The sequence below is a fragment of the Protomyctophum parallelum genome (genome assembly GCF_964188405.1).
Source record: "Protomyctophum parallelum genome assembly, chromosome: 11".
Lineage (NCBI taxonomy): Eukaryota > Metazoa > Chordata > Actinopteri > Myctophiformes > Myctophidae > Protomyctophum > Protomyctophum parallelum.
In genome coordinates, this window is record NC_139707.1 from 34,957,939 (window position 1) to 35,086,710 (window position 128,772).

The 128,772-nt window shown below is 44.0% G+C and overlaps 2 protein-coding genes across 4 annotated transcripts; one reads left to right on the forward strand and one right to left on the reverse strand.

The window, feature by feature from the left end:
- Positions 1 to 41,772: 41,772 nt before the first annotated feature.
- ankrd50l (ankyrin repeat domain 50-like) lies at positions 41,773 to 76,724 on the reverse strand. 3 transcript variants are annotated; one of them, XM_083777161.1, is made up of 8 exons: positions 76,500 to 76,724; positions 69,353 to 70,328; positions 57,768 to 58,057; positions 51,012 to 52,261; positions 49,477 to 49,934; positions 48,089 to 48,710; positions 45,884 to 47,436; positions 41,773 to 43,621 (listed from the first exon to the last, which is right to left on the reverse strand). In XM_083777161.1, exons 2-7 carry the CDS (start codon positions 69,811 to 69,813, stop codon positions 45,898 to 45,900), a joined length of 4,620 nt encoding a protein of 1,539 aa, XP_083633287.1. In that variant the 5' UTR covers positions 69,814 to 70,328; positions 76,500 to 76,724; the 3' UTR covers positions 41,773 to 43,621; positions 45,884 to 45,897. The 3 variants fall into 3 exon arrangements, with proteins under 3 accessions (XP_083633287.1, XP_083633288.1, XP_083633286.1); XM_083777162.1 differs by lacking the exon at positions 76,500 to 76,724 and adding an exon at positions 76,164 to 76,287; XM_083777160.1 differs by lacking the exon at positions 76,500 to 76,724 and adding an exon at positions 70,457 to 70,576.
- A 14,311-nt stretch (positions 76,725 to 91,035) lies between these two features.
- On the forward strand, positions 91,036 to 121,243 carry hpxa (hemopexin a; the record flags this gene model as incomplete). Its single annotated transcript, XM_083776773.1, has 18 exons — positions 91,036 to 91,103; positions 94,112 to 94,338; positions 96,039 to 96,196; positions 97,432 to 97,585; positions 99,175 to 99,387; positions 99,635 to 99,730; positions 100,766 to 100,899; positions 101,813 to 101,960; positions 103,704 to 103,911; positions 110,309 to 110,416; positions 111,124 to 111,146; positions 113,252 to 113,412; positions 115,910 to 116,063; positions 116,864 to 117,079; positions 117,620 to 117,718; positions 118,768 to 118,892; positions 119,611 to 119,758; positions 121,014 to 121,243. 18 exons carry the CDS (start codon positions 91,036 to 91,038, stop codon positions 121,241 to 121,243), a joined length of 2,670 nt encoding a protein of 889 aa, XP_083632899.1.
- Positions 121,244 to 128,772: the final 7,529 nt, after the last annotated feature.

The following is a 128,772-nucleotide window of genomic DNA, read 5'->3' on the forward strand; positions in this document are numbered from 1 at the left end:
AGTTAGTTACTTTGACAGTGTACAAATGGAACCGGTTTTCAGCAGGTCAAATGAGGTACAGAAAACTGTATGACTCCCAGGCTGATCTCACTGGGGGAAAACTGTATGAGTTTATTTGTTTAATAACTAACAATCAATTGAAAAATATATTCTGGATGTGACACTTACAAGCCAAATTAGCGCAGTTGGTAGAGCATTAGACTGAAGATCTAAAGGTCCCTGGTTCAATCCAGGCTTTTGGCAGTTGAAATGAGGTACAGAAAATCCTATTACTCTTAGGCTGATATCACTGGGTGAAAAACTTTATGAGTTTTTTTGTTTAAGAAGTAACAAGTAACAGTCAATGTAAAAATAAATACTGGATGTGTTACTTTCAAGCCGTACTAGCTCAGCTGGGAGAGCGTTAGGCTGTAGATCTGAAGGTTCCTGGTTCAAACCTGAGATTCGGCAGTTGAAATGAGGTACAGACAACCGTATGACCCTCAAGCTGATCTCACTGTGGGATGAACTGTATGAGTTTATGTTTAAGAACTAACAATACATTGAAAAATACATTCTGGATTTGTCACTTACTAACAAAAAAGCACTTTGCTTTCCACACTTACATCAAATAGCACAAAAAAGCTGTGTAGTACTATCCAGCAGTTAGCTCAGTGTGATGAGAGGCTGTCCTTGGGAGCCACAGGTCCAGGGTTCCAATCCCACATTAGTCATAACTGTGACACTTTGCTTTGCACACTGATTTCCAGAAGGACAACTTTAAAGCAGCCCAGAAATTCACCATGTTTGTGTGCCTCAGTGGCCCAACGGATAAATCACAAGTTATCTGTAGAGTACCTTGTAGAATTATGCTAGTTCAAACCCAACACACTCAGTAGGAAGGTGCTGTTTTTTGACGTGCCAATCATTCTGATTGACAGATTCCTTGGCCAATCAGATCGGTCTGCCTTCAGCCAATCCTAGGGCTCCTTACATTGTCTCCTCCAATCAAATGGTCGCAGACCCGGACCACTTCTTTGTTTATAACAAGGACTGTCTAAAGAGGACAAGAAGCGAAGACCGTACAGGCGACGCCATGTTGCTCACATGGTGCACCATGGAAGGAAAGAAACATGCGCAGTTGCAGACCAAGGAAGCTGAAGGAGGAAGTGTTGGCTGCATGAAGCCCACTGCGCATGTTTCTTTCCTTCCATGGAGCACCATGGAGCAACATGGCAGCGCCCGTACGGTCTTCGCTTCCCGTCCTCTTTAGACAGTCCTTGGTTTATAACTGGATGAAATACTCTGACCTGTTTTAGATTTATAGTGATTATTCAACTTCATTTTCTTCATTTTCAGTTTTTGACGTTTTATTAATATAATTGATCATTCTAGATCACTGCTAGATCTGTAACAATCTTCTCTTATGGGGTTGGGGTTAGGGTTAGGGTTAGGGTTAGGGTTAGGGTTAGGGTTAGGGTTAGGTTCAGGTTCAGGTTCAGGTTCCACAGGTTAATAAAGTGTAAATGTGGGGGTCCTTGACAAGAAAAGGTTTGGGAACCACTGTTGTAGAGGGACTATAGAATAGATAGATGTTGATAGTATTAAGTTAGTTACTTTGACAGTGTACAAATGGAACCGGTTTTCAGCAGGTCAAATGAGGTACAGAAAACCGTATGACTCCCAGGCTGATCTCACTGGGGGAAAACTGTATGAGTTTATTTGTTTAAGAACTAACAATCAATTGAAAAATATATTCTGGATGTGACACTTACAAGCCAAATTAGCGCAGTTGGTAGAGCATTAGACTGAAGATCTAAAGGTCCCTGGTTCAATCCAGGCTTTTGGCAGTTGAAATGAGGTACAGAAAATCCTATGACTCTTAGGCTGATATCACTGGGTGAAAAACTTTATGAGTTTTTTTGTTTAAGAAGAACAGTCAATGTAAAAATAAATACTGGATGTGTTACTTTCAAGCTGTAATAGCTCAGCTGGGAGAGCGTTAGGCTGTAGATCTGAAGGTTCCTGGTTCAAACCTGAGATTCGGCAGTTGAAATGAGGTACAGACAACCGTATGACCCTCAAGCTGATCTCACTGTGGGATGAACTGTATGAGTTTATGTTTAAGAACTAACAATACATTGAAAAATACATTCTGGATTTGTCACTTACAAGCAAACAAACAAAAAAGCACTTTGCTTTCCACACTTACATCAAATAGCACAAAAAAGCTGTGTAGTACTATCCAGCAGTTAGCTCAGTGTGATGAGAGGCTGTCCTTGGGAGCCACAGGTCCAGGGTTCCAATCCCACATTAGTCATAACTGTGACACTTTGCTTTGCACACTGATTTCCAGAAGGACAACTTTAAAGCAGCCCAGAAATTCACCATGTTTGTGTGCCTCAGTGGCACAACGGATAAGTCAGATGATATCCGTAGTATACCTAGTAGAAGTGTGCCGGTTCAAACCCGACATACGACATGCGGTGTTCAAATCACCAACACCTAGACTAGGCGTGTCCCAGCGGTCTTTCTTTACTGTGACACTTTGCTTTCCACACTTACATCAAATAGCACAAAAAAGCTGCATAGTAGTATCCAGCAGTTAGCTCAGTGTGATGAGAGGCTGTCCTTGGGAGCCACAGGTCCAGGGTTCAAATCTCACATTAGTCATAACTGTGACACTTTGCTTTGCACACTGATTTCCAGAAGGACAACTTTAAAGCAGCCCAGAAATTAACCATGTTTGTGTGCCTCAGTGGCCCAACGGATAAGTCAGATGATATCTGTAGTATACCTAGTAGAAGTGTGCCGGTTCAAACCCGACATAAGACATGAGGTGTTCAAATCACCAACACCTAGAGTAGGCCTCTCCCAGCGGTCTTTCTTTACTGTGACACTTTGCTTTCCACACTTACATCAAATAGCACAAAAAAGCTGTGTAGTAGTATCCAGCAGTTAGCTCAGTGTGATGAGAGGCTGTCCTTGGGAGCCACAGGTCCAGGGTTCAAATCCCACATTAGTCATAACTGTGACACTTTGCTTTGCACACTGATTTCCAGAAGGACAACTTTAAAGCAGCCCAGAAATTGTTTGTGTTTGTGTGCCTCAATGGCCCAACGGATAAGTCAGATGATATCCGTAGTATACCTAGTATAAGTATAAGTGTGCCGGTTCAAACCCGACATGCGGTGTTGGTTCAAATCACCAACACCTAGAGATAAATCAGATAATATCCATAGGATGGTGCTGTTTCAAATCAGGTAGGAGGAGATTAGTGTGGTCAGGTAGGAGGAGATTAGTCGGGTCAGGTAGGATGTGAGTAGTGGCTCAGGTAGGAGGAAATTAGTGGTGTCTGGTAGGAGGAGAGTAGTGGGTCAGGTAGGAGGAGAGTGGTGGGGTCAGGTAGGAGGAGAGTAGTGGGTTCAGTTAGGAGGAGAGTAGGAGGAGTTCAGTCCAGTCTGTGTAGGAGGAGAGTAGGGTGGGCAGGCAGGGGGAGAGTAGGAAGGGGAGAGGCCAGGCAGGAGGAGAGTAGGAAGGGGAGGTGCCAGGCAGGTGGAGATTAGGAAGGGGAGGGGGAGAGTAGGAAGGGGAGGGGCCTGGCAGGAGGAGAGTAGGAAGGGGAGGGGCCAGGCAGGAGGAGAGTAGGAAGGGGAGGGGCCAGGCAGGAGGAGAGTAGGAAGGGGAGGGGCCAGGCAGGGGGAGAGTAGGAAGGGCAGGGGGAGAGTAGGAAGGGGAGGGGCCAGGCAGGAGGAGAGTAGGAAGGGGAGGGGCCTGGCAGGAGGAGAGTAGGAAGGGGATGGGGCCAGGCAGGGGGAGAGTAGGAAGGGGAGGGGCCAGGCAGGGGCAGAGTAGGAGGAGGAGGGGGAGGGGCCAGGCAGGGGGAGAGTAGGAAGGGGAGGGGCCAGGCAGGGGGAGAGTAGGAAGGGGAGGGGCCAGGGCAGGGGGGAGAGTAGGAAGGGGAGGGGCCAGGGGGAGAGTAGGAAGGGGAGGGGCCAGGGCAGGGGGAGAGTAGGAAGGGGAGGCGCCTGGTAGGAGGAGAGTAGGAAGGGGAGGTGCCTGGCAGGAGGAGAGTAGGGAGGGGCCAGGCCCTACCCCTTCCTACTCTTCCCCTGCCTGGCCCCTCCCCTTCCTACTCTCCTCCTGCCAGGCGCCTCCCCTTCCTACTCTCCCCCTGGCCCCGGCCCCTCCCCTTCCTACTCTCCCCCTGGCCCCGGCCCCTCCCCTTCCTACTCTCCCCCCTGGCCCCTCCCCTTCCTACTCTCCCCCTGCCCTGGCCCCCTCCCCTTCCTACTCTCCCCCTGCCTGGCCCCTCCCCTTCCTACTCTCCCCCTGCCTGGCCCCTCCCCTTCCTACTCTCCCCCTGCCTGGCCCCTCCCCCTCCTACTCTTCCCCTGCCTGGCCCCTCCCCTTCCTACTCTCCTCCTGCCAGGCCCCTCCCCTTCCTACTCTCCCACTCCCCTTCCTACTCTCCTCCTGCCAGGCCCCTCCCCTTTCTACTCTCCCCTTCCTACTCTCCTCCTGCCAGGCCCCCTCCCCTTTCTACTCTCCCCTTCCTACTCTCCTCCTGCCTGGCCCCTCCCCCTTCCTACTCTCCCCCTGCCTGGCCCCTCCCCTTCCTACTCTCCTCCTGCCTGGACCCTCCCCTTCCTACTCTCCTCCTGCCAGGCCCCTCCCCTTCCTACTCTCCCCCTCCCCTTCCTACTCTCCACCTGCCTGGCCCCTCCCCTTCCTACTCTCCTCCTGCCTGGCCTCTCCTCTTCCTACTCTCCCCTGCCTGCCCACCCTACTCTCCTCCTACACAGCCCGGACTGAACTCCTCCTACTCTCCTCCTACTCTCCTCCTACCTGAACCCACTACTCTCCTCCTACCTGACCCCGCCACTCACCTCCTACCTGACCCCGCCACTCTCCTCCTACCTGACCCACTACTCTCCTCCTACCAGACACCACTAATTTCCTCCTACCTGAGCCACTACTCACATCCTACCTGACCTGACTAATCTCCTCCTACCTGACCACACTAATCTCCTCCTACCTGATTTACACAGCACCATCCTATGGATATTATCTGATTTATCTCTAGGTGTTGGTGATTTGAACCAACACCGCATGTCGGGTTTGAACCGGCACACTTATACTTATACTAGGTATACTACGGATATCATCTGACTTATCCGTTGGGCCATTGAGGCACACAAACACAAACAATTTCTGGGCTGCTTTAAAGTTGTCCTTCTGGAAATCAGTGTGCAAAGCAAAGTGTCACAGTTATGACTAATGTGGGATTTGAACCCTGGACCTGTGGCTCCCAAGGACAGCCTCTCATCACACTGAGCTAACTGCTGGATACTACTACACAGCTTTTTTGTGCTATTTGATGTAAGTGTGGAAAGCAAAGTGTCACAGTAAAGAAAGATCGCTGGGACACGCCTACTCTAGGTGTTGGTGATTTGAACACCGCATGTCGTATGTCAGGTTTGAACCGGCACACTTCTACTAGGTATACTACGGATATCATCTGACTTATCCGTTGGGCCACTGAGGCACACAAACATGGTGAATTTCTGGGCTGCTTTAAAGTTGTCCTTCTGGAAATCAGTGTGCAAAGCAAAGTGTCACAGTTATGACTAATGTGGGATTTGAACCCTGGACCTGTGGCTCCCAAGGACAGCCTCTCATCACACTGAGCTAACTGCTGGATACTACTACACAGCTTTTTTGTGCTATTTGATGTAAGTGTGGAAAGCAAAGTGTCACAGTAAAGAAAGACCGCTGGGAGAGGCCTACTCTAGGTGTTGGTGATTTGAACACCTCATGTCTTATGTCGGGTTTGAACCGGCACACTTCTACTAGGTATACTACGGATATCATCTGACTTATCCGTTGGGCCACTGAGGCACACAAACATGGTTAATTTCTGGGCTGCTTTAAAGTTGTCCTTCTGGAAATCAGTGTGCAAAGCAAAGTGTCACAGTTATGACTAATGTGAGATTTGAACCCTGGACCTGTGGCTCCCAAGGACAGCCTCTCATCACACTGAGCTAACTGCTGGATACTACTATGCAGCTTTTTGTGCTATTTGATGTAAGTGTGGAAAGCAAAGTGTCACAGTAAAGAAAGAACTCTGGGACACGCCTAGTCTAGGTGTTGGTGATTTGAACACTGCATGTCGTATGTCGGGTTTGAACCGGCACACTTCTACTAGGTATACTACGGATATCATCTGACTTATCCGTTGTGCCACTGAGGCACACAAACATGGTGAATTTCTGGGCTGCTTTAAAGTTGTCCTTCTGGAAATCAGTGTGCAAAGCAAAGTGTCACAGTTATGACTAATGTGGGATTGGAACCCTGGACCTGTGGCTCCCAAGGACAGCCTCTCATCACACTGAGCTAACTGCTGGATAGTACTACACAGCTTTTTTGTGCTATTTGATGTAAGTGTGGAAAGCAAAGTGCTTTTTTGTTTGTTTGCTTGTAAGTGACAAATCCAGAATGTATTTTTCAATGTATTGTTAGTTCTTAAACATAAACTCATACAGTTCATCCCACAGTGAGATCAGCTTGAGGGTCATACGGTTGTCTGTACCTCATCTCAACTGCCGAATCTCAGGTTTGAACCAGGAACCTTCAGATCTACAGCCTAACGCTCTCCCAGCTGAGCTATTACGGCTTGAAAGTAACACATCCAGTATTTATTTTTACATTGACTGTTACTTGTTACTTCTTAAACAAAAAAACTCATAAAGTTTTTCACCCAGTGATATCAGCCTAAGAGTAATAGGATTTTCTGTACCTCATTTCAACTGCCAAAAGCCTGGATTGAACCAGGGACCTTTAGATCTTCAGTCTAATGCTCTACCAACTGCGCTAATTTGGCTTGTAAGTGTCACATCCAGAATATATTTTTCAATTGATTGTTAGTTCTTAAACAAATAAACTCATAAAGTTTTCCCCCAGTGAGATCAGCCTGGGAGTCATACGGTTTTCTGTACCTCATTTGACCTGCTGAAAACCGGTTCCATTTGTACACTGTCAAAGTAACTAACTTAATACTATCAACATCTATCTATTCTATAGTCCCTCTACAACAGTGGTTCCCAAACCTTTTCTTGTCAAGGACCCCCACATTTACACTTTATTAACCTGTGGAACCTGAACCTGAACCTGAACCTGAACCTGAACCTGAACCTGAACCTGAACCTGAACCTGAACCTGAACCTGAACCTGAACCTGAACCTGAACCTGAACCTGAACCTGAACCTGAACCTGAACCTGAACCTGAACCTGAACCTGAACCTGAACCTGAACCTGAACCTGAACCTGAACCTGAACCTGAACCTGAACCTGAACCTGAACCTGAACCTGAACCTGAACCTGAACCCTAACCCTAACCCTAACCCTAACCCTAACCCTAACCCCAACCCCAACCCCATAAGAGAAGATTGTTACAGATCTAGCAGTGATCTAGAATGATCAATTATATTAATAAAACGTCAAAAACTGAAAATGAAGAAAATGAAGTTGAAGAATCACTATAAATCTAAAACAGGTCAGAGTATTTCATCCAGTTATAAACAAGGAAGTGGTCCGGGTCTGCGACCATTTGATTGGAGGAGACAATGTAAGGAGCCCTAGGATTGGCTGAAGGCAGACCGATCTGATTGGCCAAGGAATCTGTCAATCAGAATGATTGGCACGTCAAAAAACAGCACCTTCCTACTGAGTGTGTTGGGTTTGAACTAGCATAATTCTACAAGGTACTCTACAGATAACTTGTGATTTATCCGTTGGGCCACTGAGGCACACAAACATGGTGAATTTCTGGGCTGCTTTAAAGTTGTCCTTCTGGAAATCAGTGTGCAAAGCAAAGTGTCACAGTTATGACTAATGTGGGATTTGAACCCTTGACCTGTGGCTCCCAAGGACAGCCTCTCATCACACTGAGCTAACTGCTGGATAGTACTACACAGCTTTTTTGTGCTATTTGATGTAAGTGTGGAAAGCAAAGTGCTTTTTTGTTTGTTTGCTTGTAAGTGACAAATCCAGAATGTATTTTTCAATGTATTGTTAGTTCTTAAACATAAACTCATACAGTTCATCCCACAGTGAGATCAGCTTGAGGGTCATACGGTTGTCTGTACCTCATTTGAACCAGGAACCTTCAGATCTACAGCCTGACGCTCTCCCAGCTGAGCTATTACGGCTTGAAAGTAACACATCCAGTATTTTTTTTTACATTGACTGTTACTTGTTACTTCTTAAACAAAAAAACTCATAACGTTTTTCACCCAGTGAGATCAGCCTAAGAGTCATAGGACTTTCTGTACCTCGTTTCAACTGCCGAAAGCCTGGATTGAACCAGGGACCTTTAGATCTTCAGTCTAATGCTCTACCAACTGCGCTAATTTGGCTTGTAAGTGTCACATCCAGAATATATTTTTCAATTGATTGTTAGTTCTTAAACAAATACACTCAGAGTTTTCCCCCAGTGAGATCAGCCTGGGAGTTATACGGTTTTCTGTACCTCATTTGACCTGCTGAAAACCGGTTCCATTTGTACACTGTCAAAGTAACTAACTTAATACTATCAACATCTATCTATTCTATAGTCCCTCTACAACAGTGGTTCCCAAACCTTTTCTTGTCAAGGACCCCCACATTTACACTTTATTAACCTGTGGAACCTGAACCTGAACCTGAACCTAACCCTAACCCTAACCCTAACCCTAACCCTAACCTAACCCTAACCCCATAAGAGAAGATTGTTACAGATCTAGCAGTGATCTAGAATGATCAATTATATTAATAAAATGTCAAAAACTATGAAAATGAAGAAAATGAAGTTGAAGAATCACTATAAATCTAAAACAGGTCAGAGTATTTCATCCAGTTATAAACAAGGAAGTGGTCCGGGTCTGCGACCATTTGATTGGAGGAGACAATGTAAGGAGCCCTAGGATTGGCTGAAGGCAGACCGATCTGATTGGCCAAGGAATCTGTCAATCAGAATGATTGGCACGTCAAAAACCATGACAGCACCCTAACTCAGTTACCTATTGCTATCTGCAACAACAGTCTTCCTTTGCCTGTGAGTTAGAGTTTGGAGTTGGATTTTGGCTGATATTTTGTAATCCTCCAAATCATGAAGTACACATGTATGTCTTCCAAACCCATGAACTATAGTATGTCTTTTTTTTATCGTTCAAAATCATGAAAAATAACATATTATAGTAAGTCTTCCGAAACTATATACAGTTTTCTGTAACTCATTTCAACTGCCGAAACCCAGGATTGAACTAGGGACGTTTAGATCTTCAGTCTAATGCTCTTCCAACTGAGCTATTTCGGCTTGTAAGTGACACATCCAGAATGTATTTTTCAATGCATTGTTAGTTCTTAAACATAAACTCATACAGTTCATCCCGCAGTGAGATCAGCTTGAGAGTCATACGGTTGTCTGTACCTCATTTCTACTGCAGACTCACCATCTCCCGATCATGTGGCAGCGTTCTAACACACTGAGCCACTGGCTCGAGACAATTCACAATGCTTTTTTGTTTGTTTTCTTCTTCTGAAATTGGTCTTGAAAATAAAGAATTATTTGGGGTTTGAACTCACTATCTCCCAAACATGTGGACAGTGTTCTAACACACTGAGCCACTGGCTCCAGACAATTCACACTGCTTTTTTGTTTGTTTGCTTGTAAGTGACAAATCCAGAATGTATTTTTCAATGTATTGTTAGTTCTTAAACATAAACTCATACAGTTCATCCCACAGTGAGATCAGTTTGAGAGTCATACGATTGTCTGTACCTCATTTCAACTGCCGAATCTCAGGTTTGAACCAGGAACCTTCAGATCTAAAGCCTAACGCTCTCCCAGCTGAGCTATTACGGCTTGAAAGTAACACATCCAGTATTTATTTTTACATTGACTGTTACTTGTTACTTCTTAAAAAAACTCAAAGTTTTTCACCCAGTGAGATCAGCCTAAGAGTCATAGGATTTTCTGTACATCATTTCAACTGCCAAAAGCCTGGATTGAACCAGGGACCTTTAGATCTTCAGTCTAATGCTCTACCAACTGCGCTAATTTGGCTTGTAAGTGTCACATCCAGAATATATTTTTCAATTGATTGTTAGTTCTTAAACAAATAAACTCATACAGTTTTCCCCCAGTGAGATCAGCCTGGGAGTTATACGGTTTTCTGTACCTCATTTGACCTGCTGAAAACCGGTTCCATTTGTACACTGTCAAAGTAACTAACTTAATACTATCAACATCTATCTATTCTATAGTCCCTCTACAACAGTGGTTCCCAAACCTTTTCTTGTCAAGGACCCCCTCATTTACACTTTATTAACCTGTGGAACCGGAACCTGAACCTGAACCCTAACCCTAACCCTAACCCTAACCCTAACCCCATAAGAGAAGATTGTTACAGATCTAGCAGTGATCTAGAATGATCAATTATATTAATAAAACGTCAAAAACTGTGAAAATGAAGAAAATGAAGTTGAAGAATCACTATAAATCTAAAACAGGTCAGAGTATTTCATCCAGTTATAAACAAGGAAGTGGTCCGGGTCTGCGACCATTTGATTGGAGGAGACAATGTAAGGAGCCCTAGGATTGGCTGAAGGCAGACCGATCTGATTGGCCAAGGAATCTGTCAATCAGAATGATTGGCACGTCAAAAACCAGGACAGCACCCTAACTCAGTTACCTATTGCTATCTGCAACAACAGTCTTCCTTTGCCTGTGAGTTAGAGTTTGGAGTTGGATTTTGGCTGATATTTTTTAATCCTCCAAATCATGAAGTACACATGTATGTCTTCCAAACCGATGAACTATAGTATGTCTTTTTTATCCTTCAAAATCATGAAAAACAACATATTATAGTAAGTCTTCCGAAACTATATACAGTTTTCTGTAACTCATTTCAACTGCCGAAACCCAGGATTGAATTAGGGACGTTTAGATCTTCAGTCTAATGCTCTTCCAACTGAGCTATTTCGGCTTGTAAGTGACACATCCAGAATGTATTTTTCAATGAATTGTTAGTTCTTAAACATAAACTCATACAGTTAATCCCGCAGTGAGATCAGCTTGAGAGTCATACGGTTGTCTGTACCTCATTTCTACTGCAGACTCACCATCTCCCGATCATGTGGCAGCGTTCTAACACACTGAGCCACTGGCTCGAGACAATTCACAATGCTTTTTTGTTTGTTTTCTTCTTCTGAAATTGGTCTTGAAAATAAAGAATTATTTGGGGTTTGAACTCACCATCTCCCAAACATGTGGACAGTGTTCTAACACACTGAGCCACTGGCTCCAGACAATTCACACTGCTTTTTTGTTTGTTTGCTTGTAAGTGACAAATCCAGAATGTATTTTTCAATGTATTGTTAGTTCTTAAACATAAACTCATACAGTTCATCCCACAGTGAGATCAGTTTGAGAGTCATATGATTGTCTGTACCTCATTTCAACTGCCGAATCACAGGTTTGAACAAGGAACCTTCAGATCTAAAGCCTAAAGCTCTCCCAGCTGAGCTATTACGGCTTGAAAGTAACACATCCAGTATTTATTTTTACATTGACTGTTACTTGTTACTTCTTAAACAAAAAAACTCAAAGTTTTTCACCCAGTGAGATCAGCCTAAGAGTCATAGGATTTTCTGTACCTCATTTCAACTGCCAAAAGCCTGGATTGAACCAGGGACCTTTAGATCTTCAGTCTAATGCTCTACCAACTGCGCTAATTTGGCTTGTAAGTGTCACATCCAGAATATATTTTTCAATTGATTGTTAGTTCTTAAACAAATAAACTCATACAGTTTTCCCCCAGTGAGATCAGCCTGGGAGTTATACGGTTTTCTGTACCTCATTTGACCTGCTGAAAACCGGTTCCATTTGTACACTGTCAAAGTAACTAACTTAATACTATCAACATCTATCTATTCTATAGTCCCTCTACAACAGTGGTTCCCAAACCTTTTCTTGTCAAGGACCCCCACATTTACACTTTATTAACCTGTGGAACCTGAACCTAACCTAACCTAACCCTAACCCTAACCCTAACCCTAACCCTAACCCTAACCCTAACCCCATAAGAGAAGATTGTTACAGATCTAGCAGTGATCTAGAATGATCAATTATATTAATAAAACGTCAAAAACTGTGAAAATGAAGAAAATGAAGTTGAAGAATCACTATAAATCTAAAACAGGTCAGAGTATTTCATCCAGTTATAAACAAGGAAGTGGTCCGGGTCTGCGACCATTTGATTGGAGGAGACAATGTAAGGAGCCCTAGGATTGGCTGAAGGCAGACCGATCTGATTGGCCAAGGAATCTGTCAATCAGAATGATTGGCACGTCAAAAACCAGGACAGCACCCTAACTCAGTTACCTATTGCTATCTGCAACAACAGTCTTCCTTTGCCTGTGAGTTAGAGTTTGGAGTTGGATTTTGGCTGATATTTTTTAATCCTCCAAATCATGAAGTACACATGTATGTCTTCCAAACCGATGAACTATAGTATGTCTTTTTTATCCTTCAAAATCATGAAAAACAACATATTATAGTAAGTCTTCCGAAACTATATACAGTTTTCTGTAACTCATTTCAACTGCCGAAACCCAGGATTGAATTAGGGACGTTTAGATCTTCAGTCTAATGCTCTTCCAACTGAGCTATTTCGGCTTGTAAGTGACACATCCAGAATGTATTTTTCAATGAATTGTTAGTTCTTAAACATAAACTCATACAGTTAATCCCGCAGTGAGATCAGCTTGAGAGTCATACGGTTGTCTGTACCTCATTTCTACTGCAGACTCACCATCTCCCGATCATGTGGCAGCGTTCTAACACACTGAGCCACTGGCTCGAGACAATTCACAATGCTTTTTTGTTTGTTTTCTTCTTCTGAAATTGGTCTTGAAAATAAAGAATTATTTGGGGTTTGAACTCACCATCTCCCAAACATGTGGACAGTGTTCTAACACACTGAGCCACTGGCTCCAGACAATTCACACTGCTTTTTTGTTTGTTTGCTTGTAAGTGACAAATCCAGAATGTATTTTTCAATGTATTGTTAGTTCTTAAACATAAACTCATACAGTTCATCCCACAGTGAGATCAGTTTGAGAGTCATATGATTGTCTGTACCTCATTTCAACTGCCGAATCACAGGTTTGAACAAGGAACCTTCAGATCTAAAGCCTAAAGCTCTCCCAGCTGAGCTATTACGGCTTGAAAGTAACACATCCAGTATTTATTTTTACATTGACTGTTACTTGTTACTTCTTAAACAAAAAAACTCAAAGTTTTTCACCCAGTGAGATCAGCCTAAGAGTCATAGGATTTTCTGTACCTCATTTCAACTGCCAAAAGCCTGGATTGAACCAGGGACCTTTAGATCTTCAGTCTAATGCTCTACCAACTGCGCTAATTTGGCTTGTAAGTGTCACATCCAGAATATATTTTTCAATTGATTGTTAGTTCTTAAACAAATAAACTCATACAGTTTTCCCCCAGTGAGATCAGCCTGGGAGTTATACGGTTTTCTGTACCTCATTTGACCTGCTGAAAACCGGTTCCATTTGTACACTGTCAAAGTAACTAACTTAATACTATCAACATCTATCTATTCTATAGTCCCTCTACAACAGTGGTTCCCAAACCTTTTCTTGTCAAGGACCCCCACATTTACACTTTATTAACCTGTGGAACCTGAACCTAACCTAACCTAACCCTAACCCTAACCCTAACCCTAACCCTAACCCTAACCCTAACCCCATAAGAGAAGATTGTTACAGATCTAGCAGTGATCTAGAATGATCAATTATATTAATAAAACGTCAAAAACTGTGAAAATGAAGAAAATGAAGTTGAAGAATCACTATAAATCTAAAACAGGTCAGAGTATTTCATCCAGTTATAAACAAGGAAGTGGTCCGGGTCTGCGACCATTTGATTGGAGGAGACAATGTAAGGAGCCCTAGGATTGGCTGAAGGCAGACCGATCTGATTGGCCAAGGAATCTGTCAATCAGAATGATTGGCACGTCAAAAACCATGACAGCACCCTAACTCAGTTACCTATTGCTATCTGCAACAACAGTCTTCCTTTGCCTGTGAGTTAGAGTTTGGAGTTGGATTTTGGCTGATATTTTTTAATCCTCCAAATCATGAAGTACACATGTATGTCTTCCAAAGCCATGAACTATAGTATGTCTTTTTTTATCCTTCAAAATCATGAAAAACAACATATTATAGTAAGTCTTCCGAAACTATATACAGTTTTCTGTAACTCATTTCAACTGCCGGAAACCCAGGATTGAACTAGGGACGTTTAGATCTTCAGTCTAATGCTCTTCCAACTGAGCTATTTCGGCTTGTAAGTGACACATCCAGAATGTATTTTTCAATGAATTGTTAGTTCTTAAACATACACTCATACAGTTAATCCCGCAGTGAGATCAGCTTGAGAGTCATACGGTTGTCTGTACCTCATTTCTACTGCAGACTCACCATCTCCCGATCATGTGGCAGCGTTCTAACACACTGAGCCACTGGCTCGAGACAATTCACAATGCTTTTTTGTTTGTTTTCTTCTTCTGAAATTGGTCTTGAAAATAAATAATTATTTGGGGTTTGAACTCACCATCTCCCAAACATGTGGACAGTGTTCTAACACACTGAGCCACTGGCTCCAGATAATTCACACTGCTTTTTTGTTTGTTTGCTTGTAAGTGACAAATCCAGAATGTATTTTTCAATGTATTGTTAGTTCTTAAACATAAACTCATACAGTTCATCCCACAGTGAGATCAGTTTGAGAGTCATACGATTGTCTGTACCTCATTTCAACTGCCGAATCTCAGGTTTGAACCAGGAACCTTCATGGGCTATAGTCCATGGTCTCGAAGTGATTTTCGTCTTTTTTTCAAATCCTCAAAAATGAAGAAAAACGGCTTGCTACAGTACCCTAACCCTAACCCTAACCCTAACCCTAACACGAATCCGAACAGATATCTTGTGATTTATCCGCTGGGCCACTTAGCATCACACACAGTTAAGCTGGAATTTCCAGGCTACTTGATGTCAGTGTCGAAAGGAATACTTCACAATAAATAGTTGAGTGGGGTTTGAACCTACAATCTCCAGACAATGACGATAGCACCCTAATTCAGTTACCTATTGAGCTATTTCGGCTTGTAAGTGACACATCCAGAATGTATTTTTCAATGTATTGTTAGTTCTTAAACATAAACTCAAAGTTCATCCCCCAGTGAGATCAGCTTGAGAGTCATACGGTTGTCTGTACCTCAATTCAACTACCTAAAATCAGGTTTGAACCAGGAACCTTTAGATCTTCAGTCTAACGCGCTCCAACTGAGCTATTTCGGCTTGCAAGTGTCACATCCAGTATTTATTTTTACATTGACTGTTACTTGTAATTCTTAAACAAAAAAACACCCAGTGAGATCAGCGTCAAGAGTCATAGGATTTTCTGTACCTCATTTCAACTGCCGAAAGCCGGGATTGAACCAGGGAGCTTTAGATATTCAGTCTAATGCTTTACCAACTGCGCTATTTCAGCTTGTTAGTGTCACATCCAGAATATATTTTTCAATTGATTGTTAGTTCTTAAACAAATAAACTCATACAGTTTTCCCCCAGTGAGATCAGCCTGGGAGTCATACGGTTTTCTGTACCTCATTTGACCTGCTGAAAACCGGTTCCATTTGTACACTGTCAAAGTCACTAACTTAATGATTTTCATCTTTTTTTTTTTCAAATCCTCAAACATGATTTTTTCAAAGATTTAAAAAACGATGGGCTATAACCCATGGTTTTTTTCATTTTTTTCAAATCCTCAAAAATTATGAAAAACGGCATGCTATGGTATGCCGTGCGATATGGGTTATAGCCCTTGGTCCAAAATGATGAAAAACGAGGATAAAAATAAAAAATAAATAAACGATGGGCTATAACCCATCGTTTTTTTCATTTTTTTCAAATCCTCAAAAATGATGAAAAACGGCGTGCTATAGAATGCCGTACGATATGGGCTATAGCCCAAGGTCAAAAATGATGAAAAATTAGGATTTCTTTTCAAAAATTCAAAAAACGATGGGCTATAACCCATAGTTTTTTTCATTTTTTTCCATTTTTTTCAAATCCTCAAAGATTATGAAAAACGGCGTGCTATAGTATGCCGTACGATATGGGCTATAGCCCATGATGAAAAACGAGGATTAAAAAAAAAATGAAAATTGAAAAAACAATGGGCTATAACCCATTGTTTTTTTCATTTTTTCATTTTTTTCAAATCCTCAAAAATGATGAAAAACGGCGTGCTACAGTATAGTATGCCGTACGATATGGGCTATAACCCATTGTTTTTTTCATTTTTTCATTTTTTTCAAATCCTCAAAAATGATGAAAAACGGCGTGCTACAGTATAGTATGCCGTACGATATGGGCTATAGCCCATGGTCCAAAATGATGAAAAACGAGGATAAAAAAAAACAAAAATTCAAAAAACTATGGGCAATAACCCATAGTTTTGTTTTTTTTTCCATTTTTTTCAAATCCTCAAAAATGATGAAAAACGGCGTCCTATAGTATGCCGTACGATATGGGCTATAGCCCATTGTCCAAAATGATGAAAAACGAGGATAAAAAAAAAATCTAAAATTAAAAAAACTATGGGATATAACCCATCGTTTAAAAAAAAAAGAATTAAAATCCTCAAAAATGATGAAAAACTGCGTGCTATAGTATGCCGTACGATATGGGCTATAGCCCATGGTCAAAAATGATGAAAAACGAGGATATTTCTTTTTTTTTCAATTCTAAAAACGATGGGCTATAACCCATCGTTTTTTTTCATTTTTTTTCTTTTTCAAATCCTCAAAAATGATGAAAAAAAAAAAACGGCGTGCTATAGAATGCCGTACGATATGGGCTATAGCCCAAGGTCAAAAATGATGAAAAATTAGGATTTCTTTTCAAAAATTCAAAAAACGATGGGCTATAACCCATAGTTTTTTTCATTTTTTTCCATTTTTTTCAAATCCTCAAAGATTATGAAAAACGGCGTGCTATAGTATGCCGTACGATATGGGCTATAGCCCATGATGAAAAACGAGGATAAAAAAAAATCAAAAATTAAAAAAACAATGGGCTATAACCCATCGTTTTTTTTTTTTTTTTTTCAAATCCTCACAAATGATGAAAAACGGCGTGCTATAGTATGCCGTACGATATGGGCTATAGCCCATGGTCCAAAATGTTGAAAAACGAGGATAAAAAAGAAAAATCTAAAATTCAAAAAACGATGGGCTATAACCCATCGTTTTTTTCATTTTTTCATTTTTTTCAAATCCTCAAAAATGATGAAAAACGGCGTGCTATAGTATGCCGTACGATAGCCCATGCTCCAAAATGATGAAAAACGAGGATTAAAAAAAAAATGAAAATTGAAAAAACAATGGGCTATAACCCATTGTTTTTTTCATTTTTTCATTTTTTTCAAATCCTCAAAAATGATGAAAAACGGCGTGCTACAGTATAGTATGCTGTACGATATGGGCTATAACCCATTGTTTTTTTCATTTTTTCATTTTTTTCAAATCCTCAAAAATGATGCAAAACGGCGTGCTACAGTATAGTATGCCGTACGATATGGGCTATAGCCCATGGTCCAAAATGATGAAAAACGAGGATAAAAAAAAAAAAAAAATCAAAAAACTATGGGCAATAACCCATAGTTTTGTTTTTTTTTCCATTTTTTTCAAATCCTCAAAAATGATGAAAAACGGCGTCCTATAGTATGCCGTACGATATGGGCTATAGCCCATTGTCCAAAATGATGAAAAACGAGGATAAAAAAAAAATCTAAAATTAAAAAAACTATGGGATATAACCCATCGTTTTAAAAAAAAAGAATTAAAATCCTCAAAAATGATGAAAAACTGCGTGCTATAGTATGCCGTACGATATGGGCTATAGCCCATGGTCAAAAATGATGAAAAACGAGGATATTTCTTTTTTTTTCAATTCTAAAAACGATGGGCTATAACCCATCGTTCTTTTTCATTTTTTTTCTTTTTCAAATCCTCAAAAATGATGAAAAACGGCGTGCTATATTATGTCGTACGATATGGGCTATAGCCCATGGTCCAAAATGATGAAGAACGAGGATTCAATCTGACATTATTAAATTATCATTACCGAAACAGACGTTCTCTCTACCGCAACATACTTAAAAGTATAGCGGTGTATGAGAATCGGTGTTGCGGAGGATGAGAAACATTATGCATTCTCTATGGCAATAGCACAAACTTTGGCATGCTACTAGTTCTACATACTTAAACCTACCAACCCCATTCTAGCCTACTTAGGTTCATCTTACGGTGGACATGTTTGCCTGAAAAGGAATCTTTGAAAGGTGTCATAGCTTTTGAAATATAGTGCTTTCAAATTTGAGAATTTTAACATGGGGCTCAATGGCGGGGACCGTGCTAAAGTCGGCTCTTCTGTGCTACTGAAAATTTCTGACAAGCCAAAATCAACAGCGGTAAAATAGGAGTATGAATCAGCCCTTATACCAACTCTCCATTTAGCTGGGGAGCACCTGGAACCCCTTCAAGGACCACTGGTTGAAAATCACGGGTTTAGATGACTTCACAGAGGAGCTGATGGTGCCCCATGATGTATTTTCCTTCTATTCCAGTTTCAGGCAAGTGGTAATTTACTCCAAGCATCGCTATAGTAATATCAAGTTATCACTTTGATGTGCTGCCTGCAGCTATCTGGACCTTTAAACTCCACTGCATGCTTTCAACAATGTTGTGTTGATGTATTGTTTTGACTGTATTTGTGAATTGTAACCTCGGCTACATTGAAAATGAGGGCTTGCCCTCAATTGTATTTCCGAGTATAAATAAAGGTGATGATGAACAGGCTGTTGAAGTTAAAAACAGTTAATTCTGTATTGTTTGTTTCATAGCATAGAGGCCATAAGAGGCTATGTTGATTGTGGGATTTATGCCTATGATAGTATTTATGAAATACATCATCACAATTAAGGCAGCCTAGACAATTGAAAGCTGATGCCTGCTATTATTTAATAGCATTGATTGATTGATTGATTGATTGATTGAAGTATCTATTAACAGTGTGCAGAATAGGTACATTTCAAGCACAACTCAATACAAAAACTGTTAACTGTGGACGACACCATAAAGCATTACCCTCATTTACAATAAGGTCCACCATTTTCAATTCATCAGAACATTTAGAGACGTACAAAAACAGACTTCTATATAACAAAAAGCAGGAAATAATTGTCACGGTGTGTGTCAGTTGAGGACCCAGAAGCAGAACAGGCAGGCAGGTCAAGTCCAGTATTTATTAAACAATTAAACACTCAAAAGCTTACGTACATCACGTGAGGAGGCAACAGCAGGATAAAACAGGCAGGAACAAACAGTAACATCAAACTTGGATCTGGAAGTGTGAGAGCAGAATGATTCCAGTACTTATAGTGAAGTAAACACAGGTTAATGAGAGAGTGGAGACAGGTGTGTAACTGGGAATGAGGCGAGACAAGACAGGCAAACCAGGAAACACAAAGATATCACTACAAAATAAAGGTATACAGTACACAGTGCACAGTAAGATCATGACTATAATCATAAAAGGAGGCAAAAAGGGAAAATAAATACAGTGAGGGGACAAGGGGCGTGGGAGGACTCTTACGGCGGGCCAGTTTAGAATTGCAGCTGTTCGTAGGTGCCCTTTGACAGCAGTTTTGAAGGAGTCAAAGGGTTCACATGTCTTAATGACTGTTGGTAGGGCGTTCCACATTTTGGTGGCATAGGAGCAAGTTTCAACATTATCATCAGGTAAACAATGGACATTTCTTCATTATATTCAATGCACGACACATTGTGCACATTCAATAAAATGTCACCTCCGTCCTCACCAACATCACACATTGATAGGCACACTGCTGTAACTAGATGTGTTTGAGACTCATTTGTAACTGTGATGTTCTATTGTATTTTCTTATTACCACTGCCAAGGAGGTTACTGTATGTTTTCACTATGTCTGTTTGCAACAAAATCTAAACAGTAAATTGTGAATTCTGACCAACGTACGTTGCATACTGTAGGCCTATGTCCCTCCTGGCTCCCAAGCTGTGGAATAAACTCCACCTCAGTCAGTCACCAGTGTCCCAGTCTGAAAACTCACTTATTCAGACTCCAACCCACCCCCATATTTCCCTTCTTGTCAACTATTTCAAAATATGCAACTATAGTTTTACTATGCAGATACATGTTGGTTCCCATACTGTATGTTATTACTGTATGTTAAGAAATATCAGTACTTCTGCCACAAATGTCTACTTGGATTCAGCTATTTAGAAACGTACTGTAGCAAATAACCTATATCTGTATATTTCTGTAAAAATGGTGGGTACATGAGTTTACGAACACAAGTCTCTTTCTCTGTGTCTTCCCCTCTACAAACACTATTACATTCTGTGTAATGGAAAAGCTGAGGCAAGTGGGATAGCTGTATAAAAAGTATAAAAGGTATCAAAAGCTTCATCACACCAATGGAAGTCATGAGATAGCTCTACCAGTTTAAGTTTAAATGGAGTCTGTAAGTGAAAGCATGCTGAAGTAACATGATTGCATGTTAAAGACTATTGGGTTTCAGATTAAACATTGACTTTCCCATAGCCTTTTTGGGGTGCTGTTATGACCTTATATGGAGTCTAGAGGCACATAAAACTAGTAAGTACCAAAGTACGGTTACAGAAGTTGGATAGAAAATGTCAATAGGGAAATTAAGCATATAATATCGTCAGGGAGGCCGAGGCCAAAACAACAAACAAAACTCCACCCTACCTGAAAAGGAAAAGAGTTATGCATTCCAAAGAAAAATGACAATCTAAGTAAAAAACTATGGATTAAATTAAATGGCAGCACACACCTACCAAGCTTCCCTTAGTCTTCACTTTAAACACAGTATTAAAGTTACCTCATCAAGCTGGTACACAGCCTACAGACTTTGAGCACAGGTTTGATAAATAATGACAATAATGGTTGTCTTTGATCAACTCATTTTGGTAGATCAAGAAGGTTTCCCAAAATCATGAACATGTGCCTCCGGCAAAATGTCCACTGTGCCGCTTTCACATTTGTGCTCAAATCATGTTCATTTATTTATTTATTTGACAGGGACAAAGCTCATTAATCAACATGTCAGTTTTCACATCAATGTAAATGGGCCAGAGTTAGCCGAAGCTAAATTTCATCTGTAGTCCCTGGGCAGGCTCTTAAAAAATGAATGATAAAAAAGAAGGACAAAGTGTAGTGTGCCTGCACACAACGCCATGCGTTGATGCCATGTGTGCATATGTGCAAGCACCCAACACTACGTCCATACAAAAACACAATACAGTACAGATAAAAGAAGACAAAGTCTAGTGTGCCTGCACACAACACCATGCGTTGATGCCATGTGTGCATTTGTGCAAGCACCCAACACTACGTCCATACAAAAACATCATAGATGCTTATCACACAGTTTACACCTTTGGACCTGCATACACTCCTTCTGACACTTTCAGTAGGCTACCTCAGATGGCCGTGAACATCCATTTTCAAAACACATGAGTCTCAAAGAGTGAGCTACTGATGAGGAAGGAAGCAATCAATCAATCAATCAATCAATCAATCAATCAATCAATCAATCAAATCTCAGTTTCACCATTCTCTCAGTCTAAAGGTTGCCCTCATTTGTTTGAAGAGAATATTTATTTATCGGGAATGGAGTTCACAGACACATCACATATTTTAATTTCAGCGTACAATATAAGGCTCTAAGCAACGCCAAAAGGGATATTTCACTTTCAAATAAAATAAAAATACCCATATAAAACAAATATTTTTAAATAGTTAGAAGGACAATATCAGTCACTATACAGAGGATGTGTGTTTTCAATGAATCCATCATGATACAGTAGACCCAGTGGAAAAAGTCCTCAATTGTTTTACTTAAGTAAAAGTACCAATACTACAATTTAGAACTACTTTGTTACAAGTAAAAGTACGGAATTGAAAATGTACTACTCATATTGCAGAATGTGCCATTTCACAAGTTCAAAATGTGTACAAAATCTATTGAAAATAGCCGATCTACAAGCTCACAATTGTGAGCTTTTAGATCGGCTATTTTCAAATGGCCGAAATGTATAGGGTTGAAGTGGTTAATGTTTTCTAATCAAAATTAAAATCTCCAAAGTAACTAGTAACTCAAGTTTTCAAATAATTGTAGTGGAGTAAAAGTAAACATTTTGGCTCTGAGATGTTAGAAGTAAAGGTATTGGAAATACTCAAGTAAATATACAAATACCTCAAAATTGTACTTAAGTACAGTACTGTACAGTAAAAGTACTTAGTTACTTTCCACCACTGAGTAGACCTATACAGTGGGTCTGTCTGTGTATACTGAGATACCAATCCGGGACCGACGGCAGTGGCGAATGTTCTGTCTGTCTGTCTGTCTGTCTGTCTGTCTAACCTGCCTGCATGTGCGTGCAGGTGCGCGTGTGTTTACTGTTTACCAACGTTCCTGTGTCAAACCTTCCATCTTTCATCTCCTGTACCGATAATCTTGAAACAGCACATCTCTCTGCTAATAAATACAAACACCAGATGTTGTTTTCAATTAAGCCTCCAAATACGTTACTATATCTTTGAAATGGCCTAGTAGGCCGCACCTTCGACCTTAGCTTAAGCTTTTATGAACATAAAGTCATTCAATACCAGCTGCTCCTCGATGTCAACACACAGCTATCTACTTGTTTTTGTCTTTGGCAATTTGTGTGTTATTTGGTTCTCTTACAATATAAAAAGAACATACAAATAAATGCCATACTACACTACTTGCCCTGAAGTTTTAAGGAACTTGATGTATAAATGTAGCCTACTGTATGTGCAGAGCAACTGAGTCAAACAATGACATCATTACTGCTGTGACTAACCCTGTACACAGTTCGTATAGATGCTCTTTCAAACTGTGGAAGCACTGGCGGACTTGTCTGCATGTTAGACATTGAAAACAAATTTATTTTGTACTGTACTTTGTGTGATTTGTACTGATTTATATACATTGTACTCTTCTCTGATATGATCCCTGACGTCTGAAATAAAGCATTTATATGACATGATATACTGTATGTCATTCAATGTGAAAACTGTAAAAAATGCCGTACTATGTTGTCTAATGTAAAAATAAAAATAAACATAAAAAAGGTCCATGCTATAAAGCAGCGGCCGTGGTTTTCCGGCCATTCATTTTTTCCCATTGAGATTTACAACAATATTTATATCAATTATGTTAAGCCTATATATAGAATGGAGCCACCCACGATCCTGGTGAATCATGGCCATCAAACGGTTGATTCTGTGAAAAAATTAAAATTAAAAATTAAAATTAAATATGTTTTAGTATTTTTGTTTTTCCACAGACTCACCAGGATCCTGGAGGATTCTGGGCCTAAAATAATGTGTATACAGTAAATAAATGTCATATGTGTGAAAGGGCAAGTAACACTATTGTTCTAATATTGATTAAAATGATTAATTATCATTCACACCTTTCCCTCTCTAGATACTCTACCTCTGATCATCTGAATAATCATTTATAATTTGCTCATCTCTCACTCTCTCTGCATTGTTCTAGATGAAGATCAAAGACATCAATGCTGTGATCATTTAACTCAATCGCTCAATCATTCTCACCTTTCTGTTTGGCCCACAGCTTCCTGAAATCTCATTGGCTACCCCTGTGTCCCGGGGCAGGTTTTGCTCGATGCAGAGCAGTTATAAAGCTCAACATAACACGACAATGCATGACAAATATTCTCAGGACTCAGGACGCAGTGGACAAACGCTGACATCTATCAATTGAGAGGTATGGTGGCCATTTATTGTTTAGTTGCAGTGTTGTTTTTGTCAAAACATTTGTTTAGTCACATTTTAGTCTTTTTTAAGGTCTTAGTCTAGTTTTAGTCGACTAAATGTCATAGGATTTTAATGTATTTTGGTGGGCCTTGATGCTGTCGTAATGACTGATTTTACACTTGCTGAAAATAGCCGATCTACAAGCTCACAACGCGTCGCAGCGCAACGCGTTGTGAGCTTGTAGATCGGCTATTTTCATTTAGTCTTAGTCATCATAGCTTAGTTTCCATTTGGTTTCCATCAGTGAAAGTTTTCGTTTTCGTTTTAGTACAACACGTGTATTGCATTGCAAACGACAACGTCTCGCTTAATTGAGGAACGGTTATGGGGGGGTCAACCAAAAAGTGTATATGCTTCACAATCCAATTGCAATCTGACTAATTATTTAATGTGATATCTTGTGTGCATGCAAAGTAAATATTTTGGCATGAGCATATGTCACTAAAGGTCACTCATATGGCTGACTATAGGGTTCATCCTCTGGGGAGCATGACCACGCTCAATAAATTGAATCGCAATCTGCGGATTAAAAATTTAAAATCCCAGCCTGTGGTTTTTTAGATCAGATTTTTTTCAGACTTTTATTGAAGAGAGATAGCCAGAGATGCAGAATCTCATTTTCAAGGAAGACCCATATTGGTAGTAGTAGTATGAATGAAGTGGTGGTAGGATGAAAGAGCATGCCACTAGCAGGATAAAAACAGCATGTACTGTCATGCCATAACAAGTATAACCTACATAATAGAATAGTCATCATCGTCATCATCCTGATCAGTGATCACTATAGTATAAGCAAAGCTTTCTTCTTGTTCATTTATTAAATAACATTGTTATTGTTCTCATTGCCTTGCCAACCAGCAACAAAACAAGACATTCTGTCTTGTGTTTTGTGGATGTCATAGTGACAGTCGTAGTGTTTGGGCCTATAGTAGTGGCCCTGGTTGTTGTACCCACAAACCGTGGTCCCCTGGCAGCCTTATGCCAAACCCGTTGTTTCCAACCTCTGCGTCAAATTTGACAATGCACTAAAACTGGACAAACAAGGTAAATTTCGCCTATGAGCTTGTAGATTGTTTCAATAGCTAAAGTATAACATAATGCTTAGTTAAAACTCCAAAAGGGGTTCCTGCCCAGACTGGGCTAAGGTCACAAAAAAGGCACGTCTAAAGGACCAGAGGTGACCGAGCTTTTGCTGTCGTATAGCCCCCAAACTGGCCCCCACCATGCATCCAGACTTTTAAATCTCGCCTTAAGACCCACTTTTACCACCTTGGCTTTTAATTCCGTTTGAGAGTTTCTTGTTTGGCTTTATTGTTATGTGTGTGATTTAGCAGTTTTTTTCTGTTTTAGCTTTACAGTGTATTTAGCTATTAACTATCTTTACAGAGCACTTTGTATAAACCCTGTGTTGGATTGGATTGGATGTATTTCTTGGTGTTCATTCGAATCCTACAGGCTCTCCCTCTATCCCGCTGTCAAGATCCCTATTAGCGAAGTATTGTGATTGTTCTGAACACAGCAGTATGTGTAGAACACATTATAGCTCTGCTGCATATAAATGGGACTTTTGATAAGTTGCATGTGTACTGTACGAGGAAATTATGGAACCCTTTTTTTCAGAATACATGTTGCTGCCTTGGCACTAGAGTAGGTCTTAAGATGCACAGTGTGCTTTTGAAATTTCTTTGAATGTGGTCATTAAATTTGTTTCTTGGCCGCTGTAATTGCTTGGCGAAGTGAAGTGACAGAATTTCCTCTCAGGGACTTAATGAGGTTAGATTTGGTCTTATTACAGCCACGAGCCTCATGGTGATATTCTGTTGTATGAATATTAAAAGAGGCAGAAGATAATAGCAGAACTGTCAGTGACGATATATACAGTATGCATCCTCAAAGGTTGTATACAGAGACATGGCTCTGGAGGGAAACCAGAGTACGTCTGACTGTCTCTTAGCAACAGCAAACAAAAAACCCCAGCCTGATCCGTGCAGGGGGTGAGAGAGGTTTTGAGTAAAAGTGACAGCTGTACTGTAGTGTGTGATGAGTTGTGGTGAGGAACTCGCGCTGTGTGGAGGTATGACAGGTGCAGGCTGCCCGGAGAGCAGGTATAATTAAGAGACAATGAGCTTTGCATTGGAGTAGGCTCTGCATCACTAAAAGGATCATAAGGATCTACTGTAATAGGATTATCCTCTCATTTTCATCACCCGGCCGTTGGGTGAGTTCATTGTTTGCATCTACAGCTTTCAGACCTGCATGGCGTCGATATTTGTGACATGTCAGTAACGTATGGGTATAATTTATGGATGGGTATATAGTATTGGGTGATAATTTTCCTGAGCAACCATAGAGTTATATATAAAAGCTCATGACGTGTCGCAACTCACTCACTCACTCACTCACCCACTCACTCACTCACTCACTCACTCACTCACTCACTCACTCACTCACTCACTCACTCACTCACTCACTCACTCACTCACTCACTCACTCACTCACTCACTCACTCACTCACTCACTCACTCACTCACTCACCCACCCACCCACTCACTCACTCACAGTGGTGGAAAGTAACTAATTACTCAAGTAATTCAAATGTATTTCAAATGTGTTATACTTTTTACTTTTGCTCCACCTCAGAGTCAAATATCCTCCACTACAATTATTCGAAGAAAACTATACTTTAAGTATATATATATTTTAAGTATACTTTAAGTATATTTTTTAATGCCAATACTTTTGTAAAAATGTCGATTTTGTAAAAATGTCGAATTCTGGACTTGTACTTTATCTAAATAATAACTGTGAGTACTTTTATAGCACACTCACATACATTATGAGCAACCGGATCCCCTTCATTCATAATGTACGCTGATGATAATGTGAGTGCACGGAAACCTGGATCTATGACAGCCAGGACACCATGCCTCGTGGACAGTGCTGGAAAAAGTACTCAATTGTTTTACTTAAGTAAAAGTACCAATACTGCAATTTAGAAGTACTTCGTTACAAGTAAAAGTACGGAATTGAAAACTTGAGTAAAAGTACAAAAGTATCGGCATCAAAATGTACTTTGAAGTACTAAAAGTAAAGGTATTCATATTGCAGAATGTCCCATTTCACAAGTTCAAAATGTGTAGAAAGTCTATTGAAAATAGCCGATCTACAAGCTCACAATGCGTCGCATTGTGAGCTTGTAGATCGGCTATTTTCAAACGGCCAAAATGTATAGGGTTGAAGTGGTTAATGTACGTTAAAAAACGCCAAAGTAACTAGTAACTAAAGTTTTCAAATAATTGTATAGTGAAGTAAAAAGTACAAATGTTGGCTCCGAGATGTAGTGGAGTAGAAGTAAAAGTACTGGAAATTGGAAATACTCAAGTAAAGTACAAACGCCTCAAAATTGTACTTAAGTACAGTACTCACGTAAAAGTACTTGGTTACTTTCCACCACTGCTCGTGGACAGTGTTGTTGTCAGCTAAGTCCCATCTTCAAAGCCACCCTGGCTGACCCAGGCCTGCTTGGCACAGAAGAGAAGACATGTTCATTTCATATTCATTTAGCACTCCAAAGCTGTACCGTGTGAATCATTAACTAGCCCAGCTCCATTTCACAAACTGGATTTCAATGAGATGGGATGTTCTAGGACAGGTGGGGGCTCCATTTTCGTCACCGCTAAACCCCTTTATATCCCTAAACGTCTTTGCCCTTTTTTTTATTCATTTTTTACAGGGGGATGTTGTGCACGCAGAAACGACAGAAGCACTATCTTGCAGCGGAGAATAAAGAATAGTTTGACTCCCATCTAGTTTCTCCAGTATCCCAGTTTCATTCCTATAACGTCTCACAAAACGGGTACTTCAGTTCCCAGATCCTCCATTTACAGATATAATGCATTACCATCATGTCCATCGCAAAGACAGACAGCCTTCAATCATCGCATGCATTTGTTTCCAAATCATAAATAAAACCGTCAAAGCCTCCTCTGCAGATGAATTGTAATAATGTCACATCACATTTTCTCCCACATGAGTGCATGGAGGGAAGGGCCAATCATTATTTGTGGCATTGCCCGAGCCATGCAGCTTTCTTCTGTATACCTCCCACTCACTCTCTCACTCTCTGGAGGCTGCAGTCTGCCTCCATTTGAAATGCTAATAGACTAATCTTTACATCTCTGACACAATGGTTCTCAACCTACTCACGCCTTTATTGTACTGCATTGTATATGCAATGTAAAGCACTCTGTGACATAAATAACAATAATAATAATAATTATTATTATTATTATTAAGCACCTTGCTATAGTGCTTTAGCAGTGTACAGTATACTCATCAGGGACGTGCACACATAGACATCAAAGGGGGCTTGAGCCCCTGCCCTTTTACCCGTCTGTAAAACAACAGACCAGACCAGACCATTGAATGCAGCGTTCACTACATGGTGAATGGAGAAATGCCACTCCTTTCCATGCCATTCCCGGAAGGCAGCATTCAGGAGAATTGCTTTTTCCGAAGTCTCCTGAACTTGGAACGCAGCATTTTGCGTTGAACAAATTTGTGTAGAAATCCATGTGGTTACATCACATCTCCAGTAGATAAAGAGTGTTGGGTTGCGCCCCGAAAATAGCTGATCTACCGTACAAGCTCTCAACACTAATGTGTTACCTAGTTATAAATATACACCATTTGGGCTTTATAGAAAGTGTTACCAAAAAAGCCACACACACACACACACACACACACACACACACACACACACACACACACACACACACACACACACACACACACACACACACACACACACACACACACACACACACACACACACACACACACACACACACACACATCTTTCTACTTTGACTAAAGGAAATCCATTGACTTTTGGCATTTTAGAGGCAAAATGGGCTTTACTCACTTCCATTTGTGACCTAGCTGTATTTTGTTACTGGGGGAAGGTCAAGTCCCATCTGGTTGACAAATGGCATGGGGATGAAATACAAAACTTTAACTACCCTGGCAACTAAATTAACTTAAATCTGTTTCATTTGATTAGGAAGAAGAGGTCAAAACTATGGTATTCAATGTGTGTACCATGCTGTGGAAGTAACAGACCCCTCCCATATACAGTACACTGTAGAGTACAGTCAAGCATACAAACCAGAACAAAAAGCACGGCATGTCATTTGTATCAAGAACATTTGGCAGAAATTGCTGATCTACAAGCTCACAATTACATTGTGTTGTGAATTTGTGATGCGTTGTGGCCTTAATTGGAACACCCGGTCAACTAAGTATTTAGGTTTTCGGTTAAGTTAGGCTAACAAGACTGGTAACAATGGAACTTTCCATTTCATTTCCTACAATTCATGATCCTGGCACAGATAAGCATGTTTCGACCAAGGCTTGCAATTTATTAACATTTGATGATAAGCTGATATCATATAAAAGCTGTCACACTTTGGTCTCTAAATAATTAAAACTAATAACTGATTCAGAAAAAAAGGAGAGGGAACAAACAGATCTTTCACTCATCAAAGGTTATCCACTATCTATCCATCTGAAACCCCCTGGAGCTGACAAAAACAAAGCAGTCTTTTAGTTGGAGTGGGGGGGGGGAAGCGCACACAATCCTCATAGATTAATATGTATAATTGATTTTGTGTTTTCAAAATCTGACAAACCACGACATTCAATGTTTTCGTGTTTCTATTTCTTCAGGAGCCCAAACTGACAAAGCCCCAAAAACAAAGCAGCAAAAGAAGAGCTTATTGTGCGACAGAGGCCCCAATAACCTCCATCCTCATTCACTCCATCCGTCCCAGTCCATCCTCTCGGGACACCATGGAATTCCCAGAAGACCCTGAGCTCTCTCCGTTGCCCCCGTCCCCTCTGCCGTGCTGGGCCACTCAGGCGCTGTGCGACCTGGCCCGGGCCGAGACGGAGCTCCGCCGCCTGTGCGAGCGCCAGGCCGTGGAGACAGAGGCGGTGAAGAGGGGTGTGGACCGCGCCGTCCTCGGGGCGCGCCGGGAGGAGCGCCGCCTGCTGGAGCGCGTGGAGCAGGACCACCGCGACGCCCAGCAGCAGCTGGACACGCTGCTGAGGGAGAACGCGGCGGCGGCGCGCGTCAGTCAGTCTCTGCTGAGCCAGCGGCTCGGCAAGCTGGCCCACCTGCGGGAGACGATCCAGAGGAGTGGTGACCACCACCAGAGCGCGGCGGCGGTGGCGGCGCCGCCCGAGCAAGACCTGTTGGTGAAGGGCGTGGCGGACCTCCTGCAGCCGTGGGAGATATCCCTCTCGCTGAAGAAGGTGAGCTTCAAGCCCAGCTCCCAGCCCAACGCCGTCACCTTCGGGGACATCCGCGTGCAGGAACACAACTTGTCCCTGCCCGGCGGAGGCTGCGGGCCCCAGGGCCAGCTGTGTCCTCTCCACGCCGGAGAGATGCAATGTGGCGTGCATGGCGACGCGGGCCACGGAGAAGGTAGGAGCACCCCGGACGGAGCTGGGCCTGCAGGGCAGACGCTGACCTCGCCGACGGGCAGGTCGGTGAGGAAGATCCGTCTCTCCGTGCGCTGCAGCGACGAGGAATCAGGAGAGGAGCGGAAGCCGACCTCGCCGAAGCAGACGCAACAGTGGCCTCCCAGGCAGGAGGAGCAGTCTGACCGGGAGTCGTCCCAGGACGAAGAGACAGAGTCGCCCACTTCCGAACCACCGGGGGAAGACGGGTTTCTGTCTGTCCCCGCTGCGGCGCTCGACAATGCCGATTCCGAGGGCGAGGAGCGCTCGTATAGGACGAACAGTGGCGGCAGACACTACTCCCCTCGGAACCCCAGGAAACCACGCGCTGTGGCCCCTGTAGTCTCCGACCATGAGCGTTCCCCCTCGCCCGAACGAGGAAGACAGGAGCGTCCGAGGCCAAGTCAGCGCTGGAGCACTGCAGACAGCCGGGACGGAGAAAGAGCGAGGGCGAGACAGGATTCAAACAGGGGCGTCTCGAGGCACGGCTACGCTTCCGCAACCTCGCCCAAGATGGCCGCCCGCAACAACAGAGAACCTCTGGCCAGCCAAAGCTGCCTGGATCTGACCTCCACTAGGGGCATGACGAGGCCCCACTCTCGCCTGAGCCAGTCCTCCGACGACAACACCCACGGCACCTCCGGGTGTGACTCCGGCCGGGCGCCCTCCCCGACGGACAGCCTCGACTCCTGCTACACGTTCATCGTCAGCTCCCCTCGTGACTGCGGCGGCGGCAGCGGCAGAGGAGGAGGACCTCTGAACCACAACCCCCGTCTATCCAAGTCTACGGCCGACCTGACTCACAGCAAGACACGTCCGTTAGTCAGTGGGAGTGGCAACTGCGTCGGCGTGTGGAGGGTCAACCGCAGCGACCACAAGTCCTCTCATTCCAACTCCGCTCTCTCCTCTCCGACTCTCGGCAACAAGAAGGCCTCGAGCCCGTGCCGCGGGTACAGAGGCGCCGGCGCTCAACAACACCTACAGAAGGGGGGAGTCGTGCCGGTCGCTCGCTCTCTCTCCATGTCCGTCATCGACAGCTCCTCCCCTCTGGATCAAAACAACAACAGGGGGAGACGAGACAGAGGAGAGCCGGCCTTGGTGGAGATGGAGGAGGAAGGAGGAGACCTGGCGTTCCCGCAGCAGCTCCTCCACGCCGGAGGCAGCCATCTGGTCAGGCAGTTCGGGAAGCAGGGCCCAGGTCGCTCGGAGCTCACCCTCCCCAGTGGCGTCCACGTCACGCCACAGGGCCAACTCTTCATAGTGGACTGTGGAAATGCGCGCGTGCAGGTGTGTATGTGTATGTGTGTATATAAGTATTATTCACCGATGTTTGCATTTTCAAGACCTGAGGACAATTCTACAAATGCCTTCTAAATCCTGACAGTTTTCTGAAAAACCCTATGTTTCTATATGTCAGTCGTTCTCAAACATTTTCATGTCAAGGACCCCCAAACATTATGTAATTGGCCGCCATCTGAAAATATGTTGTTCCAGGGACCCCTCAGAAGCAAAGACTTGAGTTAAAAACATTCGCTCTGAAAGAATATATTCAAACATTTGGGCCATATTTTCACGATTTTTCAAAAATAGCCGAGTGCCGCGCTACGAGCTTGTAGATCTGCTATTTTCCAATAGCTAAAGTATAACATAATGCTTAAAACACCAAAAGGGGTTCCCGCCCAAAATGGGTTAAACCCTGTTTCGGTGCATGTCATGATGATAGGTGAAAATAGTCAAACATTATGCAAAGATTTAGGAATGTGTTAAACATTCTGTGAAAATTGGTAATAAAGCTCAGAATGTGCCAGGCCCCTCTCTCACAGCACTGAATGACAGGGCAGTCATATGGCCCTCTCATGTTAAACCGTCCCTGTCACACAGTGCTGTGAGAGGGACCAGTCCTGTCACCAGTGTTGTTTTTGTCGACTAAAACGAAGACGAAAAATGTTCGTCGACTACCTTTTTTCAATGATGAAAACTAAATGGAAACTAAATAAAAACTAAGCTACGATGACTGAAAGTAAGACTAAATATATTGATAATTTCGTCAACAAATAAAAACTAGACTAAAATGTTAGGAAGGGACTAGTGGACAAGAGATCCAGTATAAGTCATTTTACACTTGGTTGCATGATGAAAATAGCCAATCTACAAGGTCACAACGCGTCGCAGCTTGTAGATCGGCTATTTTCAGCAAGTGTAAAATATCAGTCAGTCAAAATCAGTCATCGAGGCCCGCCAAAATACATTTTAGTCAACTAAATCAACTGTAGATTTAGTCGACTAAAACTAGACTAATAAAACACTCCAGGTGACTAAAATGTGACTAAAACGAAATTACTATTCAAGAGACTATGACTAAAACTAAAATCAAAATGTGCTGCCAAAAACAACACTGCATGTCACACAGTGCTGCTCACAGCAACAAAACAAATCTAGTTTAAGTGATTAATATTGGCATAATGAATTGTGTTGCATATGCATAGCAACATAGAAATGAAATAACATATTTCCAACAAAAAAAAGTAAAACATATTTTTTTAAATTCTTATTCCAGGTGACTGACCCTCAGGGCAACATCATGCAGCAAGTGACCTCACCGACGTCCGACACCTCCGCGAGGCGCTGCCGGAACTACTTTGACATCGCCGTGAACTCGAAGGGCCTGATCGCGCTGAGCTGCGCGGCGGAGCGCGCCCTGCTCGTGTTCAACCGCCACGGCCGCCTGCTCCAGACCTTCGGCGGCTCGGGGACGACGGGCTCGGCCAACAGAGACGACCTGGAGGCTCCGAGGGGCGTGACGGTGACCCGCCTGGACGAGTTCCTGGTGGCCGACATCCGAAAGGGCACGCTCGTGGCCCTCAGGCTGGACACCAAGACCGGCGTTCGCCTGGAGCGCACGGTGGTGACGGGCTTCCACCGGCCCTACCTGGTGGCGGCGTGCCTGACCTCGGGCATGGTGGCCGTGTCGGAGAGGGGCAGCGAGACGGGCCGCGAGCCCTGCGTCAAGGTGCTGGAGCCCGGCTGGAACACGGTGAGGGTCCTGGGCGTGTGCTCCGGCCTGGGGCCCGTCCTGGTCTCCCCGTGGGGGATCTGCATCGACGGAGACGGCAACGTGCTGGTGGCGGACTGGGGGGAGCGAGGGCACAGGATCGTCCTGTACCCGGCCCAGGGCGTGGGCCGGCCCGTGGTCACCCAGGGTCTCAGCAGCCCCCGCGGGCTCGCCCTGTTGCCCGACGGACACCTGGTCGTGTCGGACAGCATGCACCACTGCATCAAGATGTACCAGTACAAATGAAAGAGACAGACAGTACAGACAGACAGGGTCAGTTATTTAGGCCTGACGTCGATTCTACAAATGCCTTCTAAATCCTGACAGTTTTCTGAAAAACTCATGTTTCTATGTCAGTCGTTCTCAAACATTTTCATGTCAAGAACCCCAAGGTGTAATGAATTTGGCTGTTCCAGGGACCCCCCCCCCCCCTTCCTCTCCAGAAGCAAAGATTTAAGTTAAAAACGTTCGCTCTCAAATCACATTTTCACGATAAAAAAAAAATAGCAGACCTACAAGCTCATAGCACTCGTGCCGTGTTATGAGCTTGTAGATCTGCTATTTTTCAACTGCTAAAGTGTAACATAATGCTTAAAACACCTATTTTGGATCTTGAGTAGGAGCCATCTGAATCTGTACACTTCACTGACCCATATACTATTAAAGGACACATAACACTATACCCTCTTCTTGTTCCCATGATTTCTCACTGCAACATGACACAAGACTAATAGAGAATAACAAAGGATAAGGCGGATTTAATGGTTTCTACACTTCCACGTTGTCAACTTAATCACAAGGCCTTTCGCAAGGCCCATCGTCGTAGCCTAGATTATGTTCTCATAATGGGGATGTTGCTGACAGTTGGCCTATTTGGGTACATTACAGTTTGCATGAATAATTGAACACTTTCTGACTCAGCGAGTTCCCTTGCTAATTTGTATGTATTTATTTTCCAAACAGTACGGTAGGTAGGCCTACTGTATTGTACAAACAATGCTGTATCTCTACATGATATCATTATGTATAGGCAGCTGTATTCTTGTTTTTTCTACCATGGGCTGATCGACAGCCTGCAGAGGTCAGCGTGGTGTACCAGCTCTCAACAAAGTTTTTGCAAAGCAGTGTTCGGAAATGTACTTTATTAAGATCCGACAGCAGAAGCAAATGTTCTGTCTGTGATGTGCAGTGGGCAGCCTCTGACACAGTTCACTGGTGTAATGAGTTTGAAAGCACAAAGCTCAAAATAACTGGAAACCTGTTGACGTTTTACCGCAGCAATTATTGTAATCTTTGAGACAGTTCTTGAATTTCCCTTCACCGATCACCGTCGTAGCTCTGTGCAGACCTTTTCAGTGGAATTGTGTTGCCGTCTTTGCACAAATTCACTGCAACGGGGAAATAAACTCAACACTCATTTTGCAATGTGTGTTGTCAAGCATGAAAAGGTCTATTGACAATGTGAGATGATGACACAGGTAAAGCTGAAAGGATTTACGACGTATACTGCTCTCCAGTTTTGTCTGCCATGTGTCTTAACCCATTTTGGACTGATGTCGATTTAAAAAAAGGCTTCTAAATCCTAATAGTTTTCTGAATATGTTTCTATGTCAGTGGTTCTCAACTAATTGGCTGCCGACCCCCATCTGAAAACATGTTGTTCCAGGGACTCCCCCAGAAGCAAAGATTTGAGTTAAAAACGTTCGCTCTGAAAGAATATAATATTCAAAGATATCGACCACATTTTCACGATTTAACAAAAATAGCAGACCTACAAGCTCGTATAGCGTGGCACCGAGTGCCACGCTATACGAGCTTGTAGGTCTGCTATTTTTCATTAGCTAAAGTATAACACGATGCTTCCAAACACCAAAAGGGGTTCCCCGTCCAGAATGGATTAAACACCCGTTTACAGCAGATGATTAATTCGGCGCTGAGCACCATGTGTATTCTGGGATTACCTGTAGAAGGTTCTCATTATGAATTGAAACCTAGAATGGACAAATTTGTTTAGAAATCCATGTCGTACACCATATGTCCACTAGCTAAAGAGTGCTGGGTTGCGCCCCGAAAATAGCATGATTTCATCGACTAGAGCAGTTACTTGTAAAGTATTGACTAAAGCTGTACTTTCCTTTTCTAACCCGGAGTTGAAACAATTTCCTGGTCGCACTGCGACACGTTGTGAGCTTGTAGATCTGCTATTTTTGTCCAAAAGTATCCTCTTACGGCCCCACTCTCTACACGTCCCTGTTGGTTAGACATACCAACAGTCCGACAGGCATTATAGTCCGATAACACCGCCGTCGCTATCCCGACATGCACCCAATCCAAGGGTGGATGTCGTTTATGTGCAGCGGCATACCGTCCGTCGTTTCCATCTGAGGTGTTTGTGTTTAACATACTTTTTTGTTTTTATTTCCTTGGGATGTTTTGTTTTCAAGATTAGGATCGCCCGAGGTTTAACAATGTTGCAGTGTCCTGTTCTGACTCTTAGTAGATACTAGATTTCGCACCTGGCCTTGCTTTCCTCTCCATGTCTGAAGAGACAAGCAGAAACAAAATGGGACATGTACACTGTAGTATAGGGGGGGGGGGGGGGACTCGATTAGTGTAGCATCACCATGAAATCAATTATGAATCAATGTTGTGATTCGTGGTTGTGATTTGTATTCATTTTACACACCTCGTAATATTGAAACGAGATTACAAGGATGAACTAAACATATGTCAAAAGAATACTCAATACTTTTAGAAAAGCATCTTGTTTTTGGTGAAACTGTGCCTTTAAGGACACTCTATAGCTCTGCAGAGGGGTTGACCTTTTCAGCCAAACAATGGAAGCGCAGCTGTCATGAGTCAACCTTTAAGCTCTGGTGATGCAGGTTCGTTAGGTCCGTGAAGAAGATTGGGCCGTTAAGACGTGATGAGAGGGCAAAACAATCATCAAACATCATAGAGGTGTCAGCTTGGTGTTGCTAGGCAGGCAGGCAAGGACATAAAAAAAAAACAGTTCCATGGTCTACCTGTCGCAGCATGTATAGACTTTTTTTGTTCCTAAATGTACGCTTGAGATGTTGTTGTGATTCATTTATCGTGTGGATTATCTGGAATAATGCTGCTGCTGTAATAGTATGGAAAATAAAATGTGTTCTCTTCTCACTCAAACTGTCTAATTCGTGTGATTCTATAGGGCCTGTGGTATGAAAGACATGTAAATGGTGCATTTACGTATAGCGCCTTTATCCAAGGCGCTTTACATAGATTGTGCATTACATTCACCCATTCACACACACACACTCATACAACTTTACCTCTAAATATAGCACCCTGCTCAGCCGCTGTTGAAGTGCCTCTTGGATGAATACAAACTTTCTCACTCTGAACGAAAGCAAGACTGAAGTCATCATTTTTAACCATGACCCTACAGTAGCTCTCCCATCAGATTGCTTCCTCGAAACGACCTGTGGTATAGAATAATATTGACAATAACCTCAAATTCGACAAGCACATTAGCTCTGTGGTCTAGCTTCTTTCAGCTTAGGCTTCTAGCTAGGGCAAAGGCCCTAGCTAGATACACCTTTACATAGATTGTGCATTACATTCACCCACCCACCCACACACACGCCGATGCCCAGTGGCGTGCACAGACATTTAGAGGGGCAGGTGCTCAAGTGAAAAAAGGGTTCGAACCGGGAATCTTGCTGTTCCCATCCGGTCCCTCTACAACCTGAGCTACTGCCGCCCCAAACGGATGTCAAACGGACAGTACCTACTTTACACGAGATGCGAGGGTGATAAGCGTGTAGAACCCCTAGGTAAGATACAGCAACTGTCCAATTCGGTGCAAGGCAGTGCAATGTCAAACATGCTTTGGATGGTGTGGTAGAATTCTTGGCAGAGAAGACGGAAAAAGAACCAAATGAGAGTGCAGGCGAACATAAACGGTTTGCAGAACGGCTGCAATGACTGCATGCCAACAAAGGGGAGGCATGCCAGCAACACACCTTACATGCCAACTGTATGAGCCAGCTGTCTCCTCTACGCTGTCGGGGAAATAATGCCAGTAGGATAATACCATGATTTCATTGACTGGAGCAGTTTACTTCTCAAGTATTGACTAAAGCTGCACTTTCCTTTTCTAACCCGGAGTTGAAACCGGTTTCCAGCTGCAAGTGCTGTGATATTTACCATTGAGTAAATAGAAGAACCCTGCTTAAAAGCCTGCTTGCTTCGTGTAAGATCCTGTGTCTATAGCTGAGACATGACCTTTGACGGCATCTAAATGTCTCAATAGAAGAGCAGGAAGGCTAAATAGAACCACCCCAATTGTATGAGTTATATATGGTATGGACAAAATCACATTTTATTTGTGTTTTCAGGGTGAATATAAGTGATAATTGTTGCACTTGTATTCAACAGGGCAGGGCTGCGTCAAATATACAAAGAACGCTCGCAGCAAAACATGCTCCCCCTCCAGGTCAAATCTGTCGCCACCAGGTATTCCTAAAACGTAAGCTCAGAAAAAACAAACTATATGCCTAAACCTATAACGTTATTCCTAAAACGTAAACGCAGAAAAACCATGACACAATCTAAACGTATTCCTAATCTAAAAACCTTATCCTCAGTAAAAGGAGAGAACTGCTCCGCCATCTATTGATCACGCATTTCCACGGTTTTCCTCTTGCAACCCTTATTTTGAAGAGCCAAATATCCGTAACCGGGTGTTACGATGGATATACAGTAAATCGTAGAAAACGTATAGGCTACGGTTCTGGCGCGCTCCGTGTTAAGGCGGTCCATGGAACTACTAAAAAGTAAATATCCTATTTATAGAAATGCAATTTTGTCCTCAATCAATTACTAATGATTATCTAAAAAACTGTGAAGTGACAACGTTTATTATGATTCTATATACTCTGTACTCTGAATGTGGACCACAGTTTGCATGTTGATCCATCAATGATCCCGACATAATTGAATATAACACTGACACAAAGATAAGACATTATCTTTCATCCATCAACATCCCACTCCTATCTGCTGCCCTCAGAAGTACATTATCACATGACTGCATACAGTATGTAATGCTCTGAGCAATTAAGGCTCTATAGTATACTGGCACACATCAGCGATTCAAACATGTGATTTTTGCAGAAGTTGACAGCTATATAGATCAAACAACAAGAGGCCTCCCACTTAGAAAATCCCCCGCCATAAACAGTTCAGTTCAGCACTGCCTTCTCAATTCTGTCTTTATGGCCACGAATCCATGAGAGTGCCATGATTGCAGGCTTAGGGCGCAGACCGCAGCGATGATTCCCCTATGCTGCCATTTGTGCAGTGAAAGGTAGAAATGGGTTTAAGGTAAATCTACCAGACATGATGTGGCCAATTAACCCAGTGGGGGAGACATGCCTGCCGGTACTTGTGAGAGGATTGTTAAGGTGGCTGGGGAGGGAGTCGCTACAGGCTGCCTCATCAAGCCTCCTGTGGGGCTTAACCACATAAAAACATATACTTAGTAGACCTTAGGAGTCCCCCAGGGCTCTACACTAGGCACCCTCCTGTTTAGCCTTGCCTTTTATTAAGCTTGCAGATCTGCTATTTAAATTTTTTGCTGAATGTTTACCCTCAGAATAGAGACGCTATAGTCTTCATGTGGTAAAACGGTATTCGCACAGGGAACACTTGCACCTTAATTCACATTGAGGAAACAAGCCGGAAACAAGCCAAGATTTGAGATAACATGGCAGCGACGGCACACAATAAATATGACAAATTAAAACACACCAATGAACAATATCCTCATTTTGAACATAATTAACCACTTTGAACATGGCGTCCCATATTTTGTGTCTGTCATTATGAAAAAGGTTAAAGAATGTGTGATGCGTTTGCGAGCTATAATCCGACAAAGTATATATAGGCCAGGGCCTATAAGTGTTGGTTGAATCTAATTGGCACACAATTGGCGTTTGTTCACAACATCTCACACAAAGAGCATGTTTGCTTGTGTTTGCATTATGTAGCCTACAGTGTGTGGGGGTGGCATTTCTGAGCAAGATACCACATCCATAAACATACCAGGGGAAATGCTGTGCTCTGGGTTGTGTTAAACCATTCTGGACAGGAACCCCCTTTTGGTGTTTTAAGCATTGTACTTTAGCTATTGACTTGTTCACATGTACACAAATAGAACAGGCTGGTTCCAGTTCTCTCTCTGCCACCTCAGCGTGTCGACGCCACCCTGCAGGACTGCGTATGTGCACTGCGTGTGCATTGCGTGTGCACTGCGTGTGCACAATGTGGCGCGATGCAAGGCAGTGAAAATGGAAGCCACATAACATCAGGGGTAAAATAACCTTTTCCACTTCGATGCGACACTTTACTCCGTTGTTGTTGCTGTTCTTTTGTTTTTTACTTCTCAAGCAGTCACTCGGCAACATTAGCTGCTGTGGTCATCTGTAATGCTAATTGCTAAAAACTAAAATTAGAGTACGAGTACAAGTACTTAATTCATTTTTAGTACTCGCCGGCCCGATACAGAGTACAGATATGACTACTTTATTTTTGTTGAGTAACTACTTATTTTGCCCACTTTATCTCATAGATGCAGATGGATTGACACTTGTCACTTGTCAGACTTGCTCCCGTTGCATTCGTTCAGCCTATAGTGTCAATTGGATGTTTTGGTACTCGGGTCAAAGTATCGGGGGGCGGTTCCGAGTAGCGAGTACTTGAGGGGGATATCGGCCTGAGTAACCGGTACCAGTATCGGTATCGGAACAACTCTAGGTAAAACCACGTTGTTCACCGTTTGTTTTCCTCTTAATTTGTTTTTACAATCTGCCACATGGATGTGCGTGAACGCACATACAGTACACACTACACACATGGCTACCTTCGCCCATAAAATGTTGTATAAGTGGAATTATAAACATATCTACAATTTTGAGCTCACTCCATCATTATTCATACCAGTCATATCTTTAGTAAACTGTACTGTAGAAGGTTCTGGAAATCCCTTATCTGTTATTTGAAAAATGATTTTGTACTGAACCATATTATAGCTTAACATACAGATAAAAGACAGTGAGCTGAGGTTTACAGTAACTAAGTGCATTTACTTTACTTTACTTTACTGTAGGACTTAAGTACAATTCTGAGTCATTTGTGTACTTTTACTCCACTACATTTATTCGAAAACTTTAGTTTATATAGTTACCTTGTAGATTTAGATTATAATCCATTTGAAAACAGCAGGATCTGCTATTTTCTAAAGATTTTTATACAATTGAAAACTTGAAATGGGACATTCTGAACGAGCAATTTGTTGTATTTTTTACTTTTGGTACTTCCATTTTGAAACCAATACCTTTGTATTTTACTCAAGTAAATGTTGAACAGCAGACTTATGTAATGTAATGTACAAAGTACTTCTACATTTACAGTGTTGATACTTTTACTTAAGTAAGAAACATTACTTACGTACTCTTTCCCACCACTAGACTGCGGCACAGCTGGTCCCTGCAAGGCCTCTTTTATCTCTGCCTGCGTGACGCGAACACAGCAGCATCTCTCTATCTATGGCACACTGGATCAGCCTTCTGAAAGCAGGTGCAGGCAGCAGGACGCACGCACCCACGCACGCACAGTTTAGCGGACATCTGAGGACACTGCATTGACTTATTAAATCCGTATAAACTCTTTACCCTAACTCCTATCCTTACCCATGAAAATGTTGTGCCCCAATTCTGCAAGATTCCTGACACATTTGAGACACAAAATGTTGCATGTGTCAGGAATCCTGTGGAATTGGTGAACAAATGTGTTAGAATCTTGTGGAATTGGCGAACAAATGTGTTAGAATCTTGTGGAATTGGCGAACAAATGTGTTAGAATCTTGTGGAATTGGCGAACAAATGTGTTAGAATCTTGTGGAATTGGTGAACAAAATGTGTTAGAATCTTGTGGAATTGGTGAACAAAATGTGTTAGAATCTTGTGGAATTGGTGAACAAAATGTGTTAGAATCTTGTGGAATTGGCGAACAAAATGTGTTAGAATCTTGTGGAATTGAAGTGAAGAGCAACTTGCACACGCAAATATATGCAAAGAAATTAGACATTTACATCTCACAGTGTCTTGACATTAATCATGGCACAGCCTGTAATTTTAATTAAAGACGTTCATTAAATATTAAACAAATAAAAAAAATATTATAACTAAACACAATTTGGGCCAAGCCATGACGATTTTTGAATTAGTGGTATATCGTTACCACATCCATCTTCAGTTGTATGGTCCAAAAGGTTCCAAAGACGAATTCTCCCGCGCTGTACAGTACGTCACACTGTATACTGCACTGTACTTAGTGAGCATAGCTGGCGCAATAAGCTCGGTTGTCCTTGTATATTTTGTCATGAGCCAAAAGCTGAAAGCACGTAAGCTATCAGCTTTGACAGACAGACTTCTCCCGCCGACTGTTGGCTATAGCAGCCCCCATAGGTCCATGTTGACTAGTCAATTCACAGTTATGTTTCAGGCTTTACAAGGCAGGGACGTGCACAAATAAGACATCAAAGAAGGCTTGAGCCCCTGCCCTTTCACCCGTCTGTAAAACAACTGCCCTTTCCCAGACCACGAATGCAGCGTTTACTACACGGTGAAAGATATGGAAAAAATGCCACTCCTTTCCATGCCATTCCCGGAAGGCAGCATTCAGGAGAATTGCTTTTTTTCCGAAAGTCTCCTGAACTTGGAACGCAGCATTTTGCGTTGAACACATTTGTTTAGAAATCCATGTCGTATACACAGACGCATCTCCAGTAGATAAAAGAGTGCTGGGTTGCGACCCGAAAATAGCTGATCTACAAGCTCTCAACGCGTCGCGACGCGTTGAGAGCTTGTAGATCTGCTATTTTTGTCCAAAAGTGCAATTTTACGGGATTTCAGCCCCTTGCCCCTGTAACACTCTCTGCACGTCCCCTGTTACAAGGTACATATCGATAGATCACTAAACAAACAAAAAAACAAGGCAGAAAATTGCTTTGTTTCTTGAAAAGAGACTTCAAAAAGAGCGTCACTGATGAAAGAAAACAACTTGGGGGTGTCATATGGTCACATATTGATTCAGTCTGCTTCCAATTCGGTCTGCGTGTTTGATAAGAGCCCTTAAAGTACTGTATTACACTCCATCATAAAAGGAAAAAAATAATGGTTCTACGCTTCTAAAGAATTGATCAGCGTATAGCACAGAAACTCACCTCGAAGGCCAGCTGAGGCACGGCAGTAACTATCCCCTTTCTTCTCGATGCAAAACCATTTTTTTCCCCCCTCGAAAAGAAAAACGCAACGAAGATGACAACAATGGCTCCTCTATAACAGGAGACAATGGGAGTATCTAAGGGCTATTGTTACAACACACCGTCTGGCCAAACACTGTTCCGAGAACAGCAGAAAAGGAGATGGGGGGGGGGGGTTAAGGTACAACACAATCATGTCATTTTTCAGCACAAGATGTAAATACATGTGCCTTAGCCCCCAAAGAACATGCATGGATGTACAGTCATTTGAGCGTAATGCTGATTCCGTGATGTACTGTTATGGGTGTTCGCAACCTTTGCGTTTGAGGAGAGAATGAAAGACAGCGGTACACAGACAGATAAGAGGTAGAGTGCCTCTGTGTGGATGGACCGAGAACGCAAGTCACTGAACTCCAAGTTGCCGCACGGAACAGGCAACGAACGGGGAAGGCTGGAATGTTAACGGCTTTGATGTCTTTCAACTCCCGTCTTACTCTTGGTCCTCCGAAGGGGAGATGTGGAGACGGACGGAGGGTGTGGGTCACTCCTCCAGAGAGGGTGTGGGTCACACAAAGGGTGGAGAATGATCCCTTCCTCTCTCTCTCTCTCTCCCTCTCATCTGACCTCCAAAACAGCCATTATCAACTCCTGAACTTGTAGTACTGCAAAGAAGTCCGCCCTCCTAAAACCTACAAAACAGAAGAAATGCTGTTATTAAAATTCCAGGAATTCCTCCAGATGAACAGCTGCCAAAAAAAGGAGACAATTGGTAGTTTACAGCTTACGGCATGCAGTCCTCTGGAAGTTCAAACTGTCACGTTCCGATGCCATTATGTGCCAGCTGAGAGTCGACGCTAATATGCAGCACTTGTTAACTTTAAAGCGGCGACTACAATGCAGTGACGTTGACCTAACCTGCTTTGCCCTCACATAGCACACAACTTGTGTTCTTTTTTTGACCAGTGTTGTTTTTGTCAGTACATTTTACGATGATGTCACTGGTGGACGGGTTTCTGAACTGGCCACAGCTCTCCTATGAGACACAGACTGAGTAGAAAAAAATCATGATCGTTAGCGAGGACCAATTATATGAAGATAGGTTGAGAAGTGGTGAAGTCGTCCTTTAACACGCCTGCTCAGGCCTCATTCACACGTATCAAACACAATCAAACAAATGTTTGTATATATATTTCTTTAGGCTACCACAATGCTTTTCCAATGGGAGTCACATGGTTTGACCAAACATTTGTGTTTGATTGCTGGTGGTGTTCTGCCCCTCCCCCCCATCAAACAAAAATGTTTGGTCAAACCATGTGACTCCCATTGGAAAAGCATTGTGGTGGCCTAAAAAAAGAAAAGAAAAAAAAAGGACCAAACATTTGATTGATTGGTGTTTGATACGTGTGAATGAGGCCTCACTGTGAGTTTGGAAACATCATGCATTTCATTGATACTTAAAAAAATACAAAAAAAAGGAAGATTGGTGTCATACCGTTTGCCTACATCCTTTTTATTTTTCATTAGTACCTACACAGAGTTATTAAACTTGCGTTGAAGCTTTTACAGGGGCATGGCTTTCATCCATTAGAGATTAAAACGATTAATGGAAGTCAGTGCAGTACTAAAAACTAAAAAATAACTGGCACAGAGGAAACGTAATGACTAATCTTGTTTTGATCTGCTGTTCAGATATGAGACTCCTTTTCCCCAGTAGGTGGAATTATAATTTCATCAAATATTGTATGCAAGCGCAAAAGCTTGCATACAACATTGTAAGGGTTGAGTGCTCCCTCCCTCCCACTTGCATTTTAGAACTAGGACATTCAGCTCATTATGTAGCCAGAATATGAACCCGGACATGTTGAGTACACCAATGTTTTATGTTAGAAATGTTTAGTATGGGTCCCCAGCATGTAGAAACTGCCGGATGCTAACTTGCATATGTTGAGCAATTGTCACAATTGGCATAATATCTGACCATACCATTAACAACCTATAAGGAAATAAAATTAATCAAAATTTTATCATGCTTTATGTAGCATGTCAAACTAGGGGGTTTTCATGATGCTGAATCCATTCCAAGCATTAGTTTTGCACAAAATACACTCCTTAGGCAAAAATGTGGGCGCAAATCTTTGAATATATATATTCTATCACAGCTTGTTCCTTCAGGAAAAGCAACTAGATGACGATATGTTTGATGTTTGATGAAAAAGAATATCATCCATATTATCGTAATTAAAGATTCGTAATCGCTGCATTCCAAGAAGAGAGTGGATTGGGGTCAGGACGCAGGACATGGTTGTCGTGTGAAAACACAGAAAACTAAACTATTTTAGGGGCGAATGATAGGAAAGTCACATTGAAATGAATGCTTTTTTTGTTGCGTCTTTTCTGGAACCTCCATTTGTAACCCTTTTTGGGGTAGTTGTTGTTTTGTACAGTATATACAGTAGCAAACATACATTTTTGGGTAACTTTTTTCCAGAAAGGATTTAGAAGGCGTTTTTCTGAGAATCGGCCTCACGTCTAAATGGGATATTTATAGTATACAGTATATAGACAGTAAATGGTGAGGGACAGGGAGTGATCGATCGGGATTGGAACACGCAACACAATGTCAGGCTGAATGTCTTTTAACCCATTTAGACCTGAGGACGATTCTTAAAAAAATGTCTTCTAAATCCTGACCGTTTTCTGAAATACCCATGTTTCTATATCAGTGTATTTGGCCGCCGACCCCCATCTGAAAATATGTTGTTCCAGGGACCCCCCCAGAAGCAAAGATTTGAGTTAAAAACGTTCACTATTTTTCAACAGCTAAAGCATAACATAATGCTTGAAAACACCAAAAGGAGTTCCTTCCGGGGTAAATTTTTGGGGGTCTTTGACATGAAATATTGAGCACCACTGACACAGAAACATCCCCATGACATAAACACAACACTTACTATGGCACAGATCATCACAGAGGCGTTTCTCTCTTGTATAAGGCTGCGCTGGTCGGACCTTCAAACTGCAACTTGATGGCCTGTTTCAGGTTGAGCTGGGGGTCCGCCGTCGTCATAGCGACCACGGAGCCCTCGGGCAAGGCACTGGAAGGGGGGGAAACCGGCAGGTCGTAGGAGCAGGGGACGGGCAGAATGTTATTCTTCTTGTGTCCCGGGTCCCACGAGCTCTCTCCCTGCAGCGCCGGGCCCTGGAGCTGATACGGATAACCTAGCGGCGGACTCTCCCTGTTCTTGGGGCCCCTTGAGGGCCCGTCGTGGCCGGGCATCACCCCGAGGGACGCCATGACTGAGTTCCATTTGCCGCCTCCTCCTCCTCCTCCTCCTCCTCCTCCTCCGTACGGCGGCAAACGGTCCGCTTTGATCAGGTTCGAGGAGTTGTTGTTGTGGGCCTTGGCGGGATAGTCAAAGCCGGGAGAGAAGCCGCCTTTCTGCGGCGGCTCACAGCTGTGCATCATGGCCGTGACGACCGTGCAAACGGCCGGGGGAGGAGGAGGAGGAGGGCTGCCCTTCTTGGTGGGGGGGTACTGGCGCCGACTGCTTCCGTGGAGGCTGCCCGCCGCCGAGGGCGGGGGGAGGGTGGAGTGCCGGCTGCGGCTGCGCGGCAGCGAGTGCTGCTGGATCTGCTGCGTGAAGCTCAGGCTGTCGGCCGGCACCGTCTGCACCGTGGTGGCCAGGGAGTGGCAGGTGGACGAGGTCTGGGAGCTCTGCGTGGAGAGGAAGCGCTCCGCCGTGGAGCCCGGGGACGAGGCGGTGGAGGAGGAGGTGGTGGGGGGGGTGGTGCCGGCGGCCGCAGACAGAGACACCGCCGCGGTGCTGCCGCCGCCGCCGCCTTCGCCCCGGTCGCTCCCCGAGCTGGCGAAAGGGGGGCTCTTCCCCCGTCTCCTAGGAGACAGGGCGTTGGAGCCGGAGGAGGAGGAGGGGGGCAACGGCCCGAGGTACGGCTTGGCTCCGTAGCCCTCCAGGAGCCGGACGATGTCGAAGTGCCCGCGCTTCGCCGCCACCGTCACCGGGCGTCGCCCGTAGCGGTCGGCGTGCTCGGGGTCGGCGCCGCGCTCCAGCAGCATGGCCACCACGTGGGCGTGGCCCTCCTGCGCCGCCACGCTCAGCGCCGTGGCGCCCTGCTGCCGGCACGCCCCGTCCACGTGGGCGCCCCGCCCCGCGCCGCCCTCCAGGAGCAGGCGCCCGACCCCCGCGTGGCCCCGCCACGCCACCGAGTGCAGCGGCGGGCGGCCCTCCGCGTCCCGGGCGTCGGGGTCGGCGCCGTGCCTCAGCAGCAGCGCCGCCGCCGCCGCGTCGCCCAGCCAGGCCGCCACGTGCAGCGCCGTGCGCCCCTCGCCGTCCCGCGACTCCAGGGGCGCGCCGCCCTTCTCCGCCAGGAGGGCGGCCATCTCCGTGCAGCGGCCGCCCTCCAGCACCAGGAGGTAGAGCAGCGGGCGGCCCTCGGCGTCGCGCACGTCCGTGTCCGTCCCCCGCCTCATCAGCAGCTCAGCCACCTGGGGACGGGAAAATGACATTTATCATCTATGTGAGTCTGTCTGTAGAGACTCCTGGGAGGAGGACATCTATGTGAGTCTGTCTGTGGAGACTCCTGGGAGGAGGACATCTATGTGAGTCTGTCTGTAGAGACTCCTGGGAGGAGGACATCTATGTGAGTCTGTCTGTAGAGACTCCTGGGAGGAGGACATCTATGTGAGTCTGTCTGTAGTAGCCTCGGAAACCCAGACGTTTTTATTTCCAGGGAGAGAAAAAAAAAAGTCTGGGACAGAGTCCAATTCGGCATAGAGTAGCGCAAACGTCGATCACTCTCTGCTGATTTCTGATCGTCTGCACCTTTGTTAAATTAACGCAATCTCATGTCGCGCAGCTGCGCATAGTTTCTCCCGGTGGAGCTGCCTATGCCATAAAAAGCATAGGTGAGTTCCAGGCTAGTCTGTAGAGACTCCCGGGAGGAGGACAAGAGGAGGAAATAACTCTTTCACCTGTTATCTACAAGCTCGGAGCGCGCTACGATCTTGTAGGTCTGCTATTTTAGAAAAATCGACTGACATAGAAACATAGCTTTTTCAGAAAACTGTCAGGATGTAGAAGACATTTTTCAGAATCTGATCTCAGGTCAGAATGAGTTTAAAACATCCAGTAACACACCTCCCTGTGGCCCTCCAGGAGCGCGGCGCTCAGGGCCGAGTGCCCGTCGTAGGCGCGGTGGTCGATGGGGGAGCGCCGGTCCAGCAGCAGCCGGGCCGTGCCGCAGTGGCCCTCCTGCGCCGCCAGGATGAGCGGCGTGCGCCCCTCGATGTCCATCTCGCCCACGCGCGCCATGCTGCCCCGCTCCGTCAGCAGGGCGCCGCACACCGCCCGGTGGCCCTCGCAGGCCGCCGCGTGCAGCGGCGTCCAGCCCAGGTCGTCCTTGTGGTTCTCGTCCAGGCCGCGGTCGAGCAGCGCGCGCACCACCTCCACGCTGCCGCGCGCCGCCGCCAGGCTCAGCGCCGTGCGGCCCTCGCCGTCGATGGCGTCCACCGCCGCGCCCCAGAAGAGCACGCGGCCCACCGTGCCGATGTGGCCCATTGCGGCGGCGGCCAGCAGCGGCGTGACGGCCGCCGCGGACGCGCCCGTCTCGTCCACGTCGGCGCCGGCCTCCAGCAGCAGCTCCACCACGTCCTCGTGGCCCTCGTAGGCGGCCAGGAGCAGCGGGGTCATGCCGTCGCGGTCGCGGTGGCCTGGGTCGGCACCGCGCTCCAGCAGCAGGGCGACCACCTCGCCGTAGCCCCTGGAATTATTTAGTGTTTGAGTTATTTATTTATTCAGCACAGTATTTTTGACCCCTCTATCACACGGAACTATGCTTTTTGTGTCCAGTATGCCCAAAAAATAGTTCCATGTGATAGAGGGGTCAAAGTTGAACGAAGGTTGCACTAATATTTTAGAAATAGGTCAACAATACAAATGACGTTAGTTTTGTGAATTAATTTACTTTTACTGGGGACTGCGTGGCCCCAGTGCCCCCCACGAAATGACCAGAACTACTAAATATTGACCAAAACCAGAGCAGAACTCCCACCACGGGACTCGGTCAATTAATGAATACAGTTGCAACCACTATATCAAAAGTATTTCATACAGCTTAAGTTAAAAAAATCTGAACTATCCCTTTAAAGGACCACTTCACCACTTTTCATCTTCATTTAATAGGTCCTCACTAATAATTATCGGTTAAAAAAAAGAAATGGTGCAATTCTTTCTACTCTGTCTGTGTCTCATAGGAGGGCTGTGGGCAGTTCAGAATCCATCCTCCAGTGGGAATCCAAGCTAATAGTCGTTCTCACAAAAATGAAAATTTAAAAATCTTTGTAATTTTTTTTTAAACAATCGTGCCATTTCATCATGATTATTAGTGAGGACCTATTATATGAAGATAGGTTGAAAAGTGGTGAAGTGGTCCTTTAACGCCCTATCCAGAATACACGATCGCCGTACATAAAACAAGAACAAAACAACAAACAACATCATGACAGGAACACAGCGGGTCATCCAACCTGAACCCGGCCGCCGTGGGCACGCAGAGCGCCGCCACCGACAGGGCCGTGCGCCCGTCCCCGTCCGCCAGGTCCGCCTGCGCGCCGCCGTCCAGCAGGACCTCCACCGCGTCGCGGTGGCCCATGTAGGCGGCGGCGATGAGCGGCGTGCGCCCCTCGCCGTCGCTGCGCTCCACGGCCGCCCCGTAGTCCAGCAGCGTGCGCAGGATGTCCTCGTGGCCGCCCCAGGCCGCCGCCCGCAGGGCCGTGCGGCCGTCGCCGTCGCCACCGCCGTCGACGGCCGCCCCGGCGTCCAGCAGGAGGCGCACCGCCTCGCCGTGCCCGCCCCACGCCGCCGAGCGCAGCGCCGTCCAGCCCTCGCCGTCGGCGTGCTCCAGGAGCTGCGCCGCCAGCTCGGGGCGGTCCTCCTCCTCCTCCTCCGCCCGGCGCTTGGCCCAGTCCAGGAGCACCGACAGGACCTTTTGGTTTGAAAATAAACACGCTTTTTTTACAAAATATAATTGTTAATACTTCCTTCTCTGCTATTTCTGTTAGCCAGTTAGTAAAAGGCTAGTATTATCTTCAAAAACGATTGTGTACAACAAGGCAGATTTTTTGTGGAATTTGCATACGTTAGCAGGGAAGCTGTATTTTCTGCTTAGCATTGGTTAACCCAATGGTTATAACATTAGACATAGAGACATGTTTAAGAAAAACGACTTAATGACACTAAAACGACTAAAAACATTCTTTAACATTCCAACTGTGTTAATGTGGCTAAAAACGAAAACCACCAAAAAAAGTTTCATTAGAGCAGACTTGTGGTTGAAAATACTGGCACTGGTCACATATGGTAAAATAAAATGAATAAAGAAACAAGATTTAGCTACATACAAACCCCAAAGGGGCTTATCGAGTGGCCTTCCTATAGAAGCTATACCACTTGAGCTTAAATTACCGCTACATGAATAATATTGGTAGGCCTAAAGATAACAAGAATAATGATAATGAAAAAATGCTAATAATGATAATATCAAGTAATAACATGACTAGGGTGTGTTGCCCAAGCTTGTTAATACAAATTGCAGTAATTTGTCTCTTAAAGGACGACTTCACCACTTTTCATCTTCATTATAATAGGTCCTCACTAATAATCATGAAAAAATGGCACGATTTATTTCTACTCAGTCTGTGGGCAGTTTAGAAACTGTCTTCCAGTGACATCATCATGAGGCAGATATTTTTTAAACAAGATTGTTTTACCAAAATATTTAGATTTTCATTATCGTGAGAACGATGGCTTCCATTTTCGCATTGCAACTTTTCAGGACTAGAAAGCCTGCAGTTTCTATTAGCTTGTATTCCCCATCGATTATGTCACTGGAAGACAGTTTCTGAACTGCCCACAGACCGAGTAGAAAATAATTGCGCCATTTTTTCATGATTATTAGTGAGGACCTATTATATGAAGATAGGTTGAAAAGTGGTGAAGTGGTCCTTTAAAAGAACCGAAGCTAGTACAGTACTCTGACATGCGACGGTTAGGTGATTCTGACCTTGACGTGGCCCTGCCTGGCGGCGAGGGTCAGCGGCGTCTGGCCCTGGTGGTCGCCGGCCAGCGGGTCGGCACCGCGGCTCAGGAGGAACGTGGCCACGTCGGCCGAGCCCACGTGGGCCGCGCTGGCCAGCAGCGTCCGCCCGTCCGCCGAGTCCACCCGGTTCACGGACACCCCGCCGTCCAGGAGCATCCGGATGGAGTCCTGCCTCTCCAGGGCCCGGCGCATGATGGTCGACCCTCCGCCGCCGCCGCCCACGCAGTGCACCCCCACGCCAGGGCCTCCGTCCGGGCCGCACGTGGGCGGGAAGACCCCGCTCCGCATCAGCAGCTGGAGGACGTCCTGACCCACCAGAACGGGAGGCGCGTGGTGGTGGTGAGGAGCGGAGGAGGAGGGGGCATGGTGGTGGTGAGGAGCGGAGGAGGAGGGGGCATGGTGGTGGTGAGGAGCGGAGGAGGAGGGGGCATGGTGGTGGGCGCTAGAAGAAGAAGTGAGCCTGGGCGGCACCATCGCCCTGTCGTTGGTGGGCGCGAGCGTCGGCACGCCCGTCCACAGCATCCACAGGGCGAGCAGCGACGGGTTCTCCCTGTGCACGCCCGAGCAGAGCAGGTGCGTGGCCAGCTGGCACGTCTCCTCCGCGTCCAGCCGGGGGGCCCGCAGCGTCAGCGCCATGGCCAGCATGGCGTGGCCCTCGGCCGCGCTGCACAGGTACCTCTGCGTGCAGTACTTGACGTCCGTGAGCCACTCGGCGAAGCTGGCGTGGAAGAGCAGCCGGCTCCCGCCCGGGCCGTCGACGAGCACCGGGGCGAGGGCCGCGAGCTGCGCCTGGAAGTCGCGGGGCCCCAGGGAGGCGTCGCGGGTCCATGCCGCCGTGAAGAGCTCGTGCGGCGTGAGGGGCCGGGGCGCGGCCAGGAGGGCGTTGAGGAGGGGCCGGACGCGGAGGAAGAGCCCCCCCCGGCGGTGGGGGAAGAGCCTCTGGCAGAGCCACAGGTAGAGGCCGTTGAGCGTGCCGGGGATGTCGCGGATCTCCCGCAGGCCCACCAGGGCGCCCGCCACGCCGTCGAGCACGCGCTCCAGGAAGAGGAAGCAGCCGCCGCTCTTGATGTGCAGCAGGTTGAGCATGTCGGCCGTCTCGGGCGTCAGCTGGCGCCGGAGGCCGCCCTCCTCGTCCAGCCGGCGGAGGATGTACTGCTGGACGTCGCGCACCGGGGCGGGCTTCCGCAGGTCGTCCAGACACAGCTTACGGAAACCTGAGAGGAGAAAACCGAGAGGAGAAGAAGGAGAAGAGTGGAGAAAGTAGATTTATTAAGCCATTCTCGGGGCGGGAAGTGGGGACTCCCTTTTGGTGGTAGCAGATCTACAAGCTTGTAGTGCGGCACCGAGTGCCGCACTACGAAATTGTAGGTCTGCTGTTTTTGAAAAATCGTGAACATGTGGCGCAAATCTTTGAATATAATTCTTTCAGAGTTGACGTTTTTAACTCAAATCTTTGCGTCTGGGGGGGTCCATGGAACAACATATTTTCAGATGGGGGGGTCGGCGGCCAAGTAGTAGTAGAGTCCTTGAGATGGAAATGTTTGAGAACGACTGACAGAATGGGTTAATAGGCTCTCTGCACACAACACTACAGAAGCTTTGAGACGTCACACTGTGATAATGAAATTGTAGGACATTCATGAAGCTGGAAATGTAGTCGGGCCGTGAATGTCGGTGGCAAAGAATTACATGGCAGACAATTGAGTATCATTAAACATTTAAAATGATATTAACGACTTATTAACTTTTAGGGCCCTCGTCCCTAAACTAATATAGTTTATAGGGCGGCTGTGGCTCAGGAGGTAGAGCGCAGGTCGTCCAATGATCCCTGGGTCGGCGGTTCGAATCACGGCTCCTCCTGTCCACATGTCAAAGTGTCCTTGGGCAAGACACTGAACCCTACATTGCCTCCAATGAGTTGGTCGGTGTGAGCTCGCCAGTCGCCACCATTGGTGTGTGAATGTGGGAAGTGAGGATGCTGGTGTTGACTGTTCGCCGCTTCACCTCCCAATGTATGAATGAATTAGCCATTGTAAAGCACTTGGAAAAACGCTATAAAAATGCAATTCATTATAAACTTCTTTGCCTTTTATAGCGCCCTATATACTTTGTCCCGCAGGTCTATACTAAGATCTCTTATGTCCCTCTACAGAAAATCTCTTCACCGAACATATTGATCTGATTAAATATTGATGGCATTGATCTACGCAAGCTTGTAGATCTGTTCTTTTTGCCCCAGAAGGTTTGCCCCAGAATAGGGAAGCTAGAGTTCACGTGCGGTTGACACTTAACGATGTTCTAGTCAGATCAGGAAGAGAAATTCTGATTAAGAAATTACACACTTCACATTCTTGCCTGGAGCAATTTATTCCACGAACAAAGTGTTACCATAGTGCCTTCTTGACATAAATTATTGTGAGGCGACATTGTGAGGGTGACAGTTCTGTGCTGACATGCCATTCTCACATTAAAATCAGATCAGAAAATGGCATGGTGTCTGACGATATTTGACACTCCATCTGGTTTGGATATTTCAAGATGGGTGACTACAGGTTTTCAACAACGTTATTTTTTTTGGCATAATATCTAAATGGCGAAGCGGTTGCGCAAAGACCCGCCCGGCAGCACTGTTTAATGCAATTTATTTGTGCGTGTTATAAGTATTTTTTGCGCAACCGCTCCGTCATTTAGAATTGAATTAGGCAGTTCTTTGCACACAGTATCGCCAGTTATACCTGAATATCGTTGACTGCCGGGTGGGAACCTTGTATGTGCAAAACCTTCCCTTTATTAATAATGTGTTAGTGACACTAGCCGATCTACAAGCAGATTGGGAGATCGATCTGCCACTCTCACTACTTTCGCGCCATGAGACGCTATTAACCCATTTAGACCTGAGGAAAGCGTCTGTGTCGTCTTAGCTTTTAACCACTTTAACCGTCATTTAAAACTTTAGCTGTTGAAAAATAGCAGATCTACAAGCTCATAGCGCAAGCTATTTTTTGAAAAATCGTGAAAATGTGGCACAAAATCTTTTGAATAAATATTCTTTCAGAACGTTTTTTCTAACTCAAATCAAATGCTTCTTAATTTGGAGTCCCTGGAACTACATATTTTCAGATGGGAGGTCCACATGCCAAATACAGATAATTCTGGGGGTCTTTGAGGTGGCAAAGGTTTAGCACCACTGATATAGAAACATGGGTTTTTCAGAAAACCTTTAGGATTTAAAAGAAGAATGTTTTTTTTAGAATCGGTCTCGGGTCTAAATAGGTTAAGCTAAATAAAAAAGAATTAACCATGCTCAGCGGCACGTTCCCTCTAGACAATTTAGACAATGATGCATGTGACACATTCACAGTGTACTGAAGTGTAATAAAGCTGTGCTTCCTAAATAAGGGCTGCATGCACATTTTAATAGCTAGTTTTCTTTGTTGAAATTTCTCAAAGCAAATGAAGAATAATATATTGTTTGCTCATAGCTAACAATACAAAAAAAAAGTAATATTGAATGACCAGAAAATACATTTTTGGGACACACAAATGTCTCGTTTCATAATAAAAAGGTGCCTGTTGTGAGATGCAAGTACATTGAAAAGTTTTAGTGCGCTAACTTTGCTCCTCAGAAATGTATAGTTATTAATATTAATCCTACTATAAATGCGCCACGTCTCTGTGCGTGCGTGTGCGGTTGTAAAGCACGTAACTCGACAACCCTTTGCCCCACCGACTTCACGTTCAAAATGGAAATGAAGAGTTCGACATAGTACATGCATAAACTTTCCTTAATGATTATATCTGGTTTAAGTATTCATTTATGATATATATTTTCTCTAATATTAAGGTTATTTTTGCAGCACAGAGGTAGTTTGTGACGTATAGTCGCCTGAAGGACACTTATTATGGCACATGCCAAAGAGGCCTTGTGGACAATACTGGGCATGCGATAAGCCCCCCCCCCCATTAGAGGTGTTGTGGGCTTGTAGATCAGCTATTTTCAGCAAGTGAAAAAATAAACAGTCATTACAACGGCATCAAGGCACCGCCAAAACACATTTTGTTCGACTAAATCCACTGTAGATTTAGTCGACTAAAATCTTATGATATTTAGTCGAAGAGGCAGGAAAAAGAGGGTATGCGCTGGGTGAGGATCGAGGACTCTCTAAACTCTGGATTGGCCAGATTGACACCCGCAGTGTTGATTTCGTCGACTAAAACCAAGACGAAAAATGTTCGCCGACTACCTTTTTCCACTCACGAAAACTAAATTGAAAACGAAATAAAAACTAAGCTACAGTATGATGACTAAAACTAAGACTAAATATACTGACAATTTCGTCAACAAATAAAAACTAGACTAAAATGTTAGGAAGGGACTAGTGGACAAGAGATCCACTATAAGTCATTTTACAATTAGTTGCATGCTGAAAATAGACGATATACAAGCCCACAACGCGTTGCAGCACGGCGTGTTGTGGGCTTGTAGATCGGCTATTTTCAGCAAGTGGAGAAAGAAAACAGTCATTACGACGGCATCAAGGCACGCCAAAACACATTTTGTTCGACTAAATCCACTGTAGATTTAAAACCAGACTAACACTACAACATTTCCAGGTGACTCAAATGTTGACTAAAACTAAAGGAAAACTATTCAAGAGACTAATGACTGAAACTAAAATTAAAAACAACACTGCGTGAGACGCACAAATCTGACCCATTGGTTGGGTTCTAGCAGAGCCATCTAATAGAAGAGTTACGACATTGAGGGGGTGGAAACCGAGCGCTCGGTCGCTGTTCATGCAGCCTGAACTGAGACAACCTGGAGTTGGAAATGCATTGTTTCCAACGGGGGCGGCGCAAATAAGAGCTATTTTAAGCATGTGTGCCAACATGACAAGTGTTTTTAAAGTATTGTACAGTAAAAACTAAAGTCTAAAGTTGCACTATTACTACAAAACAATCTAAAATAAAGGGATTCAAGATCATTAAAGCCTGAGTCCAATTTATTTCTGCCTACTTCACCTACAAATGCCTCCATGGCCTCGCCACACGGTATCATGTCTGACCTCCTCAAAGACTATACACCCCTGAGCGGAACCTGAGATCCTCGGACATGGAGCTCTTCACCTAACCTGACGCTGCCAGATGGGGGCGGTATTGGGTAACCATGTTCCCCAACACAGCACTCATCTGGGATCTCTCAGGGAGTTGAGCTGACACAAATCCGTTCCGTACCGAACCAATCAGCGTGAGCTAAGGGCGGGATATGTGCGAAACCGGATGTGAAGCTATATAGACACGTCAATATGATTGGTTGTGTTTGCACGCCCACACGGTGATAGACAGACGGTCCCATCCAATCATCTACCAAGTATCTTGAAAAAAAAGGAACAGCCTCGTCATCGAATTTGCTTCCGCGATCCCAGATCCCAATAAGCTGTGAAACTAATTTGTGTAGCAAGCTTCTTGGATCTGGCAGCGTCAGGTTACTCTTCACCATCCGTCACGCTAAAAAGCGGACCCTCTGCGATAGAAGCCTTCTATGTGGCAGCCCCCTTCCCTCTGGAACTCTCTCCCCTTGGAGATAGAAGCCTTCTATGTGGCAGCCCCCTTCCCTCTGGAACTCTCTCCTTCTATGTGGCAGCCCCCTTCCCTCTGGAACTCTCTCCTTCTATGTGGCAGCCCCCTTCCCTCTGGAACTCTCTCCTTCTATGTGGCAGCCCCCTTCCCTCTGGAACTCTCTCCTTCTATGTGGCAGCCCCCTTCCCTCTGGAACTCTCTCCTTCTATGTGGCAGCCCCCTTCCCTCTGGAACTCTCTCCCCTTGGAGATAGAAGCCTTCTATGTGGCAGCCCCCTTCCCTCTGGAACTCTCTGATAGAAGCCTTCTATGTGGCAGCCCCCTTCCCTCTGGAACTCTCTGATAGAAGCCTTCTATGTGGCAGCCCCCTTCCCTCTGGAACTCTCTGATAGAAGCCTTCTATGTGGCAGCCCCCTTCCCTCTGGAACTCTCTCCCTTTGGAGATTCGCCAGACGCCTACGTTGGACTCTTTCAAGTCGGCACCGAAGAGAAACGTGTTCACTCAGGCTTTTGGCAATTAAGTTTGTTTTCTGTTTTTCTGTTTTGTAAAGCGTCCTTGGGGTTTGTTGAAAGGCGCTATATAAATTCAAGTTATTATTATTATTATTACTGCCGGTCCAGGACTTGTCCCTATTTGTTGTCCCCCATTCTCAATAGAGCGTCGCAGTCCCGCCCCCTCGAGAGACCCGGAAAATAAATAAACCCGTTCATTTTTCTCATAGACTTTTCAGAAAGTATTTATTTAAAGACGTTTACGCAAAAACAAACACAAATTTTCAGACCAAACAAAGAATTAGAAAGTAGAAAAAAACGGCAGTTTTTCTTCTTTGTAATTATTTGTTTGGTCCAAAATATTGTGTGCGTTGTCATGATTTGTCACGACAAGAGTTGGCTTCGTACGACGCTTAAAAGGTCTTTAAATAAATACGTTTTGAAATGCCTATGGGGAAAATGCATTGGGATTAATTTCCTGGGCCTGGCGTCTACATGAAAGGGGGCGGGACTGCAACGCTCTATAGAAGTCTATGTAGGAGAGCCGCCATTGGACTGGCCCCCATGAAGTGAACGGAGTTTGCGTAACTCCGTCTATATCTAAGGCTCTGAGTTCCGGGCAGCGTACAGTATACCGTACAGTACGTACCTGAGAACATCCTGCACACCGCCTTGTTCTGCCGCCGCACCGAGCAGAGGAGCAGCAGCCAGCTGGGCAGCAGCTGCTGGTGGTTGGCCAAGAGCTCAGCGATGGAACCGCTCCTCTTCGCGGAGGAGGAGGAGCCTCCTTGGGCTCCTCCTCCTCCTCCTCCAGCGACCCCTCCTCCTCCGTCCACTCCCGCCGCCGCCCCGAAACCACAGCCCGTGTCCAAGGAGTCCACCACCAGCATCAGACTCTGGCCGGGAGGGGGGAGGTCCAGCAGGGGCAACAACACAGCCCTGCATGGTGGTGGTGAGAGGGTGAGAGAGAGAGAGAGAGAGAGAGAGAGAGAGAGAGAGAGAGAGATATCACACTGTGACAAAGCTAGTCACAACCCAGGGCGCGGAAGGACACGACACAGGCAGTTGTTCCTTGAATTTGTCTTTATTCCTTTCATGTGCAGGGAATTACACACAATAATATCCTTTTACACAGGAGAGGTGATCTCCCCACTGTCCGGACAGAGCTTATCTTCTGAGTGTTTGTGGAGATGACTGATTTATCCTGTTGTGCCTTAATCAAGTCCATGCACAACAGGTGCACAGCCACACCCAACTCTGAGTCCAGTTCTAGTTTGACTCAGGCCAGGTGTGACTGCTTAACTCAGTCATCCTCCTTCCCACACACACACTGGAAAAGATCTACTCAAAAACCAGAGCAAAATGGAATGCTATTTAGCTCTGAACAGAGAATACACACACACTGCGTGAAAAGAGGAGTTAACAGGCAATTATGGGCACTGTATTCTGCCCGTAAACCTCAAGTTTAGCGGACATACAGTTAATATACGGTAATATACAGGTGTGATGGTACAATTTGTGAGTTTACCGGAGTTTGTTGGAAAGTTTAACAGGAGTTTCCTGTAATATACACATCCGTATTCCATGCTTTTTGCGCAGTGACAGTTAGTAGAGGACCTGGCTGAGATATGTATGCACTTAATTTAGGAGAATATCTCAACTGTTTTTGGCTAATATGACCGCCGCGAACAACTTGGAAACTGTGAAGAATTCTCTATCCGGGTCGAAATACCCGAAAATGACCGCGCCCTTTTAAAAATGACCGCTAGTTCAAACATGGCTGTATCTTCTAAACCGTTGGAGCTACATATTTTCTGAGGTGCTCAAAACGTAGCAGAATACTTGAGCACAGTAACTGGCCCAAAACGAAGGAAAACATTAACTCGATATAGACTCAGTGAACACAGTCTTGCGATTGAGAAAGGCCGCCATAGGCAGACCTGGCTCCCAAGAGAAGACAGACTGTACACCCACTGCCCACAAAACGAGGTAGACTGAGCTACACTTCCTAACCGTCTGCCCACTGTACCAAGACATCAGAGACACGTACTGTCCACTGTACCAAGACATCAGAGACACATACTGTCTGTCCACTGTACCAAGACATCAGAGACACGTACTGTCCACTGTACCAAGACATCAGAGACACGTACTGTCCACTGTACCAAGACATCAGAGACACGTACTGTCCACTGTACCAAGACATCAGAGACACATACTGCCCACTGTACCAAGACATCAGAGACACATACTGCCCACTGTACCAAGACATCAGAGACACATACTGTCCACTGTACCAAGACATCAGAGACACATACTGTCCACTGTACCAAGACATCAGAGACACGTACTGTCCACTGTACCAATATATCTGAGACATATACTGTCTGTCCACTGTACCAAGACATCAGAGACACATACTGTCTGTCCACTGTACCAAGACATCAGAGACACGTACTGTCTGCCCACTGTACCAAGACATCAGAGACACGTACTGTCTGCCCACTGTACCAAGACATCAGAGACACGTACTGTCTGCCCACTGTACCAAGACATCAGAGACACGTACTGTCCACTGTACCAATATATCTGAGACATATACTGTCTGTCCACTGTACCAAGACATCAGAGACACGTACTGTCTGTCCACTGTACCAATACATCAGAGACACATACTGTCTGTCCACTGTACCAAGACATCAGAGACACATACTGTCTGTCCACTGTACCAAGACATCAGAGACACGTACTGTCCACTGTACCAATATATCTGAGACATATACTGTCTGTCCACTGTACCAAGACATCAGAGACACATACTGTCTGTCCACTGTACCAAGACATCAGAGACACATACTGTCTGTCCACTGTACCAAGACATCAGAGACACATACTGTCTGTCCACTGTACCAAGACAGACATATACTTTCCACAGATTACAATCACCCAAGGAGAGTTTGAAAGCATGACTATTGACAAAAAACTCCCATAGCTGTTGGGTGAAGTACAACAATGTGCAAACACTGCAGAGAGATTTGTGAGCTGCTGTGACAGGAGAAGGATGTCAAATGGAATACAAGCACCTTAAGGAATACAAACCATTGTGTGTACGCTGCTTATCAAAAGTATAAAGCTAACACCTTCTATAAGGATGTGTATTGTATAACTATATCTCGGACAGAAAATGCACAATCCTTTTTATAGTTTCACAAGATAGTATTACCCAAAGTGTTCTGATCATCTGCACCTTTGTTAAATTGACGCACACACACACACACACACACACACACACACACACACACACACACACACACACACTCCTCTCTCTCTCTCTCTCTCTCTCTGTGTCGCTCTAATTAATTAGTCTCATGTCCTGCAGCTGTTCCTAATTCCAGTTTATTGTTTATTGTTTTATTGTTTATTGTTTATAAGGATCCCCATTAGCTTTTGCCTTGACAAAAGCTAGTCTTCCTGGGGTCCGACACAGACAAACATTTAACATAGGCAATACTTACAATTGTTTACAAACACTAACTCAACATAAAACAGTAAAATAAAATATAAAATAAGAAAAACAAAGAAAAAAACAAAAACAAAAAAAAGAACATAGGAGAAAATAAAAAACAAAGAAACATAGCAATAAAAAAAATAAAAATAAAAATCACTTTCAACACATTATACATTTGAATTGTTCTTTTCCCAGGGTTACTGCAGTATGATTTACATAAGGTGTTCTTTTAACTTGATTTTAAAGATGAATTTTGTATTTGTATTGGTTATACACTTTGGTAGTGCATTCCAACCTATTACTGCTCTATAGATAATAGAAGATTTAAGAATATTTGTTCTTGGTTTAGGTGCCACCAAAACACCCGAACTGGCTTGTCTAGTCATATGATTATGTTCGTCTCTTACATGTGCTACCTGTTCAGAGAAATACTGTGGTTTTTTGTCCATTAATACATTTCTGAAAAACGTAAGAATACGTGAATGTAATCTATTCTCAACAGTAAGCCATGATAGATTTCTGTGCATTTCTGCAATGTGTGTCCTGTTGGAACACTGGAGAGCTAATCTGGCAGCTTTGTTTTGAGCTATTTGTAATTTATGTATGTCTGTTTTTGTAGCCGATGACCAGATGACTGGGCAATACTCAAGTTGTGATAACACTAGAGCTTGAATTACTGCTTTCCTAGTGTTTAGTGTTATGTAGCTAGAACATTTCCTGGTTACGGCAATACTTCTTCCCATTTTAGTTACTATATTGTCAATTTGTTTAGTCCAATTAAGTTTAGGATCTAGTACCACTCCAAGTAATTTAGCCTCTGTTACCTGTTCTACTGGCTTCCCGGCAAGTGACAGGCTCAGTTGAGGATCACCCTCTAGCTTATGTCTAGATCCAAACACCATGCACTTGGTTTTAGCAATGTTCAATACTAATTTATTCTCATCAACCCAATCCGCTACTGCTTTTATTTCATACTTTAGTATATCATTTAATTCACCTACTGTAGATGCTGTACTGTACATTGTCGAGTCATCCGCGTACATTACTACATTAGATTTATTCAATACCAAAGGTAAGTCATTAGTAAATATCGAAAATAGGAGAGGCCCTAATGAGCTTCCCTGAGGAACCCCGCACTGCAGCTCCTTACTGTCAGAAAAGCTTCCGTTGAAATATACCCTCTGCTTTCTCTTTGACAGGTAGCTCCCCATCCAAGACAAAGCAACAGCGCCAAAACCATAGCATTCAAGCTTTCCTAATAACAAATCATGATCGATAACATCAAAAGCAGCACTGAAATCTAACAGTACTGTCCCCACAAGTCTCTTATCATCCATATTCTTTAGCCAATCATCAGTCATTTGTGCCAGAGCAGTGCTTGTGGAGTGACCTTCTCTGTATGCATGTTGGCAGTTTGTTATCAGCTCATTACTTGCTAGATAGTCTTGAATCTGATCATATACAATCTTTTCTAGAATTTTACTCAGTACTGGAAGAAGACTTATCGGACGACTGTTTGGACCAGCAAATGCTGCTCTTTTATCCTTGGGCAGTGGAATAACCTTTGCTTCCTTCCAAATCTTGGGGCATACACCATACTCTAGGCATTTATTGAATATGTGACATAAGGGCCTTGAAATATATTTAGCTGCTATTCTAAGTAATTTGCAGTCAAGATTGTCTGTGCCTGAAGGTTTGTCATCCGATAGATGTAACAGCGTTTTTTCAATATTTCCCTCCACAACCTGGTGAAATCCAAACATACACTCCTTTCCTCTCATTATACAATTTGTGATGTTGTTATTTGACCCATTGTTGCCTATTGTATTTGTACACATGTCATTCCTCAGTTTATCCACCTTGTTTATAAAGTAATTATTAAAATAATTTGCTATTTCATATGGCTTTGTGATAAATGACCCGTCTGTTTCTATAAAAGAGTTATACATGTTTGGATTCCTCCCCATTATATTATTCAGCGTTTTCCACAGCATCTTTTTATCATTTTTAGCATCATTAATTTTAAGCACAAAGTATTTCTTCTTTTTATTATTATTCAATTTTGTCACTGCATTTCGAAGTTTGCAGTAATGTTGCCTATCCAATAGTAACCCTGATTTATCTGCAGCTCTTTTTGCATCATTACGGTTGGCCATTAATCTCCTCAATTCACAGTCCAACCAGGGAGCATTTTTTGACCGTGCAGTCCATTTTTTCATTGGAGCATGTTTATCAGCAATCTCCAAAAACATTTTCATGAACTCACTTAGCGCTTTTTCTGGATTTTCATTATTGCATATATCGGACCAGCTTACACTACTTATTTCTCCCTCAAATGATGCCTCATTAAACATTTTATAAGACCTTCTATAAATAATCCTAGAGCCAGCTTTAGGTATATGAGTTTTTCTAACAACTGCAATCAAGTTATGATCACTGCAACCCACTGTTACTGATATTGCCTTGGAACATTGCTGGGGTCTGTTAGTATAGATGTGATCAATACATGTTTTTGTTGTTACAGCAAACTTGTTTGTGACAGTTCTTGTTGCCGATGTTACTAGCTGAGACAGGTTACATATTTTAGCAACAGACATTATTTTCTTCCACATGGGGCAATTGACATTAAATGCATTTATGTTCATATCTGTCAGGAAGTAAATTTCATTATTATAATCAGCTGTTTTGTCCAACATTTCACAGATGTTATCCAGATACTTAGCATTTGCACTTGGTGGCCTGTAACAGCACCCAATTAAAATAGGTTTTAAATGTGGTATATGTATCTGTAACCATAATGCTTCAATTTCATTCATCATTAAGTCACATCTCTTTTTTACCGGAATATCATGTTTCACATAGATGGCAACGCCACCCCCATGCTTGTCTCTATCCCTTCTGAACACATTATAACCATCAATTGCAACTTCTGCATCATCAAAAGTTGAGTCAAGGTGTGTCTCTGATATCGCTAGTATGTGAAAGCTGTCTAGAGAGAGAGAGACACAAACACACAGACAGACAGACAGACAGACAGACAGACAGACAGACCAGGGCGTGTGGATTAGTGTCATCGTTCATCAATATGTTCATTATGTTCTCCTATAAACTTTTACGACGACCTCCCATTGCATCAAAACGACTTTGGCAAATATTGCTCATATAACATTCATGACAATAACGCTCACTGAAATTAACCAGGGGTGTGGTGTGGCGCGTGGAATTGAGAGAGAGAGAGAGAGAGAGAGAGAGAGAGAGAGAGAGGCAGAGAGAGAGGCAGAGAGGGAAGATTCTGTTATTGCATCACATTATAAAAGTAGGCAGCAGAGCAGATTCTAACTCCACAGAGAGGCAGAGACATAATGAAAGCCATTCCATCACTGAGCTGGCAACACAGACTGACAGGCCAGTGATAAAAAAACACTGGAGCAATGAAAGAAGCGCCATTTATGCAGCACAAATCGTGTCGGAATTCTTGGAGAAATGCCTGAGCGACAATAACGCCGATTTCTATAGCGGCACATGAGGTGATGTTTCGGGGGGAGCGAGCCAAGATCGCTCCTGTTCAGGCAGGCCTTTTCAGTCAAGTTCCCATCATCTCATCATGGCCTTCTTCATAATAATCCCTGACCCAACCTGCCTGTCTGCCTGCCTCCCTCCCTCCCTCCCTCCCTCCCTCTGCCTCAGCGCTATACTCTCTCCTGAGGCTTGGTGCTGGATAGCGCAGCGATCCGCTGATGACTCAGGCCGATGGAACCTCTGGGATGCGATTCCCTCCCGCCCTGGGCACACACACACACACACACACCACACACTCATGCTGGCATTTGCGATGGATTTTTCACACAAAGTCTCCTACAAACATACAGAACACAGCTTCTTTTTTTCTGTGTGTGTGTGTGTGTGTGTGTGTGTGTGTGTGTGTGTGTGTGTGTGTGAGTGTGAGAGCGAGTCTTCTGCCCGCTGTTCTGTCCATTCTGACCGGCAGGAGGTTCCTGCTGCAGTCAGTCGGATGACTTCCACTCTCTTATCATGTGCCAGCCCAGTGGGCACCCTTTCCAAAGCTCATGTACCGGTACTTAACCCATTCTGACCTGAGATCAGATTCTAAAAACGTCTTCTACATCCTGACAGTTTTCTGAAAAAGCTATGTTTCTATGTCAGTCGTTCTTCGATTTTTCAAAAATAGCAGACCTACAAGCTCGTAGCGCGCCACTCGGTGGCGCGCTATGAGCTTGTAGATCTGCTATTTTCCAATAGCTAAGTCCTCTCGCATGGCTTATGGGCACCCAAAAACAATAGGTAGCCCACTTCTGAAGCCCCTCAAAGACTTTTGCGTTATGTTTTTTCATCTTTCACTTATTCGTCTATCTGTCGTCTCGATCTATATCCACACACACACACATCTCCCAACATGAACAAGCTCTTCAATCTTTTCTCCTATGCTAGCATACGTTGTGCAAGTTCTTCTAAATGCAATGACTCATATATTTAGCTCATATGTAATGCAACAGAGCAGACATTATCTGCGGATATGAACTCTCTCCCACAGCCACAACGTGAAGTGTAAAGTGTGGAAGTGTGCCAAAAAGAATGACTTGAGGAAAATGGTTACTGCGATAGAAGTATTGCACTTTCATAGAATGTGTCACATTTATGTGTAAGACCTCAAACAGGATGTACCATTACTCTTCCAAGTTTCTGTCAAGAGTTTTCCATAATTATCAGAATTTGCTGGTCCGGCATCATATAATATTATACTATTATGACAATTTTGTGTCATTTCTCTTGAATTAGCACTACTGTACAACAACCCAATGCAAGTCTCTGATACATACATTTGTGTTTGGGTAAGCGTCATAGCTTTATCAAGTCAAATACATGATTGAACAAGGTTTTATCTGCTAAAAGAAATACGTGTGCAATGTCACGTGTGTATCGAGCTAGACACTCCAAACATCACCTTGGCGGTGGTAATGCATTATCCATGGGAGCATGATCCAGTGTGCAGTCTATTTTTGTAGGATAACAGCTTGCTTACCTTGACAAACTAAAAAAATAACGTAAAGCATACTGCTACCTAGAAACAACTGTGCAGGTATATATATTGGGAACTACCCATAGTTCCGAAGTCCCGTTAGTCCGAACATGCACTGCTCCCGTGCTTGCGGTTAGGTTTAGGTTTGCTCCCGTGCTTGCGGTTAGGTTTAGGTTAGGGTTAGAGATAGGGATAGTAATTTCGGAACAATGAACCTTCTGACTAATGACACGGCACCCCGGCACCTATATATTAACCCATTTTGACCTGAGATCAGATTCTAAAATGTCTTCTATACATCCTGACAATTTTATGAAAAAGCTATGTTTCTATGTCAGTGGTTCTTTGATTTTTCTAAAATCCTACAAGCTCGTAGGATCGATCTACTATGAGCTTGTAGATCTGCTATTTTTCAATATCTAAAGCATAGCATAATGCTAACACCAAAAGGGGTTCCTGCCCAAAATGGTACCGATGATACCGATACTGGTATTGGTTACTCGGGTGAGTACTAAACATTAAGTACTTGTTGTAGTACAGGAAATCTATGGAAAATACAGGATCAACCTCAAACTAATTGCAAAAAATAAATAAAAATCTGCTAATTTTGCATCTTCAATAAAATGTGGCCATAGCAACTTGCCCCAATGTGCTGACCACCACATCACATTTGTCCTGACGGCTATATTTTTTTGTGCAAAACTAATGCTTGGAATGGATTCAGAATAATGAAAGCCCCCTAGTTTTTGACATGTCACATGCTACTTAAAGCAAAAGGAAATCTAGAAAATATTTGCCTTATATTGGATGCCAATGGTGGCCATACTGTACATGCCATTTTCAACACTCAGACAATTCCAGGCAAATTCTTTTCTGTTATTAGTTTGAGGTCAAATGACATTATTACTGGACTATTGTACTCGTACTCGGTCTGAAAAAAATGGTATCGGGACAACTCTATTAAAGACTGAAAACTAAAAGTGCCTCATTGTGGCTTGTTTAATTAGACTGGCTAACATTAAAGTCTGCCGGACAAGCTTAATCAGGTGCATGGCTGTTGAGTTCATTCAGACTCACTACAACAACAGAATACCACTCAGTTTTAGCACATAATAAATGTGTTTATCTTATCCGTCTTTACCCTGGGATTGTTTCGAGAACGAGGGGAAGAGAAGAATGCACGCAATATCCACACACAGTTTAAAACAAACACCAAAAACCAAACGTGGAATGCAAATGGCTACAGTGTGTTGCTCAGTTGGGTGCATTTTTCTCATCAATATTCTTCGCTCAAATGCCAGATTTATCGAACAACCGTTAACAAACACAGGAGTCCATTTTTGAGCACTGTGCGCTAAATGACACAGTGTAGCGCCGTTTCCAGAGCAGATTTAAAAGCAGCCCCTGGGCAGCCGTCCAAACACAGCTAGATTACAGGCTTATCACACTTAGGTGCGCGTTAGTAATTTGATAAAAGGAGAGACACTCCCTTCCTGGCCACATGCTCGGCACTGCAGGGGAGGAGGTTAATGTGCTTTTAATTGCCCCACCGGGCTTTCCGCTCCCAGGCAGTCCTTGAGGTCCTACGACAGGTTATAGACTGTGTGGGTGGCCTCTTGACCTCTTCACTGTGTAATTGGGCGTGGCTGTGTGGAGAGGCGTGTGTCATCAGAAGCACTTAAGCCATATACAGTATACTTAGATTAGCCGATCTACAAGCTGACAACGTGTCACGTTCGTGGCACGTTGTGAGCTTGTAGATCAGCCATTTTTGAACATATTTGTTTGTCCTGAAGAACATGCGGAGGAAACATTGCCTTATTAAAAGGAAAAAATGCATGCACCGAGCAGATACAGTGTACGGGTGCATTTTTCATTCCTTTCATTGATGTCCACTGGCCTACGCAACCTATGCTTACGCCTGATTTATAGGTGTGCGAAAGCATTTTCCTACAGGTGACCATGTTTGTCCGAAATAGGGACACCACCATGTTGAAAGTGGATAACCTATAGCCTTTTCCAGAATCGAAACAAATCGTGGGTGGATTTGAAACAGACAAGTTGAAAACAAACAAACCGAGCCTTTCTGACCAAGAGTCGAGCCGGGAGAAGGAACGAGCGAGAGAAGGGCAAGCGTTGCCCACGACGGACGGTCTATCTTTGCCTTTCCTAAAACCGTCGGTGACAGACAACCCATGAATGGCTGTACAACCAACAACAGCACATTAATAGGGCCATTCACGGGAACGCTCTTGTGGGTTCCTGTCGTGTTGACCGTGTCCGTCACACTGTTGTTGAGGCAGCGGTTAATGACTGCGTGGCCACAGCAATCTACCAGCTGTTTCAAAGCAAAGAGCCAGTGTGTGCACTCGCTCTCCACTCGGGAGCTCATGTTTCATCCGTTTGTCAACGGCTGTTCACATGACGATGCCGTGCCCCGCAGCCACTTTCTCTCACTGCCTCACAAAACACACACACACACACACACACACACACACACACACACACACACACATACACACGCGCACATGCGCACACACACGTACGTATAATACAGTCAGAGGTAAATGTGGAATCTAGCTCTGTACTTCACACCAGACGATAACAAACAGAGGAGCTTGAGTGCTAGAGGCCTGGGCACATGGCAGTGTAAACACACACAACAAGCACACAGAGTTAAAGGCTCCTCGTGAGAAGAAGAAGAAGGGCGACCTCACTGAACGGTACCGAGTTGGTCACTGACTGCATGGACTGCTGGAAGCATTTCTTTTTTTTTGTCAACCTCTTTGTCCATTTTGCTCCTCTGAAAGGACGTTGTTGTCGTAAAAGAGCATTGTAGCGTTCGTTCAGACTGGAGGCCCATTGTGACTGCTGTGAATGGGCTGCATTATAAGTCGAGAAAACAAATTAATAAAAAAGAATAGAAGCCAGTGAAGGGGGTGACAATTACGTTGACTATCTCGGCTTGTCTTTTGTTTGACACGAGGCTTTGAGGTGACATGCATGGAGAATAGACTGAGTACACATAAAACTGAAACCGAGTCTTGAAGTAAATCCAGACTCCACTCTCCACACCTACATGGCACTTTCTGCCCTTTGAAAACTTTTTTTTAGGCCATTACCTCATAAAGGGAGGGGACGACTGTCACTTTGACTACCCTGAAACCGTTACTAGAATTCTAAATGAAGGCTCAATGAAGTGCTGTCCCAGTCCGTTACAGGTGCTCATCGTTGTTAAATAAACGCAAAGAAAGGGTACTGAAGTTTAAACACGACAATTAATCAATTTTGGGCGGGAACCCCTTTTGGTGTTTTATGTTATACTATTGAAAAATAGCAGATCTACAAGTTCATAGCGCGGCACCGAGTGCCACACTATGAACTTGTAGGTCTGCTATTTTTTTTAAACCATGAAAATGTGCCTCAAATCTTTGAATATATATTCTTTCAGAGCGTTTTTAACTCAAATCTTTGCTTCTGGGATGGTCCCTCCCTGGAACAACCTATTTTCAGATGGGGGTCGGCGGCCCAATTATAAATAATTTTTGGGGTCCTTGACATGAAATATTGAGAACGACTGATATAGAAACATGAGGTTTTTCAGAAAATTGTCATGATTTAGAAGACTTTTTTTTATTTCTTTCGACCTTATTTCGGCCTAAATGGGTTACTTAGTTAAAACACAAACCTTTTGAAGGTGTCGTCGGGGTCCTTTTGGCAGTGAAGAGGCTCCAGGGCGGAGGCCACCGCGGGGCTCAGCAGGGCCTCCCTGTAGCCGCACGAGAGGAGCGGGGAGCTCCGGAGCTGCTCCACCAGGCCCAGGACGAACCTCCACAGGACCACGCTCCTCAGGTCCTCCCTCTGGCAGAAGTGGAAGGCGAGGCAGCGCGACGCCAGCCCCGACGCGGCGGCCCCCAGCACGGCCGTGTGCTCCGAGGAGGTGGTGGGGCACACCGCCTCCGCGCACAGCGCCGTCTTCCCGGCCCCGGGGCCCCCCGTCACCAGCAGTCCGGCGGGAGGCCGCCCGGGCACGGCCGCCCGTGCCTCCAGGCAGCGCCAAAGCTTCTCCAGGGCCCATTCCCGGCAATAGAAGCGTCGGCCCCGGAGCAGGCTGGGGCTGCCGCCGACGCTGAACTCGCCGCTGCTCATTGAGCCCCCTCCGGCGGAATCTGATATCCAGGGAACAACGACACAATGCTGGCCTCTCCACGACGTCCCATGCTCCTCCACCAACAGTCTGGCCGGCTGGCTAGCTTTTCAGCTGTAGTTGTCTGACAGCTCACAGGGCGATGACGTCGGCACACCTCCCTCCACCACAGGCCGGTTCCTGGGAGCGATGCATCAGGTGTCTCTCTCGATTGTTATCAGCAGTTTTTTCCCCTGGCTGTCAGTCCCCCGCCCAGGGTCTTTTTTTTTGTGAGGTGAAGGGTTGACAACAGCACGAGTCAGACAGAGGTTAAGTCCACTAGAAGTTCATGGGGCATGGGGGGGGGAAAGGCTTGCGTTTCTCTCCCGGCCGGGCCACACGGGCCACTTGCGATCAATCAAAGCTCCGCTCGGCTCCACTGCCAGCTTCGTCTCCCATGTTCTAGAAAAACGAGGGTCTGCGGGTTTTGCACCGTTCCATCAGGCGCCGCCGTCCCACCTAGATTCTGGCGCTTGCTCTGTCAGGAAATAATAAAACAATGATAGAAAGAGAGAGAGGGAGAAGGTGAGTGCGAAAATATGAGGCACGAGACAACATTTCTCTCATTACAGATCTATAACGATCATCTCATCCCTCTAAGCTCACCTCGCCGGTGGGCTTGAGGACGGTCTTCCAATTTCACTCTGTTCTCAACGCCTGCCTTACACTTTCTGTCCCAATTCTCTCTGCCAAGTTTTCAAGCTGCTTCATTCCACCAGAGTCTCGGATGGAATTCCCTCCTCTTTTTCTCACACACACACACACACACACACACACACACCCACACCCACACACCCTTCCTCACCTCCCTCCCTCCCTCCCTCTCTCCGCCACTCTCTCTGCTCACCAGTTTTTCTCGTCTGTTTTTTTTTTTCTCTCTCCACCTCTAGTGTTTCTCAGCATGTCAGGACATGCACTGAAGAGCGGATTGGCCTTTAAACAACACACACAGTGTCACACACAGTCGCACACACGCACGCACACGCACAGTGAGTGAGAAACAGGAATGAGAGGGAAAGAGAGACCAAGACATAAATAGAAAGAGCAAGAGAGCAAGTGAAGGGAAAGGGAGATCGACAGACAGAGAGAGAGAGAGAGAGAGAGAGAGAGAGAGAGATAGACATAAATAGGAGAGCAAAACAGCAAGTGACAGGGAAAGAGAGAGAGGCATAAATAGAAAGAGAGAGAGAGCGCTCATACACATGTGAGGGTGCAGGGGAGAGGTTGTTTGGGGGTCAAAGTTCAACCACAGGACCATGCTACTGCTCAAATATTCGCAGCGAGCCTGTGAGTCTTTGGGATTTCAGAGGAAGGTGTGGTAAGTTGTCCTCTATGGGAAGCAGTCCAGGCACCAACGTCAAAACTAGAATCCGATTTGTATAAACATCCGTGTGAATGGGTTATGTATGGTATGATTATTTCTGACACTTGATTAAACCCCCAAGAAGCCAATATTTTAGTTAAAAATGTTCGCTCTGAAATATATATATTCAAAGATTTGCGTCACATTTTCACGACTTTCATGACCTACAAGGTCATAGCGCGCCACTCGTAGATCTGCTATTTTTCAATAGCTAAAGTAGAACAGAATGTTTAACACCAAAAGGGGTTAATATGCTGTAGCTCCACCAAGAGCATCGAAAGGGGTTATTTTTACTACTCTGGAACTGATGAGCAATGACAAGCATCTCACACCGTCGCTTAGGTATTTTAGAGAGCTCGTCTTGATTCCAACCGACACTAAACTGTTGATGAGTTTGAAATGAATACTAAATACTCTTGCGAGGATCAAGTTTGTGCTTCTGGGAACTGGAAAAGCCGGATTATTATGGCCGGTGTGACCTGAGAGTCAGTGGGAGTTTTTTCAGGAAGAGGAAGAGATTCTTGAGAAAACCATTAAATCCTGGGAGTTACAGTAGCTGGTAGAGCCCAGAGCAATATATGCCAAAATGTTAGCGTCCGATAAAGCATTATGTTATGCTTTAGCTATTGAAAAATAGCAGATCTACAAGGTCATAGTGCGGCACCGAGTGCTGCGCTACGAGCTTGTAGGTCTGCTATTTTTGAAAAATCGTGGGAATTGTTGGGATAAAGTAGACCTTTTAAGCAGTTACCATTACTTATAAGAGTGTGCACCCTAGCTGTGCTCAAGCAAGGTCACAGAGAGACAGAAAGATTTCTATATAGTGTCTGAATTCTCCAGGACAGACAACCCTCTGGCCTGCGCTTCAAGGGGCGCCCCGACCCACGGACTGATATGATCCAATCTGATTTGTGATGTAACAGGTCGTATTTGCTTTCATCTATGTCTTTGCTGTGCATATGCATATCACATGACCATTCATTTTGGGATAAGTACTGTATCTCGGGAAATCATTAAAATATGACAGATCTTATGATTCCATGACTTATGTTTACAGCCTGTTTATTGGACTATCTGATAACTCTCACACGATAACGACGCATCAGAATGTTGTGCAAATCTTTGAATATATATTCTTTCAGAGCCAACGTTTTCAACTCATATCTTTGCTTCTGGGGGGGGGGGGGGCGTCATATTTTCAGATGGGGGTCGGCAGCCAATTAAATATAATCTTGGGGGTCCTTGACATGGAAATGTTTGAGAACAACTGATATAGAAACATGGATTCCTCAGAAAACTGTCAGGATTTGGAAGGCATTTGTAGAAAAGGTCTAAATGGGTTGACCTCTTTCACCTGGGATCCCTATTTTGGGCTTGTCATTATACTGCAAGTGAAGTTTCAACAGGGCGACAGCAGACCTTATTGGGAGATTGGAGATGGGATATTATTTTTGAATACAAAACAAGACAAACAAATAAACACAAACAACAAAGTTATTAATACAACAATACAACATCAGAGCCAGGGGGATTAGATTACTAACAGAAAACATTAAAGAGTGAACAGAAAGCAACAGTTCTCTGCAGCTTTCTTATTTAGAAGTGCTGAAGGCATTTTCTGAACGCACGCTGCATCGTTGCCCAAGTGACGTCACTCATGCGACTCCTCCATGTCTCTCGCTGTCACTCAAGTGACTACTGGCCAATCACAGCGCGTCTTTTCCGGGACTTATGTTACGCACACGTAAGCTGCTCATTGAAGGCAAATGCTTTGCAAGGAATCTCTGGAAAATTGTGCCTTCAATTGTGACACGCGCCTCAGAGCCGGAAAGGGCGTCTACGTTTATATGTCTATGAGGGAAACTCCTCCCTGTCAGGTGTAAAGGAGCGACTTGGACACTCATACATGAAGGAAGCATGAGTTCAAGTCCGTTGCTCTCCCCAGGTTGGCAGAGGGTGTGTAGAGCCCAGGATCACATTGGATAATTGACACAGGGGTGAAAAATGGGTTACGAAATCTAGTGATAAAAATTATATTATAATGGGTTGTAAAAGTCTCTAAAACCAACACAAGTACTAATTCCCCGTCAGAGACCTCTCAAATCCTGTGTGATTTGCTTTGTTTTCTGACATGTCGTTAATCCATCTTTTTATACCATGCTGCCATTCCTGGGATGCTGCTTTCTGAGCTTTGTGCCAACGGGTTGGGTAAGGTTACATAACTGACAATAAAGAAAATACGAATAAAGCACACTGCACCATGCAGCACGCTGCTGTATATATATATATATTTTTTTTTTTAACGCGGCTATTCCAATCCGCAGAACCACCGTCCCTCCCGTCCTCTGAAGTATATCTATACTCCCGAGGGGAACCTGCAAGTCTGAACTCCCGAGGACACAAGTCTGAACTCCCCAAGTTTGGGTACTTGAGAAACGGCCTATGACTCAGACATGATATCGGTCGGATTGGCATTGCGACATAGGTGTGAGGGCAGCGTAGTGGCCCGACCTCTAATACATTGAAACGCTCCAATACTTGTTTTGTCCTTGTAATGACCCCAGACCATAGTATTACTCATTAATGATAATAAATGGACTCGGTAGCCTCCTTTGTACTAAGGCTATATTGACCTACATTGACTGTAGAGATAGAGAGTAGTCATTGGCTTATAGCAGTATAATAGGGTATTGCTGGGTCTACTGTGGAAAGGTTCCAAGACCAAAGAGCTCTCGTGCCTCACAAGGTTTTAATTAACACGCTATAAAAAGTGAACCCTGCTGCTCTGCCGTGATAGAAGAACAGAAGAATACACCTCGTTGCTCACCTTTGCTGACAGAAGCACTTTCTGTAGGTTCACTTAATGGAAAGAGGAAAAGCTGAGTGCGCTATAGTACAAAGGAAAATCCAGAAGCAAAGCACTGAAAAAAGCCAAAGCCAGAAGATGCAGTAGAAGGGGTTGTGTGTAGTGGTCGATGTTCAAACGGATACAAGTACCCCGGAGCCTTCTGTTGGACAGTAGTGTCAATGAGGGGGCAGAAACAGCGCCGGTCGGCCACGTTGGTTCATGCAACTCGAAATAGTGACATAAAGAGCTCAAAGACTCCAGTTGCATTCCGCAAACTTAGGGTTCAGCCAGGGCTTTCTCACTATTCAAGGCTCTGTAGAAGACTGAAACCCATGCAGTGAACGGATGTGACGCAACTCTCCTTATAGGCTCTGCAAGTACCATTAGGCTCCTCATATCTGATAAGAAACAAACTTCTGAAATCATACCGACAAGGACTGTCATGTCAGTGGTCTCTGTGAAGAGTTTTAGTGTTTAGTTTAGAACAAACACTCAAAAAGAGCCGTAGTTTTTTTTTAGATACCCCTACCCGGGGTAGAACAAAACAGGACATAGTTTCAGATCTTTAGAATGTCCCCTTCATGAAATGGATTGTCCCAAGTTTAACTTTTACTGCAAGTCATGAAGTGACTCACCACATAGGCAACTGGGGGGGAAAAGTGCCCCTCAGGGCACAGGTCTCCACCAGGCCAGGTCAGGTTGTGGCCTCCTGGACTGGTGGCGCTATAATAGGCCAATGTGAAAAGGGTGCCATTTGTACAAAACACTCTCTCTCCCCATGCCTTCGGCCTGGTGGAGACAATAAAAAAACAGCAAAAGCCCCAAAGTTATATTCCTTCTGGGGGTAGAACTAAACGTGACATTGTTTTTTCATATCTTTAAGATGTCCTCTTCATGAAATGGATGGTCAGAAAGTTTTACTTTTACTGCAAAAGTCAAGAAATCCATCCATGAAGTGACTACAAAAGAACGCCTACCCTGAAAAAGCACATTCCAAGTAAATCCTGCACCGTTTTGCCCCTGCAACTACTGGTGGGATTTAAATCATATGTGTGTGTGTGTGAGACAGAGAGACACAGACAGAGAGACACAGAGACAGACAGACAGACAGAGACAGACAGACATGAAAGACAGAGACAGACAGACAGACAGACAGACAGAGGGACTGACTCACCCCCTTCGGAACCTCTGGGTGAGAGAGCTAGAGAGATACCCGTCTCTTCTCGTCTCCTCAGCGTGCGTGCATATAAAATTAACCAAATCGATCTTTTTTTTCACAGCACAGCACCACTCACTTTAGACGGGTCTGATTTTTGTCTGTGTTGTGGCTATAGTTTATATTGTGACAGCTAGCCTACTGCAGAAGCCTAACATTTGTAATAATAATAATAATAATAAAATGAGAAGAACTGAGTAGAAGTGATACATTTGACCATAAAAACCAATGCAGGCTTCTTCTGATTAATTCTGAACGTGTTCTGGAGGGGACTGGGGAGGGAGTGAAGGGCATGATAACTGACACCTGCCATTCCATCCACTGTAATGGCAGAAGCAATCCTTATCCTTATCCTACCACTACTATACCTACATTCATGCCACGATGACCCCACTTGTCTCTTCCAGTCAGCAGTCCCTATAGGCTATATTATAGCCGCCTGCAGTGTCACTTTTCTCAGCGTGGAAACGAGACACAAACAACAACTATAGTACACCCTCCTGTTCAAACCAGGGAACTGGAAAAGGGGGAAAAAATATATAGTTTTCGTACGAAAGCATAAAGCTGGAGCATGTCAAATCGCTGTTGTTTTTGGTAAACAACGTGTGGAAACGAACGATCGAGCACAGCAGCCAGAGACCGACCACATGAGCGCAATAATACTGCCACCATAAGGTTGTTTTGTTTTATTTGTCAGAAGACAGGCTACCCGTAGGCGGTGACGGTCTACCGTACGTTCCAGAATAACAGGTTACATTACTTTCTAATCTAAACAGTACAGTCTAAACAGAGCGTTATATGAGTGTCAAAGTGTCAACCCTTCGAGCATTTTATCCGCACTCGAGCCGCCAACACTTCCCCACGACACCAAAGATAATCAACTTACTACATTCCCATTGATCGTTCCCGTCCGTCACTCTACAGGTGCTGTGGTCCCCCCCGAGGAACAGCAGGCTACCACCATAACACTGTCTGTCGTCCAGTCCAGCACGCGATCAAAACAAGCGTTGTGTTTCCATTTAACTGGACACTATAAACAGGCGGAGTCGGGCGAATAGACAGTAAAGTCTAAACGCAACGCGCTTCCCCCCCCCCTTCCCAAATGCTTCTTATTCGTGTCAAGCGCGTCAGTTTGGAAGAAGAAATCCACATTTCTTGTTAAGAGAATCGATTGTCAAATCTAAAGCAGCAGCGATACATCTGGTCACTGGTGGTGTCTTACCTGGCTGAAAGGTGCACTCGATCAAGATCTCTCCCCTGAGGTTTTTGTGTCGGGCACGAACACAGCCTCTATCTATACATTACATTCAGTAATGTGGCTATTAAAACGCGTCGATGCGTATAGGCTTAGGCTATGCTCCAACAATCCCATATATACAGCCTAGATACTGTCTGATAGGTTAATAAGCCTATTCCAGACTCTAAAACTCCAGATTCATGCTGGACTCAAAACTGTCATGAACAATCTCTCTCTCTCTCTCTCTCTCTCTCTCTCTCTTCCTGTCTCTCGCCCACTGCCAAAAAGGATGTTGAGAGGGGGGGAAGCAGAATTGTGTGTCTTAAGGAAATCCTCTCTGGCTCTGAGTCCTGTCTGTTCTGTAGTTTGAACAGGAACTCTACCAAGAATAGAGGGAAGAGAGAGACTAATGTAAAGAGCCCGATCTCTTTCAACACCTGAGTTTTCAAAGTATGTCTACAGCAGCTGCTTCCACCAGCCTTCCTTGCTGCAGCATGTGAACCTTTAGTCCAGTACCTGCCTGTAGACCCTATCGCAATTTGGTGTTGGGGGAATTTCTCACTTGAACTGAGTCAATGGGTCCCTAGACATGAAAAATCAATGAGGTGCTTGTCCGCCATAGTGCCACGAATGGCGCAATGGCCACATCAAAAATGGCCGCCATCGGCTATGATGAAAATCCAACCTTTTTGTTTTTTAGTGTTTAAGCACATGTAATACATTCATTTTGACTAATTGTGGTGTGTGGAATTCATTTCTGATATTGTTTTGATGATTTGGGGTGATTTTGACCTTGAAAGGTCATAGTCAAGGTCATTTTGCTATTCCACAGACCTTGGCCATAACTTGTCCATTTTTAGGAGTAAGAACAGGAACAATAAGTCTATTTCAACTAAATCTGACTCTTAAAATTAATTTCTGATATTGTTTTGACCATTAGGGATCATCCTGTCATTGAATTATTGATGTTAATGTCATTTTTCAATAATTCGATTATGATTCTTTAGTCGCTTTTACTATATATTTTCATGATTTGTTTTCTTTACATAAACAAAATACATGGGCATGAGAAAAACAACAACAGCACCATATGTGCTGTGTGAATAAGCCCATTGTACAAAATACTCTGTCCATGGCCCAAATGAGCCAATTCATTGCTATGGCAACCCCATAGTGGAGGTAAGTCAATATATCATAAGAATCGTTCACTTGATGGTACAAGCACCAAATTTGGTACACAAGTGCTTCAGAACCTACTCTCTCAGAAAAGTACGTTGTCCACTTGAAAAAACTAAATGGCCACCATTTTTCAAGATGAAAAAATGAAAAGGGCCTTTTGTGGCAGTTCTGGACAACTGTGGGTCCGACCAACTCGAGACCGGGCACTGCACTCCCTGTGGGTGTGTGGAACGTGTGTGTCGAATTCGGTGAAGTCGGTGGGGCAAACGGTTCTCGGGTTACGTGGATTACAGATGTACAGACACACACAGACTTGAATATATGTCAATGGGCAATGCCCATTGGGGGTTTTTTTAGATGATGGGTAAGAAGAGAGAGATGTGATGTCAGGTGGTGTGGGCTAAGAAGTGGTCAGGGCTAAGATAAAGTATATGAGATGTACAGTAAGTGCAAAGAGAGATGGTGAGGGAGGGAGAAAATGATTTGTACCAATTGACCAAACAGTAGACAGTAGTGTAACACGTTAAGGTGAGTATAGAGATGGAAATGTTCTAGCAAGTGAAGCCAGTGTATTGAGAATATGGGACATATGTGTCAGGAGTTATTTGTGACAGAAGGCTACCAGTGAGAGGGAAGATGTATACGATGGTAGTGAGACCAGCCATGCCGTACGGTTGGAAACGGTGGCACTGATGAAAAGGAGGCACAGCTGGAGGTGGCAGAATTAAGGATGCTATGGTTCTCATTAGGAGTGAAAAGGAAGGACATTATCAGAAATTACTGAATTAGAGGATCAGCCCAGGTTAGAAGGTTTGGGGATAAAGCAAGAGAGGTGAGGTTGAGATGGTTTAGACATGTGAAAAGGAGGGATGAGGGTACATTGGGAGAAGGATGCTGAAGATGTAGCTGCCAGGTAAGAGGATGGCCAAAGACGAGGTTTAAGGATGCTGTGAGAGATGACATGAAGGTGGCAGGTCACAGAGGAAGATGTAGAAAACAAAACCAAAAGGGGTCCTCCCCTTTTCCCTGTGCGTGCACACACACACACACACACACACACACACACACACACACGGTACTCTACAGTACACTACAGTATGTTACAGTACAGTATGGTAAAGTACAGTAACGTGCGGTACGGCATGGTACAGTATGATACCATAAGGTATGGTACAGTACAGTATGATGCCGTACAGTACAGTAAGGTACAGTATGATACCATACAGTAAGGTACAGTATGGTACCATGCAGTACGGTACAGTACAGTACAGTACAGTACAGTACAGTACAGTACAGTACAGTACAGTATTGTACAGTATGATACCATACAGTAAGGTACAGTATGGTACAGTATGGTACCATGCAGTACGGTACAGTACAGTACAGTACAGTATTGTACAGTATGATACCATACAGTAAGGTACGGTACGGTATGGTATCATACTGTACCTTACTGTACTGTACGGCATCATACTGTACTGTACCATACCTTATGGTATCATACTGTACCATGCCGTACCGCACGTTACTGTACTTTACCATACTGTACTGTAACATACTGTAGTGTACTGTACAGTACCGTGTGTGTGTGTGTGCACGCACAGGGAAAAGGGGAGGACCCCTTTTGGTTTTGTTTTCTACATCTTCCTCTGTGACCTGCCACCTTCATGTCATCTCTCACAGCATCCTTAAACCTCGTCTTTGGCCATCCTCTTACCTGGCAGCTACATCTTCAGCATCCTTCTCCCAATGTACCCTCATCCCTCCTTTTCACATGTCTAAACCATCTCAACCTCACCTCTCTTGCTTTATCCCCAAACCTTCTAACCTGGGATGATCCTCTAATTTAGTCATTTCTGATCAAGTCACTGACACTTTTCACTCCTAATGAGAACCATAGCATCCTTAATTCTGCCACCTCCAGCTGTGCCTCCTTTTCATCAGTGCCACCGTTTCCAACCGTACGGCAAATTACTCCTGACACATATGTCCCATATTCTCAATACACTGGCTTCACTTGCTAGAACATTTCCATCTCTATACTCACCTTAACCTGTTACACTACTGTCTACTGTTTGGTCAATTGGTACAAATAATTTTCTCCCTCCCTCACCATCTCTCTTTGCACTTACTGTACATCTCATATACTTTATCTTAGCCCTGACCACTTCTTAGCCCACACCACCTGACATCACATCTCTCTCTTCTTACCCATCATCTAAAAAAAACCCCAATGGGCATTGCCCATTGACATATATTCAAGTCTGTGTGTGTCTGTACATCTGTAATCCATGTAACCCGAGAACCGTTTGCCCCACTGACTTCACCAAATTCGACACACACGTTCCACACACACACAGGGAGTGCAGTGCCCGGTCTCGAGTTGGTCGGACCCACGGTTGTCCAGAACTGCCACAAAAGGCCCTTTTCATTTGGCGGCCATCTTGAAAAATGGTGGCCATTTAGTTTTTTCAAGTGGACAACGTACTTTTCTGAGAGAGTAGGTTCTGAAGCACTTGTGTACCAAATTTGGTGCTTGTACCATCAAGTGAACGATTCTTATGATATATTGACTTACCTCCACTATGGGGTTGCCATAGCAATGAATTGGCTCATTTGGGCCATGGACAGAGTCTTTTGTACAATGGGCTTATTCACACAGCACATATGGTGCTGTTGTTGTTTTTCTCATGCCCATGTAATTTGTTTATGTAAAGAAAACAAATCATGAAAATATATATAGTAAAAGCGACTAAAGAATCATAATCGAATTATTGAAAAATGACATTAACATCAATAATTCAATGACAGGATGATCCCTAATGGTCAAAACAATATCAGAAATTAATTTTAAGAGTCAGATTTAGTTGAAATAGACTTATTGTTCCTGTTCTTACTCCTAAAAATGGACAAGTTATGGCCAAGGTCTGTGGAATAGCAAAATGACCTTGACTATGACCTTTCAAGGTCAAAATCACCCCAAATCATCAAAACAATATCAGAAATGAATTCCACACACCACAATTAGTCAAAATGAATGTATTACATGTGCTTAAACACTAAAAAACAAAAAGGTTGGATTTTCATCATAGCCGATGGCGGCCATTTTTGATGTGGCCATTGCGCCATTCGTGGCACTATGGCGGACAAGCACCTCATTGATTTTTCATGTCTAGGGACCCATTGACTCAGTTCAAGTGAGAAATTCCCCCAACACCAAATTGCGATAGGGTCTACAGGCAGGTACTGGACTACTTTCGGAGGACCTAAGTATAACATACCCACTGACTTGTTGTTGTGTCATTTTAGTCCAAATTTCACACTTGTTACAGTATGCTCAAAACTAGGTCAGATGTAAATGTCAAGGTTCTCCATGGGTCACGTTTTTATCTTCTTGGTATTGGTCATGCTCTGCTCTGTCTAGCAGTGGCCAGTGGCAGACGTAGTTCCCAACTTGGGACAAAGATCACACACAGGCCAGCCAGGGGCCTATTTCTGTCAAAATTGTTTATACATGATGAGTTTCTATTTTTGCTATTCATCGTATGAGAATTTGGTTTACATGTCTGAAAAACACCAGTTTGTGTGCCTTGTTTTTGGTTTTACATTTGTGCATAATGCTCAGCTAGTTTAAAGTGGACTATTAATTGTCTCCACCAGGCCGACAGCATGGGGAGAGAGCATGTTTTGCACTCCGTCCGTCTGTCCGTCCATCCGTGTGTGTGTGTGTGTGTGTGTGTGTGCGTGTGTCTGTCTGTCTTTGTACAGATAATCTCCGGCACTGTTGGCCCGGTCGATGCATGTGCACACACACTCCCTGGATGCCAACGATGAACCTCTGCCCCAAATTTTTTAGCGCCACCAGGAGGCCGACTTTTAGCAAAACACATTTCTTTATATTACTAATAGGGACCTGTCCGCTTCCCCATATTCCAATCGCTACGATTGCCTTCCAAAGTTTACAGGATTTGTCCATTTCTAACAAAATGTCTCAAATCATTAACACACATTTCTGTGAAATTATGCACACACATTCCCACTAGGCCGAGGAAGAAATGCCACATCTGCCGGTTATAGCACCACCATGAGGCCGATTTTGCCAAAACACATTTCTGTACATAACTTGTATATTTGTATATTCATCACGCAAATCGGTATACACTATCTCCATAGTAATGACATCAACACACATCTGTCCGCTTTCCCAAATTCAATCCCTATTGGCTAAGATTGCCTTCCACACTTTGCAGGATTAGTCCATTTTGAACAAAATGCCTCAAATCATTAACACAGCATGTGATTTATGTCCTACATATTTGGTCCAAACATCACAAACGCTATTATCCTGGTGGAGACGGTAACAGGTACGGTCGCCCCTATTCCATCTCTCCCCCAAAAGTGTCCCTATACGGTCCGGTACGGTCGCCCCAAAGCCTGGCGAAGTCGCCGTAAAACCTCCGGCGAAGTCGCCCCAAAAAGGCCAGACAAGTCGCCTCCGGGGCAGAGATTCAGAGGGAAGTCTGGAACACTCTGGTGACCCGACTATGGATAAGCGGTTGAAGATGGATGGATGTTTAAACAGCTCTACAATCTAATCCCTACAGCCCATGTCACTCTTGCTGCGTTATGGGATTGCATTTTAGTACAACCACAGCCACAAGCAGCTCCACTGGAGAAGTTGGGGGTTCAGTGTCTTGCTCAAGGACACGTTAGCTGTGTGGAGGGAGGAGAGAGTATTGGTGAATTGGTCATTCACTGAGATATTTCCTGCCAGTCCATCTAATAAGGAACCATTCAGCCACAAGCTTGCTTCTGAATCCTTCTAAAAAAGCTTGTTCAGAGTTCTACAGACGCAAAATCTGTCCAGTAGTCAAACTGTGCTCCCAACCTAATACATCTTTCAAAGATGACCTGGCTCAAGGCTCATCTCAAAGCACTCATTTTCCCTCGCATTTCTTTCTCACATTTATTCCTATTTTTTTTTACTCACATTTTTTAACTGGGGACAGGGAGGAACTCTTTATATGGTCAGCACACTCTATATAGTAGGGAGGATTATCACAACAAAACAAAAAAGAAGTGATATTTGAATTAAGTGAAATCACTGAATATACTTTCTTCCTAATAAATATTTAATCAATCAATCAAACAAGCAACCAACCAACCATTCAATCAATTAAACGTAAATACATGGAAACCAAATGAGCTAGCTCTAGAAATGGAAATTGAAACACATAGTTTAAACATTTTCTTAAAATCTATTTTTGTGAACGGTAATGATGACAAACACTTTCAAAGTGCTGAGTGCATTGAAATTAGAGTGCACAGTGCTTAAGCCTGATGTATACTTTGTTTGCATGACGGTGTTGCACATTGAAAATAATTAGGGACGCCAGTTTTATAATAAGGTGGTTAATGTCTAGTGGTGGAAAGGTACTTTTACTTAAGTACTGTACTTAAGTACAATTTTGAGGTATTTGTACTTCACTTCCAATTTCCAATACTTGTACTTCTACTCCACTACATCTCAGAGCCAAAATGTTTACTTTTACTCCACTACAATTATTTGAAAACTATAGTTACTTTGGATATTTTAATTTTGATTAGAAAACATACATTAACCACTTCAACCCTATACATTTTGGCTATTTTCAATAGATTTTGTACATATTTTGAACTTGTGAAATGGGACATTCTGCACAATGAGTACTTTTACTTTTAGTACTTTGGGTACATTTTGATGCCGATACCTTTGTACTTTTACTCAAATACATTTTCAATTCCGTACTTTTACTCGTAACAAAGTACTTCTAAATTGCATGTAAAACAATTGAGTACTTTTTTCCCACAACTGTAAGGCCTGACTCACACCTTCACAACAGATTGATGTATGCTTGTTGTATGAGGTGTGAGTCGGGCCTTAGGCCTCACTCACACCTTTCGATCTAGCATACAACATTGATGCATGCTAGATGTATACAAAGGGTGTGATACAGCTTGCCCCAATGCATTTCCAATGGAAGTCACATGGTTTGACACAACATTTGTGTTGTACGGCTTTCGGCCGTGTTTCGACTGCCCCCCACCCCCTCATACATCTCATACAACAAGCATACATCAATCTGTTGTGCACGTGTGAGTCAGGCCTTAATGTCCGTCTGGCAGGACTGGATGTTCATGCATGGCTTTCAGGAGACAAGCTGAAAGAAAGGCTTGTTCTGGTTCCAGCGGCAGCTTACTGTATATACTGTAGGAACTTTGAAAGGATCGTGTATACTGCAGAGTGCAACAAAGACATGAAATATTACAGTACCAGCAAGCATGTGTCTGTGCGCATGCAGGTCAGATCATGTCTATTCTTATATGCAATATATCCTGCTATACAAAAGGGTGATACGTAGCTTTCATGTAGACTTTCCGCCCGAAGGCTGAATCCATATCTTCTCTATCGAACAATAAAACTGCACAGTATGACTTTTGTGGGTTATAGTCCATTGGAACTCACTAAGTTATTTTGACACAGTATAAAATCCTCAGTGGTAATTTAACCCTGAGAGTCGCAAATGGATAGATTAGCGCTACAGTATATGCACTTCCGATGGTACTACAAAAACATCGCTCAAACTCTCTTTTTGTTACGTGTATATTAACATCTGCATATTTCCATGTTTGTACACCTTAGTTTACTTTATTTGTATCGTTATTTTGTTCCCCTTTTAAATACGAAAATCCTCCTTCCGCAGGGATTAATAAAGTATAGGCACCAACCAGTCACTTGAGTTTTATTTATTTTGTGACCTCACCTCAATTTATATCTTCGAGCCTTAATGCACCTAGAAGGATTTTGTTTTAATCTGGAGTGCTGCGGGTTGTATGCCACGGCAGTACTTCTTTCTCACTTTATTTTGTGGGAGAACATTTTGTTTATACTGTTATGCGTTTGGGTGCGTTCGGAAATGATCGATGCGCACCGGGAGTGCACTCGCCTATTAGTTTGTATTGGCAGTGCGCTTATAGTGTGCTACTGTGCCTACATCCGAATGCACCCTTTGTATTGTCTTGTTTTGTCTACCCAAGCACACACATCTTGAATCAATAAAAGCTTGTGCTTACCTACAGTATTTCACTGATTTGTTCCCACCTTCTCACTGCTAGTAAAATAGGCTCCATGGTTTAAATTTTCAAGGAAAGAAAAAAATCTCCAACCGTCAACATTGGATTGGATTTCCTGACAAATCAGTCAAACTTATACATCCCACTCACAGACTCGGTCGTCACAGCACCGGCAATTGCACCTGTAACACCACGGGATTCAAACCCCAGTGCACCGCGTCCACCAAACATATAATGCTCTTCAACAGGGAATCTCCAATGAGATAGTGAGCTTCAGGCTGGGCTGCTTGTTAACCAGTGGGTGTCCTACCATAAGTCCTAACCGACACCGGGGTATACATTTCTCAGTGGAAGAGTAGGGAGACGGTAGGCCTACCTGGCTCCAACCACTGCGGATGTGCTATAGTTACAGTATGTTGTGTTAACATACTCCAGCATACAGATTGTCATGAACTAAAACACGTTCCGGACTGCAGCTTTAACCGATTCCGTACATAGGACGTTGCCACACGTCATAGGGACCCCCACCGACGCGTACATAGGACGTGTGAGGACGTCTTAGCGCATCCTCAATGATACCGGGCGAGATAAGGATATTCTGAATTATTTCCTTTTCTTTTGTCAGTTCGCCTTTCGGCTACCGTATGCTACGCTCTGCACTAAAATTAGCTTATACTCAACAAACTACAATATGTCTAAAACTCAGGCGCCCGCCTGCTCACCTCCACTCGCTCCAGAGACCACATCACTCCAGTCCTCCGTGACCTCCACTGGCTCCCCATCAAACACAGAATTTAATTCAAACTAGTCGTCACCACCTACAAGTGACTGCACAACCTGGCTCCCCCCTACCTCTCTGCCCTCCTCGAGCCACACGCACCATCCCGCTCCCTCAGGTCCAGCGATGCAGATCAAGAAGATCAGGCTCGAAACCTGGGGCGACAGGGCCTTCTCTATGGCCGCCCCTACCTTCTGGAATTCCCTCCCCAAACACATCCGAGATGCCTTGTAGATCTGCAGTTTTTTGCCAAAATGTTCACTCCAGAATAGGGATGCTATATGGTTCAAGTGGTTAAAGGTTGAGTAGAGCACCAATTATGTTGTTAGCCCTGCATGGGCCCCGAGAGCTCTAAGGGCCCCAAGGGCCACAAGGGCTCTATACAGACAGTACACCCAGCCCTGCATGGGCAAGAGGGCTCTACAGACAGTAGACCCAGCCCTGGAGGCCCCATAAGGGCTCTACAGACAGTACACCCAGCCCTGGGGACCCCATAAGGGCTCTACAGACAGTACACCCAGCCCTGGGGACCCCATAAGGGCTCTACAGACAGTAGACCCAGCCCTGGGGACCCATAAGGGCTCTACAGACAGTAGACCCAGCCCTGGGGGCCCCATAAGGGCTCTACAGACAGTACACCCAGCCCTGGGGGCCCCATAAGGGCTCTACAGACAGTACACCCAGCCCTGGGGACCCCATAAGGGCTCTACAGACAGTACACCCAGCCCTGGGGACCCATAAGGGCTCTACAGACAGTACACCCAGCCCTGGGGGGCCCATAAGGGCTCTACAGACAGTAGACCCAGCCCTGGGGGCCCCATAAGGGCTCTACAGACAGTAGACCCAGCCCTGGGGGCCCCATAAGGGCTCTACAGACAGTAGACCCAGCCCTGGGGGGCCCATAAGGGCTCTACAGACAGTACACCCAGCCCTGGGGGCCCCATAAGGGCTCTACAGACAGTAGACCCAGCCCTGGGGACCCCATAAGGGCTCTACAGACAGTAGACCCAGCCCTGGGGGCCCCATAAGGGCTCTACAGACAGTAGACCCAGCCCTGGGGGGCCCATAAGGGCTCTACAGACAGTACACCCAGCCCTGGGGGCCCCATAAGGGCTCTACAGACAGTACACCCAGACCTGGGGGACCCATAAGGGCTCTACAGACAGTACACCCAGACCTGGGGGACCCATAAGGGCTCTACAGACAGTACACCCAGCCCTGGGGGCCCCGAGGGCTCTACAGACAGTACACCCAGCCCTGGGGGCCCCATAAGGGCTCTACAGACAGTACACCCAGCCCTGGGGGCCCCATAAGGGCTCTACAGACAGTACACCCAGACCTGGGGGACCCATAAGGGCTCTACAGACAGTACACCCAGCCCTGGGGACCCCATAAGGGCTCTACAGACAGTAGACCCAGCCCTGGGGGACCCATAAGGGCTCTACAGACAGTACACCCAGCCCTGGGGACCCCATAAGGGCTCTACAGACAGTACACCCAGCCCTGGGGGCCCCATAAGGGCTCTACAGACAGTACACCCAGCCCTGGGAGGGCTCTACAGACAGTACACCCATACTTTTACCCCTTCAACACTATAGCTGATCTACAAGCTCACAACGTGCGGTGAGCAAATAGATTATAGATTTCCTCCAATGTTCGTCCAGGAATTGAGACGCCAGGGTTTAAGCGGTTTATATGATTAGGAACCACTTCACCACTTTTCAACTTATCTTCCTATAATAAATTGGTCCTCACTAATGTTCATGATAAAATTCTACACTTTTTTTCTACTCCGTCTGTGTCTCATAGGAGGGCTGTGGGCAGGTCAGAAACCCGTCCACCAGTGACATCATCGTTAGGCAGATATCTTTTAAAGATTTTTTTTTCGCATTGCAACTTTTCAGGAATAGAAAGCCTGCAGTTTCTATTAGCTTGGATTCCCCATCGATGATGGTGGACGGGTTTCTGAACCGCCCACAGCCCTCCTATCAGACACAGAACGAGTATAGAAAAAAATGGTGGCAGTTTATCATGAACATTAGTGAGGACCAATTATATGAAGATATGTTGAAAAGTGGTGAAGTGGCCCTTTAAGTACAGAACCCCGTCCTAAGATGGCGCCATACAATACGTGCCAATGCAGTGCAACCTATTGCACTGAAATAATGGTGCAATATTTAATGACTGCATTTCTATTGAACTGAAGTGCATTATTCATGCACCAAAATGTATTTCCCAAGTTGTTTCTGCTTTGCCGTTTTAAAGGCCTATATATTTTTAACTCTAAAAATACAACAACTCACATTTCATGTCTCAGAGAAGAATTAAGTATCTTTCCTGTAGAAGTATGTAGGCTACACTGTACTTTACTTGTGTACAAAATGTTGTGTGCTGTGTCACTGTTGTGATTATCGCTGTTCCATGGTATGGTCGAATCTGGTACGACTGGTTTTTGACCTTCACAAATGAGCCCAGGGTGAGGGACGTGCACGCATAGACATCAAAGCGGGCTTCAGCCCCCGCCCTTTTACCCGTCTGTAAAACAACTGCCCTCTCCAGACCACCAATGCAGCATGTACTATGGTGGAAGAAATGGAAACGCCACTCCTCTCCTTTCCATGCCATATACCGGAAGGCAGCATTCAGGAGAATTCCTTTTTTTTCTCCTCCGAAGTCTCCTGAACTTGAACGCAGCATTTTGCGTTGAACAAATTTCTTTAGAAATCCAGGTCGTATACACACCGCATCTCCACTAGCTAAAGAGTGCACGGGTTGAGCCCCGAAAATAGCGATCTACAAGCTCTCAGCGTGTCGCGCTGAGCTTGTAGATCTGCTATTTTTGCACAAAATAAAAAATTGGTGCCCTCTTTACGTTATGTCAGCCCCTGCCCATCTAACACCCTCTGCACGTGCAACAACAAGGGACTCCCTGTTTCTGAAGGCATTTGAACAACAGATTGGTTACGCGGTTCATCTCAGGAGCAGAAAATAAGCTCTCTTATACTGTGTTTTGCTTTAGCGATGTTTAATTCAACCAAACCGTTCTCCCGCCTCAGGCAATATACCCTTTTTTCCGTTTTGCCTAATAAAAAAGGGGAGCTTCAATTCCCTGGCGCAGATAATATTTTCTCTCGTCCATGACTCAGCGCAAAACTTTTTGGAAGACTTAGACACAAGGACAAACTATATATATATATATATCTTTTTTGTTTTTAGTTCAATGAACTTAAAATGAACTGTCACATTTCATTATCTGTTGTAGCCTACATATCGTTGCGAGACCATGCAGGCTAAAGTTGTCCTGCTTACTTACTTAACATGGAGAGAAAAAACAAACCTCTTGTGAAATACTTGGCGAACCAGTGGGTAACCCCCTGTTCAAAGGCTTAAGATAAGAAACATCTGCCCCCCTCCCCGTCGCACTCCCCCGTCACTGTAAAGCTACCCTGTCATCACCACGGACCCCCCGCTGACCTCCCCTCTGTCAGTCACACAAAGCTCCACCCCGTCCCCTTACATTTTAAAGACCCATTCCACTGTCCTGATGTTAACAAAACGATCACCCTGCAACCAAAGATATCATCGAGAAGCAAGCATTCAGAATGGAAATTAACATCAGCCTTCGATTAGGTTCGGTATAAGCGTTGAATTAAAAATAATGGAGCTAAAACTTGTGTCTATACGTATAAAGTGCATGTTGTAACAAATGATTTAAAAATACATCATTTAACCTGCACGTAAACCCTATTTATAAGAAATACTTATAGTTGACCGGGGTCAGCTCTGTACCTGGTCTGCTCTTTTTGGCCCTCTACACCAAATCTCTTCATGGGAAAATACTAGCCAATCCAAACGTCACAATGCGTTACAAAACAATACAATAGTGTAGATTTTCTGCTTACATAAACACTACATTCCCATTGACAATGAATGGACAATTTACATCATATGTGTCTGAGCAAATATATATTACGTCATGATGATGCACGACGATAAGAGTGCCCCTCACTTCACACAGGTGTGATTTTTTTACATTTTGGGGCAAATGTTCCCCCCCAAGTGGTTCCCAAAGTGGGGTCTGGGACTCCGGGGACCCCCAGGGGTCATTGAGGGAGTTCCAGGGGTCCCCAGCTAAATGATAGTTTGGAACCAAGTGGTGTAAAAAGTACTCAATTGTTTTACTTAAGTAAAAGTACCCATACTGCAATTTAGAACTACTTCGTTACAAGTAAAGTACGGAATTGAAAATGTACTTGAGTAAAAGTACGAAAGTATCGGCATCAAAATGTACTCAAAGTACTAAAAGTAAAAGTACTCATATTGCAGAATGTCCCACTTCACAAGTTCAAAATGTGTACAAAGTCTATTGAAAATAGCAGATAATCTTCTATTTTCAAATATTACAAAAATGTATAGGGTTGAAGTGGTTAATGTATGTTTTCTAATCAAAGTTAAAATCTCCAAAGTAACTAGTAACTAAAGTTTTCAAATAATTGTAGTTTTTATTTAGCGAATGCAAAGTCCTTAAGCCAAACAGTTGCCTCCTGGTCTGCTGTGTGGAGGGTAATTAATCCTCCTTCCAGGAGAGGACAAACTTCTATGATGTGCTCCATAGTTTGCTCCTCACCACACGCACACAGTGGGCTTGGGCTACTGCCCCATTTGTGGAGGCTGGCCAAGCAGGGGCCATGTCCAGTCCTGAATCTATTGAGCGTAGACCACTGTCTCCTTGGGAGGGTGGTACCAGGGACCTGTTGGTTGGGGTCTGACACCAGGTGTTTGTTTGGGACCTCATTGGACTCCCATTCCCTTTTCCAAGCTGATTTGATGGTGAAATCAGCTGATGGGGTTCCTCCAAATTGGTCGTCTCGATGGGAGTCGAGCAGTGGGTGGGTTGAATATGTCTGCATGGATTGGTAGATGGGGAGAGTCTTTGACCTTTTGAAGCATCCTTTGAGAGACTGCTGCTCGCCGGATGTGTGGGGGTGCAGTTCTCTGGCAGCTTTAGCGTTGTGGAGATGGAATACACTGGAAACAGTTTTTGCTGGGCTCGGTATTAGGCGCCATGTTTTGCAGAACTGGTCCAGTTTGGAGTGAAGTCAAAGTACAAATTTTGGCCCCGAGATGTAGTGGAATAGAAGTAAAAGTACTGGAAATTGGAAACACTCAAGTAAAGAAAAGTTGATAAATGCCAATTTGGGGGGTCTTGGCATGAACATGTTTGGCAACCACTGCTACATGGTTCAAGTGGATAAATTGCTGAGTGGGGCTTTAAATTGCTGAGTGGGGCTTTAATCATACCAAATGGTGGTGCTTTGGCTGGGGTATAAAAGGCCCACTAGCCAGGGTACCTTTCACCCAGAGCTGGTCTCTAGTGTGTGGACGGACGGTCACCCTCTCTCTCTCTCTCTCTCTCTCCAGTGTGTCCTGGATCTCAGAGGACTGACCAGCATGATGCTGTTCCCCCAGGCTGTGTGCGTGTGCCTGGCCGTGTCCGGCCTCTGCTCTGCTGCCCCATCGTAAGTGCACTGCAGTACTGCCACATTCTATTTGAGCTTATAATGTTCTGTATGCTCTTAACCTTTTTTTTCATTGTATTTAACCCCATTCACAGTAGAAACCAGAGGATGATTCTATAATTGCCTTCTAAATCCTGACAGTTTTCTAACCCCTATGTTTCTGCGTCAGTGGTTCTCAAACTATTTCATGTCAAGGAGCCCCAAAAATACGTATAATTATGTATTTGGCCGCCGACCCCCATCTGATTTCTTTTTGTTCCAGGGACCTCCCCCAGAAGCAAAGATTTGAGTTAAAAACGTTCGCTCTGAAAGAATATATTTAAAGATTTGCGCCACATTTTCATGATATAGCAGATCTACAAGCTCGTAGCGTGGCACTCTGTGCCACGCTATGAGCTTGTATATCTGCTATTTTTCAACAGCTATAATGCTTGAAACACCAACCCTTCCTGAATGGGTTACTTTTTCGTTGTATTTAAATGTCCTTACAGTCCTTTTATGATGTGTTGCTTTTCGTCCTATGCTTTTAGTGTTTTGAGTAGAGCAGTGGTTCTCAATTTGGGGGCCGCATGCAGGGGTCCTTGAGGGGGTTTGCGGGGGTCCCCAGATAATTGAGTGATAGTTCATATTCACCATGAATGTACAAGTAATAAATACCACTAAAGAATCTACAAGAATTGCTATTTAGATCCGATTTTCTCAGTTATCTCTATATCTACAGTATAGGCTACATACTAAATGAAAGATCATCAGCCCAAATGTTGGAGTGCCAGAGATAAAATATATATGTGGCTATATGTGTATTACATTGGGTGATGTGGGACTACAGTACCAGTGTTGATCTCTTCGACTAAAACTAAGACTAAGACTAAGAAAAGACTAAGAAAAATGTTCGTCGACTACCTTTTTCAAATGACGAAAACTAAATGAAAACTAAGCTACAGTATGATGACTAAAACTGACAATTTCGTCAACAAATAAAAACTAGACTAAAATGTCAGGAAGGGACTAATGGACTAGAGATCCAGTATAAGTCATTTTACACTTGGTTGCATGCTGAAAATAGCCGATCTACAAGCCCACAACGTGTCGCAGCGCGACGCGTTGTGAGCTTGTAGATCTTAGTGACTGTAAAAACAGTCACTAAGACGGCATCAAGGCCCGTCAAAACACAATTTGTTCGACTAAATCAACTGTAGATTTAGTCGACTAAAATCTTATATTTAGTCGACTAAAACTAGACTAACACTAAAACATTACACATGGCTAAAATGTGACTAAAACTAAATTAAAATTATTTAAGAGACTAAATGACTAAAACTAAAATCAAAATTTGCTGCCAAAAACAACACTGTACAGTGGTTGGTCTGCTAATATTTCCTTCAACCAAAAACACTATATCAGGAGTGTCCACACGTTTTTGACTTTATACTTTCAAAATGACCCGTTTAACAAGATCTACCCACTGAAAAAATATATTATCCCATTGCTGGAAATAGTTAAAAAATCTACCAGAGGGGTCGCTGGCGTTATAAGAGAAATCAGGGACCCCCCAGAAGCAAAGATTTGAGTTAAAAACGTTCGCTCTGAAAGAATATATTATTCAAAGATTTGACCTACATTTTCACGATTTTTCAAAAGTAGCAGACCTACAAGCTTATATGAGCTTGTAGATCTGATATCTTTCAATTGCTAAAGTATATAATTCTTAAAACACCAGAATGGGACTGACTGTACAATCAATGCAATTTTGCTGGGGACCCCCTGGAACCCCTTCAAGGACCCCTGGGGGTCCCCGTGGACCCCACTTTGAGAACCGCCAACCTAAATTCTCTTATGAATTATGGTTTGACCGTTTCTAGAGCTCCACAAGAGACTTGCTTTATTAAAGGCCAAAATGCAACGTTTCGACCCTCTATAGAGGGTCGGACAAAGCCAACTCGAGTCGTGACAAATCATGACAACAAACACAATATTTTGGACCAAACAAATAATTACAAAGAAGAAAAACAACAAAAAAAAGTGTTGTAACCCGCCGTTTTTTTTTGCTTCTAATTATTTGTTCGGCCCAAAAAATTGTGTTTGTTGTCATGATTTGTCACAACTCGAGTTGGCTTTGTACGAGGCTTAAAAGGTCTTTTAAATAAATACTTTTTGAAATGTCTATGAGGAAAATGAACGAGGAATCATTTCCTGGGCCCTGGTAGAGGGCGGGACTGCGACGCTCTATGGTCTTCATCAGGCAAAAGGTTTTAACGACAGAAAACAAGACAAATATACAAAAAAGCATTGATTAATGATCATGCCTGACGCCTGGGATTGGGATGGAGCACAGCATGCTTTAGTTTTGAATGTATTTTGAGAAACTGCCGACAGGAGGAAAGTCTCAAAATAAATATAAGCTACTGATGCTTATTTACCGTAAGGAAGACCAGCACACACAGCCCACATGTTTATCAATACTGAATATCGGGTGACTGTTTTCTAACATGATGTATTTTTGTTTGTTTAATCTTTAGGAATCTGGATGTCATGCTGGCAGGTAAATACTCTATTATTATACTGCCCATAAAACATCACCAAGAGGAGATTCCATTAAGATAGGATGCTTTCCTGATTATATTTACATGGACAAACGTTTTTTTTTTTTTTAAGTCTTCTAAATCATGACAATTTTCTGAAAAACCTCATGTTTCTATATCAATGGTTCTCAATAACGCGTTGCAGCTTGTAGATCTTCCATTTTGTGTAAAAACAGTTGGCATCAAGGCCTGCCAAAATACATTTCAGTCGACTAAATCAACTGCAGATTTAGTCGACTAAAATCGTATGACATTTAGTCGACTAAAACAAGACTAACACTAAAACATTCCAGGTGACAAAAATGTGACTAAAAGTAATGAAAACTTTTGAAGAGACCGACTAAAACTAGAATAACAAATGTGCTGCCAAAAAGAACACTGACTCCATCTATATAAAGCGCTACTTGTGTAAGCCTCTCTGACCAGATGGCTGTTTGACTCAGATCACCACGACGGAGGTCACGAGCACACCCACGGAGGTCACCACCACGACGGAGGTCACCACCACGACGGAGGTCACGGCGGCGCCCATGTTCAAAGTCATGTTCATCGCCACGACGACCATGATCACGTGGCTCGCATCGATCGCTGCGAGGGCATCGAGTTCGACGCCATTGCCCCAGACGCCCAAGGAATCACCTACTTCTTCAAAGGTATATACTGTCAGGTATCTAAAAATAATAATTCAGGAAATAAAGAAAACCTTATATTTTTAAAACAAAGCAATACAGCCTCATCAAAGTTGGTGTTGTAACTTCATATTTTGTCAATTATTTCCATGAGAGGGGGCGAGGTGGTGGAGTAGTTAAAACAAAGTGAATATAGCTGGCTATTTTTTAAATATGGCTCAAGTTTGTTCATTCATAATGATGTTTTGTATAAGTTTGGATCCCATGGAGAGACCACTTTTTCAGTTTGGTTTTGAGTTAAAAAAAAAAAGGTTGGGAAACCCATGATTTATGAAGATAAGTCACGGTCAGTTCAACTTGTCAAAAAGATTCCCGGGCGAGCGTGGCACGGCTGCAGCTCATCGCTCACCACCGCTCTAAGAGATGGGTCAAATGCAGAGAAATAACAGTGATGGGTCGCACACACCAAGATCTGCTTTAGTTTGTATTCTTGCATACTGTATAGTGAATAATTGACACCAAGAACTGCTTTAGTTTTTATTATTTCATAGTGAATAATAACTGCTTTAGTTTTTATTCTTTCATAGTGAATAATAAGAACTGCTTTAGTTTTTATTCTTTCATAGTGAATAATAAGAACTGCTTTAGTTTTTATTCTTTCATAGTGAATAATAAGAACTGCTTTAGTTTTTATTCTTTCATATAGTGAAAAATAAGAACTGCTTTAGTTTTTATTCTTGCATAGTGAATAATTGACACCAAGAAATGCTTTAGTTTTTATTATTTCATAGTGAATAATAGACACCAAGAACTGCTTTAGTTTTTATTCTTGCATAGTGAATAATAAGAACTGCTTTAGTTTTCATTCTTTCATATTGAATAATAAGAACTGCTTTAGTTTTCATTCTTTCATAGTGAATCATAAGAACTGCTTTATTTTTCATTCTTTCATAGTGAATCATAAGAACTGCTTTAGTTTTCATTATTTCATAGTGAATAGGGAATAATAGACACCAAGAACTGCTTTATTTTTATTCTTGCATATCATTGCTGTCGGGAACCTCATAACAAAAAAAAATAGGTTTTAGATGTTTTTTGGCATAAATCTGTGCTATTGAACACCCTTTACGTCTGTGTGTTGTTTGAAAATATTGAACCAATGGAAAGTAGTAAAAAGTGCTTTGGACAAAACCTCTTAACTCCATTGGATCCTCAAAATGTCTGCTAAAGCAACTAACTCCACCACCTCTCCCACTCTCATGGAAGACATTGACAATATGTAAAGTTACAACACCTACTTTGATGAGGCTGTATTGCTTTGTTAATATAACATTTTCAGGAAATTAAGAAAACCATATATATTTTTTAAATATAAGGTTTTCTTAATTTCCTGAAAACATTATATTTTTGGAGTTACAGTATGAGGTTTCCTCCCGACAGCAGAGATATAGTGAATAATAGACACCAAGAACTGCTTTTGTTTTTATTCTTGCATAGTGAATAATAGAGTAGACGTTTGTCTATTATTCACTATAAGAATAAAAACCAAAGCAGTTCTTGGTGTGTGCTACCCCATCACCGTTGTTTCTAATTGCATGATTTGAACGGGTGACGCACCATGAGTCAGAGCGGCGGTGGTCACAAAGAAAAGTCAATTGCGGTGAACAGATTTCACTTGCGTGTGTGACAAAAATGGTAGGCCTACGACTTTGTCTTCTTAAAAGGTGACCACATGTGGAGGGGCTTCAATGGACCTTCGGAGTGGATCAATGGATCCTACAAGGAGCTGGAGGAACATCATGCTCATTTGGGTCACATCGACGCTGCCGTGTGTCTGCACCACAACGATGACAAGGAACACAAACATGTCTACTTCTTCCTGGTAGGACCATCTTCTCTTTAACACCACTGTTTTTGGTGTTTTTATTTTCCCAAGGAAGCAGGGACGTGCAGACGGTGTTAGAGAGACAGGGGCTGAAATCAGAGGGCACTTTTTGGACAAAGATAGTTGAAATAGCACATTAAGGCCAAGAGAGATTGCTGCTTTATTTTATAGCCTTTTTGGCCCCAGGGGTCCTTGAGGGAGTTCCAGGGGGTCTCTCAGCTAAATGATAGTTAGGAACCAAATAAACCCTGGTCTGTATCTCTGAGAGTATACAAATGGAACCAAATTAATTTGGTTCCATTTGTACACTCTCAGAGTTAAATTAACATTGATTTTACAATATCAACTGATTGAGATTAATGCATGTCAAAATGGGGGTCCTTGAAATCAAACGGGTTGAGAATCACTGCCAGAGCCGTAACAGTCTTCTCTTATGAGGGGTCCCTGGCATATCTCTTCAAATGGGGGTCCGCGGGGCTAATTAGTGTGTTAGACAGCATAGCAGATAAAGTTTGCTGCCAGCAACTCCTCCTGCGTGCTGCTCTCTAGAACAGGGACGTGGAGAGAGTGTTAGAGAGGCAGGGGCTGCAATCCTGTAAGGCACTTTTGGACGAAAATAGCAGATCTACAAGCTCACACCGCGTCGCACTGCGACGCGTTGAGAGCTTGCAGATCAGCTATTTTCGGGGCGCAACCCAGCACTCTTTAGCTAGTGGAGATGCGGTGTGTACGACATGGATTTCTAAACAAATGTGTTCAACGGGAGACGTCGGGAAAAAAGCAATTCTCCTGAATGCTGCCTTCCAGCATGGCATGGAAAGGAGTGGCATTTGGGCCTGGGCCATGGCTCAGCGGTCCAGGCACCTTGGCTGGTAATCCAGTCTGGCAGTGCAGTGCCGCAGGCTCGACTCCCCATCCCGACGGCCCTCACTGCATGTCACCCCCCCCCCCCCCCCCCCCCCATCTCTCTCCCTCATCTCCTGTCAGCCTACTGTCTATCCCCCATAAAAATAAATAGCGAAACAAATTGCAGCCCTATGCGCCAGCCGGCGTAATGGGGATAAGTAAAGTAAGTAAGAAAGCCAAAAAAAAAGGAAAGGAGTGGCATTTGCATTTCTTGCGCCATAGTAAATCGTGGTCTGGAATAAAGGGAAGCCATTTTACAGACGGGTAAAAGGGGCAGGGGCTCAAGCCCCCTTTGATGTCTATGTGTGCACGTCCCTGCTCTCTAGAATGACAAGGTGTTCAGCTACCATGAGCACACGCTGGAGGAGGGATTCCCCAAGGACATCTCGGAGGCCTTCCCTGGAATCCCCAGCCACGTCGACGCTGCTGTGGAGTGCCCCAAAGGAGAGTGCGTCCGCGACTCTGTTATCTTCTTCAAGGGTATAAATGACAGATATATTATATATAGAACACATTTTATTATTCTGTCCATGAAGTGTTTTATAGAAGCATTGCAGTGCATACTATATACTCGGCCAGTGCATATAGTACTCGGTCAGATCCTTTTTTAAAGCTGCAACCGGTAACCTTTGGTCTAAGAGACAATAGCCGATCTACATGCTAAAAACGCGTGGCAGTGTGATGCTTATTGAGCTTGTAGATCAGCTATATTTGAATTTCAAAAAGTAGGTTGGCAGTGGCTTATTGTCGGTAACACGCAGCAGTCTATCCCCACTACAATGCACTAGACCCCTGGGAGATGGAGTCTGTCCCCGTTACAATGCACTAGACCCCTGGGAGATGGAGTCTGTCCCCGTTACAATGCACTAGACCCCTGGGAGATGGAGTCTGTCCCCATTACAATGCACTAGACCCCTGGGAGATGGAGTCTGTCCCTGCTACACTGCACTAGACCCCTGGGGAGATGGAGTCTGTCCCCATTACAATGCACTAGACCCCTGGGAGATGGAGTCTGTCCCTGCTACACTGCACTAGACCCCTGGGAGATGGAGTCTGTCCCTGCTACACTGCACTAGACCCCTGGGGAGATGGAGTCTGTCCCTGCTACACTGCACTAGACCCCTGGGAGATGGAGTCTGTCCCTGCTACACTGCACTAGACCCCTGGGAGATGGAGTCTGTCCCTGCTACACTGCACTAGACCCCTGGGAGATGGAGTCTGTCCCCGTTACAATGCACTAGACCCCTGGGAGATGGAGTCTGTCCCTGCTACGCTGCACTAGACCCCTGGGAGATGGAGTCTGTCCCTGCTACGCTGCACTAGACCCCTGGGAGATGGAGTCTGTCCCTGCTACGCTGCACTAGACCCCTGGGAGATAGAGTCTGTCCCTGCTACGCTGCACTAGACCCCTGGGAGATGGATAGCTGAGGTGGAGCGCCACACCTACCATCAGCTCCCCCAGTACTCCCCGCACGACTTGCTGCACCAAGCCGTGCTATACTCATTCGCCGAGTTGGCGGTGCCCCGGGATAAACCCCATGAACTTGTGGTCCAAAGGCTGCCAGTTGCCCTGCATGTGTGCTCTAGACCAGGGGTTCCCAAACTGTGGTGTGCGCACCCCTTGTGATGCGCGAACGCCCTCTTAGGGGGTGCGTGAAATTAAAAGGGCAATGGCGGTTTTATGGCGTTATTTAACACAAACGTCAAAATCTGGTAAACCACTGTTGTACGGAGATGTATAGAGCAGCTGCATGTCTCTCAGTGCAGTGACATTCTGTGATTATTTGCCATAGTCATATTAAAGAATTTATCATTTTCGGCCAAATACAAAAAGACTTAGTGACGGTCAGGAGGTAACAGGGGGTGCAGTGGGTGCACGGCCAAAAAGGTTTGGGGACCGCTGCTCTAGAGGGGTACAGCAGACCCGTGAGAGACCCCGTGGTCAACTGAAGTATGAAAAAGCCATTGCAATCTGACAGACACAGTCAGCAACTCAAACAGAGCACATTTCCCGTCAAAGTGATTCAATCAACTTTAAAGCTATGTTTGTGCGCATTTTTATCTTCCAGGCTGTCGTGTGTTCCACTTTGACACCCACACAAAGAAGGTAAAGAGCAACCACTGGGCTCACTTGTCCAACTGCACCTCTGCCCTGCGCTGGCAGAGCCACTACTACTGCTTCCACGGACACCAGTTCACAAAGTTCCACCCCGTCACTGGCTCCGTGGCCGGCGTCTACCCGAAAGACGCACGCGACTACTTCATGAAGTGCCCCAACTTTGGTGAGTGTTATGTCGAGTGTGAAGTGAGGGGTTCACTTGACTGCCTTGGGGACAGAGAGGAGGTCCAAGTCCAAGGAGGTTTATGGAGGAGGCCTGAGACATTTGTACTTTTACTCAAGTATACATTTTCAATGCCGTACTTTTACTTGCGTAACAAAGTAGTTGTAAATTGCAGTATTGGTACTTTTACTTAAGTAAAACAATGGAGTACTTTTTCCACCACTGCCCATTTTGTTCTGCTGTGCAGGTCGTCTGAGCAACCACACAGAGAGAGAACGCTGCAGTCATGTTCCTCTGGACGCCATCGCCGTAGATAGCCTGGAGAGGACAGTAGCTTTTAGAGGTGAGTGACTGACTGTCAAATTGTGTTCATTAATGAATTGCATTTTTATAGCGCTTTTCCAAGTGCTCAAAGCGCTTTACAATGGTTCATTAATTACATTGGGAGGTGAAGCGGCGAACAGTCGACGCCAGCGTCCCCACATTCACACACACCAATGGTGGTGAGCTCACACCGACCAACTCACTGGAGGCAATGTAGGGTTCAGTGTCTTGCCCAAGGACACTTGGACATGTGGACAGGAGGAGCCGGGATTCGAACCCAGGTATCATTGGACAACCTGCTCTACCTCCTGAGCCACAGCCGCCCACAATTCAATTTTTCACATTCAATTTGGTTCCATTACACTCTCATATAGTTGAACACTCAATATTTGTTTGCGTTTGGGGGATGATTTGCTCGCAGTCCCGCCCCCGACGAGCAAGCCCGAAAGAGAATTTCCCATTCATTTTTCCCATAGAGGTTTCAGAAAGTATTTATTTAAAGACATTAAGCCTCGGACAAAGCCAACTCATGACAATAAACATTTTTTTTGGGGGCCGAACAAATAATTAGGAAGAATAAAATAAGGGCACTTTTGTTGTTGTTTTTCTTCTTTCTAATTATTTGTTCGGCCCAAGAACTTATCATCAGAAAGTATTTATTTAAAGACCTCGGACAAAGTCAACTCAGCTCCTGCCAAATAATGCGGCAATAAAAAACTTTTTGGGCCGAACAAATAATTATAAAGAAGAAGAAAAAGGGCAGGGTACAACACTTTTTTTTCTCTCTCGTTAATGTTAATTTAATTTGACAGGTCCATTTGGTTCCATTACACTCTCATAGTTAAATGGACACTCAATATTTGATTGCGTGATGGTGGATGATTTGCTTCTATAATAGAAAGCATGGATTTGTGGGGCTCATTTGGGGTGAACTTTTTTTCACTACCAGTCCCAGAATAAAAATTCACACTGAGGATATGAGCATATCATGTCATGATGACCTCAAACCGTCTGTCTGTCTGTCTGTCTGCCTGCCTGCCTGTCTGTCATGCAGGTGACTACTTCCTACGTGAAAACAAGGCGCACACAGACGGTTGGCACGCCACCCCCATCGCAGAGTCCTTCAAGGAGGTGAAGAGTGACGCGCACGCAGCCTTCTACGATGCCGGCCTGTTCTACATCATTAAGGTGAGGGGGGGGGGGGGCTAAACTTAAAAGCTAAATACAATCAAAGCGTAATGAATCGTAATGTTTCCAACGTGGTCCTGCCTTCCTTCCATTGTTCCTATTGTGCCCCTCTCATCAAAGGGACTGTGACATTAAAAAGTATTTTTCTTTTTGTAATTTATATTTATTTTTTGTAGGTTTTCTGAGCTCAATTGCACCCAAAAAAACCCCTCAACTTTTAACATTCAGTAGATTTTCTGACTGGGTTTTCTGGCACAAACAAGTGCTCTGATTTGCCTGTGGACTGTGAGGTAAGAGTCCACAAATCCCATATTATGACAGCAGATGTCACTGTTGTTTGCCTGTTTTCATTGCAGCTCAAAAGGCAGAACACACAGAGAAAACCCCGGACCACAGAAAATCCACTGAATGTTCAAAGTTGACGTTGTGTGGGTGTAATTAAAGTCATAAAACCTAAAAGAAAAACAAAGAAAAAATGAAAATAAATTAATAATAATAATAAGGGTATTATTAATAATAATAATAATAAACTTTTAAAATCCTTTCTGTAATTCCATCATGGCCCGTAGCACTTGCCCTGGCCTAGCCCCTTAGATAGCACTTTATGTACACTTAGATAGCATTTTAAACAGACTTATAGCATGTTACGTAGACAGCACTGTAGTCATAGCACTTTATATAGTATAATATATAGTATAGCATGTATAGTATATAGTTTCATTATATAGATATTCCACTGTTACTTAGCTTACGCATGTTTCATGATAAATATATATATATATATATATATATGATGTATGCCATGCTTTTTGTTTTTGCTTAATGTAAGTCGCTCTGGATTAAGAGCGTCTGCTAAATGCCTAAATTGTAATTGTAATTGTATTATGTTCTCCTATGCACCTCTCCGCGACAGGAGGACCAAGTGTTTGCGTATAAGTCTGGTGAACAGTACGACCTTGTGGAAGGCTACCCCAAAGCCCTGACAGAGGAGCTGGGCGTCCAGGGGCCGGTGGACGCCGCGTTTGTCTGTGGAGAACCCCCTGTCCTGCACGTCGTGAAAGGTATGGAGTATTGTGTTAGAAGCGCTCAGTGGTGGAACGTAACCAAGTACTTTTACTTAAGTACTGTACTTAAGTACAATTTTGAGGTATTTGTACTTAACTTGAGTATTTACAATTTCCAGTACTTTTACTTCTACTCCACTATACATCTCTGAGCCAACATTTTTACTCTTACTCCACTAAAATTATTTGAAAACTTTAGTTACTAGTTACTTTGGAGATTTCAAATTTTATTAGAAAACATGCATTAACCTGCACTTCAAACCTATACATTTCGGCCATTTGAAAATAGTCAATCTACAAGCTCTCAATGCGTCGCGTTTGTAGATCGGCTATTTTCAATAGATTTTCTACACATTTTGAACTTGTGAAATGGGACATTCTGCAATATGAATACTTTTACTTTTAGTACTTAAAGTACATTTTGATGCCGATACTTTTGTACTTTTACTCAAGTACATTTCAACAATTCCGTACTTTTACTTGTAACGAAGTAGTTCTAAATTGCAGTATTGGTACTTTTACTTAAGTAAAACAATTGAGTACTTTTTCCACCACTGGAAACAGCGCTCTAACAAAATGTGACTGTAGGCAAATGGATACAGCCATTATGTTCACGGAGTGTATATCTGCACAATGAAGTCGTATGGTTGCTGTAATTCATACTTTTCTATATTTGAAATTCAGTTAAAAGGGGGGGGGGGGGGGGGTTCGTCTGTTTTTGTAGGCCTCAAGATCAGCTAGATAATAGTTATATAGTCACCAATGTACACAGTTTTTAAATGTACAAATATTTTCATTTTTTTACATAATAGGTAGATAAACAACTAGTCGACTAGTAAACTAGTCAACTAGCAAAAATCACTAGAAGTGAAAGCCCTACTGTATATTTTCCACATACGTGAAATGTGTCCTCTGCATTTATTTACCCATCCTATAAATACTAGGAGCACACTTAAAGGGTCCCTCAGGGCTGCTTTTTCCCCCTCTACTCCAAAAGCCCATCTATACAAGCTCACACCATGTGTCGCAACACACAACATTGTGAGCTTGTTGGTTAGCCATTTTCTGTGAATGCTCCCTCAGAATATAGGAATGCTATATACTAGGGTTCAAATGCTGAAACCAGTAAGACGCCTGGGGGGGTGGGGGAGAAGCGGCGAGGACGTGTGCGATGTCACGCGACCTGCAGGGCACAATATATGGGGATTTCCCCATGTATAGGGATTTTGAATGATACACTGACTGACTGACGGGGAATGATTCCATTGAACTGTGACCTTTGTGAATTTATATGTGACTAAAACGCAATACTTCATAGAAATTAATTATTCTCCAGTATGCCACAACAAAAAAGATTTGTAAAAATCTATAATGTTGTCATACTTGCCCTATAGCCTCGACCTCCTACAGGCGTATGCAAAGGCTCAACTTATGTAACTTGGACAGCATTTTATGTATAGAGCTAGATGGCAGTTTATGTAGACATAGCATGTTATGTAAACATAGCACTATATAGTATATATGCATAGTTTCATTTTATAGATATTCCACTGTTACGTTCTTAGCTCACGTACGATTCATGATAACTAGGCCTACTTATACTTTGTAATATGTATATGATGTATTGCCATGCTTTAATTTGTTCTTGCTTAATGTAAGTATAGCTCTGGATTAAGAGAGTCTGCTAAACGCCCTACATTGTAAATTGCACTATAATGCTATATATGCTTTCCTATACAGGCAATCAGATGTTGGACATTGATTTGAGCGCCACCCCGCGGGCTGTGGTCAAAGAGGCCAGGCTGCCCTTTGGTAAGGTGGACGCGGCCCTGTGTGGCCCCGGAGGCATCCAGGTCTTCGTGGGAGCGGAGTACTTTGAATATGAGACTCCCATGCTGCTGGCCTACAGCAGGATCAGACCGGAGCCACACAAGCTGTCGCAGGAGATGTTTGGCTGCGACCACTAGGTGGCAATGTTGCTCCCAGTACTGGTATATTATGGATGGACCATCACTTGAGATGAGATTAGAACAAACAGTACCATAGTGTTATTAGACCCCCGAGCTCGATTCTATACAAAATGTCTTCTAAATCATGACAGTTTTCTGAAAAAAACTCATGTTTCTGTGTCAGTTGGTGCTCAACCATTTTCATGTTAAGGACCCCCGGAATTATCTGTATTTGGTCGCGGACCCCCATCTGAAAATATGTTGTTCCAGGGACCCCGCAGAAGTTAAAAACGACTACAAGCTCGTCGCTATGAGCTTGTAGATCTGCTATTTTTCAATATAGCTAAAGTATAACATAATGCTTAAAACACCAAAAGGGGTTCCCTGTCCTGAATGGGTTATAGTGCACTGGTTCCCAAACCTTTTCATGTCAAGTAAATTGACATTAATTAGCCCGCGGAGCCCCATTTGAAAAGACATATAGGAGAAGATTCTTACGGCTCTAGCAGTGATTCTCAACCCGTTTAGTTTCAAGGAACCCCAGTTTGACATGCATTAGTCTACGGACAGACCAAAATGGAACATTTGGTTCCATTTGTACACTTTCAGAGTTACAGACCCATAAGGGTCCATTTGTTTCCAAACTATCATTTAGCTGGGGAACCCCTGGAGGTCCCCGGACCCCATTTGGGAACCACTGGATTAGACAAACAGTACAATCTTAAACAGTGTTTAAGATTGTTTAGTGATACATGCAGCTGACCATTGCCACGTCCCAGTTGTTCACTTTGTGCACACACACACACACACACACACACACACACACACACACACACACACACACACACACACACACACACACACACACACACACACACACACACACACACACACACACACACACACACACACACACACACACACACACACACACACACACACACACACACACACCTGAACAATAGTGTGAGGGTTTAGTCACACTTTGTTATGGGATGATAGTTTATACCGATCTGTTCGCTCAACAATAACCTTGTGTTTCTGACCCAACTCTTTTTGTGAGATTAAAGATATATTTATCCCTTTGATTTTAGTTTATGTAATAAACTTGTCTTTCATACTAAACACGGTGCCCCCTTTCCTCTTTTCCAACTTGGACACGTCACAATATATATGCAGGTGCATCAAAAAAAAATAGAATATCATTTTCTTCCATAATATATTTCAAAATATAAAGCTTTCATGAATTCTAGATTAATTGCGCAACACATCGTGTTTGGTACACACAATGTGTGTGTGCTGTACAAAGGAAACATATATACAATATTTGGCATCAATAAACCTATCCAACAAACAAATCCTAAATGGAAGCTCAATCCATATTCAAGATAATAAATAATATTCAAAATGAAATCAAACATTCATAATCATCAAGTCAGGATGCACTTGGTCAAATCGTTCATAGTCATAAATCAGATATCAGATATCTAAAAGCATCAAATAAGACTTACTTAGGATTAAATATGATTAACTATATAATCTATATACATTTTTACTATATAATAAATATAAATAATCAATCAGTAATAATGTAGGCCAAATCGATATAAATAAATAATATAAGTTCATATATGAAATATATAAACATACATATAAATATGTCAAATATATATATACACATGATGCACAATTAGGCAGGCCAAACACTATAGGTCTGATTAGTCCACATTCCAGTTTCTATAAACCAAAGGAAATATCTGAAAGCTGTAGCCATAGTACACAAATAAACTGGAACAAACGGTTGACACAAAGCACATGGGCAGTGCAGTGAGTCCATGAGGTGATGAACAAACAGTTGATGTTCCATAGTGTTTCTGACTCACGTTTGCTCGTTGGAGGGTGGTGGACAAGAAGCTGGTGTGGTGATCTAGCATGCATGAATGAATGAGTGCAGCTAGTCCTACTTGTAGCCTCCCACACCTGTGTGCGGTGAGCAAGCTGCCAGCCACTCAGCCTTGATTGGCAGCGAGTCTCCATGGGCCTTTTGACAGGCCTGCTCCAAAGTTATTAGTGCAGCCGCACAGGCAGCCGGCGAAAACTATAGAGTTCTCAACAGGCCTGGAAATTAAGGCCCGGCCCTACCTGCTGGGCCCTCATCAAACCCTGTACACTCAAGAGAAGGTCCCCGCTACCACCCTTAGATCTCCATATAACTGTATGGAGCTGACCTGTTCTGACATTCCATATGTTGATCTGACCTTTTACTTACTTACATCAAACCTTGTACACTCAAGACATGCTCCTTATATGGGAAGTACAGAATTCATTCCATGTTGATCTGACCCCCCATGCCAAAGTGCCAGTGCTCGCCCAGCAGTCTGCCGTTAATGAAGTGGATGCTTCTCGCCCTCAGGCGTCTTACTGGTTGTCAAGAGGGAGGTGTACGAGACACTAGATTCAACAATATCTTTCCACAATATTCTATTTTTTTTAGATGCACCTATATATATTTTTTCTTCTTTTTGAGTGGTGCAACCACTCCTACAATCAGGAATGTCCGTGTGTATCATGTGTGTATGTATCATGTATCAGTCATGAGCACGAGTGGTGTGGCATGGTGAAATTGGAAAGAGAGAAGTATGTGACATGGCTGCCACCTGCTGGACGCAAATCCAACTACTGACTGTCTAGGTTCATTGATATCCATAATAAAGCTAATCTGACGGAGCAGAGAGAGAGAGAGAGAGAGAGAGAGAGAGAGAGAGGAGGGGGGGGAGAGAGGGGAGTTGCAACACTCGGTTCACACAGGTGTGATTTTTTTTAAACAACTGGCTAAAATGGTGAGATTAGTCGGTCAGTCGGTCGACTCAAACAACCTCTGGATTACCATGGCAATCCAGGGGCAATCCAGAGGCACACTGGATTAATGCTGATTAATGCATATGTGTGGGTAGGTACCTTTGCTCGAGCATTTCAGCAAAACAAACAAAGTAGTGAAGTTAGCCTCCACAACCAATCCACCATCGGATCAGTTGATCCATTCTTGTGTAGTATTTATTTAAGGGGGAACAGTACCTGCCCGATCGTGGCACTGCATGTTACTATACAGTATGTCCAAACAGGAGCTGTCCAAACAACAACATTCTCTCCAGGAGAAATACGATGAATCTGTGATTCCATCAATTTGTAACTCTTAATGTATGTGTGCAGAATATAAATACGCTATGGGTGTAACTAGACAATCGGAGGTCTTTTTTGGGACTATAGCCTATAATACATTTTCTTGCTGAAACGTTAAATTGCATTTAATCTCTGCTGTCGAGAGGAAACCTCATAACTCCAAAATGTTCATTTTTCAGGAAATGAAAAATATACTTTTTTCAGGTAATTATGAAAACCTTATATTTTTTAAACAAATCAATACAGCCTCATCAAAGTTGGTGTTGTAACTTTATATATTGTCAATTACTTCCATGAGAGGGGGAGAGGTGGTGGAAGCATGCAGTTGCTTTAGCAGACATTGAGGGGTCGGTCCAGTGGAGTTAAGAGGTTTTGTCCGAAGCACTTTTTACTACTTTCCATTGGTTCAATATTTTCGAAACAACCTGAATTGTGCATGTGTGTGCGCATTTCTTTTGTTGTGTGCGTTAAATTTTCGGATTATTATTATTAAAAAAAGTTATACCCTGTGTGAAATTGCCCGAACGGCCAAGGCTCCAAAAACAGTCAGCAATGTTAGTTAAGGGTTTTTATTTTCCTTTAACTCCTCCACCAACATCCAGGACAGCTTCAACAGTGTGAAACCAGAAAAATAACAAAATACTGAGAAAATAAATGAACGCTTGAGCAAAACACTATGAACAAACCCCAACTGGATACGAGCTCTCTCAGAAGGTCCCTTGTTCACACAAGGGCCTGCAGCTCAGGTTACTGCAGCTCTCCCTCAGGGTTGTTACCTGTGTCACTCATGGCCCACATCTAACTCTCCAGCCTGTCCCTGCAGCCTCCTTTATATACTGTAGGAGTGGATCCTACCACTGGGCACAGACTCACTCAGCACATTGCTTCTCAATTACATTACTCATATAAACACTTCCATCAACAACCCCTTGAATAAACAGTAACCTAAACCTTCTCAATAATGTGTTACAAGTAAACAAGTATAAATCAGAATGAACACTCCATGACAATTACTCAAAGCATCAGGAAGAACACCCCTCTCCTCCACAGTACTTGCCACCTTCCTCCCCTTCTTAAAGTGCCAGCACTGGAGAGGCCCTACACACTGAGGTTGCTATAAACTCAGGTTAATAAACTGCATGTTCTCCCTCTGTGTATCATTTAATTTGTACATCCTGTAAATGCATACATCCACAGTATTGACATTACCTGATAGGACCTGTCTGCCCCACTACCCACAGTCTGCGTGGTGTGTGCGTGCGTGCAATGTCCTTAATCAGTGTGTGTGAGTGTATAGGGCACGGGCTGCCCCGTGACACCCTGCATACCCTGAATCTGTGGGAGGATATGCCATTGAATCTTTGAATAACCTTGTGATCATGTAGGAGGAGGAGGCGAGCAGCCAGACGGTCAGTGACTTGTAATTCCAGGGACTTAATAATTACACAACCATTCATCATCAATGCTTTGATGCTCAGATCACACTGTCAAGCAACAGTGAATATAATTGAAGACGTTTCTGAATGAGGTTTAGACACAGATAGATTCCAAAGAGCTCTAAAATTGTATGAATTGCTATACTGAAACAAACGTAACAATTCATAACTACGTATATAGGCTATACAATATATAATTTAGTTGTAAAACTTTAATATTCCATGAAAACCACACAGCCACAGATAGAGTTTAAGAATTAGGCCTACCGGCCATATACTAATATAATTGCACTGTTATTTTTGTGCCCTTTGCTTTTAAACGCTGTAGCACTTTGTGAATCAAATGGAAAAAAAGACATTGTGCAAACATCTGTTATTATGTTATGCGCTCAAGATTTTGTGATATTATCAGCTTATTATTACATTACGAGCTTGTATTACGTTAAGGTGATTCATTAGGCTACATTATGAACTGCTATATTATGAATAGTCTTCCTTTAGTTTTAGTCACATTTTAGTCACCTGGAATGTGTTAGTTTTAGTTCATCATACCTTAGTTTTTTTTTTTTAAGGGGCACGGTGGTACAGTTGGTAGTGCTGTCGCCTCACAGCTAGAAGGTCCTGGGTTCGATTCCCGCTCGGGACGCTGTGGGTGCTGGCGGCGTGTTTCCTCCTCCACGTCATCAGTGCCCATACCCGAAGGCGGGGTTGGCGAAAGGGCCTTTCTGTGTGGAGTTTGCATGTTCTCCCCGTGTCCCCTAGGGTAGGTACCCTCACAAAAAACATGCAGTAATCCTGGTCACTAAACTGCCTCCACCTGGCCAGCCGGGGCGCCTGATGGAGGGGAAAGGAACTGGTTGGAATAACGTGTTCCTTCCACGCGCTACGTCCAACCAGGGAAACTCCCCCTTGTCAGGTGTAAAGGAGCAACTTGGACACTCAAGCATGAAGGAAGCATGAGTTCAAGTCCGTTGCTCTCCCCTTGTCCCCCATATATGGGGACTAGGTTGGTGGAGGGTGTTTAGAGCCCAGGATCACAGTAGATTATTGACACAGGGGTGAAAAATGGGTTACAAAATCGTGGGATAAAAAATATAATTAAAAAAAATAATCATACTTTAGTTTTCATTTAATTTAGTTTTCTTCTGTGAAAAAAGGTAGTCGCCGAACATTTTTCGTCTTAGTTTTAGTCAACGAAATCAACACTGCTACATGGTCTTCCATACAAAAGGAAGACCATGGAAAGGACTTGTCACAATACCAAATTCCATATGAAATAAATAACAGTATTAGAACCACCAAACCAACTAAAATCTCAAACCTTTGCTTATGGGGGTTGCTGGAAGAAAATATTTTCATATCATATCATCAGAAAAAGGTTTGATATTATAGCAACGTAGGTTTTTTTTCAGAATAATTTGAGGATTTAGAAGACATTTTGTATAGAATCTGTCATGAGGTCTTAATGGGTTAATGTTCAAATTCATTAAATGCAATGGTCAGCAGTCTATATTTATTTTAGTTGGTTCAATGTGTTCTTTTTAGAGTGAGATAAGGTCATGGTGCAGGTGTGCAGATGTTTACACACACACACTCACACACACACGATAAAAGGTCTGTGCTGTCTTTTTGCACACCCGTGGGCGTGCATACATGCAAAGAAGTGCATACTGTGGTCGTACCCCCATCTGCCCTAATGCCCTGCACCTAGGTGACACATCCCACATATACAGGGTAGAGTATAAAGACTAGCTGCAGTATCTCTCTTATACCCACCCAGGTCTGATCTCTTTCGGGACTCCTTCCAGACACCCCCCTTGGTCACCATGCAGCTGCTCTCCTGGACCCTGTGTCTGTGCCTGGCCGCAGCACTCTGCCACGCTGCCCCGTAAGTAGCCTAATAGCATGGACATCATTACACATAGCAGGGTTGATTTCGTCGACTCAAACTATGACAAAAAATGTGCACTGACGAAAACTAAATGGAAGTTGTGTTTTTAATGTTTTACTGTAAAGCACTTTGGTACAACGTTGTGGTTTTTAAATGTGCTATATAAATAAAGGTGGTATGGTATGGCATGGTATAATGACTACATTTATTGACAATTTCGTCAACAAATGATAAAATCTAGACTAAAATGTTTGGAAGGGACTATAGTGGACAAGAGATCCAGTATAAGTCATTTTACACTTGGTCGCAGATCAACAATCTGCTATTTGAAAACAATTCAAAAGACTAAGACTAAAATCAAAGTTTTCTGTCAATGTCAACACTGTCACATAGCCCTCTTCATCAAGGGAACGATTAATGTCTCTACTCAGAGGATTTGAAGGAGCAACACTAAATGCAATACGTGTTAATGCAGTCAATTGCTTTTCAAGAATTTAAAAAGAATGGCGAGAATAGATCTACAAGCTCACAACTCGTCACACATCACAACACGTTGTTAGCTTGTTAGAGCTATTTCACTACTTGTAAGTTGCCGATACGACAAATAAAGAAATAAAAAAAATTATGTACATTTCCTACAATGTTTTACTACAACGCAAAAATGTATGATTTCCTTCTTTCCTTTCTCTCCACTCATCCTGCAGGCACCACGAAGGGGATGGCGATGGTGAGTTTGCAAAAGAAGTGTCCAACGCTGAGTAACAACATGGCCTTTAGAGCACGTTCAAACAAAGTTTAATTCTACCTACAGAAATACGCAAATGGCAAAGAAACCACTCCCAGTCCCGAAAAGCATTGGCAGCAGAACCATCCATCCATCCATCTTCAACCGCTTATCCGTAGTCGGGTCGCGGGGGCAACAGCTCCACCAGAGAGCTCCAGACTTCCCTCTCCAGAGCAACATTAGTGACTTCCTCCTGGGGGATTCCGAAACGTTCCAAGCATAGAGTATTAAAAGGATAGAGACTGATCTGGCGCGAAGCTCCACCCCCTCCGCTATTATGTCAGTGGAAGTTGCTCAGTGGCGTTTTGAAGCACCCGGAGGGACCGTCTATTTCCGCCTTTTTGGGCGCATTTCCCCTCCAAATTTTGGAGGTCCAATGCAGAAGTGCAACGAGCGCTCAATGTTAAAGCCCAGCTGCACGGGGTTTCCTCGTCATGAATCCACGGGTCCGCCTGCAGTCCTTCCTCTTACCACTAGGGCCCAGCGCTTCAACATTGGAGTGCCTAGCTGGCCCCTTGGTTCCAAGGCCAGTGAGTCGATGTGATTCCTCCAACTGCGCCTTGCTCTGCCCAGGGGTCTCCTCCCAGTGGGACGTGCGTCGAGGACCTCCCTAGGGAGGCAACCCGAGAGGCATCCTATAACCAGATGCCCGAACCACCTCAGCTGACTCCTTTCTAGGCGAAGGAGCAGCGGTTCTACTCTGAGTCTCTCTCGTGTAACTGAACTTCTCACCCTATCTCTAAGGGAGATGCCAGCCACCCGTCGAAGAAAACTCATTTCGGCCGCTTGTATTCGCAACCTTATTCTTTCGGCCATGACCCACACTTCATGGCCATAGGTGAGAGTAGGAACGAAGATTGCTCGGTAGACAGAGAGCTTTGCCTTCTGGCTCAACTCTCTTTTCGTCACAACAGTGCGGTACAGCAGAACCTTAACACATTGAGGCCGAAATAAAAAAAAGTCTTTCTGAAAGAATATATATATATATATATATATTAAAGATTTGTGCCGCATTTTCACAAAAAAAAAAAAGCAGACCTACAAGCTCGGTGGCGTGCTATGAGCTTGTAGATCTGCTATATTCAGTAGATTTTGAACTTGTGAAATGGCACATTCTGCACAATGAGTACTTTTAGCACTTTAAGTACATTTTGATGCCGATACATTTTCAATTCCGTACTTTCACTTGTAACGAAGTACTTCTAAATTGCAGTATTGGTACTTTTACTTAAGTAAAACAATGACTTTTCCCACCACTGCTCCTGGTGCTGCATAATATCTCCCCTCGTTGACTGCAGCTGTGTGTTTGTGTAGGTCATCATCATGACGGCGATAAAGCACACCATGCGGATCCGGCACATTCTGATCATCATCTTGACCGCTGTCACGATGTAGAGATGGAGGCTGCAACCGTGGATAATGAGGGACACCCATTGTTTTTCAAAGGTGAGTGCCCAAAACACTGGAAAAACTAAAAGGACACTTTTGTCAACTTGCACTGTAGAATGGCTATTTTTTAAATTGTTTTGAATAGGGCGTGAGTATTAAAGGTTTCATGACATTCATTTTCATTTATTTTTGTTTTTGTTTTAAGTTTTATGACCTCAATTGCGCCCAAAGAACCTGAACTTTGAACATTCAGTGGATTTTCTGTGGCCTTTTGAGCTGCAATGAAAACAGGCAAAACGGTGAAAACAGCACTCTGCTGGCAAATCCCATTGACATAATATGGGATCAGAGCACTTGTTTGAGCCAGAAAACCCCAGACCACAGAAAATCTACTGAATGTTAAAAGTCCAGGTATTTTGGGTGCAACTGAGCTCAGAAACCCTAAAAGAAAAATACAAATACAAATCACAATCCCTTTAAACCTCTGCCGGGTATTTTCACAATGGGTGCATGGAATATATCTACAAGCTCACAAGCTTACTACAAGATCACAATGTGTCGCAACACGACGCATTGTGAGCTTGTAGATCGGTATACTTTTACTTAAGTAAAACAATACTTTTTCCACCACTGCTTGTGTGTGTGTCCGGCGGCTACAGACGAGCATCTCTGGAAGGGTTTCCATGGCAAGGTGGAGAAGGCCAACGAGACCTTCCACGAGCTGGACGAACACCACCACCTGGACCACGTGGACGCCGCCATCAGTCTGCCTCACAAAGGAGAGGCGGGAGAAGAGGAGCACCACACGTACCTGTTCCTGGTGAGAGTGCTCACCTTTAATTCTTCCTCCCTTCAGTAACAGGGACGTGCAGAGAGTGTTATACAGGGGCAGGGGCTGAAATCTTGTAAGGAGGGCACTTTTGAACAAAAACAATTGCGCCGGACTGCGACGCGTTGAGAGCTTGTAGATCAACCAGTCCGGATTCAAGAAGGCCCACTCCACAGAAACTGCCCTGCTGGCAGTCACAGAAGCACTACATGCTGCCCAAGCTGCTTCCCACTCTGCAGTACTGATTCTCCTAGACCTATCAGCAGCATTTGACACAGTGAACCACCAGCTGCTCCTAGACACCCTAGCGGAGCTAGGCATCGGTGGAACGGCACTAAAGTGGTTATCCTCCTACCTCACCGACCGGACCTACCAGGTTTCCTGGAAAGGTCTGTTATCATCCCCCCGAACCCTCAAAACTGGGGTCCCACAGGGATCTGTACTTGGTCCCCTCCTTTTCTCACTGTACACTAAATCCCTTGGCACTATCATCTCTGCTCACAATATATCCTATCACTGCTACGCCGATGACACACAACTGTTCCTATCCTTCCCCCCCTCTACCACTCAGGTGGAAGAGCGCATCACTGCATGCCTGGCTGACATCTCACAGTGGATGTCCTCCAACCATCTCAAGCTGAACCCAGACAAGACTGAGCTTCTCTTCTTCCCAGCTAAGTCCTGCCCTATGCGGGAGCTAACTATTTCCGTAGACAACGCCCTGGTAACGTCTGTCCCAACAGCCAGGAATCTTGGTGTTGTCCTGGACAGTCAGCTCTCGTTCAAAGCTCACATCACAGCTGTCACTCGATCCTGCAGGTTCACACTCTATAACATACGACGAATTAGACCGTTCCTCACCCAGGAATCAGCCCAGCTCCTAATCCAGACAACAGTCTTGTCAAAACTCGACTACTGTAACTCCCTCCTTACTGGCCTACCAGCATGTGCACTTAAGCCTCTCCAGCTGATCCAAAATGCAGCAGCTCGCTTGGTCTTCAACCAGCCAAAATTCTCACATGTCTCCCCCCTGCTCCGCTCCCTCCACTGGCTCCCGGTCGCTGCCCGCACAGAATACAAAACTCTGATGCTGGCATTCAAAGCAACCAAAGGTATGGCTCCCCCATATCTTACAAGTATGATTGAACCCTACAAACCCTCCCGCGCACTCAGATCAGCCAACGCAGGGAAGCTGGAAGTACCCTCACTAAAAACGCCGGGACAACGCTCCACACGTCCCAAACTCTTCTCCCTTCTGGCTCCAAAACTGTGGAATGCACTTCCCATTGCAGTCAGAACTGCAGCATCACTCCCAATCTTCCGCCGTAGCCTGAAAACCCACCTTTTCAGACTCCATCATGGCCCATAGCACTTACCCTACCCCCTTAGATAGCATTTATGTTGCCTTAGATAGCATTTGATACAGACTTATAGCATGTTATGTAGACAGCACTATAATTGTATTGTATTTAGTCATAGCACGCCATAGTACATATGTATAGCATAGTAGTAAATATGTATAGTTTATATGTATATATAGTATTATATGTATAGTGTATGTATAGTTTCATTATATGTATGTATAGTTTCATTATATAGATATTCCACTGTTACTTTCTTAGCTTACGCATGTTTCATGATAAATGCTTTTATGTGATGTATTCCCATGCTTTTGTTCTTGCTTAAATGTAAGTCGCTCTGGATTAAGAGCGTCTGCTAAATGCCTAAATTGTAAATTGTAAATTGTAATCAGCTATTTCCGGGGGCGCAACCCATCACTCTGTATCTACTGGTGTTAACGACATGGCTTTCGAAAACAAATTTGTTTAACGCAAAATGGTGCGTTCCAAGTTCAGGAGACATCGGAAAAAAGCTATTTTCCTGAATGCTGCCTTCCGGCATGGCATGGAAAGGAGTGGCATTTGCATTTCTTCCATCATAGTAAATGCTGCATTCGTGGTCTGGACAGGGCAGTTGTTTTACAGACGGGTACAAATACAGAGGCTGAAGCCCCCTTTGATGTCTATGTGTGCACGTCCCTGTTCAGTAATTCCCCTCCAATTGTCTTCTTTTATCTTTCTCTTAGCCCCCTGCTTTTTGGTTAGGAAAAGCTCAGAGCTTTGCTTCAGTTAGCCGGCCATTAATAACCGATCGTCTTTGCACACTGCAACCTGTCTAATGCTAGTATTAATGTGTCATGTTGGTGCATCTCCTAATCCTAATGTCTGCTCTTATGCAGGTGATTGTAATGACAATTTTATATAGAAAATCAGAAATATGGCGAAGTGTCATTGCTCATCTAACAACTATTAATCTCATAAATTGAACGTTAAATTGTATGGGTGACAATACAGAGGAGTATTGTCCAAAGTCCATATTGTATACTTTACTTGTTTACTATACTCTCAACTCTTTTACTATAATGCATAAAGTTATATGCAGAGAATGTTCAGCTTGATAGTGATTCTGATACCATGATGCACTGCAGCATGACCAGGTGTTCCAATACGATGGCCAGGAGCTCGTGAAGGGCTTCCCCAAGCCCATCGCCGAGGTCTTCCCTGGAGTCCCTGGTGATCTGGACGCTGCTGTGGAGTGCCCCAAGCCAGACTGTGAAGAAGACTCTGTCATCTTCTTTAAGGGTTGGTATAGCAGCATGCCACAAAAAGCAAGGGCTCGCAACTCACTTTGTAATGCTACAAGTATTTATTCACAATCACAGCAGGCAGGTACAACGTTTCGACCGGTATTGGTCTTTATCAAGTATGAATGAGATGAACAGGAAATTATTCATTTCATACAGAGTGTGGACAAAAAGTGCCATCGGCCCCATCTGGTGTTGTGGGGTGGCTCCAATTATTACAGGTGATTAGACACATGAACAGCAAACAAAAATATGATTGGCAAACATTTCTTCACATGATCAAAGTTAGTGCACAAATATACAGGGTAATCAATATGATTTTAGTACTGTAAGTGTATTGAAAGTAGAAAAATAGAAAAGTTTTATAAACACAATAGACAAAGCTGAGTATATCAGTATGTCAACACCCATTGGCTCTATAAGGCCAAATAAATATGGGACATTAAAATTGGTAGCAACATGCCCCATGGTTTCCCACTCTGCATGTAAATCAGGCTCATGTATATTTAACTCTGCAATGGACAACAGGCTCACATTACTTTCATGATATTAAAAAGTTAAAATTAATTAAGTAGTTTGATGATTTTGTATAGTGCAGGAAATGCTTTACGTAAAAAAAACCACTAAATCCTCTCCCTCATTCAGATAGTGTGTGGTGCTGTGCTTTGATGTAGGCTATAGGCTGCTCAAATTCCTTACGATTCTATAGGCTCATTGCAGATGTCAAATAAAGAACTATATACTACTATACTATACTATATACTGTTGTACTTATACATTATCTTTTTATCAATGAAGGTGACACCGAGTGGGACTTCCACCTCGAGACAAAGGAGGTCCATGAGGAGCATTGGACAGCCCTGCCAAATTGCACGTCTGCTTTCCGCTACCATGACCACTATTACTGCTTCCACGGACACCATTTCACCAAGTTCGACCCTAAGACCGGTGCCGTGGACAGCAAACACCAGGGCAAAGAGATCCATGACTACTTCGCGGAGTGTCCCACATACGGTAAGTGTTGACAAGATTTTGTGTCATGCATGCTTGTAATTGTCGAAATCAAACCTAAAGCCTCAACTGTTATGTGCTTTTGATTGATTGATTGAAAGATTGATTGACGGTACATTTCAAGTACAACTCATTACAAAAACTGTGTCCAGGGCCCACCATTTTCAATTCATCAAAACATTTAGAGACGTACGAATACACACTTCTATATAGCCAATAACCGGAAAAAGGGAGAGAAAACATAATACAGTGAGGGGAAAAAGGGGTGGGATTCAGATTTTATGGGGGCGAGTTTCGAATTGCAGCCGTCCGTAGTTGCCCTTTGAGAGCAGTTTTGAAGGAGTCAAGGGATTCGGGATGTCTTAATGACTGTTGGTAGGGCGTTCCACATTTTGGTGGCATAGGAGCGAAATTAATTTAGTCCCTTGTTTGTGCCGAATCTGGGTTGCATGCATGCACAGTACACACACGCACTCATGTTATGTATCACATTGTAACATGTATAACATTGACCTCAGAAGCCGATGCATATATATTCTCCAGGAAATGACACTAACCACGTGGAGAGAGAGCGCTGCAGTCGTGTGACCCTGGACGCCATCGTATCGGACGATTCTGGGAAGAGCCTGTTGGCCTTAAGAGGTGAGACAAGACCAGACTATATAGAGGGTATGCGCATGACATCATCATCAAACCAGGAAGTTATGCAGGAACGCCTACTGAGTGGCAAAAAACTACTTTCTGGCCTTGACAGCCCATACATCCACACAGAAAAGTCGGATTGCATTAAACGACATTAAACAATGTTAAACTCACTTTGCATGTTGCTTTGCCACTCGATGTGCCATTCACTTTAAGCATGCGCATACGTACCCTCTATAGACTATAGCAGCCTGTCTGAAAAGTCAACAAGGCAAGCGCACAACCATTGAACCAATACTATTTCTCTCTATCTAAGCTGTTACATGTTCATTCATGGCCATCCCACTGAGCAATAGACGTGCATCTTTAGATGGCCCTTTAAACGAATATTAAACGAATATTAGACAAAAATGCTCATTGGGATTTATGCAGGTCCATATGATCCCACCACAGATGAGAAACCAAAACATGCATAACAGTAGCTGTTATACTAGGCTCCATGGTCCACAAGTCAGTCTAAAGTTTAAAACAACTAGTCATCTACAGTAGAGGCTCAGGCTAGTGACAGTCTATCATCACAAAAAGGTTCCTTCTCGTTGATGTGTGGTTGTTTTACAAATTGAAGGCAGGGATATGTTATGCTTTGTTAAAGGAGCATTCAGTGATTTGGGTGAATTGGAAAACCAATCGGTCCGCCCCGGTAACAAGATGTGCACATGCACGCACTACAGTGACAACAGGCCCACAGCACGCACACCAAGGCCCGCCCCCACACGATCATGATTGGCGGAAGGACCTAAGGTTTTTCTTTTACCCCAGGGGTTAACTGGGTATAGGGAGGAACTCCTTATATGCTCAGCACACTATAGTATGGAGGATTATCACAACAAAACAAAACGAAGTGATATTTGAATTATGTGAATTATATGATAATCACTTTAAACTAAAGGTACGAAGTTTCACACTGGTCTCTCGTAGTTTAAATGTACTTGTAATCTTTTCACCTGCAATAAGTGGATAAGAAGGACCATATACTATGTGTCTCTCAGGCCACCACTATCTATTCAAGAACCACTCAGAGTTTGAGTCCGACACCATTGAGAGTGTCTTCAAGGAGGTGCACAGTGACGTTGATACCATCTTCTCCTATGACCACCACCTGTACTTGATCAAGGTAAGCTAATGAAGCGTATGTACATATGCATGCATCAGTTGTGTTCACATGCAAATACCCCCAAAGAAAAGACAAAAAGGGGATTGAACTTTTTCAATAAATGAATGCAATAGTGACTGCAGAGATAATTAGTAAGGGTGTGCAGGAATTAATTTCTTCTTGGAAAATTGGATTGTTTCCTACTTGGCTTGTATAATTTACTACGACACTATAACACATTAGGAGTGCACTAGTACTAGTGGTTCTCTAAAGTTTTATTTGCAAGGACCCCCATATAACTCTGAGAGTGTACAAATGGAACCAAATGGACCTAAGGGTCCATTTTGTTCCATTTGTACTAGGGATGTCCCGATACACTTTTTTCGTTCCCGATCCGATCCCGATACCACAATTCCTGTGTTAGCCGATACCGATACAGGCTACCGAATATGAATACCGATACCAGTCAGTGTTGTGATCTCGTGTTGTGTTTATAGCTGATCTAGCTATATACAGTATCTGGTGTTAGCAGACTCCTCACTCAAATGTGCACTTGCAGTTTGGGCAACTCGAAAGCAAACTCCACATGCCCCAACATTTTATTTACCTGCCGTGTCAACCCCTTAATTACCCCAAAAATGTCCACCACAACAAGCCAGCATGGCGACGATGACCCATGGCTGTAGAGACAGACAAACAAACATTGTTTCTCAGGCTAAGCTCCAAGTCTGTTCCTCAGGACGATAAGGTGTTTGCCTACACTGTTACGGAGCCCCACACTCTCCTGGAGGGTTACCCCAAAGCGCTGAAGGAGGACCTGGGTGTCCAGGGCCATATTGACGCAGCTTTCCACTGTGAGGGTGACAACCACGTTCACATCATCAAAGGTAAATCCATGGTCTAATAATCCTATATAATTCAGAATGCCTGTTGAGGAGGATGTATAGGGAGAAGGGCCAAAGACACAGCTCCATACGTTTGCTTATAAAGCGTTGCAGTCCCGCCCCCTTTCATGGTCGACGCCAGGCCCAGGAAATCATTCCCAATGCATTTTCCCCATAGGCTTTTCAAAAAAAAATGTTCCAAACAAATAATTACAAAGAAGAAAAAAACCAAAAAAGGATTGTAACCTGCCATTTTTTTCTTCTTTCTAATTATTTGTTCAGCCCAAAAAATGGGTGTTTGTCGTCATGATTTGTCACAACTCGAGTTGGGTTTGTACGAGGCTTAAAAGGTATTTAAATAAATACTTTTTGTAAAGCCTATGGGGAAAATGCATTGGGAATTATTTCCTGGGCCTGGCGTCGTCATGAAAGGGGACAGGACTGCGACGCTCTATACCGCCCGAGAGATCATACTTTCTGATAAGCATACGCAATTAGAAACATTTGAATGGCAATGTATATTGAGTCCTTCCATGCATCGTGATAACTGCTCCCCCCCCCCCTTTCGCTTATTTGACACGTAATCATCATTAAATTACTATTTTATATGATTATATATGATATGAATATTACAAATTATAAATACAAAAACAATGCATCCGACAAAAAGTAGCCTAATAGTCATGGCATAAATCTTCCTATAGGAAGAAGGTAGGAAGTCCACACACCGGGTCTTCATCAGGAATTAGTATACAACAAAGTAGGCGTGTTTTTATACAGGTCGTCAAGCTGTCAGCTTGCAATGAAGGTAATCAGAGTAGTCAAATGAAATGACACACATCTACATCTACTGACATAAGCTAACATTTGTAGAGCATAGTCAAGTAGGAAGAAAAGAAACGGCCTATATCAAGGGTTCCTAAACTCAGCAGGCCCGCCAAACTAATCATTAATTTAACTGGGGAGCCCCTGACAAGCAATTAGTATTGCTTGTCATTTTGGCCATTTGAAAATAGCGGATCTACAAGCTCACAATGCATTTTGAACTTGTGAAATGGCACATTCTGCACAATGAGTACTTTTACTTTTAGTACGATACTTAGCCGATACTTTTGTACTTTTACTTAAGTACATTTTCAATTCCGTACTTTTACTTGTAACAAAGTACTTCTAAATTGCAGTATTGGTACACTTTTACTTAAGTAAAACAATTGAGCACTTTTTCCACCACACTGTCTTTGCTCCACCACCATGCTAGGTAACCACATCTACGACGTAGACATGACGGCCAGCCCCCGCGCCCCGACCAACGAGCGCCCTCTGGCCCTCTTCAAGGAGGTGGACGACGCCATGTGTGGCCCCGACGGCGTGACGGTGGTGCGGGGGAACCACTACTACCACTTTGCGAGCCCCATGGTCATGGTCGCTGCCCGGGCCCTGCCCGAGCAGCACAGAGTCTCCCGGGACCTCTTTGGCTGTGATCACTGAACGAACGCTCTGACATATAACAGAAACACCCAAGGTGGCCTGGGTCGTGGCTCAGCGGTCCAGGCACCTTGGCTGGTAATCCAGTCTGGCAGTGGGTTCGACTCCCGATCCCGACGGCCCTTACTGCATGTCACCCCTAGCCTGATTGTCAGACTCTGAGAGCCTCCAGCGAACCAGTGCGCTCAGTCGAGTGGGCGGGGTCTATGGGCTGGAAACCAGGCTATGTCACACCCCCCCCCCCCCCCATTTCCTGTCAGCCTACTGTCTGTCCCTCTATAAAAAATATAAAATAAAGGCGAAAGCCACAAAAAAAACATTAAAAAAAAGAAACACCAAAGGTGCCTGCTTATTTAAAAAAACAAGTACACATTTTGAAAAAAATGGCCAAAGACAGAGATGCGCAGTGTTAAACCATGCATTAAAACCGGGAAAGCATCTGTGTCATTTTAGATTTAAAAGAAATGTTCAAAAATAGCAGATGTACAAGCTTGCAGCGCGGCACAAAGTGACTCTCTGTGAGCTTGCATATCTGCTCTTTTTTAACAGCCAACGCTAAAGTCTAAAATGACACATGATGCTTGTTGTTGAACACCATTTTCAAGTGTTGATATTATCAAACAAATATCAACGTATCAGTCATTTCCCAACAATGTATAGCAGCATAAAACGCCAGTCGTGAAAAGGAATGCCCAGAGGAGTATATATCAAATGTAGAGGTCTCCCAGACAATACAACCTTGCATTCCTATATTTGTTTATTTTCTGCTCGTTGCATTTCCTTCTTTGTAGAGACGGTTCTCTGTTCTCAGGTATATTCGTCTCTGTGATTCTCCTCATAGCTCCTACTGTATATTTTCTCTGTGATTCACTGAGTTTGCACAGTGTTAGTTACTTCTGTGTCGTTGTGAATAAAGATTGACTCTGAGCAATATGGAACGAACATGGTCATCTGGATTCTGTATTCAAAATCGTTTGAGAGGAATAATGTTTAGCAGGTGCAGGATGGAAATGAAAAGAACAGAACGGGGGAAGGACTGGGGAAGCAGGCATTTAAAGGGCGTCGACACCCGGGCCCAGGTGCGAGCTGATCATCATTAGTAGCTCTGCTCCCCAATCCTATTGGATAAAAGAAACTTTACTATAGAGTAAACACAACATATACCAAAACCAGAAAACCTAAGAGTAATATAGGGGACCGTCACCCCCCCCCTACCACTGATCTAGAATCAGCTTAGTTTGTTTTTATACAGAGCCAAGTTGTGCACAAAAGAAAGCATATAGGACAGCAGCAGAAGTGAAGCAATAGCATCTTTTTGTCAGTAGAGGGCACAGAAACTCCATTTTATACACCTGCAAACATGCTGAAGCAAAACCTCCTTCTGGTGCGTTAGCTGCCGGTATTCCCCTGAGACAGCAACATGTTAGGTTTCCCTACAAACATTGCTTGGTGGCCTTGTGGTTAGAGCGTCCGCCCTGAAACTGGGAGGTCGGGGGTTCGATCCCCGGGCCGGGTCATACCAAAGACTGTAAAAATGGGACCCAGTGCCTCCCTGCTTGGCACTCAGCATCAACGGGTTGGGTTGGGTTGGGTTGGATTGGGGGGGGGGGGGGGGGGTGTGTCAAATCAACTAATCAAATGATTCCGGGGCTGCAGCTCACTGCTCCAAGAGATGGGTGAAATGCAGAGAGCAAATTTCACTGCGGTAACATGTGTGACAAATCGTACGACTTTGGCTTTGATTAAAGGTGGGACAACATCATCAACATTGGGCACTGGCCTAGTTGGAATGATGCCCAAAATATGGAGTCTATACAGTTTTCAGTGATGTCAGAACATGCCAGCTCCATATATGGAGATATACTGTGTAGGAGTGTTCAGGTCCAGAGCCCGAGCAGAGGCTTTTGTGCTGGTTCTGGACAACGGTGTATCCGACGGACTCGACACCGGGCACCGCACTCCCTGTGGGGTTGTGGAAGGCGTGTGTCGAATTTGAAGTCGGTGGGGCGAATGGTTCTTGAGTTACAGATGTCGCGCATGCATACACACACTCGTGCACACGCACACACACACACACACACACACACACACACACACACACACACACACACACACACACACACACACACACACACACACACACGGTGCATTTATAGATAGACAGTGATGATATACTATGTATATCGTCACCGCAAGGATATACCTGTATTTGTTCATATACCGTACAGAGCTTGAGTGAGTTTAACAGGATGGACTTCTTCCACTCCTGACAGAATCAGAATGGGAAATGTGGGGCCGGATTGGATTTTTGCTGTTCACCGATTTCCAGAATGTATATAAAATGCCAAATCATAATAGGTATAGGCTACTGCATTTTTCCAATTTTTTGAATTAGCAGCGTTTAAAATGATAAGGTATATAATTATTAAGAATTGTCCTGCACACACCAGCCTGCACCTCCAAATTATATTCTTTTCTGGGCATCTCTTTTAGAGCAAGAAAGAAAAACAATAAATGCCCTATCATACCTATAGCACAATAAGTTAGACACAAGGGATAATGACAAACAATAATGGAGATTTGAAATCACTCATGGTTGTATAGAGGCCAGATTTAAGGGAAATTGAGTCCCTATTGTTTACAATGGGGAAGCTGCCTAGCAGCGCGTGGCTGCCTCGTCCGGTCTGTTGTTGTTGTGGTCGGCACTTTGGAATACTTTTCAACACTACAACAACCGATTACACCGTTTTAAAGTGGATTTTCATGACAAGCAACTCAGCCGTCGGTGCAGTGGCTGTTCAAAGACGGCTTGAAGACGGCCGTAAATTGTCGGCATTCAACCTACACCTTGAGGGCCCGGGCCTATTTAATCCATTAATAAAATGTGCCCATCGTTAGCAAGCGCCTCTAGGCTGTAGAGCGATGCTATCAGTTTTCATAGCAATAATTTGACGGAGATTATCAATCTCCGTCTCGGGCACATGACCGTGCACTTGAACTTGACGGTGATTTACGTCATGGGCCCCGATGGTTATTAATGTCACACTATACAGTAGGTGTGCTGTGTGCATGCTAGCCTGCTAAACCACCCTCATAATTAGGGTGGCCACCTGCAAGACCTCAGAAAGGAGGACACTTTTGCGGGGCTCGCTCCCCCGACCCCCCCCCCCCCTCCCCCTCCCAGACCCCTCCCCCTCCCAGATTCCCCCCCCCCCCACATATATTAATATTATTACTACTACTATTGCACCTGATTTTCACCACCATCATCTCCAGCATTATGTCCACAGAGAACATATATTTGCTAATTAAATTAACCTTTTTAAATTATAGGGTACCACAAAGGCCATTCATTTTATAATCAATTTATTTTATTTCATGTTTAGATATGTTTGTTTAATCTCTTTCTTGTGGGTTTTTTTATATACAGTTTTATGGTCATCGGTGTGGGACAATGGGACATAGAATGATGCCAGTAGCCTATATGTTCACACAGCCTCCCTTTCTTGATGTCGAGTTCCTTGCTCCATTGCTCATTAAATGTAGTTTTTCATTTCGGCATATTTGGTTTGTTTCTCTGCATTAACTATACTAAAGTGATTGTGAGAGCACAACAAACAAACCGACCATCCCACTGGCAGTGTTGCCAGGTTTTGGAAGAGAACCAAGCAACCATGTCTATGAAAACAAGCCCAAAAGAAGCCTGACTAGGCTTAAGGCCTATTCATAGTCTGGATTTTCGGTGGTGAGATGACCACCGCTCCGGTGGTGAGCTGACCACCGGAGCTGAAATAACGTTGAGCGGTGGTGAGTAAAAACAGAGCGAAGGGCTGGAGCGGTGGCGGTGGTTTGCTCTTCACCGCGGCGCGTGACGTCATGTTGTAGTTCGGTGGTCACCCCACCACCGTAAAACCAGACTATGTATGAGCCTTTAGTAGCCTATTATATAAAACAAGCCCAAAGTCGCTTATAATTAAGCGGACATGGCAACACTCTGAACGTCTCCACTCGCCTCTCTTTTTAAGACGGTGTGGCCGGCTCGCTGCGGAGGCGGAGCTGAGCAGCGCTGCGGAGATTTTAATACCCAGGCAGACGACGTAAATGACAGTAAATGACACAAGCACTGTATATCACAAAAAACCGGACAATTATGTGGCCGGCCAGAGGTTGAGGTGGGAGGAGGACAGGTGGGTCTAAAACCGGACTGTCCGGCGTGAAACCGGGCGTCTGGCCACCCTACTCATAATAGTTATACTTGAACCGCACCTAGCATGACTTCACTGGGCATCTCACAATAAGTACATGAACATTCAATGAAAATGCAAATTTTAGAGTCCTGGGGTATCATGATCAACAAAGTAGATATAGGGTTTAAGTGGAAATTAATAGGAGTGTATAAACGATACATTTTAACAGCGATATGATACGTATCACGATACATGGACGATATCGGTTCATTATGGCGATCCGATACGATTCAATGATTTGAAATCGATACAGTAACTAATTAAAATACATTGACATTTTTTAAACTAAGTAATTAAACCCCTCTTTTTCTTTTTTCTTACGATACGATACGATACAAAGTCAATGTTGCCGTTTTCATTTCGATATACTTCGATTCTTGAAATGCAGTTATACCGTATATCGTTACACCCCTAGAAACCTCTAGGTGTAAAAAATAAATACATAAATAAATAAATCATGGCTTTTTCACATGCTAAAAGTGGGGACTGTCTGCATGTCCTTGGTGACCCTATAGCTGGTGTGCATCATTGCAGCAGCAGTTCTAGGGTGCTGAGGCAATGGACCTGACGTCAGCCTCGTCGTCGTCATGAAGGGGCCTGCAGTCTCTCTCTCTGATAACCGCATGCTTCATTAGATCACACGGTTCCTCACAATTACCCCCCCCCCCCCCATGCAGAGACACAATGGAGAGAGAGAGAACAACCCAGTCCCTTCAGCAAGATCGACATGATGCCACAGCCTCCCCCCCCCCCCCCCCCCCCCCCACACACTCCCATACACCACTGGAACTGAGACTTTTTCGTGACATATATTATAAGGACCCCCAAATTATTATAAGCGCCCCTTAAAAATATACTTTATGAGAATATATTCAATTCAGATCTATACGTGCCGCACTATAAGCTTATTATGTCTGCTATACTTTTGAATAGCCAAGTATACAATCTGGTTGAAAAGTGGTTAAAATGATTGTGACGCGATTATTAACTGATTTTGTTGGGGGCCCCCAGGAACCCCCCACCCATGGGGGGCCGCCAGAAACCCCCCCTACCAAAACAAAAGGGTCCCCGCCGGATCCCACTTTGAGAACCAATGACAACACCAGTGATGGAACTCAGTTTATTTATTTTACTTAAAGGACCACTTCACCATTTTCAACTTATCTTCAGATAATTGATCCTCACTAATGCTCATGATAAATTGTTTTTCTACTGTGCCTGTGTCTCATAGGAGGGCTGTGGGCAGTTCAGAAACCCGTCTACAAGTGACATCATCGTTAGGCAGATTTGTTTTTTTAAAACATTTAGATTTTTATTATCGTGAGAACGATGGCTTCCATTATCGCATTGCAACGTTTCATTTCTTCCGTATCTAAGCGTTGTACGACAACGGAGCTACGAGGAGTGTCACTAAAACAGACACAGTATATGACTTCAAGGGCCTTACACACCACACATTAGTATAAGCATAACGGTATTGTTTTAAACGGTATAGGCTATACAACAACAGTGCACTGGTAAAATAAATAGTGTTTGTTTGATGTGGACGGCCGTTTACCCCTCGACAAGACATGGAATACATCCTCAGCCATCCTCAAGACAGCGTTTTGCAGCTGATGGGGTTGGGGGTTTAAAGGAAATATAATGGGGGGGGGGCTTACTGGCAGGAGGGAGGCAGGAGGGAAGTTGTGTGTGTGTGTGTGTGTGTGACTGTGTGTGTTGGACACAGCGTATATCCAGAGGGGTGCGGCACACACACACACACACACACACACACACACACACACACACACACACACACACACACACACACACACACACACACACACACACACACACACACACACACACACACACACACACACACACACACACACACACACACACACACACACACACACACACACAGCCCTCTGTTGGGGAAGGGCACCGGTCGGTCCGTTCCTCCAGTGTGCAGGTGCGTCCTGGCTGGACCTTCTTCGTTTTGCATACATTTGCATGCTGTCAAGCGGACCCGCGGCTGACAGCTTCCAGAGCTCCGCGCCGCCGTCTTTTTTCCTGGAGCCCGGCCCAGTCCTGTCGGCATGGTTGCGCGGTGCCGCGTGGCGTGCACACACACACACACACACACACACACAAACGGGGCCACGGGCGCACTGAGCGGACGCCTTTGAGAGGACAGGTGTCACCTCCAACAAACGTCCTCCAAATGTCTCAGAGCAAAGGACGGGCATGTGTGCATGTGTGCGTGTGTGCGTGCGCATGCGCGTACACGTGCGTGTGTGTGTGTGTGTGTGTGCGTGTGTGTGTGTGTGTTTGTGAGGGGGTGGTGCAGATACTTCAGAGAGAGTAAGACACCACAGAGACTGTTATGGGGAGAAAGAGAGGCCTCATTTCAGAAAATAACTACAAAAAATTGACCACTTAAGCTCTATTTAAAAGTCACACTGAAGTGAGGGGCGCCCATGGTAATGTTGAAATGAAGCATCATTTTTGACTTTTAGAAGCCTGCACATATATGTGGCAGAGTCACATGCACTGCCCCACTCAGGAGTAGAGTGGCTGGATGGCAACCGCAAGGTTACCAGTTCGAACCCTGTGGTTCACCAGAGTTGGTGTCGAAGTGTCCTTGAGCAAGACACTGAACTCCTAATTGTCTCCACCAGGCCGAAGGCATGGGGGGAGAGTATGTTTTGCACTCCGTCCGTCCGTCCGTCCGTCCGTCCGTCCGTGTGTCCGTCCGTCCGTCCGTGTGTCCGTGAGCAGCTAATCTCGGCCACCGTTAACCCGGTCGATGCCACATTTTGCACACACACTCCCTGGATGCCAACGATGAACCTCTGCCCCAAACTTTCCAGAACGGCCTGTTATAGCGCCACCAAGAGGCCACTTTGTGCAAAACAAGTTTTTGCACAGTACACCTACAGATTTTGTCCAAACATCACGCAAATTGGTACACAGTCTCTCTAGAGCCATTCAACGAAACCGGTCTTTCAGATTTCCAGAACGGCCTGTTATAGCGCCACCAGGAGGCCGCTCCAGGAGGCCGCTTTGTGCAAAACAAGTTTTTGCACAGTACACCTACATATTTTGTCCAAACATCACGCAAATTGGTACACAGTCTCTCTAGAGCCATTCAACGAAACCAGTCTTTCAGATTTCCAGAACGGCCTGTTATAGCGCCACCAGGAGGCCGCTTTGTGCAAAACAAGTTTTTGCACAGTACACCTACAGATTTTGTCCAAACATCACGCAAATTGGTACACAGTCTCTCTAGAGCCATTC

Excerpts from the sequence above, each read along its gene's own strand:
- ankrd50l (XM_083777161.1), bottom strand. The coding sequence starts at position 69,813 with ATGAGCAGCGGCGAGTTCAGCGTCGGCGGCAGCCCCAGCCTGCTCCGG. Across the intron at positions 48,711-49,476 it reads CCCACGGCGGCCGGGTTCAG|GGGCTACGGCGAGGTGGTCG; the intron begins GTTGGATGACCC and ends AAATAATTCCAG. Across the intron at positions 47,437-48,088 it reads TCCTGGAGGGCCACAGGGAG|GTGGCTGAGCTGCTGATGAG; the intron begins GTGTGTTACTGG and ends TCCCGTCCCCAG.